The sequence below is a fragment of the Callorhinus ursinus genome, unplaced genomic scaffold (assembly GCF_003265705.2).
Source record: "Callorhinus ursinus isolate GAN/ISIS: 27379988/994484 unplaced genomic scaffold, GSC_fseal_2.0 scaffold50, whole genome shotgun sequence".
NCBI lineage: Eukaryota > Metazoa > Chordata > Mammalia > Carnivora > Otariidae > Callorhinus > Callorhinus ursinus.
The window spans coordinates 8,018,607-8,140,256 of record NW_027397112.1 but is presented as its reverse complement, the minus strand read 5'-3'; the positions used below and the strand labels follow the sequence as shown (position 1 = coordinate 8,140,256).

Here is a 121,650-nt window from a genome sequence, read left to right as displayed (position 1 = left end):
ACACACACACACACACACACACACACACACACACACACACACACACTTCCCTCTACCTGCTCTCAGAGGTAAAATATCAGCAAGGTAGTGTTAAAATTTACCACATGGTCCACTTCTAATAGCACTCACCTACAAACGTCTTCCCAATCTACTACATCTGCCAGGGGCTTCTTTTAAGATCTGCCTATGGAACAAAATCACTGCCACCTCAGTCTGACAGGCAGTCCTACAATACATACCTGCTCTTGCCGTCATGACTGGAAGGCCTGCTGCCAGCCTTCTGTGGTCAAGGCACACAGAGAAGTCTCTCCTAGGATTTTCTCTGGGGCCAGGTGTACCATACCACTTTGCTCTATTCCAATCCGACCCACCAGCAGATCACTTATTTACCTGGCTGTGATGTTAAGGTTTCCAGTGCCTGGAGACACTGGCTGCTCACCCCCAGGCATGAGTTGACAGATTCCTGACCCCTTCCCTCCACGCTGTTCTCAAGCAGCTTTGCGGCTAATTTCCACTTGAGAGTTTCTGGGCACCACTTTGGTGCCCACATTGCTGCTGAGTCACAGAGGTTTCTATGTCATTTCGTTCTGCAAATTTCCTGCATACTCTTTTTTTATACTTTTCTCTTCTATCCCCTTAATATTCAGCTTAAAGCCATCCCAACCAGACTTGCAAGTCTCCCAGAAAACACATCACTCTTGTCTTCAATAAATGCCTCCTCTCTGGTTATCAGAGGACCTGGTCTAGGAACCCAATCCATCCTTTCAAAACAAAACAAAGGGAAAAAAAAAAGTTACCTAGGAAACCAGCTAATGACATCCCACATCAGTTTTCTCTCTCAGAATCACAATCACAAAAGTTGTAGAGGAAATTTAATCACCTTCTCTGCCTCAAGTACATTTCCTCTTTAGAACTTCAAAGTTCCGGTGAAGACCCAGATGTCTCCTATGATTCCCTCCCACGTGACAGGCGATCTGAGGAGGAAGACTCCTCCCCTCATCTAGAAATTGGCCTCAAGGCAAGGGCAAGTCTGCCCATCTGCAGGGCTAGGTCTAAACACAACTGCCTTCGTTCTCTCCAATGGGGATTCTCCCAACATCAGGAAGATTCTTCCCCTCCTCCTGCTCTCCAGAGCCCTCTTTAGGGCCCATCTAGCATTATTCTTGAGTAGTACCAGGGGTTATTAACAAACACCTGCTGAATACCTCCAAGGGCGGAGCACTCTGGTTTGCTGATGGGAGTTGGAGGGGGTGGGGAGTGTGAGAGGGAGGAGATACCAATATGAACGGGGCACAATCCCTACCTTCTAGATAGAGAGGAAGACTACTACGTCCCTGACTGTGGGCTGCATATGGAAGACTAACCTTGAGGCCTCAATTTGGAGCCCTGTGCTACTGATGACTTACTCAACAAGAGTGATGCCTCCTGAGGCTGGGACAGGAAGCCCTTGCAACCTGGCCCATATGAAGGTTTCAGGAGGTAAGGCAACCCCAGCCTGGAGAACGGAGAGGTGCGGAGGAGATGGGCTGAGGGCCTGGGCCGTCTTGCTCACCTATTTCTCCCCAGCACATAGTAGATGCTCGATGAATATGTCAAAAGTGGATGACAGTTTTCAAGACTAGATTTAAGAGCAAGTAAGGAGAACAGCTTTAAATTTATCTAGAAATTCTGAAAAATAGGTGCCAAGGGAACCAGTGAGTTGCAGAGTATGCACAGCCAATGTTTTCTGCCTGAAGTAATTTACATTTCTTTTCACTGCAAATGCAAGCTGGCCTTACCTAGTCCTTAACCAAGTGCTGTGATTTTTATCTTTAAACCTCGCCTGAATGGTCTCTTTCTCTCCAATCTTGCTGCCACCAATCTGGTCCTAACGACCACCTTTTTTGCTTGGAAGACAGCAGCAACCCCCCCCACGGCTCTCCCCACAGTGACTTCATCTATTCACCCCGCTGCAGTGGAAGTGGTTTTAAAAATTCCTAATATGGGGGCACCTGATTGGCTCAGTCAGCAAAGCATGAGACTCCTGATCTCAGGGTCTTGCACTCAAGCCCTACATTGGGCGCAGAGTTTACTTAAAAACAAAATTTAAAAATAAAAAAAAAAATCCTAATAGGAGCACGCCACATCCTTGCTCAAAACCCTATGCGAGCTTCCTGTGGCTCATGGAATAAGATCCATGTTCTGAAAAGTGCTGTATGGTCTAGCCCCTCCCGCCTTCTGCCTCAGCTGGGCCCATACCTCTCTCATATTTTTTATATTCCAGGCACCTTTCTGTTCCCAGGAGGAAGGGAACTAGGCCTTTCAGGAACTGAACCACCTGCTCCCTCTTCAGGAAACAGCTCCACCCCCTCACCTCACTCCCATTTGCACTTGTCCTTTGTAGCACTTCTATTTCTTAGGACATATTTTTTAGTAGACCTCTGCTTTTCTCCTTCCTCCAGGAGGGCAAGGACCTTGTCAATTTTGCTCACCGCTGTATACTGCACACTATCTGACCCACTGCACAACCTCCTCAAATGTTTGTTGGGTGATGAATGAAGGAAGGAATGAAGGAATGAATGCAAGCATGGTAGAAAACATGGGGAAACTTAAGATATGCTCTTTAAAATTTGGGTTCATTGAAGGAATCAAACAGTTTTTAGAGTAGAATAATCCAGAAAGGGAAATAAGGAGGAAAGGAGTCCATGGGACTCCATCCTTGGAGCTGTCCAGTGGGTTCAGGCCCGTCTTTACAAAAGAAGCATGTTCTGTGTCTTTGACCCAGACTTGAAATGCATTCTCCTGCCAAGTTGCAAGGGTGGCCCTCTAGTCTGGATGGGCTTCCTGTCCCAGCCTCAGGAGGCATCATTCTCACTTAGTGTATCATCGGAAGAATGGGGCTCCAATCTGAGACCCCAAGGTTATAGTCTTCCATATGCAGTCCAGTCAGGGATGCGCACTTTTCATGAGCAAGTCTATGTGGGCTTGCAAGAAATGTTCATTTAGGATTCTGAATTTCAACTACTAACACCAGTGCTGTAATTAGGCAGCATGCAGTAATTTTTTTTTCCTCTAGGACCATATCTACCATATAATTTTATATTCCAAAGATACATTTATACTGTGACAGAAAATCCACCAACAATGCTTCAAATTGAAACTATCTTGGAACAAGATTAGCCAAATGTCGATAATTATTGAAACAACAATGATAGATCCATGGGGATCATTATATATTCTCTACTTTTGTAAATTTAAAAAATGTTTCCAGAATAAGTTTTTTTTTTAAAGGAACTAATGCAATTATATACAAATTTGATCAGTTCTAACAAAATACTCTAGGATAACTACAAACTCTGATATGGCTGGGTTTCTACTATTTTACTGAACATCCCAAACCAGGCCAAAGAACCAAAGCCAGTGACTCGTTTCATGAAGTTTTCCTCCTGTACGATCCCGAGGTGTGGCTGTTTCCCCAAGAAAGCACCACACCAAATCTCATCGGGCATGAGTTCAGGCGGGTACTGCACTTAGCAACTCTGAGTTGTCACCTTTGATCACCTGGTAATGAGGCCATTGGCCTCTGCCTCCTCTTAATGGGGGGGGTGGAGGCGGAGGCTAAAAATCTACCTTCCATATCAAACACCAAAGCAGACAACTGTAGGAAGGAGCTGAGGAACAATGCTTCCGGCTGAACATGGCACCCACAGCAGATGGGGCTGAGGCTCCACGGCAGGTGCTCCCCAGCACATGTGCTCAATGGTTAGCGCATCACAGAGCATCCAACACCAAGCTACCTTAGAATGCATCCAGCAGATGTGCATATTAGCCATCTCCGTCTCATCTTCAGCCCTGTGGTTACTTTACACATGGAATGGTGGAAAATGCTGACCAAGAACAGAAGCTCATCCGCTCCAGGTCAAGATCCCCACTGTGTGAGAATCAGCAAACCCTTACCCCCAGCCCTTCTTGTACGTGCCTGGCACTGCTCTCAGGACTTCCCAGACAACAGCTCCTTCAATCCTAACGGCCACTTGGAGGTGGGAAATTGAGGCACCAGGAGCCTAAGAAATCCCCAAGTCCCCTGAAGAAGTGCCTGCCTCCTGAGCCCGGGCTCTTCATCTCTACCTTGCACGGTTCTCCCTGTGACTCATCTTCCCCTACCTCCTCCTCTCCTCCCCATGCCATACTTTCTACAGGCTGCTTGTCCGGAAATGCCTTCCTGGACACTCCCAGGTGCTAGCTCCCTCCCCGCTGGATTTCCAACGACAGGGACAGTGGTTGGCTCCAGTAGATGCTCAAATATTTACTGAATGAGTAATAATCATTGTATAGTCAGTCCTTTCAATGGAAAGATTTTTAAATTCTCTATTTCAAGCCCCAAATGATAAATATAACCATCTTTAGGAACAGTGTTTAAAAGACAGCAGTAGATGTAAAAAAGAATTTAAAATTGTGTAAGAAAACAGGCCAGCTTACGCCAGCTGTAAGAAACAACTGAGAAACGAAACTCAGAAATGCCTCTTGTGATTCTGCAGGAGGGCTCCAAGGGGTGGGTTTAAATCTCAAATCCCCAATAAGCTCATGACTGACGAGGGCTCCGCTCGCCCTGTGCCCTTTTCAACTAATAGGATAAGCCAGGGAGGGCACTCAATTTGTTAGGTCCAATAACCTGCCTAGGGAAAAGCCCTTAGAACCAACCCTCCAGGCAAACCCAAAAGGGAAAGATTATCTGTTTCAAAGCCCACCCACATTTCCCGTCCCACCAGCTTCCACACCGAAGGACTGGATTCTGCTCTCAAAGGTCCCACTTATGCTCACAGTGACCCAGCTTGTGGCTTCAGTTCACCAAAGAAAAACCTTGCCTTTCAAGGACTTAGGTCACCTGCAACTCCCACAGGGGCTATTCTTTAGGTTGAACAAAGTTCTCCTAATGCACAGCAGATGTCCTGAACAAGAACTCAAATTTAAACAGGTGTTAGCACCTGATAGATGTGTGACCTTAAAGCAGGAGGAATCCTACTTTTAAACTGGAAAACTTCCAGGGCCTGTGGCTTGAGAGGATACCAAGACGAGGCAGAGTCCACCTGAAACAACCACAAGCTCGCACTAGAGAGCGGCAGAAGCCCTCCTCTCTGCTGTGTGACCTCGGAGAAGGTACTTACTACTCTGAACGTCGGTGTTCTCGTTTTACAATAAGGCTGACATTGGTCTCTCCTACTCACAGGGCCATGTGAGTTTGAAAAGCAGACAATGCCTGGCACACAGCAATTCTCCATAAATGATAGTTACTCATATTGTTATCACCTGACTACTGTTTTCTGCTTTACAAAGCAGGATCACAAACACCCAAGTGAGACTTCGGGAGGCCTGAATGAAGGAACTTCTTTCGGCCATTTAACTTCTCAGATCCTTAGTTCATAAACTCACATAATCTCTGATACTGTGTTGGATGGAGTCAGGGGAGGAGACTGAGAAAACAAGTCCTCATTTTGAAAAGACCCAGACGCGTGCGCCCAGGGCCCAAGAACACACACAATAACAAGGTGAAGCCCCAGGACTGCGAGCAGGCCTTCCGATGCCCACACTAGAATTCTCTCTCCCTCACCCAGTGCTAGGCAAGGGCTTCTGGACTCTCATGACCTCCTAGGCTCCTTCTGGTTAATGGCATCTCATGACACTTCACCCAAAGCAATTAGACATTAAAAGGAGTTTTGAAAGGGGAAACACAGAATCTTGTATATAACCTTGAGGTGCTTTAAAATCCACATGTAAGACTATTCACATCAGTGTAGGTTTTCAGTCTTCTTATAATGATATTTATTTTTAACTTGGGATTTAAAGTTGACAAAGACCTTAATGAATAGGCAGGACAAAGGGAGCTGTCTGTGCGTGGCTCGTTAGCTCCTAAAGTTAATGCTTCTCATGGGGACAAGAGTCAGCCAAAGGACAGAGTTCCAGGCAAAATGGAAAACGTTCCTCCGGCCCACAGATCATGGATTATTGCCTAGGCTCCAAGTGGCAAATCTTATGAGATGTTCTCCAGCTTTATGCCAGAGCCACCCACCAGTTAACCCTAACCCTGTCATTCAGTACCATCAACTGATACTGGGTGCTCACTATGTGCCAGGCACAGGAGCGACTTCATGTAATCCCTGTGACTACCTATAAAGAATGCACTACTGGGGCGCCTGGGTGGCTCAGTCAGTTAAGCGTCTGCCTTTGGCTCAGGTCATGATCTCAGGGTACTGGGATCGAGCCCCATGTCAGGCTCCCTGCCCAGTGGGGAGTTTGTTTCTCCCTCTCCTCTGCCCCCAACCCCCAGCTCATGCATGTACAGGCTCTCTCTCTCAAATATTTTAAAAAATAAAGAATGCACTACTGTAGTTCATCTAATCTAGGACCCCACTACTACGACGTAACATTATTTTATGTACCAAAAATGGACATCGCTGCCAACGACAGGCACAATGGTTGGCTCCAGTAGATGCTCAAATATTTACTGAATGAGTAATAATCATTGTTTAGTCAGTCCTTTCAATGGAAAGATTTTTAAATTCTCTATTTAATATCTTATATATTATAATGTAATATTTAATATCTTATAAAAAGACTATATTTTTCTTCAGAAATGTTAAGATGAGACAAACTGTACTTGTTTTACCATTGCCGGAATGTGAATACTGTCCCATTTTACAAATAAAGAAACTGAGGTACAGAGAGAGAAAAAATAATTTGCCCAAAGTCACGAGCTGCTAAATGGAAGCACTGGGATATGCCCTGGTAAGTCGGGTCACCTTTTCACAGCAGTAAATTCAAATTTCCTGGCAGCCACATGAATGACCCAAAAAGGTACCAGGCAGAGAGGCAGTACACAGGTTGATAACTCTTGGTCCACCATAAGCACATTAACTGTGGCAATTCTCTGAACATCTCTGAACCTGACCTTTCGTATGTCCAAAGAAGGCACTGTTCCAGAACTGCTATTCCTCTTCTGGGAGAAGCAATACAGTACAATGAAAGAAGCACGTTTTGGAATCAGAAAGTCCTAGACTGAAATTCTTGCTCCACCATCTAACCAGCTTATCACTCTAGACAAGTTACTTATACTGTTCTGAGCCTCGGTTCCCTCTTCCATAAAATGAGACTACCATCATCTATCTCCCATAGAGGGTTGCTCAAGGACTGGAGAAGATAGATCTACATTTATATTGATAAAGATATCTCCTGGAGGCAGAGAGAGAGAGAAAGTAGTACAGAGCAGAGCTGAAATTCAACAAATGCTCTATTTTCTATACTAGCTGCCTTCTTTTTCTTTTATTTTTTTTTATTTGACAGAGAGAGACACAGTGAGAGAAGGAACACAAGCAGGGGGAGTGGGAGAGGGAGAAGCAGGCTTCCCGCAGAGCAGGGAGCCCGATGCAGGGCTTGATCCCATGACCCTGAGACCGTGACCTGAGCCGAAGGCAGACGCTTAACGACTGAGCCACCCAGGCGCCCCTATACTAACTGCCTTCCGTTTGGGGACAGAATCAAAGAACAAACATTCCCTGTGACCTCAACAATGCCCAAGGGGGACCCTCCGGGGAGAATAAGGTTCAGACAGAGGAAAGGAGATGCTGAGGGATGCTCGCGTGAAGAAAATGAGGTGGGAGCACCTAGAGACCAAGGACAGTATCTGTCTAATGAACTTCCAAATTTTTGAATCAATAAATTGATAGGAGAAAGGGAAAAAAAGAAAGAACAGGAAGTAACACCATGAAAAGATATTGGTCAATAGATATGAGGATGCAGATAATCTTACACCAAACCTGACACAGAAAACCACTCTTTAAAGTTTCAGTTTGACACCGAAAGTGAACTGCGGTGGGAAGAATTTCCCATTGTTCTGTTTTGTTCTTACATTAAGTAATATTCTGTGCATTTCTCCCCTTTCTTTCCTCAAGGATTTCAGAACATCCTCAGAAGAGAGCTTTTGACTTGGAGGGAAGGCGAATCATATGGCAAGTAGAAACAAACCCTCCATCTGTTTTGATTTTTTTCCACCACAACCCACAATGCCTTGCAGTTTCTGGCACACTACTGACTCAATAAAAATTAGCTGAATGAATATTTTTCAACTACATGCAATTTCTTTTAGACGAAAACTCCAAAACATCCTGTACCTTTATTCTATCTGAAAGCCTAATCTCTTCTGCTGCTTTTCCAGAAGTATTCTAAAAACATAATCTCTAATGAACAAACAATACGTTTGGTATATGTGATATCTCCAAACCTCTCACAGGTGGGCATTCTACTCTCTTCAAACCTCCAAGCCCCAGGAACTCAGCCCAAGCAAACTCCTGCACTTCCCCTCCCTCCCTCCCTCTGTCCCAGCCCCTGGGTTACTTGTTTGTTGTCTCCATTACTACCATCCTCTGACTTGAATCGGGTTGTTAATCTCTTTCCTCTCAGGCACAGCTCCTGTTCCTGCAGATAAATGGGCAGGCCAAGCTCAGTACACCCAGAGCCCTCCACATGCTGACTGGAGGCCTTCACTGACACTCCTGGAGAGGCCTGTGTGAAAGAAACTGTCTGGCAAAAAACCCACTCGGTACCCATCTCCTTAGGAGGCTTACATGTTTTCCATAAGTTTAGACCAACTACCCATTCTTGGAAGAATCTGAAATACCAAAATAGGTTAAGGGTTAAAGAAGAGCTAACAGCAATGGCCTTTTCACTCTTCCAATACCTCCTATGAGATAAGCTTCACGGTGTCACCCAGTTCTAAACCCTCAAACCTAGACTCCTCAAATACCCCCTTACCCTGGAGTTCAAGGATCATTTGCCCCTCTGTTTTTCCTTATCGGTTTCCATATAAAAGTCACTCATTGTTTTTCTTCCAGCGTACATCTGGCTCCTGAAAGGACTCCTTTAAATCCTTTGATGAGGATCATCAAAACATGCAGAAGGCTGGTTCTTTTCAATTCTCGTGCAGAGCAGCCATGATGGACTTCAAACAGGAATATGGTACCACCCCTGCCTTCAAGGAGCCCACGCTTTCCCTTCAACTCTAAAAAAGTACGTCCTCCCAGTTCAGTGTCTGTAAAACGTAGTGACAAAGTACTTCATATCTTTGGAGAAAGAGCGAGGGTGGAAACAGACTTTGCCCTTACATTTGATGCCCCGTAACCATAACAACCGTTAAGTAACCATCAACCCACTGAGGGTCTAAGTTTTCCAAAAACCGTTTTCAAAAGGGGAAAACTCCCCTGCACCAACTCCCGCGTCGGCCGTCCAATTTGGGCAGCGTGCATGGTGCAACTGGAGTCGCTGTGCGTTCCTTCTCGCGGTCCCTGGGTTTCGCTGGCGTGCTAGCCAGCGGCCAGCAGCCACAACCTCCACCGTCACACCCGCGCTCCTTGGCAGGACACCTGGCGTTAGGCCTCAGCCCAATGTCACTTGTTAACCTTCCGATCCCCCAGCTCTCGGCACGCCGCTGCCTCCTGTCTAAGGCACGCAAACCGCCCCACGGTAACCCGCGATTTCCAGGAATTGGGAGAAAAACAACCCGAGCGCAGTCAGCCCCTGACAGATCCGCGAAAAAGTAACCGCGGTTCTCGACTTGCAAGCATTTCGTGACGTGGGCGAGGGGGGCGGCAGGAACCCGGGGCCCCATTCATAAAATTACAAGCTGTTTTCCCTTAGTTTGCGTGTGGACTGCCCTCCCTGGCCCGGGCTGAGCCGGGAGCCGGGAGCCCGGAGCCTGGGGACGGCAGGCTGGGGTGGGGGGGGGGGGGGGACGGGCTGGCCGGCGCCTCCGGCCCGGGTTAAGCCCAAACCGCCACACCCGACCCCAAAGGAAAGAGGGGTTCGCCCGGGGGCGTCGCGTGTGGGCGTCGCCGTCCACACAGGGCCGTGACAGCGGGGCGGAGCCCTGAGGGGGCCCCGATCCCCGCGCCCCGCCTCACCAACGGTCGCCAGCCCCCGGCACAGCCGGGACCCAGGGGGTCGGGCCGCCCCCAGCCCGGGCCTTCTCCGCGGGCGCTCCTTCCACCGCCCGGCCCCGGTCGCGCTCACCCCGGCTCCGCTGGCTCCTTCATTGTACTGCGCCGGCGCCCGTGCTCCGCGGCCGCCGCAGCTCCGGCTCGGGCTCGGGCTCCGGCCGCTGTCCTGCCGCCCGCCCGCCCCCGGGCACCGGCCGCCCCGCCCCGCCGGCGGACCCGCCCCGCGCCCGCGGCCGCCGCCGCCAATCAGAGGGCGGCAGGGGCGGAGCAGGCCGCGCGCCAGGCCCGGCCAATCCAGCCCCTACCCGCGCTCCGGGGAGCGGCCGCGGAAATGGGCGCTCGATTGGTCAGGTCTGTTAAAGAGACCGCCGCCCAAGGGGCTAGAGAGGGACTGTGGCAGGATTACCTGGAAGAGTCCGGATGGAAGGGGTAAGAGCTTCTCTTCTCTCCCAGCCCGGCTGCCGCGCTTTCTTCAGTTCTTTGCACTTACTAATTATATCTTCCTGCAGCCTAGCAAACAAGTGGAGACAGAACCTGCCCCGGTCGGAGGGAGAAACTGAGGCTACGAGAACCAGGGGTCCCACGCGGGGCATATTTATTCAAATTTGGGTTTTAGAAGGCCCTCATGCCTCCCGTCCAATCCCAGAAATTCACTTAAAAAGGCACATTCTCAGTCTCACCCTGGCGGATTTTAACAATAAGATCTCTAGGTCCCACCTGAGTCTCTAATTCCCCACTTCTGGAATGGGACTGGGGAAAATACGCATTTTTCGACATTCCTCCCCCAAGATAATCTAATGTAGGTGGTACAAACAAGATCCACACAGGCTCAGGTGCATGTTTCGAGGCCATCATAGTGATGAAATTCAAATTCAAACTGTCAAAAATAAAGCTACACTCTTTTTTATCCTCAAAATCAATAATATGGCTGGGAGACTTTCCAGCTGGGCTGGAGGTCACCTACTAAGAAACTCAGAGCAGTTCCCTGAGTGGGTCATGCTAAGAACTGAATTTGAAGGGAACTGGGCTGGGATGAAGCAACAAACCAGTCTTGTTCTCCGACTGGTGAGACGGTGCTCAGATATCTTAATGGCGAACACACCCAGACCCAGTCATAAGCCCAGGAGGGTGCCTTCCCCCTCTGGAGCTTCCTTCCAATGGATTGAGCCCTGCCCACCCTCCCAGCCACATTCCTCTCCTCATCCCCCGTGTCCCAGATACACATCTGACCCAGAAGTTACTGCTTTCAATTTCAAGGTCAGCCCCGTCCACCTGGATCCCTCCTATGAGAAGCAAATGGCCTCCACAGAACACCCCATATTTTGCTGTAATATCTGCTGGGTGCTGTGTTTGCCAGGGACAGATCCACACACACATTGATCAGCCTTGTCAGTCAATGTTAAGTCTCTGGGTTGCTGATGTCACTTCCTTGGTACTACCATGTATCCTTTTGGCATTCCCAAAGGAAAGGGAACTCTTGTCTCAACAGGAGAGGGCTCCATTCATGGATATCTGGAAATGTGCAACAAGGGCAATTATCAGTCAAGAAATAGCCCCAGACTCTTTCTGGCCATATCTTAAACTACCCTCCTCAGTGGGGGGTTGGTGAGGATAGGCCCTGAAACTGCACTGCTGCAAGGGTCCTTGGAAGTTGGCAAGGTGCATCTCAGAGTGCCCACCCCACTCTGTGCCCATTCCAAGCCCTACATAAATATTAGATTAATTAATACCTTATCAATCTGACCTCAAACTAGAGGCCAATAAGATCTAGCAGGAACACTAAGAAGGATGCCTTCTTGTTGAAAAGTGAGGAATTTGGATGCTTTGAAAGATAAATGAATATATAATAACAGAATAATCTAACACTTCCAACCTATGAAGAGGACACTATGCACCTTACTATGTTGAGGGCTTTGCACATATTAATTCATTGAAACCTTACAGTAATCCTGTGTGGTAGATCGGATTGCTATTTTCCCCATTTTACGGATGCAGAAACTGAAGCCCAGAGAGGATTGCTGATGTGTCCAAGATCACAAGACTAGCTAAAGAAAGAGCCAGCATTCATGACCCTAAGGACCAGGATCCTCCTACTCCAGTGCCTGCCAAAATGCCCTTTGTTGCTGCCAGAAACAGGATGGATAACTTCGAAAGGCCAAAAGAAGCAAATATCACTAATCTTCCCCAAAAGCGTGATATAGAAGCACTGCCTTGGAGTTGAGGTTTCATTGCTCTAACTTACATCTGTTTGACTTTGAACAAGTTACATAATTAAGTCTCTTTGATCCTTGGATTGCTCATCTATAAAATGGGATAATAACAAATTCTGCCTCCTTGGGCTGGTATGAAAATCCAGTCAAATAAAGAACATATATATGAATCTACATGGACTTTGAACTTGTAAATGAAAAAAGTCATTTTAGAGCTTGGCATCTGTACTCATTATGGTGACCTGTGACAAAGTTCAGGAATTGTGATGCTAAATTCAGATATCAAGCAAGATTCCTTACTCTATCCCCCAAATAGTTGCTCTAATGTACATCATGTACAAAGTAAAATAAATTTTTGTACCTACAGTAGAGGTAGGAGTCATAGAAATTCAAGCCCAAGTTATTATATTATTCTGACATCTGCCCCCCACTTTGTCCCCAGCCATCAACCTGATCTTTCTCACAACCTGGACTGCAGCTTAAGCCTACCTAGGTTCTGGTATACTTGAATTATTCCCCATTATGATGTTTCAAGATAATCCCTATTTTCTCCTGAAACTCTAAACAAACAAGCAAAAATGCTCTAAGAATTTTAATTCAGTGTTTTGATGCTACATTGCACTTTTGAAGGGAGAAATGGTTGTGACGTATACAAAAACAAAAAAGTTTATCCACTTGTATGCCTAACAAAGGCTAGGGATCCATTGTGCCGCAAGCCACGGAAAGCTCAGTAAGTACACTGGGGACGGAGACAAAGGTAACTATAAAAAAGTGTTAAAAGAAAAAAAAGGTAGAATTTGGGCACTAGATTAGTAGAGAAAGATCAGCAAGTTGATAGACCATGATAGGCTTCCTCGAATATAAGCCCAGGAGCTATGGGGCACAGAATAAACACTAATAACCCCTGGGGAACAGATGACATTTTAGGGGTGGCCAGATGAGGGCTATTCAAAAGAGAAACCAGAAAGGCGATGAAAACCCAAGAAAGAGTGTTGTCACCAAAGCCAAGGGAGAAGATACTGGAGAAGGAGGAAGTGGTCAATAGCAACATAGCCTCAGAAGGTTCAGGTTGGAGGAGGTCTGAACAGTGAATCTTGGGATTTGGAAATTAGACTGGCTATTGGGTCACCGACCAAAGCAGTGTAGGTAGGCCTGGAAATGCAGAGGACCCCCAGAGCTCCCAGAAAGGGAGCAGTCCTGGGGCAGGAAGAGGGGTCCACTCTTCCACTGCAGTAAGCTCCATGCAGCTAAGAATGGGTGTGGGTGCAGCTTCATTCATAGGTGGAAGGCAGGAAGTTGAGGAAATTCCTGCCTGCTGGCTTCTATTTTTTTAGCTCTAAAGTGAGAAGCAAAATCATCTCTTGAGAGTAGGTGGGAGGTGACAACAGGGTTTTGAAGGAAACAGTGAAGAACTGGAAAAGCCTCTGAGAGGAATGAAAGAGGGAGCTGCTGGATTGAGAAGGAGAATTCGGGGCAGCCCCGCGGGCCAGTGCACTTGAGGCGGCCCCGGGACTGCTGAGGGCTAGGCAGCTCCAGGTGTGGAGAATCCAGAGTCATGAATTTACAGGGTCAGGAACAGGAGGAAAACAAAACAGCTTGGGGACACCTGGGTGGCTCAGTCAGTTAAGTGTCTGCCTTGGGCTCAGGTCATGATCCCAGGGTCCTGGGATCGAGTCCCACATCGAGCTCCTTGCTCAGCGGGGAGCCTGCTTCTCCCTCTGCCTGACACTCCCCCTGCTTGTGCTCTCTCTCTCCCCCTCTGCCCCATCAAATAAATAACTAAAATCTTTTTTAAAAAAGGAAACAAAACAGCTTGGATACTGACAACAGGGGGTTTGAAGTGATGGGTCCTGGGTTCTATGTTGGATGGAGATAGAAGGAAATCCAAAGAGGAGGGGATAGGCAGGGGGAAATACGTGGCGGCAGGAGAGATGAGAAGAACCAGCTTTGCTTTCATTCGGAGTGGGATGGTTGAGGCAAGGTTTTCACAGAAGAATGATTCTGAGTGATGACAAGGTCAGGTGTGGCCACAGAATTGGAACTTCTGAAGACGGTCAACTCCTGGGTTCCCCTCCCTTGGTTCCGTATGAAGGATGATCAGCCACTTGCAGCCTCCAGCACTTTCTGTTTACTCTGCACCAGCGCTGGTGATGTGGGGGGAGTGGGGAGAACTTATTCTCATCTGACTTTCCTTCTGAAATAAAAACCTGCTAATAATCAGGACTCACACCATCATCAAGACATGAGCATCTGTGGGAAGGGATGCTTGAGGGAAGTCTTCGGGGGCTTTAGAGAGGCCTCCATCAGTGGGCTGATGCTCTGTGAATAATTCCCAGCCATCACAGAGCAGCAAACAACAAGGTGATGTCGATTGTTTACTCTGCTAGTTAGCATGTGAGACCTGGGTTTCTCAAATACAATTGTCTCAAAGCTCTGTCATTCCCAGGGTCATTGGGGGAATGGTGGCTTCCAATTGATGTGGAACAGCCAGAATGGAATTTCTAGGGAGAAAGACTAATATTTCCCTCCCTTTCCCTGCCCACTCTAAGCCTTGCCTCTCAGCACCCCCCCGCCCCAAAGGCTCATAGAGAACGAATACACAGTACAACAGTTACACCCCTGCTTTCCCGATAACCTTGATGTCACCCACCATCCTTGCTGCCTTCCAACCACCAGGCCCACTGCCCCACGGCAGCATGGGAAATTCAATCTCCAGCTTGCCCAGAATCACCCTGGAGCACAGTTCTAACTCCAGGGATGAGAGGGTCAAGAGTACAGCCAACATGGGTTGCCCCAGCCCTGCATCTCTCGTCCCCACCAGAAAACATCACCCGTTAAGTAGCGGAAATGGGAGGGCTCAGCTGGCCATTTAACGACACATACATCCACCCAAACATAGGGGAAGGCTGGGCTTTTTGGTTTTGGTTTTTAAATCTTGAAAAGGAGATTTATATATTATATATTTATATACCCTGGTATATTTCCCACGAGTCAGTGGGAAATATTAGCTCCTGACCAGGTTGTTAGAATTGAAATGAAAGTGGACTTGCTAGTCCTGGCCATTTCCACATATCTATTCTACTCAACACCTCTGCAATTCAGAAGACAAGGATGGTCTGTATTTGAGGGAGTGCTTAGGCAAAGGAAATATTTGGGAAGCTGGAAGGAGTATAACCATGAACTGGCCCCTGCAGCCGGGGCTGGATGTTCTCAAGTGGTGCTTAAGACGTTCCTGATACAAAGTCCATTTTCAAAAAGAGAACCTTGTACAATCCCCACCAAACTGCCATCTTGGGATATCAGTATATAAACTTTCAAATGTCTTTTAATGTCGTAATGTTCTTTTTAGGGAATCAGCATTAGGCGAGTGGCTTTGGGGGCCATTTGGACCTGGGCTCAGGTTTCGCCTTTGTCATTTCCGAGCCATGTGGCCTTGGAGAAGATACTGAATTTCCTTGCGGCCCTGTTTTCTCATCTGTAAATTGAGATACCCACATCATATACTATTGTAAAGAGTAAATGTGTGCATAAGTGCTTAATATAGCATCTCTCCGTAATAGGTGCTCAATTAATGGAAGCTGTTGTTTTCCACTCCAGGGAAAACACACTCTGGCCATGGAAGAAGACAATGGAATGACATGCTTAAGCCTCAAATATAAAAGTGAAAGAAGAGATCACATGGTCGCAGGAAAAAAAAAAAGGACCCAATACTTTAAACAACTAGTTTTAACTACAGTGACTACCTATCTTGGAGTTTCCAGGAAAGCATCAATATCAAATATTCTGTCAGTATGTAAGCTCATATTTGAGGGGAAGTCACCTTGATCTTGGACCAGAAAACAGCATTATAGATATATCCCACTAAGAAGGAGAAACATCAGCCCTCTACTTTCCTTTGCCCTGCCCACTCCTGGAGAGTGGGAAGCACAGATCTTCTTTAGGACAAGGTTCTTCCTCCCACACCTCAGTGGAAGGCTCAGCTTTGTTTGCACAGGTGAGCTAATTAACAGCCACACAGCAGAGGAAGAACCAAAATCCACAGATGAAGGGCTCCTTCCTCACCCCCTATGCCCAGCTCCCCCTCCAACCCCCCCAGCACCCCTCTCTTCTCCTGGGCTTATGTGATCCACCACAGCAGGAAATGGTTTGGAGTTTTCTATTATGAAAGTGATAGTTCAGTTTAGAGTATTAAAAAAAAAAACCAGAAACCTAGAAGAAGGAAGAAAAAAAACCCCTCACTCATTTTCTTACCACTTACTAGAAACTGTCAATATTTTGTTTGTATTTCCTTCTGTTCTTTTTAAAAGCATAGTTTGATTTACATTGCTGTTACTTTATACTATACACAATGTTGTATTCCCTATTTAAAATTTAACATTGTGCTATAATGAACAGCAGTATAGAATAAGGGAAAGAAGGGCTTGGCTTGGGGTCAGAAGGGTCTGAGTGTTAGTCTCAGCTCTGCCACTTAGATGACTTTGGGCGTATTATTGGCTTTTTTTTTTTTTTCAGCCTCAGGCTTGCCATCTGTATAAGGAAAATGATAGACACATCCATTCTCTGGCACTAGTTTTCTGTGTGGTCCTGGGCTGTAGGAGCTAGACTGTGGTCTAGACTGTAAGTTCTGTAAGCACAAAGCTCTTCTGTCTGGTCCTCTGCTAAGTCCCTAGGGCCTGGCTCTGGAGGAGTAAAGATGGTCACAAAGTCTTGGTCATTCCCCTCATCCAAAGGTAGAGTCTATTTCTCCACCCGTTGGAATCTTGGGCTAGCCTTGTGTGATAGCTAGCCTCCAAGATGGTCCCAGTGATCCTCACTTCCTGGTCATTTGTGTCCTTTCATGGTCTCCTCTCACTGCAAATCAGGGGTGGTCTATGTGACAAAAAAAGCATGCAGAGGGGATGAAGTCCGCCTTTGAGGCTAGCTCGTAAAGGGCTGCCTTGGTGTTTTGGATCACTCACTCTGGGGAAGCCAGCCACCACGTCACAAGAATATTCACACAAGGTGTGGAGAGGCCCATCCAGAAGAACAGAGTCCTCTTGCCAAGAGCAAGCCCAAATTTGCCAACTCAGTGAGTGACCCATCTTGGAAATGGATCCTCCAGTCCCAGTCAAGCCTTCAGATGAGCACAGCTCTGGCTGACATTTTGACTGCAATCTCATGAGATACCCCAAGTCAGAACTGCCCAGCAAAACTGCTCCATATTTCCTAACTAACCCACAGAAGCTGAGAGAGATAAATATTTATCATCATTTTTAACCACTAAGTTTTAGAATTATTTATTATGTAACAGGAGGTAACTAATATATACACTATGACTGGGTTTCACCCAATAGAATGCAGCAGAAGTGGAATTCCAGGACTTCTGAGCCTGGGCATTAAGGGGACTGACGGCTTCCACTTCCCTGGCTCTTGGAAATCAGTCACCATGCTTTGAGAAGCCCAAGCCAGGCGGAGAAGCCATACAGAAGAGAACCGAGGCATGCCAGGTGAAAGACCCGGGTAATCTCCCAGTCAAAGGTCGGCACCAACTGCCATCTCTGCGAGTGAGCCATCTTGAAGGTTCTAGCTGAGTCTCACCCCAAATAACTTGGAGCCTCAGCCTTCACCCGATGGAGCAAAAGAACCACACAGCTGAGGTCAGTTGACCCACAGATGTGTGAGAAATAATAAAATGACTATTGTTTCAAGCCTCTGAGTTTTGGGGTGATGTGTTGTGCAGCAATATTTAACCAAAACACTGGCCCAGCACTTGGTACATAATTGGCTCTTGAGAAATGCCTGGTGAACAAATGGATGCCCTTTGTTGGGCTTCAGTCTCCTATAAAATCACAGAGGTTAGACCATTCCATGCCCTACATTCTGCGTGTTTCCATCTGTCTATTGTTTTATGGCTGTTTACCTGGCTGCCTGCCAGGTGGTCACTTTACTATTGTAGAAAGACTCCAGTGTCCGTGGCATCTCTGTTCCTTACCCCACACAGTTCCTTCTTCTTTCTTCCTGTGGCGTACACACACTCCAGGCACCTGGCTAAGTTTCCTAGAGCAGAGACAATGTCTCTGCTTCTGAGAGCTCTTGTCAGCTTCTGGTTTCTCAGGTTCCCTTGTTTGTCACAGAGGTGCCATAATTTTATTAGTGGTGCCTATGGCCATTTGGGATGGTAGATCTCTATCACTTCCATTAAAAAAAAAAAAAAGCAACCCCCCCCAAAACAATTAAAAGTGTGGGAGAAGTCAAGTAGTTAGCCTGAGGTCACAAAGCAAACCCAGCTCTCTGGTGGAATTAAACTTGCCTTCCTCCCATTTTCTGATCACCCACCCCACCCTAACCCCTACATCCACCTTGTCACCTGTGTCACTCTGAGCAATCATGGTGTGACCCATTTAAGTGATTATTCAGAAGAGCAATTGGTCCTCCCTGACTATAAGTCATCCCCAAATCCTTGTCATCATTGTAATTAGCAAGGCCTCTCTCATGAAGCTATGAAGGTATTTGTCCCAGACTTTCCAAAGTCACCCAGTTTCTGGAGGCTAGGGGGGGCTCATGATGCTATTTCTCTATCTTGACAGAAAATATTGATTAAAACTTATGGCCTTCTAGGTGCTCTCAAAGGCGCTAGAGATGCATCAGTGAATAAAATGCAGGCCCTGCTTGGAGCTTGTAGTCTAGTGCTGGAGACTTTCCTCCTCTTCATGCAAGTCAGGACGGTGATGCCACACACCCAGACCCAGCTCATGCATTGTTCTCACACACTGTGGAGCAGAGCAGAGGAGAAAACCCTCCCCCTTATGCTCCAGCCTTCCCCACCTGCCTACTTGTCTCCGTGGATGCCTCATAGTCATTTCATGTTAAAATTCCTCAAATGCAGCTCTTGGTCCCTGCCACCCCCATCTTAGTCCACGCCCCCCCCCTCCAACCTGCTTGCTTGAGTCAAGAACAATGAGTTATTCTTGATTCCATCCTCTTCTGGCCACATCCAGTCCACGAGCAAGTCCTGGTTCAGACACATCCAAACTCTCCAATGTGTCTGCTTCTTTCCTTCCCCAGAGCCACCAGCAGCACTCACAGGGACTCTGCTTTCATGCTCACTCAGTGCTTCCAGCTTAAATCCATCCTTGCTGACCCCCCATGGGCATGCCAGGCCAGACAGCAACGCTGCCTTTCCCCAGTGGGTTCATGCTCCCACTCTCTAGGACAGTGCTGACTGCTCTCCCTGCCGATGCCCAACACCGCCCTCCCCCTCTTAGCTGCTGGCCTCATCTCTTCCAGCCCAGGGAGACAGAAAGCCCACAATCTTCTCTGCAACAGTCTACCTGTGGTACCTTCACCCATACTCTCTGTTTCCTGTCCTCGGTCCTCTTGAAGGCCGACCTCGCTGGCTTCCTAGGAGTTTGCTGCTCTAGTCACCCCCCCACCTTTTCTCCGGCATAATCAGGTTCTTCCCTTCTACTAGATCATTCCCGCCAACACACAAACATGCCCTAGCAGCTCTCTTCTGAAAACTCCCTTCTTTCTGGCCCAAGACTCCCTCATGCGGTCCCATGCTCCGCCATCCTTTCCGGCACCACTTCTCCAAAAATTCTCCTCCTCTTGTATCACCCTCTTTAACCTGCTCCTGAGGCTTCTGCCTCCACTGCTCCCCTGAAACACGCTTGTCAAATCCTTGGTATCTGCACTCTGCCAAATCTCAGGTCGCTTTTCTCTCTTCCTTGACCCTGACTCAGTCCTTTCCAAAACGTCTACTGGCTACCTCTCACCTCATCCAAAATTCACTCCCTTAGTCTGGTTTCTCACATCTCCTCCAAGCCAGGCTGCGACGGAGACAGCAATCTTGGCCACCCAGGTCAGGGCACACATTTCTGGTGGTCTGTTTCCTGTCCAGCAGGCAGGACGTCGATCTGTCCTTTGGTGCCGGGAAATGTAAGAATGGGGTGTTGGCCAGGGCAGGCCCTGGGATGTCTGCTCTGACCACCAAACACTGTCCCCACGGGTCTGTTCTCTTCATCTGGCACACGGGCTGGAAATGGAAATTTTAACGCATTGATATGAGGGAGTGTGATAGGATGGCTGGTGTTTCTTTTCTCCACCCCTCTCTATTTCCATTCTGTTGTTCCAGTGGTGTTTGGGCAACAGAGAATAGTTTGATGCCAAAAAAATAAAATCCTGATAAGAAGATCTGGCCCTCATCTGTAAGGATCTGGTCTGTGGATAGAGCGCCAGGGAGGAGGCGCCCATGACGGGCAGCAGTCTCCATGGAGGGGACCCGCTTGCCATAGCATTAAAGGACATGACAGTCTGGGGCCTGGCTGGCATCCCTCAAGGCTCCCACAGAGCTGTTATTATATCTCAGTGACCTTTTCAAGAGCTTGGCTATAGAATTTGTTGTGTATCTGCTGCAATTCTGGTTAGTGTTTATGCGGCTGGAGTGCCCAGGGAACAACTTGAAGCCTCCTTGCCTTTTCTCCCTTTCTAGAGATCTATCAATATCAAATCCCAACTTGTTCAACCTTTTTCATCAATATCTACCTCCTTCTTCTCAAGACCTCTTCCTTTTCTAAAGGTGAAATTGAGCCCTGTCACCCTGGCGACCATTTCCTTTGGCCCCGGTTGTAAATCAGAGTGGTCTAGGTCCCGCTGGTGCTGCCGCGTATCCCCTCTGTGATACTGACCATTACAGTGATTCAAGCCATTACTGGCATCTCCGCCCCTGGATGGTGAGCTCCAGGAGATCAGGGATCAGATCTTGTCTCTCTCCTTCTGCAGGACCAGGCCATCATAAGAAGGGCCCTCTCTGGGACTATTAGGCCAGGGGAAACGTCCATCAGCTCCCCTCACCTTGGCTCTTACAGATACGTGATCCTCCTGCTAGAGCTTGGAAGGGTCCTGCCTGCCTCCAGCCTTGTCGACCAGAAGGACAGACAGGCAAAGTTCCTGCAGTAGAGATATTTTTAGGCTAGAGGCTGCTGGGACGAGCCTGAGTTTTCATTCTCACTCCACGGTGGTGGGACAGACATCAGTTCTTTCTAGGCCTCAGAAGCTTCACCCTGACAAGTCCCATCGAGGGAACAAAGCAGCCCTGTGAGAGAAAAGAGGTGCAAACTCTGAATGCATAGGATGGAGTCGCCAAGGCCTGGGAAAAAGGACACAAATTCTTCCTCTGTATGATGGGAAGAGAGTAGTGACACCAATGACTTTGTATCCAACATCCACCAAACCTAATAAAAACCAGAGTAGCACTGTTTGAGAGAGTGAACTCTCTCCCCCTGAAGGATTTTATTTCCTAAATCACATGGAATAGGTAGAAATTCCTGTTTCCCTGGCCAAGTCAGGGGAAAAAAAAGAGGGAGGGGCGTGCTACATTTTGGTTCCCCTTAAGGACTCTTCCCCCCCAGAATATCTAATATTAAATATCAAATATTAAGAAACATATTTATAATTACTCATCTAGTAAAAGCTGAAGGCATCTTATATTTACTAAGTGCCTATTGTATTTTTTTCTTGCCTCTCTTAATGGAGATGTAATTGACATATAACATTATATTATTTTCAGGTGTACAACATACTGATGCGATTTCAGTGTCTATTGCAAAATGATCACCACAGTAAGACTGATGAACATCCAACACCACACATAGTTACAGAAAGGGTTTTTTCTTGTGATGGGAACTTTTAAGATCTACTCTCTAGGCAACTTTCAAATATGCAATACAGGATTATTAACTATAGTCACCATGGCGTACATTATATCCCCAGGACTTACTTAATTTTTAGTTTTAAAATTTTTAGGACTTATTTGTTTTGTAAGTGGAAGTTTATATCTTCTGACCTCCTTTACCCATTTCACCCACCTCCTAACCCCTGCCTCTAGCAACCACCAATCTGTTCTCTGCATCTATGAGTTCTGTTGGTTTTGTTTTTTTAGATTCCACCGATAAGGACTCTTGAAGACTGAAAAAATAAGACCTAGAGAGGGGTGTTCGCAGTCTTTCCTAACCTCCTCTTCTGGGTCTACCGCCTGGGGACCAGCTGCACTGAGCAAGTGCTGGGTGATGGGCCCGCACTGGCAGAGCTGGCCAGGTGAAACCCACATATCAGGATATGTGGGTAAGAATGCGGGTGGGTGGATAGAAGGTGCCAGGCTCCGGGAAGAAGAGCCAGGAGGGAGGAATAGGAGTAAAACCATGGAGGGGTGCAAGCAGAATGACAAAGGGTATAACTAACTCTTTCACTGTGATGCTGGGACCTCTCCCAGGGAGTCTCCAAATGCTCAATGCTTACCCTCTTCCAGAACACACAAAACATTTTGCTTTTTAAATTTAAAATGATAGGTGAGGTTGCCCCCAAGGCAGGGGACGCTGGACAGTTCCAGAAACTTAAAGCCTGCCCCAAGCTAGGATTAGGAGGTAGGTGCACAATATTGTCATAGAGCATTGATTATAATTCAGAAGGGGTCGTTTAGAAGAATGAGGACCAGATCTCAAAGACCCTTTCCGGCTCTATGATCCTATTAAAAATAAAGAAAAGTTTTAGCAAAAGTGATTGATATGTTTTGGTTTTAGGGACACCTTAACTCTTGTTTGATGGGGAGAGAGAGAGAGAGATGAGCAAACTATTCTGGAAAGCTACACTATTTTCCCTGTCTTTCTCACTGAATTAGGCAGAATAGGAATTATGGGTCTGGCTTCTCTGATAGATTGTAAGATTTTTTTTATGGTTATATTTTAAATCTTTTATCATAGAAATTTTCAAACATAAACAAAAGTGGAAAGAATAGCATATTTGACACCTGTGTACCCATAATGGAGTTTTATCAATGATCAACGCATGCTTAATTTTTTGCTTTTATTAATCCCCTACTCCTCCCTCAACTGGATTATTTTTTACTAAATTCTAGATATTATTTCACTTGTAAATACTTCACTATGCATCTCTAGGAAAGACTTTTTATTATTATTTTTTAAAGATTAACTTATTTAAGTAATCTCTACACCCAACCTGGGGCTGGAATTCATGACACAGAGATCCAGAGTCACCTGCTCCACTGACTGAGCCAGCCAGGTGCCCCTAGAAAAGGCTCTTTGAACCACAATACCATTAACACACCTAGAAAAGTGAACAATAATTCTTTAATACCATAAAATATTCAGCCAGAGATTGTTTTCCTGAAAATTTTCTCATATTTGGTGCTGTATCTTTATCAAGAGCCTTACAAATGTTTAGATGTGAGAAGTTTACTTCCAGCAATATTTCCTGAATCCAGAAAATGCTTTATGCATAAAGATGTTTTCTGAAGCTTTATCTAAAATAATGAAATTTGGCAATAAATGAAATGGACACACTAGGTGAATCATTAAGTAAAACCCAATGAAATAGCACCATGATTAGAGAAAGGCAATTAAGCATCTTTCTACTCGCAGATAAAATATGGGTAATAAGTGTCCACCTAAGTGGGTAGACACTGTTGAGAAGATTCTGTAAAAATGCGCATAAAACATTCAGCTAATGTTTGCCTGGTTCCAAGTGAACCCTTAATATATGGTCGCTGTTTAATGTGCAGCAATAAATGTGTTTATGAAGAACTTGTAGTAACAGAAAAATATATCAAGTTTAAAAATGATTAAGCAATTACATTATCAGATAGTCACAACCATATAAAAAAAAAAGTCCGAGTTAATATATTAAAATAACGATTTATCATTGACTGGGGGTCCCCCTCACCAATTGGAAAGTGCAGAGCAGGGGAAAAAAATGTAAGATTTAACCAGTTAAGAAGCTGAGCAATCGCGAGTGTTTCTTTTTGAAGACCTCAATGCCTAACCGCCCCCAGCTATCGTCCGCCAAGCCCGTTAGCGCCACCTTGTGATCAAACTCAGCGACTACTTAGACAAAAATCGATGTGGAATTAAGGGGACAATGGTATATACAGCTCCATACGCAGCATAAAAGTCACGCTGAATTTTCTGCCATGGGACTTCTTCTTTTAAGATTATTTATTTATTTATTTATTATTTATTTATTTATTTATTTATTTATTTATTTGACAGAGAGAGGGAACATAAGCAGGGAGAGTGGGAGAGGGAGAAGCAGGCTTCCTGCCAAGCAGGGAGACCCATGCAGGGCTCGATCCCAGGACCCTGAGACCATGACCTGAGCCGAAGGCAGATGCTTAACAACTGAGCCACCCAGGTACCCCCTGCCATGGGACTTCTAATTCAAGGTCCATTTCAGTCTGTGGGCATGGGGGGAATCCTGGGGACCTCATGTAATTGTCCTCAGGTGAGAAACAAGGCTCATGTCATTCCATATGACATCCTGCATAAATCTAACTCACCTGTCCCATGGCTATTCTGTGTTCGGTCGGAACCTTTCTGGAAACTTGTGTTCACCATGTGTGTCCAACTTACAGAATAGCCCAACTGTCCTAGGGTTTACCGCCAGTGCAGAGAAAACCCAGCTGACACCTACCCACCAGAAAATCACCTGAGCTTCCCAGGAAGAACTTGTACCTTGGTCACTATAGCTGGCCCACACCAGATCCTTCCCGGGTCACCCCTGTTCTGTAAGGAGCTAAACCAGCTGCCAAGCCTCCTCTCCTGTGAAGTGGAGGGAGTAGACCTGAGTTTCCCTGAGGTTCCCGCCTGGATCAGCTGCATTCGAGTCATTTGGGGAACTTTGACATAATGAGTTTTGTTGCTTTTGCCCAGAAATTCTGATGCAGGCAGTCTGCGGGGGGGCGGGGGGGCAGTGGCTGGGAATCTGTAATTCACAAAACCTCAGCAGGTTTGGGGATCTGGGAGTCTCCAGATGATGTCCCTTCTGGAATTGCCAGTCTCTCTCTTCTTCCTGCAGAGTCTGGAAAACTTCCTCCAGGGTACGGTGTTGTTTCAAACACATCCAAAAGTAACACAGACATCATTGCGGTTAAAAACAGGGCTCTGGAGGCGGATAGATTTCCTCCTGGATCTGTCCCTTAACCTTGCTAACCCTAAGTTTCATCTGTGAAATGAAGATAATAATGTTATACCTACCTCACAGGGCCATCATGCGGTGAAGATTAAATTATTTATTATAATCATTTAATTATACTTATATTTAAATTTAATTATAATTCTTTTATGTCTGCAAAGCCCGGAGCCCTTAAAATACATAAGAGCTATTATTAGCAGTGATTATTTTAAGTGTTATCACCATTGCTATTATATACAGATGGGTATCTTGAGATAATGCTTTCAAAAAGATACAACCCTGAAATCTTGAAAAAGAACCTAGGAGGTGTAGTTAGAATACAGGGTTCAAACCACCCCCCAGAGTGGATCCAGGTGGAACACCCAGCACAAGGGTAAGCTCCACCATCTACAGAGGTGATGCTCTCTGGGGAAGGACGAGTAGTGGGAGCCTGAGGCATTTGGGGACCAGGCAAGACCAATTGTCGAGACAGGGGCTGTGTCTCTAGGTCCTAAGGCTAGTGCATGATGATATGGATCAGGGTTTCCTGAAGTGGGCATCCCTGCAGGCACCCAAGATGTTTCTGGTGGTCCAAGGACCACTTGGTCATTAGGACCATGGACCACACCACTGTTCTGACCCTGTCCACCATGGGTCAGCAGACACCGGCGCTCAGTGCTCTGGCTGTTCCGTGTCTTGGTTGAAATCAATTAACTGCAAATGAATGCACTGGACTATATGTCATCCTGCAAGGGTGGGAACTTTTTGTCTCTCATCCCCATGTGCCTGGCCCCAAGAAGAGTGCCTAGCAAACAAAATGTGCTAATACATAATATGTTGAATGAATGAGTGAAGAGAAGTGGCTTCCTGGATTGCTTATCCAGCTTTCGAGGGCTTGATGAGTGAGCCTGATGAAGTAAGCTGATAGAGAAGTTTTGGCGAAGGGAAGGCTTGAGCTGGAGCACTGCCTGGAAAGACGCTCTATTGATGAGTAAGGAGGACCCCTCCCAGTCCTGCACCTGACGCCTGGGCTTCACAGCGCTGTGCTGGGGGCAGTCAGAGCTGGTCAGTGGGGCCCTCCAGCCCTGCTGGCTGAGTTTAAGTGCCCCTCTGGCGCATCCAGGAGGACTCACATCCAGGGCTGTCAGTGGACTCAAGGCCAGCAGTCTGAATGAGGTTCCATCACAGAAAGAAGCGACATCTCCGAAGACATGGGTGAGTGGCTGCTGGGAAGTGGGATATGACTCTCTCAAAAGGTGGCCCCCAGCCCACATCAGGAGCACATAGCTGTTCTCAAAAGGCAGGGCTCAGAACAAAGACTGCCACTATTTCTCTTCTCCTTGTGTGACGACCAACACAACAATTTGAAGAGTCACCCAGGGGTGCCACAGCAGCCCACTGGAGATCTGGGGAAGCGAGAGTGCCATCCTGGGCCATTATAGAGTCAGGATCTGCCACTGTCCTCGCGTCCCAGCATGTCTAAGGAAGGAAGGTCTCCTGTCTTGAAGGAAGAAGCATGAGGCAGTAGAAAGAGCACTGTCCTGAGAGTCCAGGCGGGGCCCATCCCCATCGAGAGCACAAGGTGAGCCATGATGGAGCAGCTGATCAATGGATGGACCTCTCCCCTGGCTGAAGGAAGGTTTCAAGTTCTTCCCACCCTGAGGGGACATCATGAAGTCTGGGGGCCACTGCAAGAACCAGTAGGATCCTTCTTCACAGCCCCAGGCTCTGGGCACATCAGACTCCTCCTGCAAATTTTCTGGGGACCTGCTTCTGTGCACAGAGCCCCCTCAGCCTCCCTTCATGTTGGAGGTTAAAGGGGACCCCCTCCTGAATTGGATCCTCTTTCAAACAAAGCAACCATAAATAATCTTTTTTAAATAATTGGAGAAATTTGAATATAAACTGGATATTAAAGGAATATTATGACTTATGCTCGGTGGTGATAAGAGTATTGTATATAGGAGAGTATCCTCATTAAAAAATATTGTACTGAGGTATTTAGGGGTGAACTGCCACAGTGTCTGAAATTTACCTAAAAAATTGTCCAGAAAAGAATCTGGCAAGACGTTAACAGTCCTTAAACCCAGGTAATGAGCATGTAAGGCTTTCTGTAGGTTTAGAAATTTGTAGAGTGGGGTGCCTGGGTGGCTCAGTCGTTAAGCGTCTGCCTTCGGCTCAGGTCACGATGCAAGGGTCCTGGGATCAAGCCCCACATCGGGCTCCCTGCTCCGCGGGAAGCCTGCTTCTCCCTCTCCCACTCCCCCTGCTTGTGTTCCTTCTCTCGCTGTGTCTCTCTCTGTCAAATAAATAAAATCTTTAAAAAAAAAAAAAAAGAAATTTGTAGAGTATAATATGGGAAGAACAGAAGTCACCCCCTCTGAGATATCTTCCCTGATTTCCCAGAACTGGATTGAGCACCCCTCTCATGGGCTACTATTGTTTCAGGACAGGAGCTATTCTGAAGTCAAGCACCTGCTTCTCCCTCTAGGTGAAGACCCTTGAGCATCCTGGAGTCCAGCAGAGAGTAGAAGCTAATAAGGGGAAGAGAGGGAAGGCAGGAGGCTATAGCCCCAGCACCCAGCTCAGTGCCTGGCAAAAAGCAAAGTCTTCAACTCTTGTTTACTAGGCTGAATTTGCTAAGAAGCAGCCTGTTCTCCTAACTTCTTTCTCCTCGAAGTCTCCTTCAGTGCAGCAGTCAGAACACAGGCTGGCTTTTGTGGTCACCTTCACGGACTTTGTCTCAAGCACATCCTCAACGGAAGTGCTGATGGAAATTGACATTAAGTATTTATGCCTACCATCCCAAAACTCATGCATGGATGTGCCTGACGGCATTATTCATAAGAGCCCCCAAATGTCCATCAACTGATGAATGGACAAACAAAATGTGCTACATCAATACAATGATGTCTTATTTGGTAGTAAAAAGGAATGAAGTACTGACTTGGTGATCCTTAAAAACACGACGCTAAGTGAAAGAAGCTAGTCACAAAGGACCACATACTGTCTGATACCATTTATATGAAATACACAGAGGGCGCCTGGGTGGCTCAGTTGGTTAAGCAACTGCCTTCGGCTCAGGTCATGATCCTGGAGTCCCAGGATCGAGTCCCACATCGGGCTCCCTGCTCAGCGGGGAGTCTGCTTCTCCCTCTGGCCCTCTTCCCTCTCGTGCTCTCTCTCTCTCATTCTCTCTCTCTCAAATAAGTAAATAAAATCTTTAAAAAAAATAAAAATAAAAAATAAAAAAAACAAATATGAAATACACAGAAAAGGCAAATCCACAGAGATAGAAAGTAGACTGGTAGTTTCCTAGGGCCAGGGGAGTTAAGGGGAAATAGGAGTGACTATCGGGGGGGTGGGGTTTCTTTTGGGGGTGACAAAAATGTCCTAAGATTGATGGTAGCGATGGTGGCGCAATTCTGTGAATATACTAAAAGTCACCGAATTGTACACTTTAGAGGGATGAGTTTTATAGCATGTGAATTATATCTCAATCAAGCTGTTATTAAATATATATGCATAAATATTTATGGCCATCACCCAGTCTGTACCCCCTGGGCGGTGGATGTGGTGCTGGCTATCTCCCCAGTTTAAAACAGAATAATAAAAGATGAACTTGGCAGGGAAGGGGGGTGGTTTAGTATGTAACAGGGCCCATAAATAAGACCTTGGCTTTTAGCTGTCAGATGCCAGGTGATGATTAGGCCTGTTATCTGTGACCCCACAAGGGGCAAGTTTTGATCTCGATCTATTTACTAAAGAGCAAGTGTGATGTTGCGGAGATAGGAGGGAAGAAAACTCCTTCCATGATGCTAGAAAGATCTAATTAAAAACATAAATTATACTTTGTAGGCTTTGGAGGCATTCGTCATGCTGCTTTCCACAGGCATGCACAGATAAAGCGGTTTGAAGAATTCTATTAATTATCTTGGGAAAGAAAAGGAGGGGCCATGTCTGGAGCTGTGGGCACTGTGACTGAACAGAGGAGAGAAGGAGAGAGGGCAGAGCTGCAGTTGAGTACAGCTCAGGGACTGGGAGATCGGGAGGGGGTCTCACAGACTGGTGGTCCACACCAGAACATGTTTTGTGGGCTCACACAGCATTAGAGATTTTCTTAATCAGTTGCCATGAGAATGTAAGCTCTGGGAGGGCAGAGATTTTTGTGTGTTTTGTTCATTGATGCGTCCAGATGGCTGGTGCTCAGTAATTTTCTGTGCATGCAATGAATAAATGAATATTTTAAAATTAGGAGATTTGGCTTCCGTGTCTGACCAAGACAGAGTACCAGGGACCAGTCTGAAACAACTTAAAAACTGGACAAAATATATGTGACAATGGTTGTCAAAACATTGGACATTGGGCAGCAGAGGACAGTGACCCTTGAGAGATGGGACACAGATGAAGTGAGCCCTGCAATTGCCCCAACTAACTGCCTGGAGGGTTTGCAGGTCATGGTGTGGGCAGCGGGAATCAGATGGAATTTGGCAGTCTCCCTGAATTGAGGAGGGGGAGCTGGGTGGCCAGGGCAGCTATTTTACAAGGTAGAGACCTGGAGGAGAAAGTTTCACAAAGAGAAAATTCCAGAAATCTGCACAGGGTCCTACTCAAATCATCAGCTAAGTGCTGATCAGCACAAACATGTGAAGAAACTACTAGAAGCCAGAGAAAGGACCACCTGAGTGGAACAGAGAGAACAAACTTTGGAGCTCATATGGGACCAGGAATAGTCCATGTTGCTACCAGCCAGAGTAGAAAACCTTGTAATTCCTGAGGCTGCCAAAATTTGATGGGGGTGGGCTCCCCAATGTCCCCCATACTCTACTGGCAGCCCTATGCAACAGGAACAAGAAGCCAACAGATGTACCTTAGAGTAAGGAAGAGAAGCCCCTTTGCCTACAGTGTCCCTCTAGCGCCCCCTACTGACAAAGCTTAATATGGTGCTCGCTGTAAAGAAGAAATGCTTAGAGTCCAGGTTGGATGATGAAGAATACATTTGTAGCTGCGAGGGAATACATTGGTAACTGGTACAGCCACAGTCTGATATCCATTGCAAAATTATCGGGTATTCAAAAAAGAAGAAAAATATGACCCACAATGAGAAAAAAAGGCAAACAGTAGAAATAGATGTAAAAATTGCAGATAGTACAATGGGTAGACAGGACACAGAAACAGCTACAATACACCGTATGTTCAAGAAGGTAGAAGAGAATGAGCGTGTTTAGTAAAGATATAGAAAATAGGAAAAAAGATCCAGACTAAATTCCTAGAGATAAGCAATACAATGTCTGAGGGGGAAAAAAATACACTGGATGGTATTAATTTCAGATTAGGCACTGAGGGAGAAAAGATGAGTAAACTGGAAGACATAGCATTGGCAACTACCCAAAATGAAACACAAAGTGAAAAAAGACAGGGGGGGAAAAAGGAACAGAGAGTCATTTCCCTGCTTCTCTCACCTCCCTGTTCAGGGATTGGGATCGTTTTTCTTAAAGGGCAGATAGTGTTAGGCTTGTGGGCCATATGGTTTCTATTGCAACTGCTCAATTTTGCCTATTCAACTGTGTTCGAAAGCAATGGCAGACAATATGGAACAAATGGGCATGTCTGTATTCCAATAAAACATTTTTTTTTTTTTTTAAACAGGCAGCCAGCGGTGGCCTATAGTTTGCTGACCCTGGCCAGAGAGCATCGGGTCAGCACCCGGACTGCTTATTCAGCACCCCTGAAACTCAGAGGGGCTGTGTGGCCAACTAGATATGAGCCCAGCCCAGGCTTCTGCCCTGTCTTTCTCTTCCTTCCTTTCTTTCCCTGTCTGACCTTCTCCTTCCAGCTCCCATTCCCCAGGGCCTTCAAGGCTAGCTATCAGATAAGGTGAATTTATCTAGCTATTCTGGTTTGTTGAAAAATGGCCCTCCAGGGCACCTGGGTGGCTTAGTCGTTAAGCGTCTGCCTTCGGCTCAGGTCATGATCCCAGGGTCCTAGGATCGAGCCCTGCATCGGGCTCCCTGCTCCGCGGGAAGCATGCTTTTCCCTCTCCCACTCCCCCTGCTTGTGTTCCTGCTCTCGCTGTCTCTGTCAAATAAATAAATAAAATCTTTAAAAAAAAAAAAAGAAAAATGGCCCTCCAAAAGATAGCTACATTCTAATCCCTGGAACCTGTGGATGTTACCTTATATGGGAAAAGGATCTTCCCAGATGTGATTAAGGAACTTGAGGTGGGAAAGTTCTGCTTTATCCCTGTGGGCCCTCTATGCCGTCACAGGCATCCTTATGAGATAGAAGCAGAGGGAGATTTGACACACAGTGGGGAAGGCAATGTGAAGATAGAACAGAGGGAGACGTGAATGTGAAGATGCTGGTCCTGGAGTGACGTGGCCACAGTGAAGGAACCAGCAGCCCCTGGAAGCTTTGAGAGGCAAGGAACAGATTCTTCTCTAGAGTCTCCAGAGGGACTGCAGCCCATGCCTTGACTTCTGCTTGGTGATACTGATTTTGGGCTTCTGGGCTTCAGAATCGTGAGAGAGAAAAAAAAAAACGAGTGTTGCTTTAAGCCACAGTTTGTGCCCATTTGTTACAGTAGCTAGGTAACAGCCATCTCTAATTATCTGCAATAATTATCTGTGATCCAGGGTGCCTGGGTGGCTCAGGCTGTTGAGAATCCGACTCTTGATTGCAGCTCAGGTCATGATCTCAGGGTCATGAGATCGAGCCCTGAGTTGGGCTCCGTGCTCAATGTGGAATCTGCTTGAGATTTTCTCTCTCCTTCTCCCTCCCTTTCTGCCCCTCCCCCTCTAAATAATAATAATGATAATAATCTGTGATCATCAGTACAATTAAATAGCCTCCCACATCCTGATTAGTAGGTTTAGAGCCAAGTTAAAGGAGGCTTTCTGGAGCCTTTGCCTTAGTCCACAGCAGGCCTCCTGGGAACGGGGAAGCTGCCCAGTCAGGGAAGTGGATGGTGTCCCAGCCAGGGAGTCAAGAGATCTGAGCTCAGGTCCCCCTCTGTCTTCCTCACTGGCCAAGTCCCAGCTTTTGGTTTCCTTGCCTGTAAAACTCCCACACTGGGTAGAGGAAGAGGTTTTCCTCCGGCTCCAAGTGCTTAATGGCAACACAGCTTAAAGGAAACACTGATGAGAACACTCAACACAAACATGGGGCTAGGGGGTGGGGGGGACGCAGTAGTTCTCAGATTCTACGCCTGGCAGCCACCCTGCTCTGAGTTTTAGGAATAACAATATTGATAATAGGATTAGCTCACCTTTACCACGTGTCTACTATGTGCCAGGCACTGTGCCAAGCATTTTATGTGTGCCCTTCTCCAAAGACATGAGGACACGGAACAGCAGAGTTTGCACTTTTGGAACCAGAAAGACCTGAGCTGGAATCTCAGATCTGCCACAATTAGCTGTATGACCTCGAGCAAGTGGCTTAGCCTCGGGAAGCGTCATTATCCTCACCTGCAAAATGGGGCTGCCTTGAGCTATCTTCCTGGGAGGTCTCGAGGATCAGATTTGCCTTCTGCAACACGTCTGGCAGAGCCCTCTTATTACCATTTGTCTTTTATAGTGAGCAGTGGATTCCTGGTGAACACACAGGTTCATCAGGGGGTTGCTGATGTCTCTCGGGGTGGGAACATCTAAGTGCCACTGGCATCCAAAGGGCAGTGCTTCCCCTCCCCCCCACCCCCCATGGCTGCAGTACTACAGAACCCTTCTTCAGGGACAGCCCCCGGACACCCACATTTGTGGCAATCTCCAGGCAAGAGCTGAGCAACTTATTTCCCCACCTGAAATGTATTCTCCTTTCTTTTGTTATTATAGGCTGGGGAAAAGACATGATAAAAACCCTCTAAGTCTGGCAAAGAGAAGCAACACGAAATGCAATTTGAAACTGGGAGTAATCATTGTGTCTACAATTCTAAAAAATTAATAAATCAAAGAGAAGCTTTTAGCACCAGGCTTAAGTCATACAGAAGCGCCTGAGTGCAACAGAGGGGTCTTCACACACCCAACAATTCATTTTTTTTTCTCCCTAAAGTGCTGCTCTCCTGGTTACAGTTCCCACCAACCCCTAGACCCACTGGAACCAGACTCAGGGGTGCCCTCCATAGTTCCTTCTGGCTCCATCAGGCCACCCAGTCCTGTGATTTCCTGCCTCTCACAGTGGCGGGATATTCCCCCTGGCCTCACTGCCCCGCCCTGGCAGCAGCAAGGCCAGTTCCTTTGTCTGCAGACCTAAACTTGGCGGAGCACCTGAGGGATCTTTCTGAAACACAGATGGAAAGATCCTAAGGGTGATCGTCAACTACTTAGACCCTATCGAGTGTCTGCCATCTTGCTTGTACTTTCATTTCCTCTCCAAAAGGCCACCAGGTAGTTTTTATTGCTCCTACTTTACTGATGAGGCACCTTGCTTTGATGACTTGGCAAGGTTGCTGAGCTGGTAAACAGGGGAACAAGGATTTGAACCCCGGTCTGTGGGACTCCTAAGTTTGTGCTGCTCTCATTTTACTGATTTTCCTCATGGGCATCCTACTGATCACAGCTGAATTTCCTAAACTCTGCCCCTGGGGACACCACTGTGTAAGATGTTAATTATGAGCTTTCTTTAAAAAACAATATCAACAGCAACGAAGTGTGTATATGTGGGGTGGTGGTGGTGGTGGGTCTATAGTTAAGTAAATCGGAGGCATATTCCCTATGCTGCCTTGTCTTGGAGAATCCCTGACATATTAGTCTATTAAAGGCTTTGATGCGTCCTGCAATTGAAGTCAAAGAACACATTAACCTAGAGTTTTCCAAAGGCATTTTGCCACGGGACCCCTTCACACTGAGCATCTATCCATCAATCTGAAGGAGGACTGGTGTTCCTTGGCACACAGTCTGGGAACCACTGGCCCTCCAGCTCAAATTGCAGGTCCTTAACCTAGTGCACAAGCGCCAGAGCTGGCCCTACTTGCCTCTCCCAAGTTCACCTCCTCCTGTGCCTTGTGCAGACTTCTGCTCCAGCCACACCTCACTGCTCATATTTTCTCACATATGTGAGGGTGTTCATGCCTCTGTGTCTTTGCATGGGCTGTTTCCTCAGTCGAGAAGAATGTTCCCCTTCCTTCTCCCCTCTATGCACCTCAAGGACTGGCTGAAATGTCTCCTGTTCCGGAAGTGGTTTTCCAGGGCTTGTAACCAGATCTAATTACTGCCTTGATTGCAGTGTACCTCACACTTACCTAGTACATCACGTTTCTCCATGTATATTGAAGAATATTTGTTTTCCCATGGCTATCTCCCATGGAAGGCTGCGAACTTCATGAAGGGCCAGACTGTGCTTTCTTTATTTCCGAACCAACGCCTGGATGGGGCCCGGGACACAATTGGTGTTGGCCAGGTGGCCTTCCTATTGTCTTCTGGTCTATTTTCGTAATATATTTTCCTCATTATAAAAGTAATTCAAGCCCACTGTAAGATTAATAATAATAATAAAAACAAACTTAAAGAAAAACCTGCAAGAGGGACCAGGTGACCGATTCTCAAACTGGTGTTAGCATAAGAATGAGCCGCTTGAGCTTGTTAAAAATAGAGATGCCCCACCTGGAGCTAGGCCACCTGACTTCTGCCCCATTGTGCGTGTTCATGTGTGTGCTTGCGTGTGTGCGTGTGTGCGTGTATATATACATGGGTTTAGTAAACTTCCAGTTGATTCTAAAATGCAGCCCTCATTAAAGGTGACTGCTTAGGTGATTTCCAATATTTTTGTACTATAAACAAAGCTATGACGAGTGTCTTCATAGATAAATATTGTCTGTGGGTCTCTTTATTGCCTCAGGATAGATGCCCAGAAATGGACTCACTGAGCCAAAGGGTGGGAAGGTTTTTAAAGCTCTTGGAAGGAGTTACTCTTCAGAAAGACCGTGCTACTCCCCTCTCCCACCAACAGCTTATGAGGGTGGCTGTCTTTATCACGACCCGTGATTATGGCCACTTTGGATGAGAATGGATACAAGAAGAGTTGCTATTAAATGTGAAAGAAAAATTGCCTTGCTGGGTTGATTCCTTAAGAGAGACATTTAGCAAGCTTTTGAGGTGTAATTACTGTTTACTCAGGCCTAGGAACACACGGACCCATTTTCTTCTTGCACATGGTTGGTGATTTTGCCCACGTTGTGAGCGCCCGTCACTTCATCCATTCTCTCAGGGCTCACACTGCTGGTGTGTTTTCCTAGAAGAGCTTCTCTCTCTGTGTGAGGGATGAGTTTCCTTCTCCCTAGAGACTAAGCCAAGGGGCAGGTTCCTTGACCTGAGATGCTCATACCCACCGTACAGGCGAGAAGGGAGCTGCCCACCACCTAAGCTCAAAGCTCAGTGAACTTGGTTGTCCTATTTCACGCTTCTCCCCTTTCTGCCTCCAGAAACCCTGGCGGAGCTTCTCAAAGTCTGGGCCCACCTGCACCAGAAGCCTCTCTGGGCCAACTCATTTCTGCCTTAGGTTGGAACCTGCCTCCCTATGCCCAAGGAGCCGAGGGTCTTCGTGGGCTCCAGTGTGGTAGGGAAGAGACGTTTGCAGAAGGGAACCACCTGTGACTGAGTCCAAAGGAGGACGAGAGCCATTTGAACTCTAAATGTGCTCATCCTCTGACCCGTAGTTCCAGTCCAGAAATTTTATCCCAGGGAATGCTCAAGTACGTGCATAATGATATTTGCAAGAACTGTCCCTGCTGTTTGCAATGGGGGAAAGTGCCCTTTAATGAGCAAACTGGTTAAACAGTGAAGGTCCTTCCTTATTATGGGATACCAGGTGGCTGCACCAGGCAGTTAAAAATAATGAGGCAAAAAAGACAATGAGGCAGAGCTGTGCAGACACACGGAGACATCTACTTTAAATGAAAACAGCAGGCAGAGGAAAAACATGTTCAAAATGATCCCATTTATGTAAAAGAAAATACTTATTTTATTCAACCAACATTTAATGAGAACCTATTCCAGGCCGGGCACCATGGATAAAAAGGCAAGCGACACAAAACCCCTGTCCTCGTGACATGTGCATAGCCAGGGTTTATAAATGAACACAAGATGGGAAGGAGCTGTTCACATTGGTTATTTCTAGGCAGGGAGTACAGGAGCGGGGAAATGGTTTTAATGGGGGTTTTTCTATTTTACTCTCTGTGCTTCTATATTGTTTGAGTTTTTCCACAATAAATGCACATCATATTTGTAATTTATAATAACAAACTATAGAAATGATCCCTGAAGGAAATGAATGAGAGATGCAGAAATGGAGATGCAGGGCTGAAAACACAAGACTGAGCCCGGTGTCTCGCTTCTACTCTTTCCGTGTCCCAGCGAGGTGGGATCCTGATCGCTTCAGCCTTCCGTGGGCTCGCGGGCTTGACCTTCAAGTTGAGCCCAGCTCATAGTACCTGATTCACAGGTCCCTGGTCTCCTTAAGTAGTTTCTTTTTGTTTGTTTGTTTTTTGTGTTTTTTTTTTAGATTTATTTATTTATTTATTTGAGGGGGGAGAGGCAGAGGCAGAGAGAGAGAGAGAGAGAGAATCTTATGCAGATTCCACACTGAGCGCAGAGCCTCACCCAGCGCACGATCCCAGGACCCTGAGATCATGATCTGAACCAAAATCGAGTCCGATGCTTAACCCACTGAGCCACCTAGGTGCCCAAGTAGTTTCTTGCAACTTGAAGTGGGTCTAAAGATACTAGTTTCTCTTTCTTATTCTGAAAGATTTCTAGCCTTCAGAAAAGTGACAAGAAATGGTACAATGAACATGTGTATGTCCTTCACCTAGATTCATACTAGTTGTTAACATTTTGCCCATTTGCTCCCTGTGTGTGTATATATATACATACAAAATTGGAAATTATATACGTATAATTTCCATTTTTGCTAAATCATTTGAAACTTAGGTACAGATATCATGGTTTTATTCCTAATATTTCAGTATGTATCCCCTAAGAGCAGAGATATCCTTCATAACCACAGTATATTATCAAGCTTGGGAAACCTAACATTTAATACCCTAGTACTAATACACATTCCAAATTCATATTTTCCAAATTGGCCCACTAATATCCCTTAATAGCTTTTTTCTTTTCTTTTCTTTATTTCTCTCTCTCTTTACTTCTCTTTCTCCCTTTCTCTTTCTTTTCTTTTCTTTTCTTTCTAGGCCTGGGATCCCATCCAGGATCATGTACGTGTTGCATTCAGTTCCCTGAAACTAAAGAGTTTCCTTTAATCTAGAGCAGTTCTCCACACATTTAGTCTTTTCTGACATGGAGACTTTGAAAATTCCAAGCCAGTTGTTTTAAAACTACAATTTCTTTAAATATGATACAGTATTTGAATCCTAAATGTGATGCTTGTCCTAGAAATGTAAATTTTCCAAGTCCACCACCAGGTGGCGCTCTCAGCAGCCCTTGGACCATACAAGTGGAAAGACAATTTAAGGCAAGCAAACCCACTTTGTCTCAATCAGATAAGGCTCTTATTTGGTAAAACATATGATGTTAAAAATGCCCACATATTTATAAAGATGCTATTCTTTCGAGCATGACTTCTCACATATGATTCATAATCCCCAGGGGATATTGTTCATCAGGGTTCTGATTCAGCAGGACTGTGGTAGGTCCCTAGAGTCTGCCTTTCTAACAAGCCATGGAATGACTATGATGCTGCTGGTCTGCAGAGCACACTTTGAGGAGCAGGGGTTTAGAACAACCATGTGAACAAACATATCTATTTACAATTAGGCAACTTTTACTTTTTACCGTAACCAGCAAGGAAGCTGCTCCCATGTCCTCCTGCCTAGACCCCAGCCCTTTGGCTTTCTTGCTCCAAACAGTAGGGATTTTGCTCTAGCTCTTCTCTCTGCCTGGAATGCTCTTCCCGCAGATGTCCTTCTGCTTGTCTAACTCTCTTGGTTCCCTCCAGCCTTTCCTCAAATCTCACTTCTTAATGAGGCTTGCCCAGACCACCCTGAATATTTACTGAATACCACTGCCTGCCCCCATCCCTGCTTCCATTACCTTTCAGTCTGTTTGGTCCTTTTTCTGGAGCCCTCACCATCTTCTCCCATACCCTATAATCTGCTTATTATGTTTATTGCTTATTTCTGTCTCCCCTTGCTAGAATCTAAGTTCCACAAGGGCAGGAATCATTGTCTATTTTCTTCCCCAATATAGCCCAAACACCTAAAGCAGTGTCTGGCACATAGTAGGTGCCCAAGAAAATGTGCACTCTCATGGAACCTTCAAGATAACAGAGCCCCAGCACCTCATTTTGCTGGTGAAGAAATGAATTGCGGGTCTCTAGGCAAGATAAAGACTTGCCCGTGGTCACACAGACTGGAGGAACATTGTCCCTAGTCTTCTAAGTGAACCTAATTTAAAAACAGGACTTGTTTCTATCAGTTAAATTTGAAGCTACATTTTTAATTTTTATTATTTGTCTTAGGCCTTTTCCAAAAAGGATCTGAAGCGGCAGACAAGATTAAAGGTCATATAAAATGGAACAGTTAGGAATCAAAATGCAAGAGATACCATCTAAAGGAAAAGGGAGTCCACGTAATAGGCACTTGACAGTAGTTAATTACTCTAATGGGGTGCAGGATTTGGCTCTAACTTCTTTGGCAGCTGAGTTAAGCAGGAAGCACGTGGGACTACATAGTGTTCATTGTCTGACCTAAGAAAGCCTGAGCACTCAGCAGGGACTCACTTCCAGGAGGAATTGGTACAGGAGGACTCCGTGTGACATCCACTGGGCTCCAAGCTGGCCTGTGTTTACAAAATACCCAAAGTTACAGTTAAAGAACGCCAGCCCTTCGTCTGCAGAGACTGAGAGTATAGCATTAAATCACATGCTGGCTCTCACGGCTCAAATGAATTCTATTCTGATGCTCTCGCTGAAAATAAAGACAGAAACTGGAGAGTCTAGAAGAATGCAGATCCAAGAACATGTTTTACAAACATCTGATGTCTTAAATCTTTTTTTTTTTTTTTTTGACAGAGAGAGACACAGCAGAAGAGGGAACACAAGCAGGGGGAGTGGGAGAGGGAGAAGCAGGCTCCCCACGGAGCAGGGAGCCCGACGCGGGGCTCGATCCCAGGACCCCGGGATCATGACCTGAGCCGAAGGCAGCCGCTTAACGACTGAGCCACCCAGGCGCCCCTGATGTCTTAAATCTTTGATCAACATTGAACCCCGGGCAATTCATGGATTGGATTTTCTCATGTTCAACATATATTTATTGAGTTTCTGCCTACAAACCATCTCTTTCCTTTTCTCACTTCCCCGCAGGGAACTCCCCAGGCCCAGTATCTCTACGGCAGAGAGGAACAGGAGAGGAAACAACATCTGTTTCTCCAAGTTGCATAACATATTTGCTAGGGTTTGTTATGTGTCCAAAAGAGAGAGACCGCACGTACAGCAAATTCACCTCTTCTGGGGGCTGGGAAGTTGTGCCCCATCACCAAGCAAGGACAATTGCTCTGTTTTCTGCTGATGCGCTTTCAAAACCCGGTTCTTTTACAAAGCCTCTGACTACCCCAGGAATGAAATCTAGCCAAAATATTTGAACAAATGAACAAACAATACATGTTTTCTTATAGACCTTTGGTCTTTTTTTTTTTTTTTAATTTAAAGATTTCCCGGGGTGCGCCTGGGTGGCTCAATCGGTTAAGTGTCATGGTCCCAGGGTCCTGGGATCCAGCCCCGCATCAGTCTCCCTGCTCATCGGGGAGTCTGCTTCTCCTTCTGCCCCTCCTCCCCGCTCATGCTCTCTCTCTCAAATAAATACGTAAAATTAAAAATTTTCCCAAGGCATTTCTTTCTGCCTGGTGCACCCCAAAATTTGTGTGTATGTGTGTGTGCACCATGTGTGATAAAATACACATAACATAAAGTTTCCACTTTCACCATTTTTTAAATGTACAGTTCAGTGACATTAAGCCCATTCATAATGTTGTACAGCCATCACCACCATCCATCCCCATAACACTTTTCATCTTGTATAACTGAAACTCTCTATCCATCAATAATCCCCTCCATTCTCCCCCAAGCCCTTGGCAACCACCCTTCTACTTTCTGTCTCTACGATTGTGACTATTCTAAGTACCTCCTATTGGTGGAATCCTAAAGTATTTGTCTTCTTGTGACTAGTTTATTTCACATACTGTCCTCAAGTTTCATCCATGTTGTCACATATTGCAGAATTTCTCTCCTTTTAAAGGCTGGATAATATTGCTCTGTGTGTATATACCATGTTTTTTTCTTTTTAATTCATTCATCCATCAGTGGACACTTGGGTTGCTTCTATATTTTAGTTATTGAATATGCTGCTATGAATATAGGTGTACAGATAATCTCTTTGAACCCTGCTTTCAATTCTTTTGGGTAAATATCCAGATGTGGAATTACTAGACTACGTGGTAATTCTATTTTTAATTTTATTTTTTTAGGAATTACCACATTGTTTTTCATAGTGGTTGCACTGTTTTATGTTCCCTACCAACAGGGCACAAATGCTCCAATTACTCCACATCCTCGCCAACCCTTTTATCTTCTGGGGTTTTTTTTGATAGAAGCCATCTTAATGAGTGGGAGGTATCTCCTTGTGATCTTGATTTGCATTCCCTAACCATCAGTGATGTTGAGCATCTTTTCATGTGCTTATTGGCCAATTATAGATCTTCTTTGGAGAACTATCAATCCAATTCCTTTGCTCATTTTGAATCAGGTTGTTTGGTTTTTGTTATTATTTTTAGGAGTTTTCTGTCTATTCTGGATATAAGTCCCCTATCAGATATAGGATTTACAAACATTTTAATATACTTAATATATTTCCCAAGGCATTTTTTTCTGTCTGGTGCTTTTTAAAAATAAGATTCACTGTGACCACGTCTTCAACTGAGTCCCCACTTCACTGTGCCTCTGCCCATCACAGATGCATCACACACACACACACACACACACACACACACACACACACACACACAATATTCTTTCTCCATTTGGCATTGGTTATGCCATGTTAACAATCCTTGGCTGTGAGAGGGCCCAGAGCTTGTACCTGCAATGTGTCAAGTTGCCTTAGCCATCATCTGGTGCTGGGTTCTGCACTGATCAAACCCTGGGCTTTTGCCTGAACGGCCTGGTTTCCCTCTGCTTCAATTACATAGATCAGCTGCTTCCATCTTGAAAGAAGACCTGGTTGGGTTTGTCATGAGCCTGCTGTGTGGTAAGGGGTGCCATCTTTGAGGGCTGGGGAGGCCTGTAACAGCCTTCTGGTCTGTGCTGGCCATTTGTGGGCTCCAGTTTCTTTGGAGCGTCTGCTTACCTTGGCATCTTCCGCACAGCCATGGAATATGCAGAGTCTCACACAAGCCAGATGCTCAGTGTTTGTTGAGTAAAATCTGATAAGCAAAAGTGATAAGTGGACTGTTTGGAGTCAGGCTGTCTTGATTTTCACTTTTTGACTTAAATATCATATTTTCGTATGCCAACACCTTCCTACAAAACAGAGAGAAGCACCTGTGTTGGTCTTGGCACAGGATCTGTTCAGGGGCAGGGCTGGGGCATCCTTGTTCTCTAGTGTGCTGTACATGTGCGTGTGTGCCTATGGGTGAGCACACGTGTGTGTGTTCACGCACACTCATACTTACCAGAGCTGGACAAGCACGTCACCTCAAGATGGCATTGGGAACTCAGACAAACTCGGAGATGAATACAGTAGACCAATAGCTCCCAACCTGTTCAGGTGTAAGGACTCTTCTTTAACACAAAAAAGTTTGGGGACGCCTGGGTGGCTCAGTTGGTTAAGCGACTGCCTTCGGCTCAGGTCATGATCCTGGAGTCCCGGGATTGAGTCCCACATCGGGCTCCCTGCTCAGCAGGGAGACTGCTTCTCCCTCTGACCCTCCCCCATCTCATGTGCACTCTCTCTCACTCATTCTCTCTCTCTCAAATAAATAAAATCTTAAAAAAAAAGTTTGCAAAAGCTCCCACATGAGTTTAATTGACTTTTTAGTGTTTGTAGGTTGATATAAATATGTCCCTATGCATTTGAGGACCTTTTGCAATGACTCCGAAGCTCTCCAGATCTGAGGATCCACTTCTTGAGTAGACACTAACACTGGAAAGGGATAATTACTGTGAACATTCGACATTTTAGCATTTTCCCCCTAAAAAGCGTGACTGAAAAGCATTACTTCTCTAAGCAAAGTATCACAAGTACCAGAGACCATGTCTGTCTGATGCATCTTTTTGCCTTTCCTAGGACCCAGTCCCAGGATCCTTCAAAGTCCCAACAGTGAGAGGTTTTCTTGTGCTGCAGATTCTGGCATGAACAGGCCGAGCCCTGAGAAGGAGAGTGTTAGTTGTACCAGAAACTAATGGAATAGTTTCTGGCACTAAACCAGGTCTTCCTGTGCCAAGAGGTTCCAGGAAAACTAGCACATCCCAGGATCAGGAGGAAGTAAGGAAGCAACTGGGGACTTTTTCCTAATGAATCCAATAAACCTTTGGAAAAATAATCCACCAATGGTTCAAATATAGACAGAAACCAAAAACAACTTTGCAGGCTTTTGGAGGCATTTTTTTTCCTAAAGAGAGAGAAAAATAGAAACTATTCCATGCATTGACTCTCAAAATAAATGAGAATATAAAACTCATCTATAAATATAAGAAATATATGAAAGGGGCACCTGGGTGGCTCAGTTGGTTAAGCATCTGACTCTTGCTCTCAGCTCAGGTCTTGATCTCAGGGTCATGAGTTCAAGCCCCACATCAGGCTCCACACCCAGTATGGAAAAAAAATATATATATATATATAAAATTAAAAATAGAAATTCCACTAATGGATATTTACCCAAAGAAAACAAAAACACTAATTTGAAAAGATACATGCACCCTTATGTTTATTGCAGCAATTGTTTATTTGCAATAGGCAAGATATGGAAACAACCCAAGTGTCCATCAATAGAAGAATGGATAAAGAAGCTGTGTTATATATCAACAGTAGAACATTATTCAGCCTTAAAAAATGAGATCTTGCCATTTGCAACAATATGGATGGGCCTAGGGGATATTATGCTGAGCAAAATAAGTCAGACAAAGACAAATACCATATGATTTCACTTATATGTGGAATCCAAAAAACAAAACAAACAAAGCAGAAACAGACCCATAAATAGAGAGAACAAACTGATGGTTGCCAGGGGGCAAAAGGGTGGGGGGAGGGGCAAAATGAGTGAAGGGGAGTGGGAGGCACGGGCTTAGAGTTATGGAATGAATAAGTCACGGGGATGAAAGGCACAACATAGGGAATTTAGTCAATGATAATAGTGTTGTATGGTGACAGATGGTGGCTTCCCTTGCTGTGAGCACAGCATAATATACAGAATTGTTCAATCACTATGTTGTACACCTGAAACTAATGTAATACTGTGTGTCAGCTTACTTCAGTTTTTTTTTTTAAAGGAAAACTTTCACAGTGAAATAAAGGAATAAGAAAGGAAAAAAAAAAGAAATATATGAACTTCAATTCTGTATTATGGCCAAGTAATCGCAGATGAGGGAGAAAGGAAAAAATGAAATGGAGGGGGAAAAGGAAAGAAGAGGCAGGGAAAGGATGAGAGAGGAGAGAGAGGACATGAAGAAGGTTAGAGACAGAAATACAGTGATAATTTCAGAGGTGGAGACACCAAACACAAGAGAGCAAAGCACAGTGAGCAAACACCAGACTGAGATGGCTCCGAAGATTATGTTGTTTTCAGGTAAATCACTGGTGCCATACCTTTCTATTTATAGGAGCATCTTAGAAACATGGAAAGTCAGACCTGCAAGGATTTGAGCTTATCTTGTCTAATCCCTTCTGTACTGGGTTGAATAATGTCTCCCCGAAATTCATGCCTACCTATGGGAACCTCAGAATGTGAGTTTCTTTGGAAATAGTAAATATTGGGTCCTACTGGATTATGATGGGCTCTCAACTCAGTGACTGGTGTCTTTATGAGAAGGCCATGTGAAGACACAGACACAGATACATATGGAAAAATGCCTCATGTGACAGAGGCAGGGATTAGTGATGTAGCTGCAAGCCAAGGGTCACCATCCATTACCAACAACCACCAAAAGCTAGAAGAGGCAAGGAAGGAGTCTTCCCTAGAGCCTTTGGAGGGAGTATGTGGACAACTTGACTGGGGACTTCTGGCCTCCAGAGCAGTGGGAGAATAATTTTTTCTTATTTGAAGTCAGAGTTTGTGGTAATTTGCCATGGGAGCCCTAGAAAATGAATATACCTTCTTTTGTAGGCAAAGAACCCGAAGATGTGTGACATCTCCAAGGTCACAGAGTCAACTGGTAGCTAATCTCCTATTGCAACTTGCCTTTTCCTTCATCCTCTGGAAACATGGGAAATCATTTTTCTCTTCTATTCTCAAAGTTCATGTTGAAATACAAATTTTTTCCCATTGAATTTTAAAATCTGTATGAAGGGACAATTCAGGCTTTAGAAATACGGACTATTAAGTTTTTAAATTAATTTACTGCCTATTTCTTTGCTTTACCAAAATAGTCTAGGGCGCCTGGGTGGCTCAGTTGGTTAAGCGACTGCCTTCGGCTCAGGTCATGATCCTGGAGTCCCGGGATCGAGTCCCACATCGGGCTTCCTGCTCAGCAGGGAGTCTGCTTCTCTCTCTGACCCTCTTCCCTCTCGTGCTCTCTACTCTCTCATTCTCTCTTTCTCTCAAATAAATAAATAAAATTTTAAACAAAATTAAAAAAACCCAAAATAGTCTAATACCTCATTACTTCTGAGAGATGAGGGCTGTCTCTTTCTAACACAGAAATCACCATTTATTTCTTTATTTTGAGCAATTACCTCAAGGTGAGCTAAGTTCCTCTGGGGATATTGGACCTAAAACTGCCCACAAAGTAGACTCATGAGAAGAAATGGGTTAACCACTCTTTTGGTTTGGTTTTCTTTCTTCCTTTTTTTTTTTTTTAAGATTTTTTATTTATTCATTTGAAAGAGAGAGCAAGAGCACAAGCAGGGGGGAGGGTCAGAGGGAGAGGGAGGGGAGTCCGACAAGGGTCTCCATCCCAGGACCCTGGGATCATGACCTGAGCCAGAGGCAGACGCTTAACTGACTGAGCCACCCAGGCGCCCCTCTTTTGGGGTTTTTAACAGACATCAAATCATATGGAGCGTACACAAGTTTTTAATTATTTTGTAGTTCTTAACTTGGACCTTGTCTCTGAGAAACTGATAAAAGCTAAGACTCTCTTCCAGAAAATTGCGTACTCTCACAACTTTTTGCCTCTACTCTCGGGGTGTTCACAGCCGCAATATCCTACCCACCCCCACCCTGTGGGCCCCAGCTGTGGAGACTATCCTCAAAGAGCTGGGCTTCCATTTCCCTGCAGTTCACCTTTTCATTTGAGCCACACAGTGGTGAGCAAGGGCAGAATTCGGTCTATGGCGGAGATTTTGTCTTCAACATGCTAATGACACGCATGGAGAGTCTTAAAAAACAACTGTGCTCAGGAGCTGAGTTCTGGCTGAGCAACTTTCAGAAAGCTTCTCCTGAAGACTCTCAAAGATTGAGTCAGGCCAGTGCGGTGCCCAGCAGAAATTTCAGAGGACAATGGGGGCTGTGTGAAGAGGACTGACTGATCCTTGGGCGGGAAGGGACCTGGGGCCAATAGGCTGTCTTCCTGCTATTCCTTGACGACACCATCCTCTCCCTTGCCTCGGGGCCTTAGCACACTTGCCCCCTTAGTCAGCCATGCCCACCCCGCCTCTTCCACCCAGTACCCTCTCTACCTGTCCTCAGGTCTTTGGTTAGACCCAACGTCCTCTTGGACACTTTGATTCCCCAGCCAGAGTTAGGAGCCCTTTCTCGGTGCCCTCATTGGCTCTTATTCTTCATTCTTCCATTGCTGTCTTTGTCCCACCTGTTGACAATGGTGTTCTCCTCTTCTGTATCTCTACTGGATTGTATGTTCCAGGAAGAGCAGGAGCCAAGTGATTCTTATAATCTGGCCTATTTCCAACAGTGTTGGGAAAACAGAGCATGACGGAGACAAAATAAATGAATAACTGGCTGGTTCAGGGCAGGCATTGCTGGCATTTTCGACTTGGATCACTCTTTGCGATGGCAGACCGTCCTGCGCATTGTAGGACATTCAGCCGCATCCCTGGCTTCTCCCCACCGGGTGCCAGCAGCACCCCCACCCAGTTGTGACAACTAAAAATGTCTCCGGACACTGCCCAGCGACCCTGGGAGGCAAAATCTCCCTGGTAGAAAACCACTGCTTTGATGGATGCTGACCTTGGAGTCACCTCGCCCAGCTTGCATCTACGTCGGGGGTGAGAATACAGTTGATCAGTTAATGCTGATGGGGTGCTCAGTGTATGCTCCTGAAATGGGGGGCTGGCCTCTTGAGGATCCTCTGAAGAGGGGGAAAAATTCCACGTGTTTGCAAAGGAGTGCTAAGTCCTTTAATGACCTATTACAATGTGAGGACACGAGAGGGAGCTCTGACCGCCGAGGAAAACCAACCTCTTTCTGGAAAGGGTGACTGAGGCTTTTAGTGAGGATCTGTGGCTTAGATGCTTGGTTATGCCATCAGGTTAGGAGAGCTGAACCAAGATCTTGGACTCAGGTTTTAGCTACTGAATCTACTATGAAAGATCCGTGTATGTGTGTGTGTGTGGTTTCCCTCTCAGAAATATAGGTAAGAGGTGAAAAACAATTAAAAACCCACTTATGCTCCATAAAGAAGTCATAAGCAATAGGCAGAGGATCATCCCAGCTTCCAGGGCGATGGCTCTGGTGACAGCAGGGACTGAGGAGTTGACATGGTGGCCCTGGGCTTTTCCTGGATCATCAACACTATCAGACCTGAAGTTCATTACAGACCATCTCATCCTTTTGCCTCCAACCTGAGTCCATGGCCCTGGAACCCGGGAAATTACATGACATTTTTGTGATACAACTTTGTGTGTGTGTACATGCATGTGTGCGTTGAGTCCATAGCTTTCATCTTATTTTCAAAGGAGTCTAAACCCTCCGACTGTTAAGAACCATTATTCCAATCTCCTCATTGTGGCGATGAAGAACCTGAAGCTCAGAGGTTAAAAGGCTCCTTCACATTCCTGCAGCTGCCACGTGGCAGAGACAGGACACACATTCCATGGCTCCCTCTGCCTTCAGGCCCAGTAGTGGGGTACTCTGATGGGGACCCGGCCTGTGGGGCAGTGAGATCTGGTCTGAGGCCACTGAGGCTGGCTTAGAGGGGTAGGAGGGTGCTTTGCCAGTAGGGTTACCAGGTAAAATATGAGATGCCTAGTTAAATCTGAATCTCAGATACATGAATACTTTACTGTGTTAAGTACATCCCACATGTTACATGGGATATACTTACACTCAAAATACACTGTTTACCTGAAATTCAAATTTAACTGAACATTCTGAATGTTTTGGGCTTTTGTTGTTTTTGCTCAACTTGGCAACCCCAACTGCCAGGGACAGCGTGGCAGGCTTTGGCTCGGGAAGCAAACACGGAAGCACCAGCCAATGGGTATTAATGACTCAATGACTGACACTCGGACTACCTCTGGCCCTGCCTTCAACGGAGGCCAGAGGCCCTGGGCCCGTGGGAGACAACCAGCTGATAAGACCTGCTTGGTGCTTTGCGACTTCAGAAGGCCTGGAGTCCTCGAGCACTACAGATATCCTATAGGCGTGCAGCCTCTTAGAAGGTAACATTTCACAGGTCCGTGAAGAGTAAAGATCAAATTTATTTAATACAAAACCTTGCAGCTGTGTCACTGAGGTGGCTGGGGGAAATGGGTTCAGTTAGGTCTGCTCCCTAGTGAAATCCCACTGCAAAATGGCCACAGCTACTTGTCCACCCACTCAAGACACCGTCAGAAATATCTTAAGACTTCAGGAGACCATTTCTTTAGCAAGGAATAAATAAAAAAAAAATTAGTAAGAAAAATATGCATTTCGTTTTTCTATTAAAAACAGTATCTGCTGTAGGCCAACATCTTCCTGTCTTGCGGCCTTCAGCATGGTAGAGGAAAAGAAAGAAAGGGTATAGAAGATCAGCTTAAGAACATCTGTGCTCCGTCCAATGTCATTTTCTATTTTGTGCATTGCCCGGAATGAACCTTAGCTTCAAGTTGGCATCTCAAAGTGCTCGCTCCCAGGCAGCTTTGGTTTCGTGTTTGTGGCAGGCGAGGTCACGGAGGGAACAGGGTGCAGCTGTCTGGTCAGTGCTGTGTACCTTCCAAGGAACAGGGACTACCCAGAACCACAGGCTTTTGAAGGACCAAAGGCAAAGAGAAAAATTAGCCCCTAAGCCAGGCCATTCACTGGAAGTGATTGACTACAAAATAAAAATGGTTTCTGTATGTGAAGATACTTGGAAAAGTTCTTCATCTCCGTACAAGATAAAATATTCAAGTTTCAAAATATCCCAATGGCCTGTTGACCCTGAACCTCCTTCTGCGGCTCTCCACTCCTGAGGATGCTCCAACTTGGTGGGGGGAGGGCGGGTGGGAATTCCCCAGCCCCTCTGTATCTCTCTATGCCCCACATCAAGGTCGTAAGATGGATGAAGAACTGGTGACATGGCCTGAGGAACTGCTATGTTCAGTGGGAGCAGGGCAGGTTCATAAATAAGTGCACAGAGCTCTTGGAATACAGGAATCATCTGCTCTTCTTGGAATGTTGGATGTCCCCCGGGGGAGGAGTGTCTGCATCCACAGCCTTAAGTTCCATCAAGGGAACCTTCCGTTCTCTGTAGAGACAAGAAGGAAGACAAGCTACGGTCACACCCTTCAGGACTGAAGACAGGCCTGGTGGAAAGATATGCAGAACTGCAGAGAGCCCTTCAAAAAGGAAACCCAAAGCAGTGATGTCTTCAGCTGGGACCTCCACCCTGTGGGGCCGGCTCCTGGCCACACTTGCTGTTCCCTTCTGCCCTTCTGTCCACACCAGCTCTGCTCCCTGGAGGCATGGCACACATCTGAACAACCACCGATCCATCAAGCACCCACCATACACCTGGGGCTGTGGCCCGGGTAGGGGGTCCCCTTACCCACGGAGCAAGACAAGGACAGTTAAGAGAGACCTGGCTTCTTGTTCCAGGTCTGCCTCTCCCATGAGATGAAACTTCTCTAGGTCTGTTTTTTAACTGCAAAGTCGAAGGGCTTCAACGCGGATAAACGCTGAAGACACTACACTATTAAGGGAAAGAAGCCAGACACCGAAGGAACAAATTTTGTGTGATTCCACTTACATGAGGTACCCAGAGTCGCCAAACTGACAGAGACAGAGGGGAAAACTCTAGTTTTCAGGGGAAGTGGGTTAGTGTTGAATGGGTAGACTCTTGGTTTGGAAGGATGAAAAAGTTCTGTGGGTGGGTGGTGGTAGCTTCTGCACGGCCATGCGAAGGTACTTCATATCACTGAACTGGACACTTAAAAATGGTTAAAGTGGCCAATTTTGTTGTGTATATTTTGCACAATAAAGTAAAAAAAAAAGATTCCACCTGCCATCTTGTTGTGTTCTCTAACTGCTTTGTATGGTATTTTTGATACCTACACATCCACCAGGGACTGGACCCCCCTCTGACCCAAACACTGTTATTTCTACTGAGGATGCATGAATTTTATATTATATCCACGTGGAAGAGTTCCCAACAATCTCTACGAGTTCCCCGGGGACTCACAGAAGGTGTCATGGAGCCAGCCTCCAAGGTGGGGCAGATTTGGACGAACAGATGAAGCAAGCGTGTGAAGAGTGGAGCAGATGGGAAATGCTAGCGTAGAGGGGCCCTGGGCAGGTGGCAAATGAGTCCCTGACTCTGGCCTCTCTGTGAGCACAGGGCACCCTGCCACAGGAGGACTTCAAGGAGGCCAGCGTGGGGGCAGCTGTGGGGATTAGCCAGGGTCCTGGGAGGCCCGTGGCCAGGCTGGTGGGCTCCTTGGTCGGGGGGGGGCGCTTAGGTCGAGTCCCTGTTTTGTTTTGGCCCTGCCACGTCTGAGGAGCCTCTCAGAACAGGATGTAGGTCCAAAGGGCTCCAGCTGGTAGGCCCAGGCTCTGCCTCCTCCTTTGCCAGCAGAGACCCTGGCAAGCGGGCCAAGAGAGCAGTGTTGGCTCCAGGAGGCTGGAGGCCTGCCAGCCCTGGCAGCTCCCTTCACTTCATTTCTTCCGCTTTGCCCAGAGGGGTGACCCTGGTGTCCAGCCTTCCTGCAGGCCCCAGACCAAGTCCCTCCCTAGACGCCTCCGTTCTCCTTTGCCAGGCGAGGCGAGGACTGCGGATGGAAAGGGCTGGGCCACCAGCAACCGGACCTTGAAGTAAAGGTTAACATGCTCACATCCAAGACCTGTCCTTCCCGGTGCTTCAATCAGAGGCCAGCTGTCAGCCACCCAAGTACGGCCATGAAATTGCCCTGCTTCTGGCCAGGACATGCTGTGGACGCTCTCAAAGATCATCTAGCTTCTAACACTCCTGGGATTTCTACTTCCTGCTTCTAGAATGTGCCCCTTATAGAGCGCTTCCAATAAACCAAGTCTGTGCTAGATCCTCATTTAATCCTTGCAACACCCAGGTTGGGGGGGTTGGTTATTACCTCCATTTTACAGATGAAACAAACCAAGGCTTTGAGAGGTTAGGAAATCTGCCCAAAGTGACATGGCTAGCGAATAGCTCATCAGGGAAAGGTTAGGTTTGGGGGCTTGGGGGGGTCTCTGGTTCCTAAGTCAAAGCCTGGCTTTGGTTGAATCCTGTGAAGAGGCATTTCAGGGCTAAGTGATAGAAATCCCCCCTCCATATCTCATACTGCCAGAGTGATGAAAAGGACTTTACAAAAGAGATAACCAAGCCGCATTTATATGGTAGTTTACAAATTACTTTGCACACGTGTTTCTCATTTTACCCTTAAGACCCTTCTAATGGGTGGCTGGTAGTGTTTCTTGTTGGTCTCACCATCAGCGTTCTACAGGTTGGGAAGCTTAGTTTGAGGACAGGATCACCCCAAAGACAGCTGGAGGGCCAGCGCCCATAGTCCAGTTCCCACCGCGGCCCAGGGGCCGGCTGGCTCCCCAGAGGGAAGGAGGTCAGCTGTGACTGGGGGCCGCCTTTTTGCAATAAGAAGGCAAGGCTGTCTGCAAGATCCCGAGCCCAAGGAAGGTCCAGATTCACCCCCTTTCATTTAAGTACAAGGTGTTCTCTTTTGCGTTATCTGTCTGCCTGGGCCACAAACACAATTTATAAACAAGGCAAAAATGGCAGAGGAAAAATGAAGTCAGAATGTGCCATTGAAGCAAGTCAAACAATACTAAATTAGTATTTGGCTAAGTGGCTATCTCATTGTTAAGATATTTCCTCCAATGTGTTTTCAGAAGCAACGGCCATTAAACAACTGGGAATGATCGCCAGGTTTGATTTCAGGAAGGAAATCCCCTCCCATTTCCCTGCTGGGCAATTGAATTAATTTTCTCCTGACCCTCACCAGCTGATTATTAGCAAAACTATACCTGCCGCTTTTATAAACAAAATGCATTTGCTTAAAGATTCAAAATCTCTCTCCCAAGGGCTGGGCACCCCAGAGCTCCCGCCAAAAGGCTTTATTATCTGGGAGAGTAGGTCCAGTTGTGGGTGAGCTCTCAGGAGCATCCTGGGAGCAGACTTCTGGACCCACGGGCCAACTTCTGGGGAAAAGGAAAGTTCTATCTGTCCCAGAGCTCAGAGCCTTTGTCCAGAGAGACCGTTTGGATTGAAGACAAAGTAAATAAGTCAGTCCTGCAGGTCCAGCAGACCTGCCTTGTGTGGACACAGCTCTGTTTATTGTAGCTGAAGAGCATCTCTTTATCTGGGTCACACACTGCCTGTGGAGCAAAGTTCTTACTTTCCACTTTCTCAAGGCTGTGATGGCTGGAATGGTGATGTCACTTCTTCAAGGGAGTCTTGTGTCGTGGACTGGCCAGGGAGTCTGGGGACGTAGGTTCTAGTCCTGGCTCTGCTATGACCTAGCTTGGTGACCCTGGCCAGGCTCTTCTGCTCATTCAGCCTTTAGTTTTCTCACCTATAAATTGGGCCCCCTGCCCTTCCAATGCAAGTCTCTGGTTTCAGGAGTCTGGGTGGGTTTAGGCTAGAAAAAGACATTCATTTCATTCCCCTTTTCCTCAAATTGATAGCTTTCCTCCATAAAAAGAATGTCAGTGGTTTCCTGCCAGCAAAGGCGTAATGAGTTCCCTATTTTATAAGAATTCAGACTCCAGCAAAACAAAGGAAGCCAGGGGCCCCATTGGAAGGGCTACCAGCAATTTTGCAGAGAGTTCTTCCCAGACCTTAAAGAAGCAGTTCCTCATTTCTCAAGGTACTAGCTGCCCAGTTAGTTAACCCCTGCATTGCTGGGTAGTTCGTACAGAGGTCGGGAGTGGGAAGACAGGAGGAGACAGGTCTTGGCAAAATCTGAACCTGGACCTCTACATTTTTGAAAAAAACATATCCCTCTGCCAAGTAGCAGCTTCATAAATCCTCAATTTCCTACAGAGTGAAACCTCGTTAACAAGGCATTGGAGTCCTTTGCGTGCAAGCCCTAACCGACCTCTTCCTAGCACTTGTCCCCCACACCCTTTCTGCTCCCATTCTGAGCTGCTTGGCCTGCTGTGGTCAGACTCATTCCTCACGGCCCATCCCAGAGACGCCTTCCTTGGAAAGGAGACCACCAACCAGGCCAGTCTCTCTTCCGCATTTCCATAGTGTCCCGTGAGTTATGATCATCTTGCTCTCTCATCAGTGTTAACTCATCTAATTCCCTCATTGGGTCAAGGACCTTGACAGCAGAGGGCCTGGTGTATTGGGGTGATGGCGTAGGCTCTCAGTGTTCAAAGTTTCAGTGAGCTGTTGGATCTCCCCTCCTCAAGCATACTCTCCCCCACCACCCCCCATTCTGCCTCACTTCCAAAGCCTGAACCTGGACTAGGAGGAAATGTGCGCTTTGCTCGTGGGGAGCTAAGTGCCCTAGATTCCCAGTCCTATGGTGGTGGTGACAGTGGCGGTGGGGGGGGCGGGGTATCCCTTCACAGGAGGGCTGAAATGTAATGATGGAACAGTGGGAGAGAGTATTCGAAATCACAACAGGCCCAGAACACCCAGACAGCCTGATGACAAACCTCCACTGTCCTAGGCTAGTTCCGAGTTGCCTGGGGCTCCTGGTCTAAAACAGACAAGGCAGGTGTAGGGGTATAATTAGTGGGAAAGCAGGATCTGGGTGAGTTTGGAAATATTCCACTGTTAGGTGGACTATTTAAAAAATGTCAATGAAATGTGTACTTACAGAATATCTGTTTTCCATGAAATCTGCAAAACAAAGGACAAAATGGAGGTGAGAACACACAGAGAGTGCCTTAGGCGCCACCCCCCCCCATACACATCTCAGGAACTCCGTGGTAAAAGGAAGGGGTGCGGGGGATGCAGGAGACCTCTGAGCCACAGGCTCACCGGGTGCTCAGCTGGATGGCTCCTTTGCCCACAAGACAGCTTCCTCTGGACCCTGTAACCCCATGTGACAAGCATATAAAATCCTTGGCAGCTCATTGGACATTTAAAACAGTTTAAAGGGGCGCCTGGGTGGCTCAGATGGTTAAGCGTCTGCCTTCGGCTCAGGTCGTGATCCCAGGGTCCTGGGATCGAGCCCCGCATCGGGCTCCCTGCTTGGCGGGGAACCTGCTTCTCCCTCTCCCTCTACTGTTCCCCCTGCTTGTGCTCTCTCGCTCTATCAAATAAATAAAATCTTAAAAAAAAAAAAACAGTTTAAAGATTTTATTTTTTTTTTTAAGTAATCTCTACACCCATGGTGGGGCTTGAACATGACCCTGAGGTTAAGAGTCACACACTCCACTGAACCAGCCAGGGGCTCCTTAAAGAGGTTTTTTGTTTGTTTGTTTGTTTTTTAAATTAGTACATGTTATTTCAGGAAAAAAACCCTGAAAACTATGGAGAAGAAAAGTAGCAGATAAACATGATCTGTTTTACTAAAACTTCGAATATGCTGGTAAATACTGAAGGAACCCTAGGTTTATACATACTTGTAGTTTCTGCTTCTTTTTGGTAATAGAGCAATCACCAAAAAAATAAAATCTGGTGGGGGTGCCTAGGTGACTCAGTCAGTTCAAACCCTGCTGGAGCTTTTGTCTTGCAGTGATTTTCTGCTCTCAAGAGGCTTTTTTTCTGAGTTCTGATATACAATAGAGACCATTTTATAGCCTATCTTTTTTACATAACACGATTTTACAAATATTCTCCGGCGCCTTCTTAAACCTAACTGGTAGTAGCTGCGTAATTATTCAATAGATGTGCAATTGTTTACTTATCCAGTTCCTTACTTTAAAAATTTAGGTTCTTTCCAAGTTTTTGCTATTTTAAATAGTGCTGCTATATCCTCTTTGGCAATAAAGCTATTTCCATATTTCATACTAATCTGTCCACTCCCAGGAGTGGGATCAAGGGAGCAGAAGGTATAAACATCACCCACTGCTCTTGGGAAATATCGCCCAAGGGCCCAAGGGCTGTCTGGGATAGCACCGCCTCCCCCTTCCCCCGAAGAGCCTCAACACCGGCTTCTTGCCAGAGGGACTGGCTGCCCCTGCCAGGCTGCAGTGCTTTAGATGGGCCTGGCCAAATGTCAGGAAGATCAGAGGGAGGTGAAGGAAGGCCACCGAGAACAGAAGACGTTGTATTGAGGGTGCGCCGTCCCCACCTGTGTTAAGAGATGGTTTTTGCTACCACGGGCAAGAGAGGGCTGTGTTTTCCCTTTTGGAAAGGACCAGGCCCCCACTAATAGCAGTTTCTAAATGGGCAGGGGCCCACATGTTTGGGACTGATTCCCCAAACAACCCCTATGGACACAGACCCAAAGACAGAGAAACCATGGGGACTTCTTGTCTGGGGAAGGGAGATGTGGGTGTGGGGGATGGTTGCCATTCTTGAAGGTGGTGGCGGTAATGGCAGGAGGGCCATCACCCATGCCCTCCAAGTCCTCAGTGTTACTAGAGGGATGTGCTCCAAGGGGCCTCAGTTTCTGCTCAGCGGCCCAACCTCAAACCCAGTCCCTTCTGAGTTTGGGGAAGTCTCAGGGCCCACCTGTCACAACGGGAGTTACAACCCTTCTGTTTCTTTCTCTAATTTAAAAATATCCTGTTTCCAAAAGTCCACTTCCCCCCTCAAACCCTGTCTTATCACAGCTCTATTGTGCGTCCCCTTGAGAGGGAACAGGGCCAGAAGTTCCTAAGGGGCCCCTTTCTGTCCTGGCTGGGCCAGAGGCAGACGTCAACGGCCAAATGGATGAATCAGCCTGACCGCGAAGTCAAGCCATTGTGTAAACTTCCACGCATTGAGGTGAGGCCCGGGCAGCACTCCCACCTCCAACCCAAACCTGACCTGGAAGGACCTGAAGGACCCCATGCTTCCACTCCCCCAAAGCCCCAGGCGCTCTGCAATCAGACACAAGAAAGAAAGAGCCTCAGGCTCTGTTTCCTAAAGCAATATGAATATAAAATACTAAAACTTCGAATATGCTGGTAAGTACTGAAGGAAACCTAGGTTTATGCACACTTGTAGTTTCTGCTTCTTTTTGGTAATAGAGCAATCACCACAAAACTAAAATCTGGTGGGGGCACCTGGGTGGCTCAGTTGGTTAAGTTAAGCATCTGCCTTCAGCTCAGGTAGAGATCCTGGGGTCCTGGGATCGAGCCCCGTGTCAGGCTCCCTGCTCAGGGGGGAGCCTGCTTCTCCCTCTCCCCCTCCCCCTGTTTGCTCTCTCCCTCTCTCTCCTCTCAAATAAATAAAATCTTTATAAAAAAAATAGAATCTGGTGGGTAGTACCAGTTTTGTTTTTTTTTTTTTCAGAGTACTTCTCTACTCTCTTGGGTTCTGAAGTAGGAAACAGTCCCCTGGGGGCCGGGTTGGCAGTGCCCGCTGGCCTGGCTGGCTCTGGACCAAACAGGATGGGTGGGGACTGACCCCCAAGTGCTCTTCTCTCCCTCCCAGAGGGCTTACAACAGAGAGGCCCTCTGTTCTATGGTTCTTTCTTGATGACAGCTACTCTCAGTATATTAAATTTCTACCCCCTTTGGAAACATCTGGAACACCAGGAAAAGAGAGAACAGAAGGTGAAGGCTGAGTGAGTAGATACTCGGATGTGAAGGTATAGGTTAGTGTCTGACCCAAAAGGCATAGGTTAGTCCCTGGAGCAGGACTCGGCATCTCTTCCCAGGGCCTGGAGTTGTCAGGTGGGATGTGCTCAGGACACCTTTTGAGGTGGGCACGGGCATCTAGAGAGGAAAACTAGCTCTCCTGTTGGAAGACTCACAGGAGGTAAATTCCTATAAGCCAGGGTTTCTTAACACTGGCATTATTGACATTCTGGGCTGGATCATTCTTTTCTGAGTTTACTCATTGTTTTTTAGTAATCTCTACACCCATTGTGAGGCTTGAACTCATGACACTGAGGTCAAAAGTCTCATGCTCTCCCAACGGAGCAAGCCAGGCGCCCCTGGGCTGGATCCTTCTTTGGGGGTGCTGTCCCGTACGTTGTAAGACGTTTAGCAGTATTCCTGGCCTCCGTACATTAGACGCTATACTACCCCTTCTACCCCCTGCTCCCTGCCCAAATTATGACAACCAAAATGTCTCCTGCCTTGAGAACCAGTGCTCCAGCTGTGGAAATGTCATCCTAGACCTGAGTTCTTTCATAGGGAAGAACTTGACTGTGTTGCTGATTGTAGTAAACCACTTCGCTCTTCTGTTTTAAAATCCAGTGTAAATATACATTAATAGGTTTTGCTTTGGATGAGCTGCAAGCCACTTTATGAAGTACTTTTAGAACAAGCTGGAGCACTAGAAAATGTCAAGCACTGAATCAGAGTAAAGATACAAACTTTCCTGGTGAGCCAGGAGCTGCAGTTCACACAAGGCTCAGCCAGGCTGAGAGTGAAGTTGTGGAGAAAGCCAGAGGATGTCATGCCTTTATGGAGACGGTCCCCGCCCAGCTATAATGCCTCCCTTTTAGTTCCTGTCACTAGGAGAGCAAGGGGAACAAAAGAAAATCAAACCTTTCCCTGTAACCTGTATGGCTTGCTTTAAACACTCACTTCTTAGGACAACCTACATTACTGCTTAATAAAAGACATAAAAACAGACTTTGTTCCCGTTTCTGGAAAGCCAGATCATAAGCCATAACCAGAGCAACCGTTGCTGACTGGGATTTGCAAATCTGACCTTAGGCAAATCACTGAAAAAGGAATAAGTACTTTAAAAAAACCTCAAGTGCTAAGCTTGAAGATCTAAATTATGAGAAATTATCTGCGTGGTCTCTATTACCTAAGCCAGCTGATGGTTGCGTAGATGCAAAAGCTCTTTCTCAACCCCATGCTGGCTATTTTCCAGGGCTTGTTTTCCCTCCTCCTTAGGCTTCTCTCAATGTGGTCTCTTTCAGAAGTAAATTTCCTAGTACTGAGAACCCCTCTCCTTCTTTCCCTAATGTGTTGTAATGAATCACCTAATAGCTAGAAAGGGGAAAAGCTCCAAGATCAGGGGTTTTCTTGCCCGGACTGAATTAATGGCTGGGACAAGATGTTAGCTTAGCTCTCTGTCACCAAAATAGTAGGCTCCCAACAGAAGGGCAGACCTAACCACAGCCATGACCCAGGAGGGGACACTGAGTTGGAAGAGATGCCCCCTCACACCCATTCTATTGAACCCACCCGCCCACTACAGCGCTTAGCCCCCACCCCCAACACACCCTCCTGAGAACACTGAAGGCTCTGTAGCAGTTCCACGAGGGTGAGGGGCATTTTACTGAATATTAATGAGAAAAATTAACAACTGAGGGAGAAATGAGGGGCAGGAGCCAAGTCATACAACTGGACAAGGGCTGGGCTGAGACCCAACCCCAGGCCTCTATCTCCTGCTTAGGGTGTTCCCCTTAGGATTACAGTGCAAAGAACCGTCCAGGTGGACTCTAGCCAACACAAACACGGCAGAAGCACAGTGAGTTGGCCTCTGAGATTCATGACTTAATTCAGATTTGAGGGACAAGTCAGGCTTAGAAGCAAATACCTAGAGGGTCTTGGAGTCAAGGGTGAGTAAAGGGTTAGGATTGGCTCCAAGGGACCTAGGAAGTAACTCTTAGAAGTTACTTAGTACCAACACGTCCTGGGGAATGGTTCAGGATGAACCACAAAGCATAGACAAATGACTGTTACTTCCAACTGCCAGAACGAGACTCTCTGAATGTTCTAACTAGAAGGCAACTTAAGCATCTATTCAACCACTTCACCTGACATAAAAACACTGAGCTTAGTCACATTCACAGACACGCAAAGTAGGATGGTGGTGGCCAGGGGCTGGGGAGAGTCGGGAGTTACTGTTTACTGGGTATGAAGTTTCACTTTGGGAAGATGAAAAAGTTCTGGAGATGGATGGTGATGATGGTTGTACGACTATGTGAATGTATTTAATGCCACCGAAATGTACACTTAAAAGTGATTAAAGTGCCAAGTGTGATGTATATTTTGTCACAGCTAAAACGCAGGCGTGCGAGGAGCTTAGAGCTAAAGCCAAGCTTGCGAAGACCTGGCTCCTCCCCCAGCCTACAGATGCCCGCCACTCCTCACCCTCTCCCCAGGGCACTGGTCCTACCCAGAGCCCCACCCTGGGGCTGCTCCTTGGAGGCAGGCCTGCCCCATGCCCTTTAGCTTATCTAGAGGAGCAGTTTTCCTTTGTATCACTCAGGGGAAAAAAGGGGGTTTAAGAGCCAGAACTACGCCCTGTGAGCCATTTCCCAAAATAGCCAGCCCTGAAGTGCTGTTGGTGGGAAGGTGGTGAGGACTGAGAAATTAAGGTGGGAAGAATAAAAACCTAAGAAGGAAAGGTTAGAGAAGACTTAGCTCTGCACGCAGCCTGTTCACTGACCTGTCCAGAGACCCACCTCCCCAGGGCCTTTATTTTATTAGGTGTCACCCTTCTGCCCCCCGACGCCGGCCCCCCACATACACGCCCGCATGCATGTACCCGTGTTGGAGGATTCTCTCTGCTGGCCAACCCTGAGTGATCCTTCCAAGATTGCTAAGAATGAGAAAGACCCTACCTCTTCAAACAAGAAGCAGAACATAATTTGAGTGATATAATCAGAAGGGAACTCGGAAGCATCTAGAAGAGGCTTCTGTAAGTGTGGTCCCCAGACCAATAGCCTCACTTTGTGAGAGTTTGTGAGGAATGCAAATTAGCCTCACTCCAGACCTACTGAATCAGAAATTCAGGGGGGTAGTGCCACGCCATCTGTGTTTTAACAGACCTGGAGAACAATCCATCTAGATTCGGGCCCATGCCCCTCATCTCACAGAGGTGGTGACCAGGGTCCCAAGAAGTTCCACGACTCACCCAGGGTCACCCAGACCATACAGGCTATTACTCTTAATAGAGGTGACTCCTCTAAGGAAACCGATGATAATGGGAAGCCGAACAGAGAGCTGGAAAATGTAGCAGCATGCGGTCCATGGGTTCGGCAGCGTGGAGAGGAAACGTGAGGAGCACCACTCTGCAGCCAGGTCCCTGCCTCTTAATCCCTGCTCTGCCAACCACTGGCCCTGGGAGCGATCGGTGACAAGTTATTTAACCTCTGGGCGCATTTCCCCATCTGCAGAACAGGAATAGCAGTAGGGCCTCCATCCCCCCTAGGATGGTTCTGAGGACTGAGCACAGGAAAGGAAAGGAAAGAGAATTGACCCGAGGCTGGCAGCCTCGGTGGGGGGCGGGGGGGGGTGAGGGGGCTTACCCCCTGGGAAGCAGCAGCTGAGCAGGAAACGCTCCAAACAGCAGCTCCTGAGGTTTCCAGGACAGAGCCTCTTTACTGAGGGTCCAGCACAGACTTCCAAGGCAGCACTGTGGTTTTGGCTACAAGACCCAGGCTCTCTCTACCCCCCAAACTCTGGGCAGGAACGGGCTGCCAGGTCAGAGACCGGACGACAGAGGTGCCCAAGCCCCAGTGGACTCCTGATGGCCCAGGTGGGGCAGGGGGAGCGCCCTGGGGTGGGGGGAGTCGGGATATGGCTCTGGTCTCTGCCTGGGCTCAAGTTTCTCTGGCATCTTTCAGCGAAAAGGCCTGGGCTACTCACTGTAGGATAGAGATGCTCTGAGGACTGGTGCTAGGCGTACTTCGCACCATCTCCCCCCCTTTCTCATTTAATCTCAGCGGAAGAAACTGGAGTCTCAGAGGGGTTAGGCGTCTTGGTCAAAGTCACACAACTGCCAAGTGGCAGCACCGGGACTGGGGCTCAGGTGTCTGCCAGCAAAATAGATGCAATACCGTCCTGAATCCCTACAGGGTTGGGTCCTGTGGTCCATTCCCGCCTTAGGCCAGAGGGAGCCGTCGGGTTCCCACAGCGCGGGGACTGAGGATTCGGGCCTGGAGAACCAGCCCAGGGCCCTTGAGGGAGCCCATCTGAACAGCTGCCTTAAAGTAGATACAGGAAATCACAATACACCACCCACAAATATGCCACATTGGCACAGGATTATTTCGAGCTGGAGCCAAATGAGTCAACGGATGCAGAGAGCATCTACAAAAAAATTTATTGCTCTTGGTTAACTTGCTAAATAAGCCCCCAACTCTAACCACTCTGCAGTTTCTCATCACTTTGTTTTTCTCCTGTTAATCTCTCTTTTGTCAGTCTAATTTGCAGGGCGCCTAACACAGACCCTTCGGGATGCACACAGGATGTGGCCTTTTCCAGCTGGTAAAGGGTCTCCAGCAGCAGCCTCAGGCCACAGCAGACCCCAAGGCTTCCTGCGGGTCTCCTGTGTGGGGGATCCCTCTGGGGGGAATCCCTGCGGGCTCCACACACCATCAGCTTCCTTTCCCCGAAACCAAAGGCAGTGCAGTTCCCTGACCCATGATCAGGAGCGTGGAAATCCAGCTCCAGGGTGGGCCAGTTTGGGGACGTGCTTCCTGTGTGAACCTGGGCAAGTGTTTTAACCGCTCTATGCGTCAGTATCCTCATCTGTAAAATGGGACTTATTGTGAGGATTCAAAGAGATATTGTAACAGTAAGCGCTGAATCCTTTTGCATAACCAAAGCAACTAAAAGTGAACAATCTCAGGGACCTCGAGGAAAGCAGGAGTGTTTTTACACAATTACCCAACAGGACCCAGTGTGAACCCTACTGGAGCTCTAGCTTTTTGTTACCCTGGAAAAATAGAGAAGGTCTATTTATTTCTCAATTTGCATTTTGCTACCTCTGAACATACTGAGAGTGCAAAATGAAATGCTGAAACCAAAAATTGCCCCAGGAAATGGTTTCTGAAAAATCAGTCAGTCAGTGTCAAGTTCCACAAGGGGTTGAGTTTCTGCTCTACCCACGCAAATACATTTAAAAAACATACTAAGGGGAGATCCCTGTTTCAGCTAAAAAGTGCGTCTCCTCCAGTTAGGACAGTGCTTCTCAAATGTTGGTGGTGTCAGCAATATCTGGGAGCCTGTTAGAGGTCAGATTCTGAAGAGTCAGATTCTCATGGGTCTGGGCTCCCCCTGACACCGCCACAGCCACTGGTCGTGGAGCCCGCTCGGAGTAGCCAGGCTGTCCCGAAGCTGCCCGGCCAGTTGTAATGCTTCCCAGAGAATCCGCTTAAATACAGGTCTGAGGCAAGATATCCACGTAGTGACTATTTCCCCCAGAATCATGCCTTTTGGGTTGTGACTTATTTTCAGAATTTAAAAAGGAGTCTTTGTATTCCATTCATTTCCCCAGAATGGGATAGAATAAGGATACAAAAAATGGTATTGCTGGGAGCTTCCCCAGTTCCACGTCTGCTTGGGCACTGTGCTCAGTCCTGGGGGAAGCTCTTCATGGGGAAGTGGTGGAGATGGGGACTGAACTGGGGTCTAGCATCAAAGAAAAGGAGAATCCAAGGAGCAGATCCACCCCCCACCCCCAGGCAGCATGTTCTCAGAAAGACTGAGCTACCCAACGTCTTGAAAGCAAAGCACTGACTTAAGTCTACGGACTCTGGGCACCCACCGCGCACCAGGGCCCATGCGGCGGGGCGGGGAGAAGGGCAGGTGAGGCACCCTGGGTGGCACCTGAGCACAGGTGGGGCCATGCTGCTTCTCCTGAGGTCACATGAGCACACAGCGGTGTGAGGACACACTCCAGCTCAGCTGCCCATTAGCTGGGTATGAATGTGTGAGGTCCTGTTTCCCTGGCATGCAGTAGGCACTTAATACGCATGCATTGACTAAATTGCAGCACACATAACACATGGCTACTTTTTAGGGGTGGCATGTCACCAACTTCGGTGTAAGGGGCAGTACTCCTTTTTGTCTTCCTTTGCTCCTCCTTCTCCCTGCCCACTCCCAAGCCCCTACGGATGATTCAGGGGGAAGCAGCCCCCAGGCTGGGGGAGTCAGGGGCCCTCACTCACCAGGGTTAGCTTTCCGGATTTCACTGTACACCGTCTCTGTGCCCTTGGATTCCAGACCTGGAAAGTGACCAGGTACAGGTCAACAGCTGTCTCTGGGCACCAGCTCAGCCCACTGCTGAAGCAGGAGAATGTCCGAGGCTCCCTGCTTGCCCACTACCCCACCCCACGAGCACCCGTCTCCAGCAGGGCCTGGAGACCTGGTTGCCACAAAGCTCAGGCCATTTCCTGGCTCTAGAAGATCCCGGTCTAACTAGTGTCACTCTTAGCCTGGAAGGATGAGGTCAACAGGCCATTACGGGGGCAGGTCCACCTGCTCCAGGGGAACCCTGGACCTGAGAGGCCACAGCTGGAGAGGTCCCCAGTATCCACCTGCAGCCTCCAGCTCGGGGGCCCCATCCTTGCTCCCCTGCCAGGGTGTCCCCGTGTCCAGCTGCTCCTCCAGCCCCTCCCAGGAGGCAGGGCTATGGGCTCCTGACCATCTGAGGCCTGGGTTAGAGCCTGTGCATCATCTGTGACTTCAAGGACCAGCAGTGACTGAGTCACAGCTAGTCAACTGGCTAGCTGATTTCAAATGCCAACACCGGGGCCTCATTCTGGTTCTGACTGGTCTGGGGTGGCCCTGGCACTGGGGTTTTTTAAAGAGCTTCCAGGAGATTCTAAGACGCAGACAGGGTTGAGATCCTCTGGTCTGGACTCTTTCGGAATAGCAGACAGATGACCGACCAGGGTATGGATTACGCCCAGAGGAGACTCAGGGTTTGGGGGACAAAACACCCATACGGGCACCTGTTTAAGTTGAAGTCGACGTACAGGCTGTGTATACACGCACTTGCACACACACTCGTACTGTGTCTACACGAATCATACTCATACACCCCGTGTGTACCCACCCAGCGTATGTACATACATACACACCCACAAACCTCAGGGGACAGGATGGGGCCCGGCCACTACCCCCGCCTCCTCTCACCGTGCTCAGTACTGTGTGGGTGTTATTTTCCTTGGTGGCAGACGGCCAGGGCATGCCCACGCACTCTAACTGCACCAGGATACCCCTGGCTCACTAGGCTCCAGGGAGCCCCAGGCCCTGAACACCGCCCCTCACTGCCCGCAGGGCCCTTTCTCTCTGCCTGCATTCCTCCTCCAAGTCCCAGGACAAGCTTTGTTCCTGCGCCTGGGTTCACACACCCTCACACACCTACCTACTCCCTAACACACTCACCTCTTCCCTGTGCCCAGGGCAGTTACGTAGGACCCCTGTGCTCCCACAGCACTTTGGGGACACTTGCCCATGACCACACTGACATTATTTGTCCCCACGACCGTCTCCCTGGTGGACCCGGAGCTCCTCCAGAGCAGCGCCTGAGGTCCGGTGCACCTCCCGATCCCAGGCCTTGCACGGTTACCTGGAGGCAGCCAGAAAGGTTCGATAGGACAGTGAAGGCACCAGTCAATGTCCTTGCAAGGGTTTCTGTCTCAGACCCTGAGCTTCAGGAAGGCCTTGGCGTAATCAGCCTGTTCCCTGAGGTTTTAGATCTTAGGATTAAAACCATGGTCATTCATTAGACACTGAATCACCGGTGAATGGTGGTGGTTCCTGTGCCAGGACCTGAACACCAGGAGGAAGCCTGGAGGTGGGGGGTGGTTCAGATCCCCCAACAGGTGAACTTGGGACATCTGGGGTGGCCAGAGCCTTGTAGAAGTCTTCATATGACTCCCCCAAGGCACCAAACAGGAGTTGGTACTCACCAGCATGGCTGAGATACCAACCACCCCTCTGCCAGGACCCCTGCTTTTCTCTAAGAGGCCAGCAGAGATGCTTACGGCACTCCCCACGCTCCCTCCGCGGCGCCAGATTTGGGGGGTATACAGGGAGGCTCCAGGGATTCCCACATCTCCTGGGGAATCTACCGCATCCCCAAGGGATTCTGCGCCATGTTAGGCCTGGGCAGGTCACGCATTCAGTATGATCCTAACACCTGTTGTGCGCTGGGCACCATGGACAAGGAAGGGAAAAGGTAACTCGGACCTGGAGCTTTTGGGAGCTCCAGGCTGTGGAGCAGACAACGCTGGGAGAAACAATATAGGATGCTGTGTGTCAGGTGCACCGGGGTCCCTGCTAGCTCACCCTCAGACTCTGTCCCACAGTGGGAGTGGGGGCCGTGGGGAAGGAATGGAGGGATGAGGTGGGGTGGCCCAGCCTGGGGGCTGGTCACCCTTGTAAGAGCGACAGCCCCCAGGCTTGCTGGTAGACCTCTCTGGTCACCTTGGGGACACTCTAACACCCTCTGGATTCAAGAGCTGCACTTGACCCCCTTCCTCCTTGTAACTGCGGATCAGCCCGGGCAGCAGGGTGATTTCCACTTCTTGGCAGAGCGGCTACCCTTGCAGCTGTCCCAGTGATTCCTCCTGCTGCCCCCTCCCCGCCCCCCCCGGTGGTTCTGCCCGCTGTGATGGGTGGGGGCTGGCACCTCAACACGGCCACCTTGCTCTGCTTGGCAGCTGCCTGCTAATGAGTAACCCAGGCCAACAGGCTGTTTGTCTCTGCTGTCAGGGATGTTTCCGCATGGGGCTTTATTTTGGCTTCTGTTTTTCTCTGTTAACCGAGAAAGAGATGGCTTCAACGTCATGGGGTTTTCCCAGCAATTTGCCTCACAGCAAACAAGCAACAGACTGGCTTTAACAAGTTCCTTCCCACCCTGCCTCCACCCTGCAGTGATTCCTTGGCCAGCTGCCAGTCAGAGGCAGAGCTGGGCACGATCCTCATCCCTTCCCCCATCCCAGCTGTGGAAGAGGGAGCCTTGAGGACAGGGAGCTGGGTTGGCCAAGACCAGATCAAGTTTACTCATCACTGGCCTTGAAACCACAAAGCCCTTTCCTCACCCTAGTGACGCCCCACCCACCACCCATGAGAAAGCAAGGGGACAGCGTCCTAGGCCAGGCCTGCCCTACCCTGCTGTCCCTGAGCACCCAGGACGCTGGGTCCAGAAAACTCAACTTGAATCTTCTAGAAACTCCATTTCCACCCACTTGGCACTCTCTCTAGCTCTCCCGAGACCCTCGCGGCCACGTGGGGAAAGATGACTGCTGCTGTGCTCAGCCTGGCAAGGAAAGCACCCCTCGTCAGCCTGTCTGAGGATCTCTTTTCCCTTTAGAGCCTACCCCACCTTCACGCACAAAAAAGAAAACCAGACGCTCTAATGTGGAACATTCCCAAAAGAGTGGAAAAGGGACCCTTTTCCAAGGACAAAACCCTGCATCCTTTGTCCTTCAGCTTCCTTCAGTCCAAACGCTCTGAGGCCATCGGGCAAAGCGCTCACAATCCCACCTCGTCCTGGCCCAGCGGGCAGCAGAGGAGGGGGCAGGACCTGGCCCTCTGCAAGGGGAGCATGAGAACCTCAAGGGCCAGAGCCCGGGGAAGCCCCGTCTGCTTGAGCGCCCAGCAGACTTTGGAGGGTCAGGGGACAGCAGGGTTTTTCTACACATATGCAAAATCTCTAGGCAGCCTTGCCCTCTTGCTAGGCTTCCCCGTTCCGTCCCGGCTGGAAGTCCCCTTAAGGGGAAGGGGACTGAGCCCACGATGCACAGTGCCCGGGGCAGTGGTGGTGGGGGGCACTTGTGGCAGGCTCTGGCAGGACCAGAGAAGGCTGGAGGGGAGCCCCCTACAGTCCCTTTAGCCACAGCTGACCCAGCCGACCCAGACTTGCTTCTGAGCACCGGCCCCCTGTGCTGTCTGTCTCCTCTTGGGCATCTCATGTTTCACCTAACTGAACCTGTTCCTCCCAGCCTCAGGCATCCTGACCGTCCATCCGGTTAGTCAGTCATGCAACCTGCAGTGATTCGGTCTCCCCGATCCTTGCCATAAAATCTCATCCAGTGTTGTCATGTCTCTGAAATCTATCTCGAGTCCTTCCACTGGCAGCACTTTGGTTCCACCCTCACCCCCCTCTCCCCTGGTGATAGCACTGATCTGCCTCCTTCCAGATCCTCAGAGGAGTCAAGCTCTGGGCCACCTCATGCTGTCCTTCCCATTTCCTGCGTTCTCCTAACCCTCTCTCCTTTTAGTGGGGCCACCTTCTTTGTGCCCTTCAGGCCCCAGCTTAAATGCCAGCCCCCAAACCTGCCTTTCATGCCTTCTCATTGCTCCCCTTTCCTTTCCTTCCGAGCACTAACCAGAACCTGATGCTATCTATCTATTCTTCGGTTCCTTGTTTTCCGGACTCCCTCACAGGCTCTACCTCCATGGGTCGGGGTTGGGGAGTGGGGATCATATATGTACCTTTGCTGCTTGCACAGGGGCTGGCCCATCAAGGACCCTTACTTTGTTAACAAGCAAACCTCTTTACAATAAAATAAAGAGGAAGAGAACTCTAGGCCTGTCATGGCCCCCACCTTCCCAGGTCCAGTCCAGTCTTAGGAGTAGGATGCCCAGGGCACCTGGGTGGCTCAGTCGGTTAAGCGTCTGCCTTCGGCTCAGGTCATGATCCCGGGGTCCTGGGATCGAGCCCCGCATCGGGCTCCCTGCTCAGCGGGAAGCCTGCTTCCCCTCTCCCGCTCCCCCTGCTTGTGTTCCCTCTCTCACTGTGTCTCTCTCTCTGTCAAATAAATAAATAAAATCTTAAAAAAAAAAAAAAAGAAGAAGTAGAATGCTCAGTGTAGGCATGCAGATGGGGCAGTATCAACTCTAGGGACCATTCTGACTGCAGACTGTGGGAACAGTGCCCCACTGGGCAGCACACAGCCTAGGAGCCGTAGGGGACAGCCTCACCTAAAGATTCCACGCACATACCTGCTGACATGGTACCCAGAACCTAAGCAAGGAAGAAGGAAGGAACCCAAAACTCCTCCCAACTCATGGAGCCAGAGATAATAAAGGGATGCCACTGCCCGGTGACTCTGGCTAATGCTATGTGTGCCCGGTCTGGAAAACGGCCCTCAGCTTGCCAGGCTGAGTGGACACAGCTGTCTGTAGCCCTTAGGCTCAGTGGGAAGGGGGCTGCGTGGCTATAGCCCTGAAGAGCTTCCCAGCAGGGCCAGAGGGCTCTGGGAGGCTCCTTTGAGCGCAGCCTGTGGGAGAGCTAGGGTGAAGGAAGGCTATGGGGAGATGCATGGTTTTTTGTGGGGCCAAAAGCAACTGGAACTGATGCTCTTGTGTTCGCTATGGAGCGTCCCGGGCTGAGTCAGTGTCCCCAGCACAGCACCAGAGCCAGGGACCTCCAGGCCAGCCTGCCCCCGAGATAACCACACACAGAAAAACAAAACCTGAAGTGGGAAGCTAGTGCCACTGTTTACACAGAATGGGGCTCTGTGTTTTCAAAAGCAGTTACCCAAGAGCCCCTTTAACGAGCCAAGCCCTCACTACCTTCAAACGTGTTTCATTTCCCCAAGCTCAAGGTGCAAGCAACTCTTTAAGAAAGATGCTAGGTGTTGGCAAGGAATGTAGCTCTGGAAGAAAGCCCAAAACACCCAGGAGTGAGGCGGCCCTCAAAAGGTCTCTCAGCAAACACATTTCTTAGCACTTAGTAATTGCTCAGTAAAACCTACTCGTTATTAATAGTATGGTAAATAATAATGAAATTTAATGCCTCAAAAGCCTAGGCAGGGGTCCCTGCTCCTGCCGTAGGCATGCCCAGGTCGGTCTGCTGACTGCCTCCCTTCTGACTGACCAAAGGGACCCCTGTCCTTGGGTCATAGCATAGCTCCGCCTGGTGTCTACACCCAAGCAGACAGCAAAGCTTGGGGGGCCACGCCAGTAATGCTGTTTACCTTGGTAAGGTTCAGGAGAGGTCACTTCCACTTCTGTGTACTCCACATCCAAGGTCAGAGGCTCTGCTCAAAAGAACCACAGCACCCCACAGTTAGACAAAACCTCCTTCAGGGGCCTCTGCCTGCATTAGAGATTTCCACTCAAAGGACTGAAGGAGTGCCTATTTCAAGGAGGAAGCCAGACACAGGCTGAATGCCATTCAGGGTTAAGAGGGACACCTCAGACTGGGGAACAGAGTGATGAGTCCTGCTCTCCCCAGGATGTGGAGGAACCCTTCTGCCCAGGTCCCCTTGTTTCTACTGGGGAAGGATTTATAAAAGCTCAGGATTAGCCACGGCAGTTAACTCTGGAAGCCTAGTCCACGGCCACAGGCATAGAAAGCTATCTCCAAGATGGAAAGAATCTCAGGCAATGGGGAACAGGTTTCCCCAGCCTAAACATGCTCTGAGAATATAAGCCATATGCATCGAAAAACAAGTTAATGAAAGCAGTCGGGCCGCTATGGTGAAATCTGGGAAAGTAGTTGGTCTTTAACTCAAAGTAACATTATTGTTTACTTATTTATTTTTTATTTTAAAATATTTTATTTATTTATTTATTTATTTGGGAGAGAGAGAGAAGGGTGAAGGGCAGAGGGAGAAGCAGACTCCTTGCTGAGCAGGGAGCCTGATGCAGGACTCGATCCTGGGACTCCAGAATCCTGACCTCAGCCGAAGGCAGACGCTTAACAGCCTGAGCCACCCAGGCACCCTATTGTTTTGTTTTTGAAGTCTCAAAGTGAGTCTTTCTCACCAGCACTAAAAACTGATGTGTGGTCAAGGACACCGGTATTTACTTCTTTATATCTTTAGCTCCTGTGATAGCAGGCTGGAGGGGAAGGGAATTTTGAAAAATGAGTTAGCCCGATCCTTCTGAGCTTTAAAAGCCACAGCAAGCAATCTATTGTTCATTGTCTTTAAAAATTAGCAGCAATGCTATTTTATATTTTTATAGTGTATGTTTCCTTTTTATTAAATACTTAGGTTTCAAAGAATATTTATGTTAGGTATAAAATACAGATAATAATAATAAATAACGGTGTACCCATCACCTTTTTAAGAAAAAGAACATTTTTATTACCCCTGACGTACCCTGTGTGCTTCTCCCCATCCCAGACCCTTAATACTTTCCTTCTAGCTTTATTGAGGCATAAATGACATGTAACCTTGTATAAGTGAAGGTGTACAACCTGATAATTTACCACAATGCTATTTTAGAAAACACCCCCACCTCTACTATCCAAGAGAAAGGAGATCCTCCTACAGTACCCAGTACCCAGTTCCATGTTAGGTATAACCCAGGTCTTTCCTACTGGAATTTAGTTTACTGTCTTTCTTTTTTAAGAGATTTATTTATTTAGTTTAGAGAGAGAGAACAAGTTGGGGGAAGGGCAGAGGGAGAGGGAGAGAGAATCTCAACCAGACTCCATGCTGAGCACGGAGCCCGATGTGGGGCTCATTCTCACAACCCTGAGATCATAACCTGAGCCAAAACCAAGAGTCAGATGCTCAACCGACTGAGCCACCCAGGGGCCCCTAGGTTACTTTCCAGTAAGAACACAAGATAGCATCTTTGGAGCAAGTGACCAGCCACCCCCATTTTACACAGCAGCTGGGGACAGGGTCACTGGGGTGGCAGGGGAGTGGGGGGTAATATCCTCAGGTCTTAACAGTTTTAGTTCTTTCCTAGGGGTCTTTTTTTCTGTAAATGTTTCTAATTAAAAAAAAAAAACTTAGTTTGACAATTACCTTTATTTTCATTTATTGGTTTCATTGCATGGTTTCCAACATCTTCATTGTAACCTAATTGAAAAATAACAAAGAGGATGAGTGGCAACAGAAATCCTAGTTTCCTATATAACTTGTAAAAACCTCAGTGCCACTAACACACAGAGTCTGGCCTAACTTCGTCAGTGTAGTGGTCCACCAGCAGTGTAGAAGATTCTGGATTCCTTCTTCGTCCCCCTATGGCCCCATCCGACCTCTGTGTGGTCATTTTCTAATATCAGTGATGCCCACCATCCCATGGGTGGGATACTTCTGCTTGTGAATTGTTCAAGACTCAGAATTGTTCACTTTGAGTAAGCTCATTAGAAATTAAGCCTAATTCCAAAAAAAAAAGAAGAAGAAGAAGATAGCAGGAGGGGAAGAATAAAGGGCAGTAAATCGGAGGGGGAGACGAACCATGAGAGACGATGGACTCTGAAAAACAAACTGAGGGTTCTAGAGGGGAGGGGCGGTGGGGGGATGGGTTAGCCTGGGGATGGGTATTAAAGAGGGCACGTTCTGCGTGGAGCACGGGTGTTATGCACAAACAATGAATCATGGAACACTACATCAAAAACTAATGATGTAATGTATGGTGATTAACATAACAATAAAAAATTTAAAGAAAAAAAAAGAAATTAAGCTTAATTCTAAAGGGATAGGCCCGTAACCAGAAACATGAAGAACACTAGCAAACTAACCCTCTCCAATCAGAGAGCTAGATGCAGGAGAACATGGTTTAAAGAAATCGTGGTACCTCTACGCTGCCACCTCAGTGGGCAAAAAGAACTTCTTAACTTTTTTTTATCAAGTTGTTCTTTATTAAAAATAATTTTATGGATTATAAATAATATAAATACTTCTGAAGAACACATGATTTTCCATCATGCATTTAAGCTAATTACTTATTGTGATTACTAAAATATTTTATAAAGTGAAATAATCCATGGAGAGACAATATAAGAATTAGAATATTTCTTGCATTTTAGAAATTTGGGGGAAATCCTATTTTAATCCAAGTCTATATTAGCATTCAATTTAAAGTGTCTATGTATTTATGTATAATACAAATAACCAAAAGAACCCCCCTCATACCGCAAAAAGGTATAACACTGGATTACTTTTTGCTAAATAGTCCAAATATTTCTGAAGGTAGTTTCTTACATGATACTCTGTTTTCTTTATTGGTCCATTACTTTTGTTATTACAGATGTTTTGTTTTGTTTTTTTTAAAGATTTTCTTTATTTGACAGAGAGAGACACAGCGAGAGGGAACACAAGCAGGAGGAGGGGGAGAGGGAGAAGCAGGCTTCCCGCCAAGCAGGGAGCCCAATGCGGGGCTCGATCCCAGGACCCTGGAATCATGACCTGAGCCAAAGGCAGACGCTTACATGGCTGAGCCACCCAGGCGCCCCTTGTTATTACAGATGTTTTATTCACTTTTTAGTAAGGATTGTACCACATTGTATGTTTTCTTTAGCTCCTGTTCTATTTGATGGACTTCAGGAATTCCCAGGTTCTTCCATCTGTTTATTTATTGTTTGTCTGTTTACATGTTTATTTTTTTAAGTAGGCTCCATGCCCAGTGTGGGGCTTGAACTCACCACCCTGAGACTGAGCCTCGTGCTCTGCCGACTGAGCCAACCAGGCACTGTTTTATTCACTTTTTAAAGGTTGATGATTTGGTAGTTACAAGAATTGCTCAGTTCTTAAAACATATGCCTCAAGTACGCCCTGCAAGAGGCATATCCTAAAACTCTCATTTTGTGGAACACTCACACATTTAGTAAAGAACATGAGCGTTCTATTCCCAGAACTGCTGATAAAGAAAACTGCCCCCAACCTGGTCTGGGACAGGACACTGCACGTGATAAAATTATCCACCCCGCTGGGAAGTGGCCACCACCCCAGCTCCAAGACTGCAGCAATTTTCTCCGAGACCTAATGGGATTAAGAAATGCACGGGGATTGGCTTCCCACCCTACTGAGCGGACTTCCAAGCTTGCACTAAAGCCTTATCACCAGGTACTCTTTGTACCACTCTTTTCTTTTAAATGCCTCCACTAACAGAGAAATATTGAAATCAGTTGTGGCAAAAGCTGAATGGAAACTGTCTTGTGCTTGTAATAAATAATTCCATCTGAGAAGATCTTTTACCAATGCCTTCATCTGATAACTGGTCTCTCGCTCTCTTAACAAAAGGATAATGATTATACCTGGGTCATGTTCAAAGTTTTGGAAGATAACCCAGGATGGGTATTCGCAGCATTATAATTATTCTCCACCTTAACTCCTGGGGATGTTTAGATGGTGGTAAGATTAGGGTAGAATGTTCTGCCTTTCTTCCTAAGTTTTTGTTTTGCTTATCAGCTCACCCTTCCACGACTGGTTAGATGAAGTGCCCCTGCTTGAGGACAGGGCTTCCCTTCCAACTTGAACCTCGTCATCTACAGATTCTGCTTCTAAGAGGGGTGAGGGAGTGTGTGACCCAGCTGGGGAAAACACTTAGCAGGAAACCATGACTCTACCGTAATGTCTGTTGGCTTCAGTATTGGGATCTGACAACATCTTCTCGTTGCTGGAGTTCAGAAGTGGTGCTGCTGGCCTTAAAAGGAAATTTCAAGAGGAAAGAAAGAGTATGACTTTTTTTGGCTCTAACTTCAAACCACGAAAACAATCAAGGAAAGATGTAAGAAAACCAGGGGGAGTTTTCTGAAGTGAGGAAAACTTTACCCTCTCCTGTGGAAAATAAACATTTTTTCCAAAATGTTGACAAAAACTCTTTGCTGTTAAAAAAAGTGTGAGGGCCCTTCCTGGCTATAGCAAGCTCTGAAGAAGTAGCGTTTTCTTGTCCTTCTCTGGACGGTCTTCATTTATTTCCAGAATTGCTTGATTATTTCATTATTCCATTCATTAAATAGTCCATCATCTCATAAATATTTGACATACCAGAATTATCCTATATTAATCAAATATATACACACATATATCCTTGTTACTTTCACTTACATATAAATGGCCTGTTAGAAATGTATTCTGGTATGTATTTATAGAAATCGTTTCAGATAAAGACTATGTCTGCCAAATTGAATATTATTGTATATTAAAATACAAAATATTTTGCCTTAAGCAATACGTATGATTTCATTATTGTTGATCAAGAGTTTTATTTGCTCTTATACAATTTCTCATACATGTCAATATTAGCATCAAATTAGAAATGAAAATGACACTTTTTAATATTTTGCATGGGACTCCGCATAACTCATTTTAATTTATATATAATATGTGAAGCTTTTTATGTATTTTATTGAGAAATAAAAATTGGATATTTGGCTTTTGTACAATAAAAATAAGAAGTGTCAGGGCCAAGGTGAATCCCACCCCTCTGAATTCTTCGTCCCGTGCTACTGTTTTTCTCCAGGACAGAGCTATCTCTTTCCATACTTTTGAATTTTGGATTTCAAGAACAGTAAAAATATTACCACCTTTTTTTTTTTTTAGGCCAACTCTATTTTGCCAAGTAAGCAATTTTTTTAAAGATTTTATTTATTTATTTGAGAGAGAATGAGAAATAGAGAGCACGAGAGGGAAGAGGGTCAGAGGGAGAAGCAGACTCCCCGCTGAGCAGGGAGCCCGATGTGGGACTCGATCCCAGGACTCCAGGATCATGACCTGAGCCGAAGGCAGTCGCTCAACCAACTGAGCCACCCAGGTGCCCCCCAAGTAAGCAATTTTTAAAAATTCCATCTACTACCAATATAATTTTATAAGGAAAAGAGGATCTCACAAGGAACAATATAAGAAGGACATGACCTCAGAATAAAGCCATTCTTTCCCATGGAAGGACAGTTGGCAATCTTCCAAGGAGCCAAAGACACATGCATCCCTATGCTACTCACACCTAAGACCCTTATTTTTCTGAGTTTTCCAAGAGACACTGAAAACTCTCTAAGGACCAGAATCTCCCTATAGTTGATGCACATCTACAGAGTAGCCACCTCTCTCCCAAGTACACACACTGACCTGGACATCTCCACTGGTGTCTGCTTGGCTTTAAAAGAGAAAGAGAAAATCCAAAGTTAGTATAAAGTATCCATGTCTGTACCAGATAGGAAGACTCATCTCAACCATATTTGACTTTCTTGAAGATTGAATACCCATAAAAAGAGAAAAGAAAGCCAAATATATTCCTCCTTTAAAAAAAAAGAAAAAAACAAACAAACAAATAAACAAACAAAGTAGGTCTTCTCTTGGTCTTATACCGAGAGATTTCACATCATTTCCTCCAGAAATATGGACATTTTGACTGTTTTAGCCAGGAGCAATTTTCCTTAGTGGAATGTAATAGAGATGAAGTCAACAGGAGAGGAACCAGGTAAGCCAGATAAATGGGCAACTATCTTTTTGATTCAAGATGATTCCAAGAACTAAAGGCTACATCAGTCCTTATACTTTTAATTCCCAGCTGGCCTGAGACCAAGGCCAGGGTCAGCCTTAGGAAAGGGCTGGTTCTGGAGTCTGTCTTCCCAGAAGGGTTGCAGCTTTCTTGTTCTAGAAAAACCCAGGGCCCCTCCTCATCCCGTCTGCCCCCACCCATCCCAGGCAGCAGCTCTGGGGCTCCAAAACAACCTGCCCTACTCTACAAAAATTTTTGCAGAATTTAGTGGGGCCGTGCCCTTTTCCTTAAGTTCATGCTAGCTGACTCTGATTTCTGAGTGTCAGTGGGTGATCCTGGCTTCCCTTCCATGTGTGGTTAACCTCAAGCACAGGTTAGAAATCATGGCACAAATGGCAGATCAATTGGGAGGCATTCAGTGGATGGGGGGGTGGGGCTAGGTGGGTCTCCATAGCACTCTACCAACTGCAGGACTAGGTGTGGCCAAATCCACAGAAACAGCATCTTCTGACCACATGTAGATGCAACCTCCCCCCAGATGCATCTTTTCTGGGTCGTCCAACTAGGAAAGCAATTTCTTTCATTTGTGACTAACTAAATCCAAGGGGGCAATAAAAGCTTTATGCCCATCAAAGCCAAAATCTTTGGTTATCAAGGTGACACCCCAAGGAGAAAAGCAATTGTCATCAGTTTTATCTCCTCAGTTCCCAGTGGGGCAGAGCACTAGCCCCTCATGTCCAGGGCCAGTTTCCTGGACAGGGCAACCTACCAGAATGGAACAGAAGAACTGTACTTACCCTTGGCTTTCTTCAGAAAATAACATCTGGCCCCAAGTACCAAGATGGCAATTATCACTCCAATGACAAATACTGCAATAAGTCCTTTTATCCATGGGGCAAGAAAGACTGGAAACGAAGAAAAAAAATACACACACACACACACACACATACACACACACATAGGTTTTTCCTCTGCCAGCAAGAAATAATACCAGGTTTAAGCAACAAATAAGTCTAATTTTTATAATCCTTGTAACCAGCATCTTACATGAGCATCAACCTCTGAAGGACACTGTTCATAGCTGGTGGAGAAATGTTTTTGTGTGTTTTTTGTTTGTTTGTTTGTTTGTTTGCTACAGAGTCAGCTATGGTCTTAAAGGACGATTGGACTGAAGTAGACTCCTTTTTGGGGTCTATTCAGCCCTTCTCCTTCACTAGGAAACCAGCTTCTACCCACTTGTGTGGGCTCCCCTAACTATGTCCCTTCTTCATGACCCAATCCCCTTGGCCATAGGTAGTCCATGGGTGGACATTTGACCCAAGATGGGCCAACTGGTATCTCTTGACCAAGATTTGGAATTACAACTATGTGAGAAATTTCTAATTTTTTATAATAATCAATTCCTCTTTTATATTTAATTTGGATGCATGTCTGTCACTTGCAACAAAAGAGCATGGAGGACATTGGTTTCTTAACCCTCAGTGAAATGAGCTAAACAGCTGCCCACTTCCTCTTACAAGGGATAAGGCTTTGGCCTTGCTCTGCTCTTGGAGGCCACACTAGATCCCACTGTTTCAGACCCTGACTCACCTCTGACTGTCAGTATGTTGCTTTGGGGACTGCTTTTAACCCGGTTCCCTCTGTTGGAGGCTGTGCAGTAATACTGTCCCTCATGCTCCTTGCTAGCCTTCGCCTTGTGCCAAATGGCCTGGGTGTCATTCGAGGTGGTTTGGTAGAAGGGACTGGTCTCTTTTTCTCTGTAAAACCTGAAGGTGATTGGACCAGATGCTTCGTTCACGGAGCACCGAAGCATGACGGCCTTCCCAGACTCCACATCCTCATTCAGCAGGATAGAGAGCTTCACCTCATCCACTGGGGCTGAAAGGCAGTGAAAGGGACAGCGCTGAGGAAAGGGGGAGGTGCAAGAGAGGGAACACGACACAGTGCTGCTTGGGGCCAGCCTCCTGCCGCCCTATGACAGAGACTGGGACTGGGACTGTGTGTGCCTTTTACTCAATTCACCAACCCCACCCCACGTCCTTCACATCTCCCCTCCTCTCCTTAGCCCAGAAGGACAGCAACTGAAGCCTCCTGTGCCCACGTGTTGCTTACACACAAGATGCTAGGGACACCTCCCTTCACTTAGCACCTCAAGGATTACTGACCACTCAGCCTGATGATACAATTCATCTCTGTGCCCTGTTGAGTGTGAGAGAGAGAGAGTGTGTGTGTGTGTGTGTGTGTGTGTGTGTGTGTGTGTGTGTGTGTGATTTCCCTCCCTGTGCTTACAAAGATGTATGGCACTTCCAGATCTTATGAATAACCTTGACCCACTATCTTTAGCTATTCCTGTTCTTCTCCCTTTTCCTTTACGAATGTTCTAAACCAATGCTCTCGCAACCTCATTTCCCCCCTTCTTGTTACCCCTGTCACCTGACTTCCATCCCTCCGCTTTGGAAACTGCTCTCCATCTCTGGTTTTGAAGAAACGCCAAAGGTCACCCGATCCCGACTCTCCCATCCCCGAGTCCCCAGCAGATTAATTCCAGTCTTCATAGGTGTCCTTCCAGTCTTCCCATCTGCGGCCTTCCTGAACCGGTGCGGCTTCCTCTGCGGCCTCTCCGATGCATCCCAGCCCAGATTCTCTAACCTCCTCACCTGTCACACCCTCTTTATTCACTAGTTTGTCTTCCTTTTGCTCCTTAGTATGGACTTTCTGCAAAATTTGGTCCTTAGCTTTCCATCTCCATTCTCCTCTTTGGTGATCTCACCTACACCATAGCTTCTGTTTGTGCATTTAACACGTAACCATAGAGCATTTAATGCTGAAATAGACAGCTCTAGTCCGATTACGCCCCTGGACTCCAGGTCTCGATTTTGACCTGGGCATTTCCACTGGGAGGCCCTGCCAGCCTTGCATTCCCAGCAGATCCAAGCAGAACTCAATTTCCTCCCACATAGATTTTACAAGTTTAACTACCAAAATTCTGATCCTCAATTGTCTTCCCAAGCAGACTTTCCTATTAGTGTGAGAATGGACTGGTCAGCAGACTGGTATCTGACTTCATTTTTTAAAAAAGATTTATTCATTCATTTTAGAGAGAGAGAGAACAGGTGGAGGGGCAGAGAAACAGGAAGAGAATCCCAAGTAGGCTTCCCCCTGGGCAAGATGTGGGGCTCCATCTTACGACCCCAAGATCATGACCCGAGCCAAAACCAAGAGTCGGATGCTCAACCAACTGAGCCACCCAGGTGCCCCTGGCATCTGACTTATAAACCACCTCCTCGAGAGTGCAGTGGGTGGCCCGACCACAGAGATGCCAGTCCCATAAAAGGGACCACCAGGCCCGAGATGGGAGGGTGGAGTTCAACCACAAGGGCAGAGTCCTGGAGGGTACAGCCTGATTCAAGAGCCTCTCTCCTGCTGAAGCACAGTGGAGTGGTGGCAAGCCAGCTTCAGGGACCAGGCTGCCCGGCCCCCATTCGCAGCCCCACTGCCCACCAGCTGTTCATCTTAAGCCTTCGGTGCATCATCATAAAATAAGGATAATATTTTAATGCATCTTACAAGGCTATTGTAAATATTAATGGAGATAATTTGCTAAAATACTTCACACTGGGATGCCCACGTGGTCAGAGCTCAGTAAATGTTAACCACTTATATTGACCCCATTTAAACCAATTTAAACAGTTGCATGTGGGCTTCTGCATTGGCTTAAGGTATTGTGAGGTTTGAGGCCTCCACTTCTAACTGATAGAGCCCCCCGGTTAATCTCCCCCAAGCTCCATCCTCCTCATGACCTCCTTTCCTCTTCTGGCTCTTATTGCACACAGGACAAATTCTCAACTCTGAAGACTGGCATTCGATGCCCTTCACAGTTGAGTTCAATCACTTTTTCAGTTCATATCCAATGATTTTCCAGTCCCAATCTTTTGTTTCCAGCCATCTGATCTACCCAGTCTTTTGAACTGCTCCATGGAGACATTCTGCTCATGTATTTAACTGGTAGGCCATCTCCAGCCCTTTCTTGACCCATTGTCAAGACCTGGCTCCTAACCCAGCTCTTCTAACTCAAGCTAGATGGTATCTTTCATGCCCTGAATTCCTATCACCATTGTTGTAAGTGACAATCATGGGTTCCCTAGTAACATTTTTTTCTATGCTTACTTGCACTGTCATTCAAATATACTAAAATATTTCTCCATTATTTAATCAGGACATCCTGTGTTTCTTGTTATGTCATTGAAAACAAAGAACATGTTTTCTTTTTTTGTATGCCCTATAGCATTAGATGCTTTATATATATTGATATTAATTTGAAAAGTATGGCTCCTTTTGGACCATACATTAATAGAAGCAGGAATCTCTATCCTGCTTAAGAGGTCCACAGTGGTACCTGCAGATAGTCAGTTATTAAACAAGGAGGAGGAGGAAGAAGGAGAAGCATATTAAACTTTTTACAAAAGGATATGGAATATCTCAGAGATGCAAACAATGGCCTCCTGAGGCCTCCTGAGAGGCACAAGACAGAGGCTCAAGGAAAAACATCCACCCCAGCACAATGGTATAATTTTCCTGAGTATGACAGCACAAGTCCCATGAGACTACAGCCTGAACTTCTGATGTCTGCAGGTTCTGCACATGATGGAATCTGCCTCCCCAAGAGTCCATAGTGGAGAAGAACTCTGGTCTACAATTCTCAGAGACAGCTGTCAGTTCATCTAAAAAGGAGCAAATGTTAAGGGAGCCCCAAAACACAACTTTAGTGCTTCTTGACGTCAGGACACTTTGCTCTGATATTTTAGCAGTTCAATTGAAAGGTTCTGCAAAAAGATGTCACTGGCCACACCAAGAACCGCCAGATATCTTCTGGACCCATTTACCTGGGCCTTGGGCCCGCGCTACACATGTTTATGGCCTCTGCACAAGTACCACCCACTTGTGCATACAACCCCCCAGGACAACCCCAAACCTTTGAAAATGTGAAGTAAAGCCCCCAAACCACAGGATTTCTTCCCACAGCACAGCAACTCACCTATCACCTTGACCCGCAGAACTTCACTGACCATTTTGGTATGGGAATGACAATTATCCACAACACACTGATATTCTACGTCTTTCATTGGGTTGTCTTTGAATACTGCAGGCTCATTTGAGCGCATGTCACGGCTCTCCAAAACGTTATTTGCTTTTAAAAGGCGGTAAGAAATAGGCACTGTTCCATTTATGGATTGGCAGCTGACTGCGATGGTCTGTCCTTTTATCACCTCAGAGCTGGAGTCATAAAAAATCCTGGGCTTGGAGAGCATTTCTAGAATGACAGAGAAACAACCTGAACAACACTTAAGGCAGAAACAAAACATCCAGCCCAAAAGGGTCCTTCTCCAAACTCTGCTCTTTGCTTCTCTGGCATTACCATAATTACCTGCCTGTCTTACCTACCTTCACAGGACTATTTTAAGAGGGACAGGTGTGTGTGCATGTGTGGTGATGAGGGAGAGGGGAAGTGAGTGCTATAAACAAAAAAGGGTGACAAGAAAAACACTACATCCCCCTAAATCCATTTATATTTTCGTATATCTCACCTACACATGCTCACACATCTGTATGTTGCTGTTGCGTTGAGAAAAGATACAGGAAAAGCATAAGAAATATAACAAGCACCCAGGTGGATTTGATTTGAAAACAAATTCTCAGTGCCTCAGCCTCTCTTGAGAGTAAACCACACCTATGCCTCGAGAAGCAAGAATTCTACGAGGTCCTTATGCAGAAGTTTGCTTATTTGTAAAGCTTATGAAATGTAAAGACCCGCGTTTGTCTCTTGTATTATTTCCTTGGGAATTTCATATCGAGTGAGTTGACAAGAGACTACGACCCTGGTTGAGTTGAGACTAAAATCTTGGCTGCATAACCCACAGCCATGGGTTAAACTGAAGGACGGTGACTGAGTTGCAGCAGAGCCTGTGACAGCCTGAACAGAGTTCCACTGTCACTTAGAGACCCTCTACTCCGAGGGTGGCCCAGGGCCCAACATCCCCAAGGCAGGCACTAGTCAGAGATGTAGACTCTGGCTCCATCTTGACCTGCATTCTAACCCGGTTTCGTATGCACAGTCAGCTCCGGGAAGCATGGCTTTAGGTGGTCCCAGTAGCTACATTCTGTCCACCAGAAGACCTGGGCTTACTAGTCAGACAGAATATGGATAAAAACCAGGAACTCAGATCCTAAAGTTTAGTGTTGAATAAGGAGTGTTTCCTCCCTGACTTTTGGAGTAGGAGCCTGTTCCCCAGCAGCCAGAATCTTGCCAGCTCAGCCACATCATCAGCATGCAGCCACAATAAAGCCATGAACTTGACTTTTACCTACGCTTTCCTTGTATTGCCTTCTTCCTGTACTTGGAGCAGGAATACCCACTTGTTTGGTCTCTTGATTTCACCGCTCTCTCTCCCCCAAGTTCTTCCCCTGCCTCAGTGTGATCTGCCTTCAGCCTGGAGAGGTACAGCTGGTGATAAACTGTCTCTGTCTCATCCCACCCAAGACTCTCCGAGCCAGTGAGGATGTACCCACCACACACGGTTATCTGGACTTCACTGCTTCTCTTGACCACCTTGCCCATGGTTGCGTTGCAGGTGTATGTCCCACTGTCCCTCGCTGAGGCAATCCTGGTGAAATTTTGAGACTCTGACACAATCATCTTTTCCTTCTGGATGGTGAAGTTGGCTGGAGGTGCTCCTGGAATGGAGCACCACAGGTTCAGGCTTTCTCCCTGGTCCAGACGGGTGGCGGAAGATTCCAGCTTCGGCTTGGAAAATAGCTCTGAAAAACCAGTGAGTGGAAGGGGGTGAGATGTTTCTGGGCACAAATCATGGGCCCCTTACAGAGACGGAAGAGAGGGAATCAGGAAGGGACTCTTGCAGGAAGCTATCCAAGTGAACAGGTAGTGTTCTAAGCAAAGGAACAGGCCCGGCAGGAAGGAGCACCTGAAAGTTCAAGCATCCTGGAACATAGTGGGAGCAGAAGGAAGACCTATAGATCTTGAAGGACCCTGGGAACCACCTAAAGAAATGTGAATTGTATCCTAGGGGCAATGGGAACCATGGAGAGTTTGGGTCAGGGGAATGGCATTAGACATGTGTTAGAGGGAGATATCTGGAAGGAGAAGGGATGGAGTTGAAGGGGCCCAGACTGGAAGCAGGAGGGATGCAGTGCAGGCTTGAAGCAGAGTGAGAGTGTGAAGCTGGGGAGAAGTGGCAGCTGGCCTCCATCCCTCCCGAACTTCCCACAGAGAAAGATGAAGGTGACACCTGAAGCCTCCTGAGGTTGAGTACTTCGTAAGCTAGAATTCTATGCCACTTTAAGGAGTCACTAGTACCATAATTCAGGTTGAGTGTCAACAACAGTAAAGATACAAGTTGACTTTTAAGAAGTCTTGGCATCTCCTTATTTAAATATTCCCTGAAATACATCAAGATTTTGTAGTTATGGAATACGTTTTTATTTTCAGATACTGGGAAATTACTAATTAACTACTTAGCCGCTGTGAAGACTTGGTCCTTCGTGTAAGCAAGTGCACTCTGGCTTCAAGATTATGGCCTTTGATAGCAGAAGGAAGGACTCAGTAGTTTTTTTAAAGATTTTATTTATTTATTTGAGAGAGAGAGCGAGAGCACACATGCAAGCAAGCACGAGCGACGGGGCTGGAGCGGGGGAGCTGAGCAGGGAGCCCAACATGGGGCTCAATCCCAGGATCCTGAGATCACAACCCAAACCAAAGGCAGACACTCAACCAACTGAGCCACCCAGGCACCCCAGGCATCGGTAATTTTTGAGACTATCTGCACATTGAGAAAAGAACAGAGACCCAAAGTTCCTCTTAGGAAAGCTTCTTTGGACTACAGGTTTGAGAATGCAGCCAGGAGTCAGGGAATCAAAGTTTACCTTTGGTTCTAAATTTAACATGTCTGGGGACACCAATCAACACTGTTATTGTTATTGATGTTACATAGCTATGGAAGTCATTTCCATCATAATCAGTCCCCAGTGCTTTCCTAGTTTCCTCAATAAAATCAAATAAAACTTCAAGTAAGGTGGTAGCCCAATAATTAATTTATATTTTATTAAGACACATTCCATCCTTCCTTCCATATAAGCATTGACTTATCTGTTTTCAGAGCACCATCAAAAGCTCTAGCTTAGGAGTGAGGAAAGGAACCAAAGAAAGACATCCTAAAATGCCTTACAATTTCATTGGGTGTTTACCAAAAAATGTGAAAAAATGACTCAGCAAGAATACCAAAGAAACTCTCTGTTTAAAAATATGTAAACAAAAATGTAAAAAGTAGAAACCATCCTGCAGAAGTAGGTGCAAGATGGTTTATTTATTTATTTTTTTAAAAGATTTTTATTTATTTATTTGAGAGAGAGAGAGAGAGAGCACATGAGGGGGGGAGGGTCCGAGGGAGAAGCAGACTCCCTGCTGAGCAGGGAGCCCGCCGTGGGACTCGATCCTGGGACTCCAGGATCATGACCTGAGCCGAGGGCAGTTGCTCAACCAACTGAGCCTCCCAGGCGCCCAATGTGCAAGATGGTTTAGAATCAGGAATGAAATATTAGGGAACAACAGTCCATTTCTAAAGGACATAATGTAACAGACTGGCAGGACCATCATGTAGACTAATAAAGATTAGTCTTTTACTTGCTCACTGAATGAATATTTATTGAGCTCCTACAATGTACCAGGCTCTGTTTTAAGTATCAACGATGTAAGGTGAATTGAACCCCACTCAGAGTGGTAGTGGCAGATGCTAGATCTTTGCAGGGACTGCTGACATAAAGACAGGAACCGAGTGTGGTGGGAACTGAGGTGTGACCATAGGACTCTCCTGGGGGAGCCTGGAGGGAGATCTGGGGCTTGGTCTTTAAGGACAGCAGAAGTTTTTCAGTGGCCAAGGGGAAAGGGTAGTCTAGGCAGAGTGGGAGGGATGTTGGGAAGGGGATGGGGTCAAAGTGAAGGATCATGACCATGCAGGAATTTAAGCCCATGAATAGTGATGTCAAATAGGGGCCATATTAGAAGGGCTTCTCCTATAGCTGGTTGAAGAATGAACTGGAACACAGATGCTCCAGGACACCCCTGCAATAGATAATCCTAGTGTGAGGGCCAGTGTTAGGATGTGATTACGGAGATAAGAAGACAGGACGGATTTGAGAGACCTGGCAACCCCTGGCGACAGATTAGATCTGAAAAGGTGGACAGTGGGGGGCGCGGGGGGGGGGGGCAAAGGTGTCTTTTCTATCTGAAGACAAATCTAATAAAATTATTGTGAGCTGCTAACGTCACTATATCCACTGACAATGAGGCTTGATAGCAACAGGGGTGTGGATAACCGGATGTTTAAGTGGGCCTGGAAACATTTCCAAAGGCCCGGTAGAATTTGAACATGAGGATGCTTGCCTGCCAGCCCTGGTGTGGCTCAGTTAGCTCCATGTGGAAAGGGCAGAGCTCGGGATCACAGAGCGCTCAGGCTGAAGGGATGGGAAGGGCAGGCCTGAGTGTAACACTTTGCTATCTTGGGCCAGGGAGACTGATCTACTGAATGACTTGCATACCCGACATGATACAGACTTCTGGGTGTAGGTGATCACCTACAACAGTAGTATCTTAGGGACCAATTATGCTTTATGCTTTCCTCAAGTAGCCTGGCCCGAGGGGTGAGGATGCTGCTCTGACTGATGCAAGAGTCAGTTGGTTCACCGCTTGGTCCCTGTTGCTCCCACAGCAGTATGCCCATCCCTTTATTGTACTTGTTCATGACATTGCATTTGAATGGTCTATTTATGTCTGTGAATTCAAGGGCAAAGCCTGACCTTAGACAGCTATCTATCCTCAGTAAGTTGCCCAGCATACAGAAGGCGCTCAATGTATGTTGAATTGAATACTTTTCTCTAATGAGATAATATGTCTTATCAATGAAAAACATCATGTACCGTCAAGATATTTGTCATTATCAATGATAAATTGCTAGTATACACTGAAGACTGGCAGGATCCAACACATTTGCCAATCACCCAATTGGGAGGTTGGCAGCCTACCTGTGATACTGTGGATTGTCCCTGTGACTCTACACTCAATGCTTGACATTCAGAAGGCTTTCAGTAAATGAAGGAATGAATTAACATCTTCATTTGGGAACCAAGAAGTGCTGACTCTCTCTACCCTCAGAAACCCTGTCATCCAATGTTCATTCATTCATCCAACAAATATGCATTGAAGTCCTACTATGTGCTGGGCACTATTCTAGGTGTTTAAGGACATAGCACTGAATAAAATAGGTAATGTCCCTGCTCTCACTGGCTTACATTCTAGTGCCTGGGTACGTACAAGAAACAGGAAGAGGCAGAGTATATTTCTTTTGGCAATAGGTACTATGGAGAGATGTAAATCCAGCAAAGGGGGAAAAGAGTCCAATAGAACTTTTAAGTGCATGGGTTTAGAAGTCAAATGGGCCTGGGAATGACTCTTGTTCTGCCACCTGGTAACCCTGTGATTGCTGGGTGAGTGACCTAACATCTCAGCCTCAATTTCCATATCCATAAATGCAGAATCATGATACCTATCTCATAGCATTGTTACAAGCATGAACTGAAAATGTAGGTAAACCAGTCAGTGTTCAACAAAAAAGAATTGTTACTATTGTTTTTGAATTTATTAATGCTCTCTCACTCCTGACCCTGTCTTAGGACCTGTGTCTGGGATTTAGCCTAGTGCTTGGCACAGAGGAAAGATAAATGTAGTATAATAAGAGACATACTAGCTAATATTCACAGAGTGCTTCTTCTGTATGAGGCTCTTTATAGCAGAGTCATGTCACTTAGTCATTGTAACAGTCCTACACGTTGAGTGCTGTCATTTTCCCCCATCTCATAGAGTTGTGCCACAGAGCAGCTCAGTAACTCGCCTAAGGTCACAAAAGTAGTGAGTGACGGTGTTGGGTAACTTGGCTAAGGTCACCAAAGTAGCGCGTGACGGTGTTGGTATTTGGTGCCAGAACTTGCACACTCAACCACCACAGCTAACTGCTTACTGGCTCTGCATTGACTTCCCCCTTCGGCACCACACCTCCACCTAAGCACATCAGACAAACAAGCAGGAGCAGAAGTATTGGCCCTCATTGGCCATTCTGGATTCCAGCATGGTGGCTGCTCGAGCCTGCCACATTCCCACACCCTCCAGCAGCAGCCCTACCTGTTATGTTGACCACGATGCTGCTGACCTTGGATATCCGGCTGGCTTCCACTTTGCACGTGTAGTTGCCGTTATGCTCCACCATGGCCATCACTGAGTAGGAGGCCTCGTTGCCATGGCTCTTGTGCGCTACAATTGTCTTGTCCTTCTGGATTATGATTTCTGGAAACGCTTGGACCAGATGCGTCACTTGAATGGTGCACCTAATGTGAAGCTGATCTCCTTCTGTGATCACTCCTTCGGGACTGACGTGGAATTTGGGATTAGAGAAGGATTCTATAAGAAGAGGACAAGCTGGTTGGACTCGGGTTTAAACCTGGGTGAGGGAAAGAGGCACTTACGTCCTCCCTTTTTTGTTTTTGTTGCCAACCACTGTTCTTCCTTATTAACTAAAAAAAATTTAATCTTTCCTCCCAAAAACCTTCTAAGTTGCTCTGATAGCTTCTCCCTTCTCACTCATTCTCGAATCTTCAGCCTTAACTGCAATCCTCCCTTGAGCTTCCCAAAGGCAAAACAAACTTCTCTAGATCTCATCTGCAGAATCTTCTTCAAATGACCTCAAAAATAATCAGAGCATTAAAAACAGACTGTTGCCCCTGCCCACTAAGAATTGTCTAGGCTCTTCTCACACCATTTCACAGAACTATGTCATTTCAGTATAAGTATTCCATAGCTTTCAAAAGTGACAATGATATAGACTGTGCCACTTCTTGGAAATGTACATTTAAATAACGATATGCCCCCACCCAAAAGTGATTTATAGTCTATTCTATTGTTGTTTAATGCTAGCCTTGACTGACTAAATTGATTTCATGACTCATGCAGTTTGAAAAACACTGCTTTAATAAAGTATGGGTCAGATGCCAGGGCACGGGATCTTCAGGAGATGGTTAGAGAAATAGGGACAAACCTTTGCTTCTGCAAAACAAATTGCAGAGCGTTATAGTGCACACACAGACTGCCAACTCTGCGAAATCAAATAGGACATTTAAAAATGCCAAAAGTGGATTTAGAGTGATAATACTTTAATTCATTAGTTTTTTTACTGCAAAGTCATTTAACTTCACAATAAATAGCTATTGTTAAAAAAAAAAAAGTCTGTTGTCCTGAACAAAAGTCAAAAAAGAGAGGACATCTTTTAGGACACTCAACAATTGCCCTCTGGAGAAGCATAATAATCACTAAAGGGTTTTTTTCTTACACTCTATTTAATTCCAGATGCACCAGAGATCTAAATGCAGGAAAAAAACACCCCACGTTGAAAACAATAAGAATAAACATAGGTTCATTTTTACCTTAACAATTTTTTTAAAGATTTATTTATTTGAGAGAGAGCAAGAGCAGGGGGGAGGGGCAGAGGGAGAGGGAGGGGGCTCGATCTCATGACCCTGAGATCATGACCTGAGCTGAAACCAAGCATCGGTCGCTTAACAGACTGAGCCACCCAGGCGCCCCAACTTTAATAATCTTTGATAAGCTTTAAGTGTGAATCATGAAACCGAGATGTCAAAAAAAAGATGGATAGATTCGATTAAATAAAGATGAAACATTTCTGCCTAAAAAACTTATCATAAAGACAAATGACGAACTCGGGGAAATATTTGCATAGTTCTCCACAAAGAGCTAATGCCTTTAATTTATAAAGGACTCAAACAAATCAATCAGAAACAGTAAAAATGGGCCAAGTGTATATGAACAGGCAGTTTATAGGGGGAAATGTAAGAGGCCAATAACTGCAAAGAACATACTCAACCTCAGGAAAGACCAAAGAAATACAAATCATAAGAACAATGATATAACACTGTGTGTGCCTCAATCAGACTGGCAAAAATAATGAAAGTAGATAATACTCTGTGAGAGTAGGGATGTGGGAAAATAAACACCAGCATCACTTTTGATGGAAATGTTCATTTTGAGGAGTGCTTTGGCCATTCACATCAGTATTTCAAATGCACAAAACATTTGAATCAACAAATTGACCACCAGGAATCAACCTCACAAATAATAATGAAACAAAATACTCGCAAAAGTACATAAATGATAAGCTTTAATGTGTGTATTCCAGGATTGTTTTAATAGCAAAAAAAACTGGGCAAATACCTGTCTATCATTGGAAAAATGAGGTAAATCATGGTACATCCCTATGATAGGATTCTGAGATGCTATAAAAATGACCAAGATCTGTATGTCTTGATATGGACAAAAGTCTGTAACATACTGTTAAGGAAAAGTCATAAAATAGTATGTTTGGCAGGTTGTATTTTTTTGTCAAAACAAAAATTGTGTGTGTGAGTGAGCATATAAGCCGAGCAAGTCTGGGACCATACAAGTGATTTTCTCTGTGCAGTGGTGCTATGAATGATTGTCATTTTACCCTTTATATTGTACCGTATTTTCTGAAAACTGAACCCACACCATGTATTATAATCAGAAAAATATTATACATACATATTATCATCCCTGTATATATGTGTACATATATCCACACACAAGTGGGGGTGACATAGGTACCACAAGCAGAAGGGTATTTATGACAAACTTTGGGGCTCCTACAGATAAGAATGGAGGCTATCTGCACTACAGTGTGCCTTCCCCTGACTCTTCCCGGTTCGCGAGCCTGTCCCGTCCTGCAGGCTGCCTGTCCCGGAGCTCCCTTCATCCTGGACACGTGCCCCCAGGCTTCCCTCTGCTATAGCCTTTCTCTACGGAAAGCATGCCTCAGGCCACCTCATTGGTTTCTTATATGTCCAACGCCTCGGTGATGAGGAGCGGGTAGAAGAGGGGAGTCCTTTATTGAATGTGGGAGGCAAAGACTGAGGACCTGGACCCCCTTCCCTCCCGATCCCCTCCAGACCCCACCTCCTGGCGTCTGACCCACATTGGCTTAAAGCTCTGGTTTCTATGATGCATCGCTTCCCTGAGTCATGGCCAGTGGTTTAAAACACTGAAGTAGAATAGAATAGAAACTACCCAAATGCCCCATATATTAAGATGATTTGTGAAACTTTTGTTTGGGAAATTTCACACACACACACACGCACACACGCACACACACACACACACACACGCTAAACAATAAACATAGCCTTTAAGTGGTTAAGAACAGTCCTGAGAACAGCAGTCCAGCCAGACGGCCCCAACCCCCTTTCTGAATTCTGGGCTCTTTCTCCCCATCCCCAACCAGCAAACCAGAAAGAGTGATTTTTTTTTAAAAAAAGGAGTTTAGGACTCTGACCCGTCACGGTGACCAGTTCACTCTTGATGGCTCTCGAGTATTCCATGTGGTTCTCAGAAAAGATCGTGGCTTGGCATTGGAAGTATATAACATGGTCCTGTTCCTCCACTGAGAATTCCAGCATCACAAAATTCTGGTTATAGGAACTTTTTTTTTTTTCTCTTTTTTGCTTGAAACCGTTTGCATGTAGTTTGAGTTTTTCAATTGTGAAATGTATTGGGGGCTTTTCCTCTGGGACAGAACAATTGACCATCACGACCCCGCCTTCTATTGCCTCTCTCTTGTCCAGTGTCACTCTGGGATCAGACACTCCTTGGAGGGAAGAAAAAGTCCGTTAGTATTGTTTGCTGTAGCTATATGCAAGCCTCCCTCAGCTGGGTCACTGTGGTGGGCCCATCTGAGGGTCTTTTGCTTTGTTCCCAGGACCCTCAGTGCTACCTACCAGGTAATTACCGACCCTGTATGCGCCTAGAGCTACACCAGCTACTATGAAAAAATATGAAGTATGTTTAAGAGGCGGTTGGTGCTTTCAAAGTTAATAAACCCATTGGGAAGACTCTTCCCAACTGATACAATTAAAGACAAAACAAAACAGCCAGTATCTCTTAGCATTACTGTGGTTGTTGTTATAATTTATTGACTGCCAACCACAAGCTAGGACTGACTTTATATCCATGACTTCATGTCCATTCTCATAATAAATCTCCTGGGTAGGCATGAAAGATAAAATTGTGCCTATTTTACAGATGAAGGTGAAGCTCAGACAGGTGAAATTTCATCCAAAAACTCATAGCCATCCAGCCCCAGGACTGAGATTCGACTCCAGGTCTGTCTGACTCCAAAGCCAGAAGTTGGGGTGGGCGTGGGAGGTGGGAGAGAGGAAGGATACATTGCCTCCCAGTTCAAAAAAGCAAAGCTGAAAGTAACTACGCATCAGAATGTGTTGCAGAGATAATGAGTGAAGGAGCAGTCAGGAAAAAGGAGGCCCTCTTTGCCTGGGGGATCAGAGGTGGTTCTAGAAGGAACAGAGCTGGAGAGCAATCTTGGAGGAAGGGTGTTACTTGGGCAGACGAGATTGGATGGGGACTAAGGACAGGCATTTCAGGGTGCACGTGCATGGGGACAAGGAATGTGAGGGACTTTTCCAGAGGGCCATCTAGAGCAAAGAAGAGGGTAGGGGGGAGGTATATTAAGTGGTGAGTCGGGGTCAGATGAGGGGGAGCTAGGAGGGTCTGGCTGGGACTAGATGTCTTGTCCAGGCTCTGTGGTCTGGCGGTCGTGAGTTCCACCTTACACCTTAAGAGTCAAACAGACTAGCTTATATTGTAAACCTGCCACCTCACTCAGTTGCTGGTGACTCATGAATCTTTGTTTCGATGCCCAGAGCTATACCGATGAGGGCCGTCCTCTTGGGAAGGTGACCTATACTGTATTCATACCACTACTGTCACTTATGGGGGTAGCTGTTTACGAGAAAGTATTCCCCTGCTTCACACTGATCTCCCCCAAGGAAGGGATCATGTCTTCCTCATTGTTGCGCCCTCAGCCTGGCTCAGAGTAGGACGCAATAAATGTTTAATGAACAAATGAATGGCCTTTCGTCTACCTCAAAGACCTTAATAATGATTAGGAGTTAGAGAGGCCAATTCTGGAGTCCAAGAGTTCTTGGTTCTAATCAGCTTTGCCTTGGAGCAACTCTGAGGCATGAACATGCCGCTCAACCTCTCTGAGCCTGTATCTGCCCCTGGAAATGGGGGGAACCACGTTTGGCTCCCAGTGCTACTGCAGGGGTTAAATGAAATGTGCGTAAAGCACTTCCAACTGTTGACTTCATAAGGACCTAATAAGGGGGCAGTTCTTACCACGGGAAGTGACAAGAATGTGAATGACTGCTCTGATGACCAACAGGAACACAAAAAGGCAGAAATGACAGTGATGGTGGCCGCTGTCAAGGAAGTACAGGGCTCACCTCACTAACTATCCATTCAGTCATCCAAGTTGTAAGAAAAATTACCTGAAGTTTCAAAAGCCTGCCAGCACGTTTCTTTTCAACATTACCCAAATTCAGCCCGGCCAGTCTTTCCTTGTCACATCAAGACTCCAAAGATTGGGGGATCGGACCGAGGGGCACTCTGCTGGGATACTGCGCTCTCTCTCAGCCTCTGCTTTCCACCCATGCTCCACTCCACTTCTCTGCCCTTGCTCAACTTCACCATCGAGCAAACTCCTACGCGATCCTCTGTATCAGGACCCAATGTCCCTTCCTCCAGGAAGCCAGCCCTAATTTCCCCAGGAGGAACTGTTTCCTCTCACTTTTGTGCTCCCTATGGCACTCAGATCATATGACTATTAGATTGTAATTATTTTTGTAAATGTTTCTCTTCCCCACCAGACAGCAACTGCCTCCAGAGCTGGCCCCGACCTGATGCCTTGTCACGTTCTGCACCTGGTTTTCTTCCTGACTTACAGCCTTGGGAAATGCTTCCTGAGGGAGTAAATCCATGAGTGGATGGATGGAATCCTGTATCTCTGAACCCAAATTCCCCATGATTTCCCTCGTTTCTCCATTTGTACTTCCCTTTTCCATTTGTTTAATTTATTCCACGATCGTTTATTGAGTGCCTACTATGAGCCAGATTCTTTGTTCAAGATACAAAAGTGGACCAAACCCCGTCTCTTTCCTTGGGATCGTACATTCCAGAAGAGCAGACGGGTAGGCAAGAAACACTTCCAATACGGTGAATAGTGATTGCCATTTATGGGGAACTTATGTGCTGGAAATTATACTAAGCACTTTACCTTTTCATCCTTCCAATAACTCCCCAAGCTGGGTATTACTATTATCTTCATTTCACGGATGAGAACTTTAAAGTTTAGAGAGGCTGAGGGACTTGCCCAAACTGGACTCCAGACAGAGTGACTGTGGCAGCCAATGTCAACACTCAGCCTATGGCCTTCCTACAAATACCACTGAATGTCAAGATTACACAGGAGCTGTGAGGACCAGGACCCTGGGGGTGATCGATTTTGCTTGGGAAAGTGTCAGAGAAGAGATCATCGAGTTGAGTCTTGAAGGAGGAAAAGCAGTTCGGAAGAAGAGAGGAAGAAGGGTATTCCCAGGAGAGAGAACAGCACATGCAAAGTCAAGGAGAGGAGATACAGCCTGGCATACTGGGAGCATGTCTAACGCCTACATTTTCAGGTCAGGAAAATTCCAGGCAGGGGAGTGAGAGGGCTGAGGCCTATGCTACCAACCATTCAATTACTATTCTTGCTACCGCGTGTGCGACAGCGCATCTGCTTGAGCTCCGTTCAGATGCAGGGACTCACCTTTCACCCACACCTGGTACTCTGAGGTGGTTTTCTCCTTGTTGTTCAGAATCACGGTGCATTTATATGTCCCTGCGTCATAGACCCGGGCTTGGGGAATAAAATAACTCTCGGTAGTCTCCATGGAGGAGACATTGTGAAATAGCACGTCATCTTTATAGAAGAGCACCCAGTGCTGAGGCTTGATGTGCGAGGTGGTGCTGATGTCTACAATGCACTGCAAGGTCAGGTTCTCCCCATTTTGCACCTCCTGTCCTGGCAGGATCTCCATGTAGATGTGGTTGATGGTGAAAGCTAAATGACAAGGGAAGGAGAGGCAGACACACCTGTTATCTCAGAAACATCACCCCAGTGTCCTTTACCACATCAGATTGGTATGATCACATCCTCTGCAGTGTCGCATCCAGGGGTCCCCAGGCCCCCAGGGACCAGGCAGGCAATGACTTATGTGTGGTGCCCATTCTCGAGGAGGCTATCTCTCCAACACTGGGACCTGGGGTTGGGAGCTACTGTGTCTGGTGTGCTCTCTGAGCCTCCTGTCTCATCGGCTTCCATGAATCATGAGATTAGAAGCATTTTATTGAAATCTGTGAGTGGCCAGTGCAGTTAAATGTTTCCAAACCCCCAAAGGCAGAGGATATGACGTCTATGTGAAAATCCCAGAGAGCCTACAGATAGGTCATTTGAAATAATGCAAGCTCAGAAAGGTGGATGGAGATCATTAATATACAAAAAATCAGGATAGTGGTCACTTCTGAAGGGAAGAGGGCGGTAGGATTAGGAATGCACAGTAAGATAGAGGGTTGGTGATGTTCTCATTTTAGCATTGGGTGGCGGACTCACGTGAATTCATGATGTTACTAAAACACGCATATATAAATAAAACAAAAAGGAATTGTGCACAGATCAAGGATGAGGGCATGTTATGAACCAAGGATTACAATCAATACAATTCTGTGTACCTGAGGCCCCCAAAAGAGAATGTATTTTCTGTATGAGAAAAAGATACTGTATAAAGTCTCTTTCCCATTCTTTTCCTAGCCACCCAGTTCCTACCTCCCCTTGCAGAAGTAACCACTGATTCTAGTTTCTTCCAGCAAATACAAAGATAAAAGTCTTACTTACTCCCCCCACCCACCATCTTTTGCACAAGATCTCCATATGCAGAGTCTAGCACCTTACCTAAAGTTTATATGGCCTTCAGGGGCCAGAGATAGTGTGGGACTGTGGGCACCAGGTGTTATTCAAGCAAAACAGGACCACGTGGCTTAAGTAAGGCTCCTAAGGATCAGTTCTTCTCAGACACTTTGGTAACAGAAAAATATTCATGGCCCATGCTTGATGAATGTATATTTACTGAGTCTCCTACACATCCTGAATCTCCTTATCCCGGGACAAAGGAAGATCTTGCAGAAACCTGCAAGCTTGGACCACTCTGCTATGGACCCTCACGGACTTGTATTAACCAAATTAAGTCTGGCACTCTATCAAAGGATGCTGTTAGGTAGGGACTGAATTGTGTCCCACCCCCCCACGCCCACACACACAACATTCACATATTGAAAACCTAACCCCTCGTACTTCGGAATGTGACTGTGCTTGAACATAAGGCCTGTAATGAGGTGATTAAGTTAAAATGGGTCCTAATCCAATCTGACTAGTGTCCTTACAAGAAACCTGGACAAAAAGAGACCAGGGACGTGTGCACAGGGGGATGACCATATGAGGACACAGCAAGAAAACAGCCATCTGCAAGCCAAGGAGGGAGGCCTTGGAAGGAACCAAACCTGCTAACATCTTAGTCTTGGACTTCCAGCCTCCAGAACTAGGAGAAAATGAATTTGTTGTGGGCGCCTGGGTGGCTCAGTTGGTTAAGCGACTGCCTTCAGCTCAGGTCATGATCCTGGAGTTCCGCATCGGGCTCCCTGCTCAGCAGAGAGTCTGCTTCTCCCTCTGACCCTCCCCCCTCTCATGTGCTCTCTCTCTTTCTGTCTCAAGTAAATAAATAAAATCTTAAAAAAAAAAAAAAGAAAATGAATTTGTTGTTTCAGCTACCCAGTCTGTGGTATTCTGTTGTGGTAGTCCTAGGAAACTAATAGATGCTGGTAAGAAATTGTCTTATGGAACCTGATATTGTCTAAGTCGAGGATGCCACCAGGACATTGTTCATGATTTCACTGTGTTTCAACTGCATCAGCAAAAGCTGTGTTTAGGGCGCCTGGGTGGCTCAGTCAGTTAAGCGTCTGCCTTCAGCTCAGGTCATGATCTCAGGGTCCTGGAATCGAGTCCTGCATTGGGCTCCCTGCTCGGCGGGGAGTCTGCTTCTCCCTCTGCTCCTCACCCCCCCACCGGCTCATCCTCTCTCTCTCACAAATGAATAAGTAAAATCTTAAAAAAAAAAAAAAAGAAAAGCTGTGTTTATTCATTTCTACCTTATAGATTCCCAAATTTTTCTAATGGATCTTGTTTTCCTTTTTGCTTTGACTGCTAAGAAGTATAAACCCAAAATTTCATCTCTGCTTCTAGCAAACTTTGGGATGAATTTCTGTGTGCTAAAATACCCCCCAGTTTTATTTCCCTGCCTTTACTTTCTTCCCATTCTGATTTCCTCATTTATTATCTCCTATTGAACAACAATGCATAATTTTGTAAGTGGTCCCAAATCATTTTTCAGATAAGAAAAGGTATAGCTAGCTAATTAGCCAGAGACACTGACAAATATCATCTTCCTCTCTCTTTTAATAAAGTCAAATCTTTCTGAACAATTTAGAATTTGGCTACAATACGTCTCAGGTTTTAAAATGAATACAACAGTTCACACCTGTCCCTTTCTTCCGAGCAATTAAATGAACAAAAAAATGGCTTCTGATCGGTTCTATAAGATGAAACAAGGTGAATGTTTAAATGCAAGTTATTTCCTGCAGCATTAAAATCTTTAGGGCTCCCTTTGTTGTCTGTCTATTCCTTACTAGTTCTTGATCTGAGGAGCCTACTCAGTGAGCTCTCAGAATGAAATCTCTTTGGACCATATTTAGTTTCCCATCAATTAATATGGTCCCTTCCCGGGTAGGGACAGGGAATCTCACCCCCCCTTCAGGACCTCCTCCTCATTTTAAAACATGCTGTTTAGGGGCACCTGGGTGGCTCAGTCGGTTAAGCGTCTGCCTTCGGCTCAGGTCATGATCCCAGGGTCCTGCGATCGAGCCCCACGTCAGGCTCCCTGCTCAGTGGGGAGTCTGCCTCTCCCTCTCCCTCTCCCACTCCCCCTGCTTGTGTTTCCTCTCTCCATGTGTCTCTCTCTGTCAAATAAATAAATAAAAACTTTTTAAAAAATAAAACATGCTGTTTAGCACAGTGATTCTAACAGGATAAGAAGGTAAGTGTAAAGCCAGATTGTCTAGGTCAAATCCCACCTCCGTCAACAAACTGTGTGGCTTTGGCAAGTTCCTGAACTTTGAGCCTCGGTTTGCTCATCCGTACAATGGACATACTGATAGTAAGTATAAATGGGAACCCGAGTTTAAGGACTAGAAACACAGTTCCTGGCACAGAGGAAGTGCTTAAGAAATGTTAGCCAGGTTCTGTCAGTCACAGATACAGAACCAAACTTGAGTCTTGAGGGTGCTGAAACTCTATATCCACTCCCTATTTCTAGCAATTTTTTTTTCAAAAGAAAACCATTTCTTAATTTCCCAGGTTACTGACAGTTGAGTTCTCCAGACTCCCCGCATTTGTCACCCCGCTGTGTTAGGCTGCTTTCCTGTCATCATCCTGGATGAAGTGCACACCCGTGGCAGGTCAGGCCCCAGACTGGGACCCAGACCTGGGTACAGGAAGAAAGCCAGTCAGGCATGCCTGGGTCCACAGCCATGAGCTGGGTGATGCTGGGAGTTACTTAACCCCTCCCTCTAAGCTACCACTTCTCCTCCTATAGAACGGGAACCCTAGTACCTGCCTTCCCTTGTATTTCAATCTTGAACAGTGACTGAACCAAGGAGGCCGTGAGCCCTGAGGGGCAGAGCCTGGCCCCTGGCTGACATTCCCTTCCCTCTTCCTTAGCACCATTCCAGGGGCCTTCTCTGTGCCAGGCACTGCATCTAGTACTAGGGGTTCACAAAAGAGTGAGATCAGCACGGTCTCTGCCCCCCTGGGGCTCACCATGTGCAGTCCCACGACTTCTCTATTCCAGACCCTCCAGCCTCAGCATCATCCCTGCTTGGGCCTCCTACTGACCAGACCTAATTCATATCCTTTTTACAGGAGCCCTACAGCAAACTTGGCTAAAGCATCAGGTGGTGGTTCTTTAGAGAGGATGATATTCACTAGGCATGGGGCACTTCTGCCAACTGGTTTTTCTAAGCAATGAACACACATCTGCTTAATAAATCAACTCAGTCGATTCACTGGAAGAAACATCACACTCCCATGGCCAATGGCAACAGACAAGGGAGGAGAAAGGAAGGCAAAGCGGGAGGAAAAGGATTTTATAAAATGTATCGATAACTTTACTGTAAATTTATGAAACCCAGCTCTTTGACTAACACAAAACCTCACTGATGGGAGGCAACAAAAGCAGCAACCCCGCTTTCAAAACCACCACCACCTCCACGCTTGTGGTAGCCAGCCTTCGAATGGCCCCCAGGGAGGCTGTCCTCCGCTCTCCATACCTGCATCTGCCCACCTCATACCAGGGTTGGTCTTGTGACCAAAAATACTGAAGTGCTGTTTTGTTGCTTCCGAAATTAGTCTATAAAAGACGTTGCAACTTTTGTCTTGAGCACTTTTTCCTTTATTAGGATCACTCACTCTGGGCTAAGTCATGAGCATCCCTCTGGAGAGGCCCACATGGTGAGGAGCCGTCACATGAGTAAGCTTAAAAGCAAATCCCCCAGCCCCAAATAAACCCTCTGTTTACTGTAATCCTGACCAGCATTCTATGGGCAATCTCCTCCAGACAGGCCCTGAGCCAGAACTCCCAGATTCCTGACCCTCAGAAGCTGTGAAGTAATAAACTGTTATCTTAAGCCACTAAATTTTGGGGTAATTTATTAAGCAGCAATACGCCACCCAACTAATCTTCAAAAATCTCTACCTGATTATTAAGATAGTATAGAAAATATTGTCGTCTTTGTGAATAAACTGTTCAGGAAAAGCCAAGCTGGATTACTGCGTATGGCTCTCACTATTTACACAATAGAGTGTTCACAGCTGGGCCCCCTGGAGGTTCACCGATGGGTGGTAGGGGGCCCACGAACCACCTTCAAGTATAGGCAAGTGTGTGTGTTTTTTGGGGGGTGGGGGGAGAGGATCCACAGCTTTCTTTAGTGAGCCCCAAATGGTCAGAACCACTGTGATGAAAGTTTGGTGTTAGGCAGCAGCCTAAGGAGGTCAGATCTTTTCAACCTGGACAGATGAAGGCTGACAGAGGGGGATCCATGTAACAAAGTCACCAGAGCACAGATTAAGGCACCCATGGAGCATTGTGCCAAATCCCCAGACCCTAAAACAAGGGGCCTGCTTCCCTGTACCTTGAGCCACCAGTCAGCGGATGCTGATGCTCCTTTGGAAGATGAAGCATCATGACTCAGCCAGCCTCTTGGGCAACCTGGAAATGACTCATAAAGGGAGGGAGGGGAGCCCCCTCCCACCATTGTCAGGAAAATTACAGGGAGCCAGCTAGCACGGAGCCCCTGATGAACTCTGGTGCTCAGCAGAGAATGTGCTGACCCATCTCATCTGAATCCCAAGCATCTCTAAGTTCAGTTTGGGTCCCCTTCAGTGAAACATTTATTGAGCGCCTGTGTCAGATGCTGGGATTACAAGGTGGATAAGAAATCATCCCTGCTGTCCTACACCATAGAGGCTGGGGGGGAACCTAGATAACTGAAGTATAATGCTAGACACACCGAGGGAGAGGTGAGAAGAGAGGCCCAGGAAAGGCCAAGGGAAATCTGAAGGAAGTGCCCCCTGAACTTGGACCTGGTGGGGCACTTCGGGCAGGAGATCAGCATGTACCAGGGCACAGGGGCATGAGAAATCTCAGGCTTGGTATTTTCACGGGGAGCGTCTTTGCTGCAAGCGTTTTCACCACGTAACTATTTGCTGTAAAGCCATTTGGCCATCAAAGATAAAATCACAAAATATAAAAGAGGGACATTCGTTAAAGGGGACATAATAAAACATGAGAAATGAATAACAAAATTAGAAAGCTATTGTAAAACGCAAAATAATTGAGTACATTTCAAATGTGTGGAGATTCATGGCAATCATGTGCAAATAACTGATTATATTTCATGGATTGCACCTAAGCACTTGTCTCCAAAGTCTCTCGTTCATAGAATTATACATTTTTTTTCTTTTTCTTGCTGATGGGTCTCCTCATTCTTTTTTTTACTAAAGTTTCTTCCTCATGAAGAGAAGTAGAGTTCAAAAATAAAATCTTAAAAATATATAAATAAATGAATAAATAAAATAAAAATAAAAGAGAGGTAGAGTTTCCAAATACTAGGGCGCATATTTGTAACAGAACTTTGTACTACATCATGAAGATGTATTACCTCCTACGCTGTTGTTTGTTCTTGGCATATTTTAACAGGTCCATTGATAGCTGTTCCCAGTTCTATGGCAAATGTGGGTTCAAAACTCTGCACCACTGTATAGACCATCATGAGGGCTAAGATTTCTATAATATAAAAGTGAAGCACATGTCAATGAAGAAATGAAACCACACTCAACCAGCTGATAAAACCAACAAACTGTCAACTGGTTATTTAACCTTTCATGGCAAAATTGCCTTACGGCCCATTAGTTATGCAGTGAAAATGCTTACAGCAAAGATGTTCAGGGCAAAACTACCTAGAACCAAGAAATCAATGCATTCTGGGCATGTGCAGTTACAGGAACGAGACTTGGGGCCTGAGGGGACAGGCAGACCGGGTAGGAGGTGCCACAAACAGTGGGCCTTGCCTGGAGTGCTGACAAGCTGGACCTGCCTGAGAGTATTTGGGGGGGGGGGGGGTGACAGGATGCCACCTGAGTTTTAGAAAGATTACCATGGGCTGGAAAGAGAGAGAGACCAGAGGACTGTAAACATCCTGGACCATGGTTCAGGTGATAGCCCAGGAGGCCTGTGGTAGGGCAGGCACGGAGGGACTGGGGGAAGGGAGACTTGAGTGGATGAGAAAGGACTTGTTTTCTGGGTGATGAAAATGTTCTGGAACTAGACAGTGGAGATGTTTGCACACCATTATGAATGTACTGTCATAAGTAGCAAAATTTGATGTATGTATTTCACTACAATAAAGAAAAGACTTGTGTGCTTGAATATGGGGGTTGAGGCCAAGAGTGGAAGTTTCCTGGGTTAGGTACCCAGGAGGGTCTGGGTGCTGCCGACCGAAGTAGAGGATGCCAGAAAAAGATAAAGGACTGGGACAAAGTCCCGACGGTGCCGCTGGGTTTGAGGGGCCCAAGGGACGGCTAGGAGGTGTCAGCCATTGGCTCCCCTGTGAAGCCTGACACTCAAGGGAGAGGACGCGGAGGCATAGAGGAGTGTGTTGAACTCCAGAGGGGTTGAGACCATGGAGCCTGAAGAGACCAGGGAACGGGGTTCAGACCCTGGGAAAGTTCAAGTCTCCCCTGGGAGAAGGGGAAGAAGGTTCGTCAGAGGGGGTAGGAGAACACCAAGGAAGAGTCTAGAAGGTCAAGGAAGGAGGCTTTGTGCAGAGGCAGCACAGGGGTCCAGAAAGCTAAGGGCTGGGAGTGTTCGTGGCATTTGTTATTACAAGGTCCTTGATGACCCCTCAGCAAGAGGACTCCAATGGCAGGGAGGTGTGGGGGCTAAGGCCAGAGTACTAAGTGAGGGCAGACTGAGAGCTGGAGAAGCAGAGACAGCAACCATAAACCAGCCTTGAGAGAAGTTTGAGGAAGGGAGTGGATTCATAGGGGGACACAAGATAATGGAGGGAGGTGGGTTGTTTGTGATTTTTCTTTTTCCTAAAAGAACAAGAGCTACCAATTGTGTTTGTAGACTGAGGAGAAAGAGCCAGAAGGGGGCGGGGGATAGAGATACTAAGAGTGGGGTAGGGGCTGAATAAATAATAGAGCGAGATCGAGGTAGGAGTGCCGTTGAGTGATGGGCTGCCCCCCCCACCTCCCCATCAGCCACGAGGGCCGACGTCGCTGAAGCTGGGAGGGAAGCCGGGAGGATGGGTGGGGAGGCAGATAAGCCTGTGGCTGGGGCAGGGCGGGAAGTAGAGGGAGTTCCCTCCAGACAGCAGTGTTTTCTAGGTGAAGATGAAGTTGAGGTCATCTCCTGAGGCGGTAGGGCTGGGGTGGGGTGGGAGAGCCTAGGAAGAGAAAAGGGCCAAGGCTGACCAAGGACCTCAACCACAGAGCCGGCAACGTGGAGCGAGAGGGTGGGTCATGCACGTCAAACGTGCCATCAGCATGGCTGTGGGTGACCACAGGAATGGGAGACCTTGTCCTGGCCCCCACACCGCTAACACCCAGTTGCACACACAAGTACCTCATGGCTTCTGCGCCTCTCAGTTTCCTCCAGTGTAAAACAAGGTGGAGGCCTGAGGAAGCAGTGGGAGAGTCTCCCTGCTCCAATGCTCCAAGTCCTGCAGTTCTGAGCCTGAATGTACAAGGGCCTTTCTCCAGGAACCCTGGGAAGGGAGCCATTTACTTCCATGTGAGGTGGGGAAGGTGGGAGAGACTGAAGGTTCTGGGAAGCAGCCTGTGTGTTTGCAGGGCATGGTGCGGATGAGAGTGGGGTATATGGGCAGCAGTGGACAGAAGGGGGGCGGTTGGCATGCAGGGGCCATGATTGCGGAGGGCTAGGACCAGATGGTCAACTATCGTTAGTCACTGCATGCCGTGGTGGGTGAGCCACCTCCTCTTATCTCATCTTATCCTCAGACTGACTCTATGGGATCAATTCTCTTATCATCCCCATTTTACAGATTGGGAAAAAGGCTCAAAGAGGCCAGGTGAAAGCAGCTTTAAAGATCTGAGTTTGGGCTTCTGGCTCAGACAGAGAGCCACATTTCAGACTACGGAGGTTCTAGCGCTGATGCCCTGCTAACTGGCTCTCACTTGGTCCAGTCGGTTATTTTTCTGAGGCAGAGACATCTTGTTAGGATGGCAGGAAGATAACAGATATCCTGCCTCCACTGGTTATTGTGGGGGTCAAATGCCCGCCAAAGCACATGGACACTGGGGCAGGAGACCCGCAGACTGGCTTTGCTAGTAGCCGCGCTAGCCCTCCCAATCCTGGAGCCACTGCTCAAAGCCTGGGCTCAGCAAACCAGCATCATCCATGTACATCATCTGCAAAGGGCTCTACAACTGTCCGCAAGCTGGTCACCCCCCTTCTTTTGTGGAGCGAAGTGACCTCTGATAAGGGGATCCTGTTCTGTGGGCTCTCCCCCATTTAGCCTCCAGACGCAAACAAGCATCTTAAAGATTCAAAACTAGCTCCAAAGGGGATGATAAACCAAACTTTAAAGATAGGCAGAAGCCCCCCTTCCTGTGCACAAGCGCAAAATATTACAGATAGAATCATAGCTTCACAGGTCAATGGGAAATGAAATCCAGTATCTGTTTTAGATCATTTAGAAGAAAAAGTCATAACAACTTAAATTATGGTCTGTCCTCATGAATCTAACAAATTAATTACATTCATTTGTGATTAAAAAACAATGGGGGATGGGGAGACTATGAAAATAAGAAATTTATGGTAAAACAAAAAAAATAAAATATGGAACCACTCATTTTTTTTATCAGCTTCCAATCCAAACAAATAGCAATTCACTAGTTTTTAGAAAAAAATGTATGCAACTTCTAGAACATGCTGATTAGAACTTGGCTTAGAACGAGTGTTTCATTCCAAAAGCCTTCTAAAAATGCCAGAAGGGAATAAACGTTAGCTCTCAATTAGACTATTTTTCTCAGTTGTCGTAAACATTAAACCCAAGCAATTTGATGTGAGTTTTAAGAATCCTGAACGAAAGACACCGCGAAGCTAGGTAAAAACTTGGTAACTTACAGTTTTCCTGTCCCTCAAGGCTTGGACCTGGAAAAGACAGAAGAAATATGTTGATTCCATTAGCTTCGATTCTCGTGAAGTTTAAATAATGTGGGAAGAGAATAAAAACTCACAAAGCAGAAGCATCAGCAGAAGTCCTAGCCACATCTTGCCCTCTTGGGCCCACGCCAACTGCATCATGAGAGCCAAGACTTCAGGGCAGTTAGTTCTGCCTTTGGGCCATGCCCCTGGGGCAGAAGACGCTTCCCCCGTGGCCCAGATAAATCTGCCCTGTGAAAGTAGAGAAACCACTCTGGTAACTTCTGGCGCCACAGAGAGACTGGCTGTACTGCTGGTCAGGTAATGGCGGCCATTGCTGGAAACTGGAAACAATGAAGCAGGGGCCAGCCTGATATCTCCTCAGGAAATGACTGGCCTTCCTGAGGGGCCACTGAACGCGGACTCTTTGTTTTAAAGGCACAAGTGACATTTGCCTCTAGTGCCCCTGACTCTCCTGTCTCACCTGGGTTTGGAGCCCCTTATCATGGCAAGGTAAGAGGGTTCTTCCCTCTTTCCAACCTCTACCCAAAGGGCTTCTCTCTTTGGACACCCAACAAGATCTCTCAATTTTTCCTGAGCACATCACCCCCACTCCCCGCCGCCCAGGAGCCTCTCTCCACACAGCGTTAAGTCTGGAGCTCCTGTCTTTCTTGGCAATGCTCTGGGACAGGGCTGAATTTTCCAGAAAATTGCAGGTTCGTCAGACAGACCAGCTGCCTTGGGGCAAACTCAGCTTGGTACCTGCTGTACCTAGGAGGCTGTCCTGGCTTCTGCAGTTGGTTTCAGGGTGGATAAAGGCAGCTCTGTGAGATATGTATGTTTTCTGGTGGCCCCCTCTAGCCTGTACCTTTATTTTATTTATTTATTTATTTTTTAAGTATGCTCCATGCTCAGTGTGGGGCTTGAACTCACGACCTTGGGATCAAGAGTCGCATGGCTCTAGGGACTGAGCCAACCAGGCAGCCCCAGCCTCTACCCTTAAATATACACAGAGTGTTATCAGGCCACAGGGAGCTTTCTAAGATATAAATCAGTTCCTTTCACTCCCTGGCTTGAAACCTTATGATGGCTCCCGACCGTCTTCCAGAGAAAGTCAGTTTATAATCCTCCACAATCCAGCCCTTGCTTACCTTTCCAGCCAAGTCTCTCACCAATTCTTTCCTGGCCCCTCATTGCTAGGACTTATAGTTCCCAGGACACATCACGTGTCTGCGCCTTTGTCTATATGCTACTCCCCCGCCTGGAGGACTCTGCCCCCTCTCCTTTTCTGGCCTCTTCCTACCCATGCATCGCAACTCAGTTTAGGCATCCACTCTTCCAGAATTCTCTCCTGTCTTCCCCACACTGAGCTGCCCTTCCTCTGCATCCCCCTCTGCATTCCTCACCTCCCTAGCCTTCCCTCTGTGAGACACTTTCTATAGTGTGCCATAATGGCCTGTCCTCCCCCAGTGGACTGCTGGCTGCATGATAACAGGGACAGTGCCTGGTACCCAGTAGGTGGTCAAAAAACATTGGTAGGGGGCGCCTGGGTGGCTCAGTGGGTTAAGCAACTGACTCTAGATTTTAGCTCAGGTCACGGTCTCAGGATCATGAGATCGAACCCCTGCATCGGCTGGAGCAGGAGCCGGGTGTGGGGTCTGCTTGGGATTCTCTCTCTCCCTCTGCCCCTCCCCCCACATGGCGAGTCCCCACCCTCTCCCTCTCTCTCTCTCTCTCTCTCTCTCAAAAAAACAAAAACAAAAATACTTTAGTACAGTGGATGATTGGGTGAATGAAGATAAGTTAACAGTATTGTCTGAATTAGATTATTACTGCCTTGAGGTCAGAGAGCATTGTTGTTTCTGAAACGCTACCCTCTGATACCGCCACGGGTAAAGTTAAGTCAGATTGGAACGCGGACAAATAGAAACCAGACTTCTCTGCCCTAGGGCAAATACCAAGAACTGATGGCTTCCAGCTAGAGAACAACTCCTCTCTCTGATCTATGGTTCAGTGGAAGTTCTGAGAAGAGCTATTGAAGAGCCATGCAGCATAAAAGAGTATTTTCTACTGTGTCATTTACTTTTGGTGTTTGGTACTCTCTATTCCCCACTGTAAACTCTTTCCTTTAGCAACCTACCAGAAATCACCCCCACCCACCCACCAAATTTCTATTTCTCGAGATAAAAGGAACACCATGAGTCCTAAAATAGATGGGGACTTCAAAGATAACCTTCACCTACAGCAGACTAACCAACTTTTGCTTCTCAAAGTGATGTTCAAGCAATGGTGGTAAATGCCCCACCCGATGCCCTTAAGTCCCAAAGTAAACTTCTAGGACTTAGTCATTGTTTCTTATACAATGCTAATCGTTTTAGAACACCATGAGAAAATAAAACTTCATTTCAAAATAAGTGTTAATATTTTAAAAGAAAAGCAGAAAAAAGACTGTATCCCACCACTCACACCATGCGCCAGGATAAATTCCAAATGGACCAACCATCTGAAAGGACAAATGAAGCCATAGGAGTTCTATAAGAAAACGTGAAGGAATTCCTCATGACCCTGGAATGGCGAAGGCTGGTCTAACTCTGACTTAAAATCCAGAAATTATAAAAGACTGACAGATTATACTCCATGAAAAAAGAGTTCTCCCCCCCCCAAAAAAAAGTTCAGTTAAGAGAAAAAATACAAACTGGAAAAAACATTTGCAATTTATATCATAGGCAAAGAGCTAACCTCTCTAACATGTAAATTAGCATGTAACCTCTCTAATAGCCATCCCACAGCCACCATCCCTCATTGCAAACACTTACCTGCTTTCTGTCCTTACAGTTACGTTTGCATTCCTAGAATTTTATAAAAATGGAATTATACAGTACATACTTGGGGGGTGTCTATCTTCTTTCAATCAGCGTCGTCAATTATTAATTTTTTTATTGCTGAGTGGTATTTCATTGCATGAATATATCAGTTTGCTTATCCTTATTTATTAATGAACATTTGAGTTGTTTCCAATTTTGAGCTTAGAGAGAGAGCTGCTTGACCGTGCCTTTGTGTGGACATACACTTTCATTTCTCCTGGGTAAATAATGGTATGGTAGGTGTATGTCTAACATTTCAAGAAACTGCCAAACTGTTTTCCAAAGCGGCTATAGCATCTTACACTCCCGTCAGCGATGTCTGAGAGTTCCGGTGGCTCCACACATTACCAGCTTCGGTGCTGGGGCTCTCCAAGCAACAGAGAGCCCAAACTGGAAGTTCCAGACAAGGCTTTTACTGGGCTTATGTTAGAGCTCCAGGGAGACAGCACAAAGGGAAGGGTCCCTCCAGCTGGCTCGCTGAGCAAAGGCCAGGGAAAGATTGTCAAGAGGCTGAGGCAGGAAAGGAGTGGCTGGAACAGGTAAAGGGGGGGAGAGATGCAGGAACTGGGGAGCACAGGCACTGGACAGGACGTGCTTTATCATGCATCGCTCGTCTGGTTGGCATGTTAAATCTCCACCCAGGGCGTGATTTTTAGTCCTGTGATGAGGGGGAAAGTCGGTGAAAGGTCAGTGCTGGGGCCCACCTGAGCGCAGACTGGTTTGGTTCAGTCTTCACCAGTCTTGGTAGTGGAGTCCCTCCTCTAGTGAGCAGCCTGCGTCCACGTTCCTGCAGGATTCGCACAGGGATTCAGCCATCAAGGGGCGCTGGAGGGACGCATGGGTGGCTCATTGGGTTAAGCATCTGCCTTCAGCTGAGGTCATGATCCCAGGGTCCTGGGATGGAGACCCTAGTGGGACTCCCTGCTCAGCGGGGAGCCTGCTTCTCCCTCTGCCCCTCCCCCTGCTCCTTCTCTCTCTTTCTCTCTCTCTCTGACAAATAAATAAAATCTTAAAAAAATAAACAAAAAAAGGAACGCTGGATTTTTGGGGTCTGGGTTGAGGGCTTGGAGTACTGTCCCTTGGTCTGTCTCAATTTGAGCTATTCTAGGCCCCTTGACTTTCCCTTATGAATTCTAAAATCAACTTCTCAATTTCTACCAAAAAAAAAAAAAAGCCCTCTGAGATTTTGATCGGAATTGCATTGAATCTGCAAACCAATTTGAGGAGAAGTGACATTTTAACCTGATCGAGAGTATTCTGGCCCAGTGACACAGCATCTCTCTCCATACACAACAATACTGTATAGTTTTAGTGTATTTTTCCTTAGAAACCTTATGTCTCTTTTAGTTTTTTTAAGTCACGTTAATGTACTACCTATTAAAAATCGAATTAGGAAATTAAATTCTAAAATAAAAGCTGTGCCTCAGGTGTTAGAAATCATTTGGAATGTCTGCTGTGTCCACCCCACGGCCCGGGAGCCAAGTCCACACGAGGCTGATCCTTCACGGGAGAGCCCCCCCCCATCCCCTGGGGGTCTATCTCCCTCCCTCTTTCTGCAGAAACCCCTCTTTCTAGCTCTCGAGGCAATCTCTTCCTCCTCTCTTGCCCCTGGCTGTGATGTAAGAACAGAAGTATATATCCTCCCTCATTTATTTTATTCATTGAAAAGATGATCAGGCTCCTTACTCTTTGTGAGGTATGAATGTCTTAATAAAAATTAAAAATGTATAAACGGAAGGTTTTCTAATTCACTTTTTTTAAAAAATCATAAATTCAGTGGCTTTTTATATGTGTGTGGCCCTCACATAGCTCTCCCCTTCCTGCCCTTTGTCCTGAGTGGACTCCTTAATAGAAAAAAAAAAAAGAAAGAAAGAAGTTCCTCAAATGATTTTGCTCCCTTCTTCCTCTTCTTGGTGAGAGGGAATTGAAGGAGAACAGAGCAGTTTCTGCATGCTGTCTTCTACCTTCCAACGCCAGGGAAATCACACAAATCTGGAACACAGCAATTCGTTCACTGCAGGAAGAAACTGCTGTAATAAACCTCAGGAAGTGCTTTTTCTGAGAAGCCAGGGGTGGGATCGGGAAAGAGTTGGGGAGGAGGCGGCAGGTCGGAGAGCTACAGCACCAGGCAGGGCTGACCACCCCATCTCTTTCACGGCCACGGCAAGAAGGTACTGACCATTCCCCCAGCCGGTGGCTACAGCTCTGCCGCAGGAAACTTGGCGAGTCCAGGAGCAGGACTAAGCCACCATTCGCTGAATTTGGAAGTCACTGCAATGGAAGACTAAGCCTGGTTGGTGTTCCGTCCCTTCTCTGTAGTTTAATAGCTTCTGTGTTTTGAGGTTCACTTTCCATGCCTGTAAAATGCTGATAATATGCCCATTCTACCCATCTCACAGGCTTGTTACAGAGATCAAAGCACAGGTAACCAGCAGGGCACCCTAAGAACACAGTAGCAATAGTTAGAGGTCTCGTTTGGCCCCCAGCTCACCTGATCTGAATTACTGCTCCGGCAACTCAACTCAACTTAACTCAGCTTAACTTAATGAGCTCAAGGGGAGGAGCCCAAAGGCCCTAATTCAGTGCCCACCCAGGTGCTGTTCTTGCAGCCCCAGTTGCCTCACAGAGATGGGCAGCTAGGCCAAAGGGAGGCAGGGGGAAACCTTGTGTGTGTGTGTGGGGGTGACTTAGGGTAGGGGGAGAGGGTCAATGTTGTTTCATCCCCTGCTGGAGGCCCCCCTCCAGTGACAGGGGATAAGATTGTATTTTAACTCGTGGCTGTAGGCATTTTTGTCTTTCACAGGCACCTTCCTCCATTAAAAAAAAAAAAAATTATATTTTGCAACTCCATTGTATAAGCAGGAATGTATTAGAGTTATATTTATATTAAAACACTTCTTTGACCTAAAGTTCCTTTTTATTCTTCAGATTACAAAATAACTTTCTTCATGGGCCCCTAAAAGTATCATGGAGCCTGGCACTGTGCTTCCTGTGTCTAATGGACAAGTTGGCCCTAATGGCAGTCAGCCACACAACAGCCTAAGGGGCCAAGGAGTCTGCTGTGTTCTGCTCTGAGTTGCCCAGGCACTGGCCTAGGAATAGGACCAAGAGCACTACCATGTCTCAGGTGCCAAAATGAAAACACTCTACAGGTATTTGTGCATTCTCTTCCAAAGCGCAACCAACAAAAAAGAGATGAATTGGACTTCGTTGAAATTACAAACTTGTGTGGCAAAGGACACCATCAAGAAGTTGAAAGGCAATTCACAGAATGGGAGGAAATATTTGGAAATCATATATCTGATGAGGATCCAGAATATATAAGGAGCTCTTATGACTCAACAACAAAAAGACAACCATTTTTTTAAAAAATAGGCAGAGGACTTGAATAAATATTTGGCCAATAACCACATGAAAAGATGCTCAACATCATTAGTCATTAGGGGATTGTAAATCGAAACCACAATGAAATATCACTTCATACCCAGTAGAATAACTATCATTAAAAAGACAGACAATAATAAGTGTTGGTGAGCATGTGGGGAAGCTGGAACCCTCACACGTGAGTGGAAGGATTGCAAAATGATGCAGCCACTTTGGAAAGCAGTCCAGCAATTCCTGGAAAGGTTGCAAATAGAGTTACCATGTGATCCAGCAGCAATTCTATTCTTAGGTATAGACCCAAAGGAAATGAAAACATGTTTACACAAATACTTATATGCAAAAGTTTATAGCAGCATTATTAATAATATCCAAAAAGTAGAAGGTATGCAAATGTCTATCAGCTGATGAATGGATAAACAAAATGTGGTATATCCATACAATAGAATATTTGGCAGAAAAAAGAATGAAGTATGGATGAAACTTGCTACAGTATGGATGAACCTTGAAAATGTCATGCTAAGTGAAAGAAGCCAAATATGAAAGGCCACATATTATATGACTCTATATCTATATATATGAAATGTCCAAAATAGACAAATCTCTAGAGACAGAAGTAGATGAGTAGTTTCAGAGGGCCAGGGGAGTTGGAGGAAATAAGAGTGACTGCTAATGGGAAAGGAGTTTCTTTGTAGGGGTGCTTACAAAGTTCTAAAAGTCGGGGCGCCTGGGTGGCACAGTCGGTTGAGCGCCCGACTCTTGGTTTTGGCTCAGGTCATGATCTCAGGGTCTTGGGATCCAGCCCCGAGTCAGGCTCCATGCTCAGTGCAGAGTCTGCTGGAGATCCTCTCTCTCCCTCTTCCTCTGCCTCTCCCACTTGTGCTCTCTCTCAAATAAATAAATCTTAAAAAAAAAAGAAAAAGCATTGAAAAAAAGTTCTAAAACTCGAGTGTGAATACTTGAATAGTTGCACAATTCTGTCAGTAGACTAAAGACCATTGAATTGTACACTTTAAACAGTTGAATGGTACGGTGTATGAACTACATCTCCATAAAGCTGTTATTTTAAAAGCCCTAGGAAGCAGGTGTTTTAGTTTCTTGGAGCTGCTGTAACACATTCCCACAAACTTGGGGGTTTAAGACAACACAAACTTATTCTCTCACAGTTCTGGAGGGCAGAAATACAAAATCAGTACCACTGGACCGAAACCAAGGTGTCCGCAGGGCCACACTTCCTCCAGAGGCCCCAGCTCCAGCCTCTCCAAGCTTCTGGGGGCTGCCAGCATCCGTGGCCGTGGCCGCATCACACCCATCTGCGAGGCCAGCATCTTCAGAGGTCCCTCTGTTTCATCTTCTCATTGCCTTCTCCCCCTGTGTGTCAAATCTCCCTCTGCCTCTCTTTTAAGGACACTTGTGATGGCATTTAGGGCCCACCCAGATAATTCAGCATAATCTCTCCATCTCAAGATCTCTGACTGATCACATCTGCAAAGACCTTTTTTTCCTGTTAGGTAACGTTCACAGGTTCCAGGAATTAGGACCTGATATCTGTGGGGGCTGCTATCAGCCCTCTACACGTGGGGTCAGGATCGCTGTCAGAGATGCGGAAATGGAGGTAGAAGGTGAAGCATCAACCAGTTCTCAGGGTCACATCTGCCAGGCTGTGTCTGTCTGGCTTGCTCTGAGGCCTCCAATCACTGGCCTTGAAGAATACCTTCCTGACAGAAAAAGATCCAGCCCTGTACCTGACACACATGAATCATAAGACCAGGACCAGCTTCCCAGGTATGTAATCTGGGCAGTCACACAGGGCCTGTGCTCAGAAGGGGCCATGCTTGGTTTAATGCTCTGCTGTCACCATCTTGACATTATATTTTATTTTATTTTATTTTTTTTATTTATAGGACATGTGAACAGGGGAGGGGCAGAGGGAGAGGGAGAGAGAGAATCTGAAGCAGACTCCATGCTGAGCACAGAGCCAGACATGGGGCTCGATCTCATGACCCTGAGATCATGACCTGAGCTGAAATCAAGAGTCGGATGCTTAACCGACTGAGCCACCCAGGTGCCCCACCATCTTGAAATTCTTAATCATTTTTGGTAAAGGGGCACTGCATTTTCATTTTGCACTGGATCTGCAAATTATGGAACTGGCCCTGCATGTGACTTTGGGCAGGAAAAGGAACCAATGAGATGAGGTGGGTGGAAAGGCTGCCCTGTGCTCTGGCCTCCCCTCAGTGCCAGGCTCCCTGACCCCACCAGCTATCCTCTCTGCTTGGAGCTCTTCCTGACCCCCAACCCCAGCTAGCTAACTCTTCGCCCCCAGGCTCAGTTCAAAGCAGACTCCTAGCCCTGAGCAGAGTTCTGGTTGCATATTCTCAAAGCACCTGTCGCTGTTGGTAATCCTCTATTTGTCTGCATGAGCCTTAAGAAGGGTAACCCCTAGTAGGCTATCAGCTCAGCAAGGGCAGGCGTGGGTCTGTTGGGCTCACTGCAGTGTCCTGTGACACAGTGATCCCTGCATGAATCTTTGCTAAATGAGTTCAAGAGCTGGGAAGACAGCTGGGATGTAACAGTCATCAGGTGCAATGGTGATGCCTGGACCGTGGCGTCGGATTCTTTCTCCATGGCTGGCCTCAGCACTGAGCTGGACTCCTGGGGGGCAGATGGAAGGCCAGTGTCAGCCCCTTGTCCTGTGAGGCAAGATACGGCCCCGAAGGGAGGGCAAGCCCAAGGCCAATGGAAGTGCCCAGGGCCTGAGGAGTCCACAGGAGTGAGGGAGGAAGCACATCCTCTTGCATGAGAGGCGGTTTGGGTTGGAAGTGGGCTGGGCCAGGCATCCTGAGAGGCCCCTGGCAATCACCTCTGCCTGCCTTGTTAGTAAATAGAAATACCTGACAGCCAGTTACATTTGAATTTCACATAAGCAACAAGTCATTTTGTCGTAGATGTAGGTCCCAAGTATTGCACGGGACATACCAGAACAGGATTTGGTCTCCCTGAAATTCAGATGTAAGTGGGCATCCTGTAGTTTATCTGATAGCTGTCACTTCAGGACCCCTCTGTTTCAGGAATGCTTCTGCTAAACTGGAGTCATGTGTAGAAAGACCAGAACGTTTGGGGCGTTAGCAGTGGATTTCCCCATTTTTTAAATTTTTCAGGTGATTTGAGGGGACACAAGGGAAAATGGGCACTAAATGGGGCTGCAGATGGGAGGGAGTGTCAGAAACATAGGTCCGGCCCAGGACCAGGAGGTCAGCAAAGACGCCTCCCTGCAGAGGGATGGCCTCTCTCTTCCCTAGCAGGCACCCCACTAAACACCAGGAAAGACAAAGGCCTGGCCCTGCCCTCAAGGGGTTTGGAGGCTGATTTATCAACAGATTATTTAGCAAAGAGTCAGACATGCTGAGAGAAGCTCCCCCTAGAAGACAGAAGATGAGAGGTGGCCTCCCCTGGATGTTCCTCTCTCGTTTCCCTCATCAGTCTAAGGTGGAAAACCAGATCTACCTCCAAGACCAGTGCCTTTATCCGTCTTCTTGACAATTGATTTTATCCTCTGACTTCTTCTTCCCAGTTTTGAATCATCCACAGATTTTATCAGATGGTCACCAGGGTCCTCATCCAAGTCATTAATAAAAATATTCGGTAGATTAAGATAGAGCCCTATGGCACTCTACCAGAAATTTGCCTCAATCTCAAGTGGACTCCCCGCTGAGTGTGGAGCCCAACACCAGGCTCGATCTCAGGACCCTGAGATCATGACCCGAGCCGAAATCAAGAGTCAGACACTTAACCGACTGAGCCACCCAGGCACCCCCGCCCTGGGCTGATCTTAATCAAAATCCTTTTGTTGGGGCGCCTGGGTGGCTCAGTCGTGAAGCGTCTGTCTTCGGCTCAGGTCATGATCCCAGGGTCCTGGGATCAAGTCTCGCATTGGGCTCCCTGCTCAGCGGAGAACCTGCTTCTCCCTCTCCCACTCCCCCTGCTTGTGTTCCTTCGCTCGCTGTGTCTCTCTCTGTCAAATAAATAAATAAAATCTTTAAAAAAATCCTTTTGATATAAATGTTTAACAAGCTACAAATTCCCTTCCTCTGCTATCATGTATCCCACACATCTCCATGAGGATGTGAGGCTTCTTTTTTTTTTTTTTTTTAAGATTTTATTTATTTATTTGACAGAGAGCGAGACAGCGAGAGAGAGAGCACAAGCAGGGGGAGTGGGAGAGGGAGAAGCAGGCTTCCCACAGAGCAGGGAGCCCGATGCGGGGCTCGATCCCAGGACCCTGGGACCATGACCTGAGCCGAAGGCAGACGCTTAACGACTGAGCCACCCGGGCGCCCCGGATGTGAGGCTTCTTTGTGAGGATGTCCTAGGTGCTTGATCAAATCCAGAGGTACTAGCGAACTATACATCCATTAGATGGCGGCCACTCTCGATACTATCCTAGCAGCAGTGGTAGCAGATAACAATAATAAATAATGGAATTTTTTTTGTCTTCACTCTCCTTTTTCTGTCCTTTCTATCCAAGATGAAGTAAACTTGGCTAAAATAAGAGGAAACCTTAATTGGTTTATCATAAGTTCAAGGAGGAATTACCCTGCCAGGAACAACTCTTGCGGGGGAGGGGTGGGAAACGGTCATGGTTTATCTAGAAATCAGCAAAATGAATTTTAGATACAAAAAGTGACTGGTTTAAAGTACAAGCAGTTTCCAGCTTATCATCAGATGGTTTTGATCCAGGAGTTTGTTTTTATGTTGGCTGTTGAGCAAATGCTAACTGTAGTCAGAAAACAGTCTGACAAACACTGATTAGGTTCTCTGCTCGGCACCCACAAGCCATTTATCCACAATGAGGCTGAAATCATAACTGGGCCTCAAGTCTCTTCAAGCTCCCAGACTTGAGCCCCTCTTAATTCCAGGGGAAGATCTGGTCGTTTCCCTTCCCTGCAGGTGGGACCCAGGAGGGAGCTGCCTGCATGCAGGGATTACTTTTAAATCCACAGTCTATAACTTAAAGACATTGTTAATCGGGCATAATCCCCTCATTTGGGGGACTTCCCAGCAGGAACAGTGTCCCCATCCCTCACATCACCCCATCCGTGGCTGTAGACTCCCACCTATAGAGTTCCAGAGCCTCACCTGGCCTGGGAAAAGGTGGCGGCCATTTCTCTCACCTGTTTTCTTAAGCCCCCAAAATGTTCTGACTTTAGAAGGTGGGGGAGAGGGGCGCCTGGGTGGCTCAGTCGGTTAAGCATCTGCCTATGGCTCAGGTCATGATCCCAGGGTCCTGGGATCGAGCCCTGCATCGGGCTCCCGGCTCCGTGGGGAGCCTGCTTCTCCCTCTCCCTTTGCCTGCCACTCTGCCTACTTGTGCTCTCTCTCACTCTGTCAAATAAATAAATAAAATCTTAAAAAAAAAAAAAAGAAGGTGGGGGAGATAGGGAATTCCAAAGCCACAGATCCCAGGGGCCTTGATATCTACCCTCTACAAAACTCCAGCAGATTATTTAATAGGTATGTGAAAACTTCATGATATGTCTAAGCATCCTCTAAAATCTTTTCCTAGCGAGTGATGTTGGCTCACACAGTGTGCAGAACCTCAATAAAGGCTGTTGAAACAAACAAACAAAATTATGAAAGGGACCCAGACCTCTGCTGTTGGGAGTTAGAGAAGGGTGGAGAACGGGGAGTCGGAGCCAGGCCTGACAGAGCTGCCTGTGAGGGTCACGCCCAGGAAAGGTCAGGCCAGGTATTAAGGACTAGACACGGCCTGGGTCGGGAGTAGAGGAGGAGTGCTCAGTGCAGGGACTGAGAGGGGGCGCCTAGCACCCAACAGACAGGTGCAGATCGGAGCAGAACTCTCCCAGGTGCTGGCAGAGGGCACTTGCAGCTTCCAGGCATGAGGTGGAAATGACCAGAAACCAGCAGGATCTTCTAAAAATAAGTCAGGACAAAGTGAACCTGGTTTCTTTTGTTGTCAGGGTTACGAGATTGTTGCAACAGTAATATACTGCAGGTACAGGTCTGAATTTCAGCAAGACATCTGACCAGGTATGTCCTGGGGTCCTCATGGAGAAGTGTTGGTATCTGCAACGTATGGGACAATTAAATCAAAAGAGCTTTGACCAAGGGCAATTCAAAGGGCATCTCTAATGGACTGAAGATGCCACTTTCAGACATCTGAAAAGCCAGGAGTCTTCCTCCCACTGCTGGTCAACTTTATGGCTGGCTCACACCTGACTCTCGAGAGCATGCTGCTTGGATGACACAGCACTGGGAGGGATAGCTAAGGGGCCAACCGACAGACTCAGTGGTCAAAAGAGTGTCACTAGGAGGGAGCGATGGGCCAGGCTATGGTCCATCATAGAAAGTTAAGCTCCTGATCTTAGTTCCCAGAGACCACTTCACATGAATATTCTGTTTTGCTGCCTGAAGGATGTGACTAAGTTAACTGAATTTTACTTTCTTTCTGAATTACAATTTTTTGTTTCATGCTGAATAACTAAAATTTAAAAAATGAATTTTTATGTAAAAAAAAAAAAGTGGAACTTTTACAAACACAGGATGAGGGAAATGTCAATTAACAGAACAATGCATGGGAAAGACTGATGAGTTGGAAGGAGCCTGGCCGTCAACATTGCAGGCCACATGAACAGAGGTAAGGAGTTCAGAAGAGGGAAGGAGACAGCCCCACTGCATGTTGTCATGCAAGCTCGGTTACATGGGTGACACCCAGACACATGTAGACACGTGACAAAAATGCTAAGGTAGGAGCTTCACACCACATCCTGAGAGGAGCATTTGAAGGAAATGGGAATGTTAAGATTAAGAAAGAAGATCTGGGGGAGCATCTGATAATTATCTTTAAATAATTGCATTGTTTTTATGTGAAAGAGAAATTGGACTTTTTTTCTGCCTCCGGGTAGAAATTACAGGGAGGTATATTCCAGTTAGAACTGTGCAACCAGCCAGTGAGGACAAGTTTTAGGAGGGTTTTTAAAGACAGCTGAGAGAGAGAGAAGGAGATGTTTCTAGATGGCTTCAGAGACGCCCCTGGGCCGATGTTGGGCAAATACAGCCCCCAGCAAGGGCAAGTGTGCATGCTCGTTCCTGAGGACTCCGGCAGCCATGCAGGCCACACCTCCTCTCTCTAGGGGGAAATTGTGCCCACTGAACATCTCTTCATCTTACTCATAAATATACTACTAAGATGGCAAATACTGGTCAAAACCAACGCCATGGGTCAGAGCAGTGTTCCTGCTGATTACCAGGGCTAAAGACAAAGGAAAAGGAAAGAAGAAAGTTGTCATCCCAAAGGTGGGTAAGGGGCCTCTGTTACTCATGGGCTGGGATCACAGTTCTGGCTCGATGCTAGAAGGACCATGACGTTGTTTGAGGAGCTCATGGATGACCAGCCAGCAGCAAGAAAATGCATCTCTGTCCCTGTCGTGGAAACTTGAGCAGATCAGTCTGACCACTCAAACAGCAAGCACGACAGGCACTAAAACAAAAAGGAAAACAAAACATAGCCTAGGAGCTCCCAGTCTTCATTCCCTGGAGGTGGGGTGCGGGGCGGGGGGTGGCGGTGGCAGAATGACAAAGCCCCCACCCCCCCGATTGAGGAAGAAAGGGGCCCATCTGGGAGTGAGCAAGACTGGCTAACGTTGGGAGGGCTGGCCCGAACTTGATTTTGAGGGCGAAGCCTCCATACTGGGATTTTCTCTGCAAAATGAGATATAATTCTCCCCTCACAGTCTCCTTGAAACAACCTTCAGTGAAGCCCTGCATCATTTTATTTTTTTATTTTTTATTTTTTAAAAGATTTTTTTTATTTATTTGACATAGACACAGCAAGAGAGGGAACACAAGCAGGGGGAGTGAGAGAGGGAGAAGCAGGCTTCCCCTGGAGCAGGGAGCCCGGTGCGGGGCTCGATCCCAGGACCCTGGGATCATGATCTGTGCCGAAGGCAGATGCTTAACTGACTGAGCCACCCAGGGGCCCCAAGCCCTGCATTATTTTAAATCGATTTGGAGAGAGGTTTCTGCTAAAATGTATGGAGCGTTTAGCATGTCTCATTGACCGTCTCGTTGAATCCTGTGAATCAGAGGCTACTAGTAATCTCATGTTACAGGAGAAAAACGAGACTCTCAGAGAGCTTAGTACACTTGCCCAAGCTCCCACAGCCAGTTTAAGTGGTAAAGCCTGTTGGAATCTCAGATGCCTGACTCCCAAGGCCTGAACTCCTTGAGCAAACACCTCTAGAGGAAAAACATTTCAGGGTTTCTTGAAATGCCCCCCCTCAAATAGGAAAATCTTTGGCTTTGAACAAAGACAAATGGGGTCAAAGTCTGAAAAAGGTGAAAAACACAGAGTATGAAATATTTATTCACCAAGGTTATTCTAGGATGTAATCCTTCAATTTGTTCTATACAACTGTCTGAATGCTTCCTGTTTCTTTATAGCTTCATTACCTGGACAGATACATACAAATAAAAAAAGGCAGCCAAGTTGGGGTATGAGAACATGCATAGGAAACAGTGCTTCTAGATAGACATGAGATCCATGTGATTTGGAACCAAGCTGGGAGCCTGTATAAATTTTCAAATATTGAGACTGTGAGGATGCATGTGGCTTTCCAAATGGATCCCTCACAAACCTCAAGGATCTGCTTTAATTAGAGCTGTTTAAAACATCACCAGTTGCCCAGAGAAATAAAAAGCATGGGTTCACACAAAACCCTGCACATTGATGTTTGCAGCAGCTTTATTTGTAACTCCAGCTTTCCCCAAAAAAGCTGGAATCAGTCCAGATGTCCTTCAGTGGGTGAAGGGTTAGGTAAATGGTGGTACATTCATACTATGGGATATTTCTCAGCAATAAAAAGGAACAAAATGGAGGCACCTGAGTGGCTCAGTTGGTTAAGCGGCCAACTCCGGATTTCGGCTCAGGTCATGATCCCGGGGTCCTGGGATCAAGCCTTGTGTCCAACTCTGCTCTTGGTGGGGAGTCTACTTGAGGGTTCTCTCTCTCCCTCTGCCCCACCCCCATGCACTCCTTCGCTCTCCCTAAAACAAACAAATAAATCTTTTTTAAAAAAGAAACAAACTGTTTGCAACAAATTGAATGAATCTCCAGGAAAATATGCTGAGCGAAAAAAGCCAATTCCCCCAAATATGATTCTACTTCGCTAACATTTTTAAAGTAACAACATTTTATAAACGGAGGACAGATAAGCGGCTTCCAGAGACTGGAGATGGGGGCCGGGAAGGAAGTGGGTACAGCTATGAGAGGGTGGGCCCCTGTTGTGCCAGACGTGTATCTGGACTGTGGCGGCAGATACATAAACCCACAGAGGTGCTGAAGCTGCGCACACACCAACACAAAGTATACGTGAAAATGGGGAGATGAAATAAGATTAAATAAGATCATGGGTTGTATCAATGCCAGTGTCCTGGTTGTGCTATTATACTATAGTTTTGCAAAATGTTACCACTGGGGGAAACCAGGCAAAGTGTGCAGGGATCTCTCTGAATTATTTGTTACAAATGCATGTGAATCTACTGTTACATCAATCAAAATTTCTGTTTTTAAAAAATGGACCAGAGGCACCTGGGTGGCTCAGTCGGTTAAGTGTCTGCTTTTGGCTCAGGTCGTGATCCCAGGGTTCTGGGATCGGGTCCTGCATCGGGCTCCCGGCTCAGCAGAGAGCCTGCTTCTCCCTCTCCCTTTGCTGCACCTCCTGCTTGTGCTCCCTCCCTCCCTCTCTCTCTCTCTCTGTCAAATAAATAAAATATTTTTTAAAAAATGGGCCAGGTCCTTGCTGCTGAAGCTCTGGTCGTCTGTTCTGACACAGTTGTTGGGGGGTGACTGCGTTCGGTGGCCTCTCTGGCCTCCAGCCCTCCAATTTTCCTGATGTCTTACGGGGAGTGACACCCTTCAAGGTGGTTGAGGGGGGAGTCCTTTATGCGAAAGCCCTCTCTTTCTGCTGGTCCCACAGGCACAGAGTGAATCAGGGAGGACCGGAATGCCCTCCTCAAAGAGGCTTATTCTTGTTCCAAGAGGAAGAGGGGATCTGAGCTGCATTTGGCAAGACCATGTCTGTCACCATCTGCTTCTCCCTAACGCTGGGGCTCCCCTGGGATCTAGGGCTTCAGGCCACTCCACTGACAGAAAACATGAATCTTCACACTGCTACTTAGAACCTGAAAACAACTTGGAAATACTCCCCCGGGGTGACAAGGAGCAAACATGCTCCAAATAAAGGGACATTCCTGGTGGAAAGTAAACAGAAACATTTTGAGACCTAGGAAAATCTTGGATGTTCAAGGAGGTAAAGGAGGATTTTTTGAACATTATTCTAGAGATGCATTGAAATGCCCCAGCTCCTCAGTGGAATATTTCCCTCCCAGATAATTTCATGATCAGTTGCATCAGAAAATTAACCTCATGTGGACCTCTGGGACAGGAAAATGGAAAAATGTGAGGTGTCCTTAGTCCCTTCTTCCCCCATAGGATGAGACCAAAGAGCCACCCCTTAGGCTGGCTTATAGAGACAGTCCCTGAGGTTGGCTGTGACTTACTCGAGCAGCCAGAATGGGGTCTGCTGAGCCTGGCAGTGTCTCAAGACTTCCTGGCCAGCGAGCTTCCTTCACTGTCTCTGGGATCCCCACTTACGTGCCTCCTGTGTCCTCACATCCAGGACCTGGCACGGCATGTGTGATGGCAGGCCCAGGGTGCTCTGACCCAGGCACTGGCTTCTCAAGAGTGACCCGAGGGCTGGGCCAACCCCAGCAGAGACAGCTCTCACCAGGCCCCAGCTGACATCCTCTGAAACCCACATGAATGTGGAAGTGACTGATGATGACACAGTGGGCCTGTTCCCTGAATGCTAATCCCAGGGCATTTGCATCTCCCCTCGCTATCCTCATCTGCCCTCCATTGGCAAGCCCTACCCTCTGAGCGACAGATTTCTCTTGGGGGTCTCCATAAGTGGGTGGGCTGTGCCCTGCCCATAATCACCTCTGCCCTGCCCTTGGCTTTGCCCACACAGAGGGATGTTGAGTTGAAGTTTTTGGGCCCCCTAACACAATGCTACCTGAGACTGCCTACAAATCCATTTTTAAAACTTTCCTAGCTAGGAAAGCTGAAGGAAGGGGAAAAGCAGGGCCCCAGTTCAGCCCTGGAGGCTGCATTGTTCTTTGGCCGCTGCTTACCCAGAAGGCCCCCCCCAGCCCCTGGGGAATCAAATGAGATTGTTTTTCCCAAGATCCAGCTCTTCAGGTGTGAGCTGCAGTTCTTGGACAACAGTTACTGTGGCATTTCTGCAACAGGAAAGAGGAAGGAACTTGTGAACTGTGAGCCATGGCATCAACAATGTGCGCCCCCAACCAGCCGCCAGCAAAGAGGAAAAGAGCTCAGTTTCCATAGCGATAAATCACGAGGAAGCCAGTGAGGGATAGTCGGCAGGACGATTTTTCCCTTCCTCTGGTTCCCTGCAAACACGTTCCCAACTCCAGAGTTGGTTAGATGCCTGGCGCCTCGCCAAGCTGAGCCTCCAGAACCACACAGGTAGAGGAAGAAAGAGGAGGTCTCTGCCAAATGGAAATCCACACCGAAAATCCTCTGCTCCCGAGAGCACCGGAGAAGGGGCTTGGGCTCTTCTTAAAGGCATACACGGGGCACAGATGTGTGGACCACCCAGCAGGCCCCACACTGCATCACACCTGGGTGGCCATTCGCCATCTTTAAAGCTCTTCAATATGGATGCCCCATCCATCATTCTGTTTCATTACCTCACAGTATGCCCCGCGTGGGATCATGCTCTATGATGTGAGCCCCACAGCACAGTTACTATCAGCCTTTTTACAACAGAAGCACAGGCCTGGGGAGGGAGAAAGATGGGCCAGAGACAACTCATCCAGTTAAAATACCAGCTGTAATTCCAACTTCACTGAATGTCCTGTTTTTGGTTTTTTGCGGAATTTCAACTATGTTTATATTTATACGTATGTAAATATTTGCTATATTTTGTAAATACGTAAAGTTATGCAACTGCCATCACAATCTTGTCTTAGGACATTTCCATAATCCCCAAAGCTTCCTCTTGCCCATTTTCAGTCAGTCCCCGATTCCTCCCCAATTCCCAGGCAACAAGCAGTCTGCCTCCCCAGGCAACCAGCAGTCTGCCTCCCCAAGTCCCAGGCAACCAGCAGTCTGCGTTCTGGCCCCTATAGAGTTAAGGTAGGCTGTTTTTAAGTGGAGGGACTCAGCTGCTCCGCAACTTAGTTTAAAATCTAAGTATTTGCACGAAGAGTTTGGTTTCATTTTTCAGCAATTCAATCCTTATGGGCTGGGAGGGCTACATATACGAGTATGCACTTCCCTGCTCATAAGTGGATACCATCTTAAGAATTACACACCTAGTCAACAACCACCTGCCAACACACACACACACACACACACACACACACACACACTCACACATCATCAGCATCAGCATCAAAACCAAAAAGAAAAATTCCTCCTCTCTCCCTTCTGTGGGAGAGAAACTTTTTCACTTCCTCCAATAAAATGAGCTTTCCTGTATCTGTGGAGTTTGCTGATAGAATTGCATTTTCTCACCAATGATAGAGTATTATCTTTTTAGAATTAGGAGAGTGGCATTCCTCATGGTAAACACAGAACCACCTGCTGGGAGGTCTGGCTTCAAGCCATCCAAGTACCAAATTCTGACCCACTGTCAAAATGATAATCTGTTCTTTAAATGCGCCCCATCTGAGATCTACGAACTGACTCTTTTCTTGAATGAAAAGGACTTCTCAACATTCCACTCCGTACTCTTTACTTTCATGGTATTGTTTCAGTCCCAGAGGATTTCACAAAAACTGCCCCCAAACAGTGGGGCAGTGGCCGTTTGTACACCTA

General features: G+C 46.7%; 2 protein-coding genes and 2 long non-coding RNA genes across 17 annotated transcripts in view; 2 read left to right on the top strand and 2 right to left on the bottom strand.

Annotated features, from left to right (window-relative positions):
* The window catches only part of TEX2 (testis expressed 2), a 102,282-nt gene extending 92,086 nt beyond the window's left edge, over positions 1-10,196 (bottom strand). For 2 of the 5 annotated variants that reach the window (XM_073883258.1, XM_025890143.2), the window contains exon 1: positions 10,039-10,196. The gene's annotated coding sequence lies outside the window, so the exon portion shown is untranslated. Of the gene's footprint in view, positions 1-8,784; positions 9,581-10,038 lie in introns of those variants that run through there. The other 3 variants (XM_025890139.2, XM_073883257.1, XM_025890140.2) reach the window with 2 other exon arrangements.
* LOC112837716 (uncharacterized) lies at positions 7,536-17,862 on the top strand. The gene is made up of 6 exons (XR_003211805.2): positions 7,536-7,627; positions 7,926-7,982; positions 8,434-8,572; positions 8,865-9,039; positions 15,773-16,169; positions 17,509-17,862. It is a non-coding gene; the product is annotated as an uncharacterized lncRNA (long non-coding RNA).
* Positions 10,323-12,349, top strand: LOC141370922 (uncharacterized). The gene is made up of 2 exons (XR_012375418.1): positions 10,323-10,394; positions 11,961-12,349. It is a non-coding gene; the product is annotated as an uncharacterized lncRNA (long non-coding RNA).
* A 30,051-nt stretch (positions 17,863-47,913) lies between the features above and the next one.
* PECAM1 (platelet and endothelial cell adhesion molecule 1) lies at positions 47,914-119,558 on the bottom strand. Of its 10 annotated transcripts, none has more exons than XM_025890311.2 (17): positions 119,405-119,558; positions 102,576-102,732; positions 102,463-102,489; positions 92,415-92,708; positions 89,085-89,396; positions 85,850-86,125; positions 81,172-81,420; positions 79,640-79,915; positions 76,195-76,482; positions 75,402-75,509; positions 74,232-74,259; positions 72,734-72,810; positions 70,188-70,241; positions 68,400-68,462; positions 62,634-62,690; positions 53,490-53,512; positions 47,914-48,940 (listed from the first exon to the last, which is right to left on the bottom strand). In XM_025890311.2, exons 1-17 carry the CDS (start codon positions 119,438-119,440, stop codon positions 48,911-48,913), a joined length of 2,355 nt encoding a protein of 784 aa, XP_025746096.1. In that variant the 5' UTR covers positions 119,441-119,558; the 3' UTR covers positions 47,914-48,910. The 10 variants fall into 10 exon arrangements, with proteins under 10 accessions (XP_025746096.1, XP_025746099.1, XP_025746101.1 ...); XM_025890314.2 differs by having other exon boundaries at positions 119,401-119,557; XM_025890316.2 differs by having other exon boundaries at positions 119,307-119,445.
* Between the last annotated feature and the right edge of the window lie 2,092 nt (positions 119,559-121,650).

Excerpts from the sequence above, each read along its gene's own strand:
- PECAM1 (XM_025890311.2), bottom strand. The coding sequence starts at position 119,440 with ATGCCGTGCCAGGTCCTGGATGTGAGGACACAGGAG. Across the intron at positions 74,260-75,401 it reads TTTTCTGAAGAAAGCCAAGG|CCAAGCAGACACCAGTGGAG; the intron begins GTAAGTACAGTT and ends TCTCTTTTAAAG. Across the intron at positions 53,513-62,633 it reads AATCCGGAAAGCTAACCCTG|ATTTCATGGAAAACAGATAT; the intron begins GTGAGTGAGGGC and ends TTTGTTTTGCAG.